The sequence below is a fragment of the Talpa europaea genome (genome assembly GCF_964194135.1).
Source record: "Talpa europaea genome assembly, chromosome: 5".
Taxonomy (NCBI): Eukaryota; Metazoa; Chordata; class Mammalia; order Eulipotyphla; family Talpidae; genus Talpa; species Talpa europaea.
In genome coordinates this window covers 143,150,513-143,287,390 of record NC_140071.1, presented here as the reverse complement: position 1 = coordinate 143,287,390, position 136,878 = coordinate 143,150,513, and the positions used below count along the sequence as shown (strand labels likewise).

Here is a 136,878-nt window from a genome sequence, read left to right as displayed (position 1 = left end):
TCTTGAGGGAGCTGCCTGGAGACCGGAGCCGGCAGGGGAGGGTGCGGCCGTTGGGCCCTTGAAGGCCAGAGTGCAGCCACCAGTGCCCTGAAGACCCCGGGGCTCGCCCAGGAGCCCCACCACCCCGGCGGCCTCACCCTCTGTGCCTTCCCCCCGGCTGCTCGTGGTCTGGGTGAGCCTTACCTGAGGGTCGCCCTTGCAGCTCACCCATCGGGCATGCTGCGCATGAGTGGAGGTGTCCCCGCAGTGGGAGGGATGGCTAAGTAGGTTCTTGGGAGTGCAGAGTGGGGAGCCAGAGGGGAAAGGCCAGAGTCAAGGCATGAAGGGGCCAGGAGAATAGCTAGAGAAGAACAGCACATGGGAGTGGGGGTGAGGGCGAGTAGGGCACATTACCCGCCACCCACGATGGGGGAGTTGGGCTCCCGGGACCTGAACACACTCTTCAGGTTGAGCCAGGGCCCGACCCCGGCAGGGGCTCCTGGGGAGGGCGTCTGGGTCTCCCGGGGCGAGTGCTTGCCGGGCTAGGGTGACTTTTCCCTGGGGTCTCCGTGCTGAAGGGCCCGTGTCCAGCGCGCCCACTGGCCCTGCTGTCTGTCCTTCCCTGGCTGACCGGCTGTTCCGTTGACATCCTGTCAGCCGCGTGCTCACGCGATGGTCTCTCTCCCTTGGGTGCGCCTAGAGAAAGCGTCGTGGCGGAGCGAATTCTAGACAAGCCCAGAAGAGAGCGCGGGAAGCAGCCTCCACCCCCGAGATGGCCCTGGAAGCAGAGCCCATCGAGCTCGTGGAGAGCGGTAAGGTGACCTCCCCCCCCAGCCCAGCATGCCCCCCTGCCTGGGCCACGCCACCGCCCAGAGCTGTGCCAGGACCCTCCTGTGCTTGGCAGCAGTGTGCACTGCAAAGGGCCCGGCTCCTGCCCTGTTTGCACCCCCCATCTCAGACCCCCCAGTGCACCAGACCTGCCCCTCGGGGACCCGAAAACATCCCTGGGATTTGAGACTGCCGCTCGGTTCCGGGCAGGTTGGGCAGGAGGGCAAGGCTGTCCTGAGCTCGCCTTTTCAGTTTTGAAATTTTGTCTCCAGTTTGCTTGGCCTTTGAGGACCTGGCTTCCCTCTCCTCGCTTTAGCGAGAAGACTCCTGTCCGAGAAGGCAGGCTGGCTGTGAGTGCTCCGTGTCGCAGCAGTTTGGATTGTCCCTCTCTCGTTGGCTTGGGGAAGCGGCAACTGGCCTGAAATGAGTCCGTTTGCCTCGCATATGCCGGTGGTGTTTGTGACTGTCTGCCTGGAAACGACTTCCTGGGGAAGCGGTGTGGTCTGGGGTGGATCTGCAGGCCTTGGGTGCCCCAAGCAGGGCAGCCTCTGGGTCACGTCTGGTTCTCCTGCTTTCCTGTCTCACGTGGAGTCCTTGGTCCCGGAGGCTCCTCCCCACGCTCCTGGTTTGACGGTGCCATCGCTCAGAGGGGCTACACATGTGCCCCACACACAGCCGGTCTTTGGGGGCTCCGGCTTCCTGGGCTTAGGCCCAGGAAGGCCCAGCTGCTGCCAGATGGTGCTTCTCCTGCACACAGCCCCCCTGCCCCCGTCCCTTGTTACTCAGAGCGCCATGACACTACAGCACATGCGGGGTAGGGCGTATCTGTGATCTGTTGAAAGAATGAGGTTGTGTGGGCAACTAACAACCTACGTTGGCATCTCGGTCCAGTGAGGCTTTGCTCGCTCGACACAGGAAGAGCAAACAGATCTGAGCCGTGTTGCCCAAGTGCGCCGTTTCTAGGATGTCTCCGTGGGTCTGGATGTCAGTGATGCTGTTGGCTCGTGACCGCGTCACTCCTGAGCAGTACCACTGTTGATGGCGGTGGTTGACCTGTGGTTTTCATGGCGATGATGTCAGGGACGGTTGGTGCTAATGGCGCTGGCGATGTTAGTTGTCCCTAGTAGCAGAACAGGGGGCGATGTCTGTCACCTGCAGTTGCGTGAAGGTCTGCCGGGCGGAAGTGCCCATAACTGCCCTCGCACGCGCTAACTGGTGCTGCCCGGGCGCGGCCCGCTGGGTGCACTGCGGCGCTGAGACCGGCACGCGCACCCTCTTTGTCCCCGCGAGGGGGGTGCGCTGGAGAGAGTGACCGAGGAGGGTCAGAGCTGACGTGTCCTCCTTGGGGACTGGGGGCTTCTGCTGGTCCTTAGCCCAGCCTTCTGCGTGGGGACATGGGGGTAGGCGACCGTGAGGCCCTGGGCACAGGTGCGTATTTGTGAAAACCTCAAACCTCGCTCCCAAACCTGCAGGGCAGCGCGGGCCGTCCGCGGGGCAGTCTGTCCCGGCGCACGTGGGTGCCTCTGCTCCGCTGACGAAACGCCATGCCCAGTCCTCCTGACGCTTCTGCAAATCTTTCTTTTGAAGCCGGAGACGAAATCGTGGACCTCACCTGTGAGTCTTTGGAGCCCGTGGTCGTCGACCTGACCCACAACGACTCCGTGGTGGTGAGTGTCTGGGTGCTGGCACTCCGCGGCCGCGGCTCTGCTGCCCGTGCATGTGCGTCCTGGTGGCCCTGACTGCCCATCGCTGGGGGCCCCCATCTGCCCTCAGTGCTCAGGAAGTCAATCAGCCTCACTGGCTCTGTCTGTGGTGCGGGGACGCACGGGGTCCTGCGTCGTGCTGCCCTGGTGGCGGCCTCACCGCTGGTGATGTTTACTCAGTGCTGCGGGTGACCTGGCCTCACAGGATGCAGAATCTTGGGGATCCCGGCAAGGAGGAGCCTGGGCCTGGGAGACTGCCCCTGCCCCTCCCCGTGGTGGCCGTGGGCTCTGGCAGAGCCATTCCAGGCTGGTGGAGACCAGGCAGCCCCGCAGTGCGTGCCTGGCCGCTTTGCCTCCCCGAAGCTGCTTTAGTGCTTTCCATCAAGTTGGAGTCTGCGTATGTGGGGCGCAATGGTGTGGGTAGTGGTTGGCAGTGGGTAGTGGTTGTGGGTAGTGGTTGGCACTGCTGAGAGTCTGGTGTGGGGGCAGCGGGTGCTGCAGCAGAGTCTGTCGTCCTGATGGCCTTGAACTTCAGAACAGGCTGTGCAGAGAATCCGTGGACCTCTGATAAGGAAAAGGCAGGGACGGGGTTATCCCCAGTGTTGGCCGCCTCGGGCTCAGTGGGGTTTGACCCTGTGCAGGGTTTGGTCCTGTCCCACACCCGCCGAGGCTGCTCTTTGCTCTTGCCTGGTCACAACACTGGCCCCTGCCCTGGACGTGGCATGGATGAGGGCTGGGGGCCGGCGGCGATCGAGTCGGGACAGGACGCAGTAGTTTTCCTGGTGATGGTCTGGAACTTTCTAGATAAGCTGGAGTGGCTTAGTTGCTGCCTGGGCTCAGTGTTTTCCCAGGCTCCCCATCCCCCCACTGGCAGCACTGCTCCTGGGCCCTGCGGCTCCCTGGAGCTTGGGGGACCGCTTGACCTGGTGCCCCACCGGAAGCCGCTGTGTGGTTTGTTGACTGAGCCTTGTACTGAGCCCCATTTTCTGGTTCTTGACCATGCCCAGCCCTGGGGAACAGCGGGGCCCTGCGGCCTCCTTCCGCCCGCCAGAAGACAGTGATTGGTTCTGACGTTGTGGTGTGTGGGCCCCCGCTTGATTTTGGTGACTAGGCCGCCCTCATGCCGGCTTCTCCCTGACCTTTCCCGGCCTCCCTGATTGGCGTCCAGGGGCTGTCTGGCGATGGCGGGGCTGAAGGCAGGCCGCGCAGGGGCGGGGAGACTGGCTTGCTGGGCTGCGGTTGAGGGTTCTGACCCAGAAGTGCTGGTGACTTCCTTACCTTGACCTCGCTTCCCATCCCCAAGTAATTGTGTGAACTTACCAAGGCTCCCTTGGTGGCTCCCTCGTCTTTGCTGCTGTTGAAGGCGTGCAGTGAGAAGCGCGGCCGAGCTGCGTGGGAAGCGGGGTGCTACAGTCCAGTCCTTCGCTCGCGCGGGCAGAGGCCTCCGGGAGAAGTCCGCCTGGCCGGCACCCTCCCTGACCCAGCCTACTTGGCTGCTGCGTCGGCGGGCACGGGCCAGCTGGCCCGAGCCTGGGCGGGTGTCCGGGGTGGCTCCGGCACTGTGGGAGCCGCCCTCTTTCCCTGGGGCTCGCGGCCTCTGTCCCCCTCACGGCAGACCCGGAGCCCTGGCAAGCTGGAAACGTAAAGATGAAGCTGGAAATGCTGAGACGAGGAGACGTCGTCCAACTCTGCTTAGGGATTTTCTGTTTGTCTTTTTTTACATAGAAGACTTGGGGTACAGGCCAGAGGTGCGGGGGTGAGAGGGTTTACCAGAGATGGAGTGGGGAGCAGGACGGGTGGATCCACTGAAGTCCACTGCTGAGGGGAGCAGCGGGGAGACAGGAGTGGTCTGCTGCGCCCTGTGGGTAGCTCCCTGGCTGGGGATTATCGCAGGCTGCAGGCGCCGGCCATAGTGTGGTAGCCCGAGACTTTAACCCCTGTGCCCTAGGGCGGCCCTGAGGCCTTTCCCACCCTGTGGGTGACCCTCCCATCCTCCTTGGGAGGTATCCGGGTCCTGGCAGGTGTGGCAGGTGGAGGCATTGGCCGCTGTGAGCTCGTTCATGGCCAGTGAGGTGTGGAACACGCACCACGTGCCCAGTGCCCTGGGGCTGGCGAGCCCCGTGCCCTTTCCTGGGCTTCCTGGTCGGCCTGGATGGGAACCAGCCCTCTCAGGGGCGAGCTGCGGCTCCTGGAAGAGAGTGCCTCACCTTCCTTCCGGGCCTCCACAGCTGACAGGTGGTGCTTACAAAGGGGGGGCAAAGCCCGTGCTGGGGCTGGGGGGCTGGGCTTCCTGCCCACAGCAAGATTCGCCCTCCCGGCTGAATTCGAGCCTGTTCTAGACGTAGCATGGCGCCTTCTGCCGGCCCGAGCTTTTCTTCACTCTCTGTAGCCCTGAGATGAGGTTGGGGGTGGCAGGCGCTGCCAGAAGCACCCACCCTATGCCCAGGGTGGCTGTTCAGATCCTTCGGTCTTGGCGGAAAACTGAGTCAGTTCCCACGCAGGAGGGGCGGGACATGTGGGACAGTTGCTTCTAGGGGTTGAAGAGACCGAGGACCACGTCTCCAGGACACTCAGGACGCCGCAGCATTCACTGGCTCTGGGGAGAGGCGGTCTGGGCTCAGTCCTCGCAGCCTCGGCATCCTGCGCCCAGTGCAGCCGTGGGTGTCTCCTGGAGGGAGCTCGGCTCAGAATCGCTGCTTGGATGGGGCCGGACACAGGTGGCCCCTTGACTCCGGGCAGTGGGGGTTCCGGTGGGTGGCACACAGCAGGCTGGGGTGAGTAGGCAGGAGCGACTTCGCCAGGCCTGTGAGGCCACCTGGCCCGAGACTGCCATGGCCTGAGTAGTTGTGTCTGAGGCGGTGGCAGGGGCTGCACGTTCCGTGACGGCCCGAGTCCTCGCGATCCTGCCTGCGGGTCCCGTGGGGCCTGCTTTCGTTCGCTCCGTTAATCATCTTTGAGGTGTTGCGCACTGCGGAGCCTCCTCCCACTAGAGGCTCTGTTTTTGGCAGTAGCCCACATGGGGTGCGACCCTTGACCTTGGCCCGTGGGAGAAGGGGCGCCCAGGGTGGCTGGCGCGGGTCTGTCGCCTGCTTCAGGACGAGGTCGGCCGCTCCCAGAGACTCGGCTTCTGGGGCTAAAGCACGAAGCACAGGGCGGAAGGGAGGGAGCCCTGGGGAGGCAGGGCCTCTGCCCAGTCCCATATCCGGGGCCCTGCTGGTCCACACGATCCCACAGAGGCCTTGGCACATTCGGAACATGCTCCCGTGTGATCACGGATGATGCCACGTCATGCTGATTGTGTCTCTCTCTCGTTTTTCTCTTTCCTGAAAGATCGTCGATGGTGAGTGTCTCTGCTTCTTTTCCATGGGTTGGCAAGACAGCTGAGGTGGGCGAGGGGACACGAGGCGGCCTTACCAGGCCTGAAGGAGGGAGAGGCCTGCAGGGGGACACTGCTCAGGGGGGACTGGCCTTCCCCCTGGAAGCACAGGGCATTGGGGGGGTGGGACGTCAGGAGGCCCTGGGCTCAGCGTAGACTCGCACCTCAGAAAGGAGGCGGCCTAGGAGGAACGCGAGGCGGCCACGCCAGGACCACGCTGACAGCTGTGTGGTGAGCAGCGATGAGGAGGAGCTCTCCCGGGACAGAGACGTGTATGTCACCACCCACTCTGCCAGAAATGCCCGGGAAGATGGTGCCCCAGGACTCAGGTACCGCAGCCCCTGCTCCTCAGAAAGCCACTGGCCCTCCAGCCTCACCGGGCGGGCGTCTTCCATGTCCTGGGTCTCAGTCGGGGAGTGGGCCGGGCCCAGCGGGGGGCCTGTCACACCACCGCCTGCAGGTGGGTCTGGGCTGGTGTGCCCTGCCTGAGGCGGGCAGTGCCCCAGCCTCCTGTCAGAGGAATGCCTGGGGGCTGCCAGCTGCAGCCCCTGCCCCATACAGGCTGGAAGGGCTCTGCGGGAGCCCAGGTTTTGGGGGAGTGGGGCCGTGACTCAGGCTGCCAGTGCCTTCTCTTGTTCCCAGCTCTTCCCTTGCCCACGCCCCCACCCCCCGCACCCCTGAGTGGTCGGCTGTCCTGTAAGGCGCCCTGGGGCTTGTGCTCACACTGCGGCAGAGGCTCTTTTAGGGGAGTGAGTGAGTTTGCGGAGGAACTGACGGAAGCACTGTGATTTCAGGCCCTCCGGTACTGTCAGCTGTCCAATCTGCATGGATGGGTACTCAGAGGTAAGCGACCTTCGTTGTCCGCCCTGCCTCTTCTGGCTTCTGTGAGTGAAGTAGACGAGAGGGGTGAGGAGGGGTGTGCAGCCATCACGGCTGTCCCTCCTCCTCAGGCCTGTGACCACCGGCCCTGGCCACGTTCCTTGGGCTCCCTGTGCATGCGCCAGGCCCGTGGGCACCCCATCGTGCCCCACACTAGCCCTGGGCTTTACCCGCCCTGTGGAATTTCCACCCTTGGCTTCCCGCTGCCGGCTGCAGAGACACTGGGGCATCCCCAGGCCCTGGCACCAACCATCCTGGGCTGGGGGTGCCCAGGGCCACTGCTGGGGCAGGCAGATGCCAGGCTGATGCTTTTGTTTTCCAGATCGTGCAGAACGGCCGCCTCATTGTGTCCACAGAGTGCGGCCACGTCTTTTGCAGCCAGTGTCTCCGTGACTCCCTCAAGAACGCTAACACTTGCCCCACGTGCAGGAAAAAGATCAGCCACAAACGCTACCACCCCATTTATATATGAAGTGTTGCGAGCTGCTTGGGGGAGATGGATGGACAGACGGACGGCCTGCCTGGCTGGGCTCTCCACACGGCCTTACGTGGTTTATCTGCCTCTAGTTTCCTGAGTCCACAAAGACTGTTCAAAACCAGCGTCTGACATAAACTGCTCTTTGTTCTCGACCCCTAGACCCCCGCCGCCCCCAGGTGGCTGCTGTGGAGCTAGAGCCAGGCCTGGCCTGCACGGCCGCTCCTCCAGTGGTCTGCTCCCCGTGCCCGCTGGCATCGGGAGGCGTGGTCCAGCCTCTTTCCGGAGCCTTCCCGTCTGCCAAGGAGCTTTCCCTGCTCGGAAAGTTTGGCCCAGCTTCCTCTTCAGAGCTCCAGCGGGGTGCCTCGCCCCGGGTGTCTGCCCACCAGTGACCCAGCCAGTGTGGTCCATCCAGCTGGAGTGTCCCAGGGTGACCACGGCCCGGAGAGGCCAGCCGCTGGACTGTTCTTCCCTTGAGCTTGGGGTCATCACAGCCTGGCCCGCACCTTAGTGTCGACGTGCAGGGATTTCTGCCGGTGGCGAGTGCCTCTGCGGGGCTGTCCGGCTTCCCGAGAACGCCGTGTGCAATAGCGCCCACCGGCCTGCTTGCCGCCGCCCAGGAGATGTGGCCACGAGTGTCCCTCAGAGGCTGGAGCTGCCGTGGCGCGGCACCTGCCCTGCCGTCTGCTCACACCTGCTCTCAGGAACGCCACCCCAGCCCCAGCGCGTGCCGCTTGGCGCCCCACGCAAGTAAACGAGCGGCCCATGGACGGTGTCTCTTCTGACTAGACCTGTTCTGTGCTCGCCACGTGCCCGCTGGTTCTCGGTTCCTGATGTCTTCTGGGAGGCGGTGGCAGCCATCGTGGCCTTACGGGCCGCCTGTGCGTGCTGTTGCCCACCTCGGCCGCCCCCGCTGGTCGGCGCGGGCCGTCGGCCTTCCCTTCAGAAGCTGCTCTTAGGGCCCTTGGGCCTCTCACTGCCCCGTGGGCTCGGGTTGGAAAAGTCTGTGGCGCTCGCCCCCCGAGGTGCCCATCTGACACCCTTGGCTCCACCCTTGGCGCCACCCGGCGGCGGCGACGACCACGGTCCCTCAAGTGCCGGCTGGCGGCGGCCAGTCAGGGAGAGGCCTCGCCGCGCCAGCCTGCTCCACCTGCATCCCCGCCTTCCTCAGAGGGCTTCATGCCAAACCACAGCCTTTCGTGTGAAACATCTCGGAGACGGGCAGGGCCTCCTCCGGCTCGCTAGCAATAACTGGCCTCCTGCGCCCCCAGCTGAGGGAGCAGGGACTCCGCACGGAATCCACTTCACACGGGGCTGGAGGAGCGTCCCTCCTCTCAGTGACGAGAAACTTGTTCTATTCCGCTTTCTGACTTGAACCGTGGCTCGCTTGCAGTCTGGTCTGAAGAAAGGAGTCATTTTCTGCCCGGAGGGCGGGCGGGAGGTGAGTGCCCCCTCCTGGGCCGGCGGAGGCGCCCCTTCCTCGCCTCCTGACCACAGCCAGACTTCAGGAGCCAAGACGACCGCGCAGCCAAAATCTCTCTAAGTTTTGTGCGTAAAGACGAAGGGTTGATGATAAGAGTTGTGTTATTTTACACTAAATTAAATCGGGAAAATGTTTAGTTTCTACTATTTAGAAACTGCAAAATAGGAAAAGATTGGTATGAAAATCTCCCTCCTCAGTGTACATAGTTTCAGTATTTCTTTGTTACGTTGAAACTGTATCCACGTCCCACAGCTGTTCTGGACTCCTGCTAGCATAAAGATGGAAATAAAACCATTAATTTTAACCAGAGACTTTTCTGGTGTCTTCATTTGCTCTTTGGGTAGATCCCCCATTCGAGGTGCGTGGTTTCCGTCCGCCTTTGCTCCGGGGGGCAGACGTTGACTCGGAGTGGGCGGCGAAGCTGCTGGTCCCTCTGCTGACCCCAGAAGCCAGTGCATGAGAGGCCTTTCTAGAAGCTGAACTGCAAGTACCTGCCTGGTCCGGCACAAGCAGGGTGTTATCTGAGCCCCAAGAAGTGTGGCTGGCCGAGGGGCTGGGGCCCAAGCAGCGTGGACTCCCTGGCCCGGGAACCTGGCCACGAGCGCCCAGCTGCCCACATGTGGTGGGTGTGAGTTGGGGGCAGGACCATGAGAAGGGCTGAGCTCAGTGGTCCCCAGAGTGGGTATCAGCAGGGCCCCCCCCCCCCACATACACACCCCTGGGCTGAGGCACGTGACAGTGTCAGCCTGCAGGGGCCGCCTTAGGCTGTGTCCTGGCAAGGTGCTCCCCTGGGGGCTTCGAGGGCTTGCCTTGCCAGGTGGGCGGTCACAGTGCAGGGAGACAGCCCCGCCTCACATCAGTTGCCACAGGGGGCCTCGACCCTGGGCCCGCGCTCGGGAGAGGAAAGCGTGGTCAGGCAGAACTGTGTGCCACGGGTGGGCACCCACAAGGCCCTAGGGTCGACCTGGGTTCCTTCTTTTTCACACTTTCAGGTGGCCTTTCCTGACCTTTGTTTTCGTTGCTGTGTAGAAATGTGAATGTTTTTGTCCACTAAGTTATCCCCTATCCCTGCCAAAGCCTCATTTGTCAAGACTCTGTTCCGTTGGACACCACGGTCACAGCCTCATCCGCAACCGCTGTTCTTACTAGGCCCTGGGCTGTTTTTTTGCTGAGGGTGCTGACCCCAGCATAGTATTACACTCAAATGGTGTTGGGGCCTCTGTGTTTTTCACCGAGAGATTTGTTGTCGCTTTTTGTTGGACCACGATTTAGTAGGGGGAGTTTCTTTCCCAGCTAGGAGATAGGAGTTTGCGTTTTATTCCTGTTTGATTCTGTCGCAAATGGATCTTTGACCGTACCAGTGCTTTTTCCATTTCCATCGATAACGTAGTATTTTTCTCCTTTAATCTGTGAACAGTGTTTCTGATTTGTTTTTCAATGTCTACAAACTGCGATTCTTGGTAAATCCACCTATCTGTGCTGTTTTGTTTTTCTGTATATTGCTTAATTTTTTCTGCCAGTTTGGCTTAGGGTTTGTGAAAGTCCATGTTCCTGAGTTAATATCGTCTTGTCACTTGCTTCCACTGAGACTAAAGCATATTCTCTCTGTAGCCCCGATATGAATTAGTTGTTACTGGGGTTTTGGTAGGATTCAGAAATAGAATCTCATGAGCTTCTGTTTTTTTTGGTTTTTGGTTTTTAACATCATTCTTCATTTTTGCACAATGAATGCTTTTTCATCTTGGTTGTAGCCCAATTCCCACCCCCCTTATTTTGACTGTAATCCCTCCTACCTGCACCCCCCAACCTCCTTTAGTGTGTCTCTGGCTTGTAGTTGCTTGTTGATTTTGATTTTTACTTTATTAGAATTAGTCTTTCTCCTGGCCCCTTATTTAGGTTTTCTAAATTCCTGCTATGAGTGAGACCATTTGGTATTTTTCTTTTTCTGTCTGGCTTATTTCGCTGAGCATAATCCCTTCCAGCTCCATCCCTGTTGCTGCAAATTGCATGAGTTTATCTTTTTTGAATGCTGAGTAATATTCCATGGTGTATATGGACCACATCTTCTTGATCCAGTCATCTATTTTTGGGCATTTGGGTTGTTTCCAAAGCTTAGCTATTGTAAACAGTGCTGCTATAAACAGAGGGTTGCAGGTGCCCTTTGGAATTAATGTTTCTGTGTCCTTTGGGTAAATACCTAGGAGTGGAATTGCTGGGTCATATGGAAGTTGAGCTTCTGTTTTTATCAAAGAAGTATTTTAAATTATAGATTTGATCTTTTTGGATATTTGAGAACTAGTCACATTTTTAAGTCCGCTTCAAGTTAAAGGTTTGTGGGAATTTATATGATTAATCTCTATAAGATTTGGACGTAAAGTTTGTAATGCCCTGTTTGAAGTAATCTCTGAAGCATCTTTTAATGTTTATGCATGCCCCCTGTCAACCCCCGCACCTCTGGCCTACACCCCAGTTCTATGCAAAAGACCGAAACAAAACATTTATGCATTCTCTTTTCTGATTAGTTGTGAGCGATTTATTAATTTTATATTCTTGTATGTTCCAGCATCCAAAAGTCTTTGTGAATCCGATTATGAAGTGTGTTATTTCTGCTGGTTCTCACTAATGATGACTTCCTGCGTGTTTTGTGAACTTTCCCCCTCCCTCACTGTGAACCTGTGTGCTGCGGTGTGCACTGAAAAATCTTTGACCTGGATTGCAGGTGGGTTTCTCTAGAAAGAATTTGGCTTTGCTTTTATGAGATGATTGAAATTTTTACAACTCAAGGCCACTGTACTATTTCTCTTTTATATTGTGAAATACAGCCCACAAAAAAGCCCACCTCACTGAAGTTTTTCAAAAGCAAATGAATTATCGTAAAACATGCTGTGACCCAGCCAGCGGCAACAAGAAGACAGTCTTGCCAACACCTCAGCAGCCCCTCCCCACCCTCCCGGTCAGTGTGCCCTTCCTCCTTAACCCAAGGCAGTTGCTATTCTGATTTTGGTGAAATCACTCCTTTGGCTGTAATTATAGCTTAATCAGCTAAACACATAGACCTACTCACATAATTTAGTTTTGCTTGTTCGTGTAACTTAAAAATGATGGGATCATTTATGTAGCTTTCTGGAGATGGGGTGGCTTCTAATGCTCAATATTTGTGAGAATCATGTTGTATAGTTTGTTCATTTTCCTTGCTGTGTAATATTACATTGGATGACTATGCTTCAATTTACTTTTCCCCTTCAGTAATTCAAATTTTTTTGGCAATTGACAGCCAACAGTGAACTTTCTCTTTGTATCTTGGTGCAGTTTTGCTCACATGGCTTTGGGCATGTGTTTTAAGTGTGAAATTGCTGGATTATAGGTAGAAACTCAAATATGTGAATATGAACACTTTTTTTCTTTAAAAAATATTTATTGGGCCTCCCCGGTGGCGCAGCGGTTGAGCGCTGGGTTGCGAAGCTGCCTGCGGCCTCTGCGGCGCCGGTTTGATCCCCGGCTGCTCCCTGGCCACCGGAGGAGGGTCCCACATGGCGCGCAGACCTCTCCTGCTGCCCGCTGCTCCCCTCAGCAGTGTCCTTCGGTCCTTCTGCCTGCTCTGCTCCCCGCTCTGGCTCTGGTGAATTCTCTCGCCCTCCCGCGCTTCTGACTGCACCCAGTGCATGTATAAACAAAAAGACAAACAAATAAATAAATAAAAAAAACATGCCTCTATTTAAAAAAAAAAAATATTTATGCATACAAGAACTGGGGTACAGGCCAGAGATATGGGGGGTGTGAGAGGATTCACCAGAGAGAGTGGGGGCAGAACAGGTGGATCCACTGAAAAACACTGCTCAGGGGAGCAGCAGGGAGACAGGAGAGGTCTGCTGTGCCATGTGGGTCACCTCCCTGGCCGGGGATTGAACTCGTGCTGCAATGGCTGCGGATAGCCTCAAAGGTTGCCTCTCAACCCCTTGTGCCAACAGGGAGGCCCATGTGAACATGAACACTTTTAAACAATCAACGGATCAAGAAGGCACAAGGAAAACTGAGAAAATACCTTGAATAATGAAAATGAGAACATAGCATAACTAAACTTAGAGGATTCAGTGAAGGGAGTGCTCAGGGGGGCTGTTTGTAGCTGTAATACAGCTACACATTGCAGCAAGATCGGTAACCTTAGGGGACTAGAAAAAGAAACACAAACTAAACTCAAAGCTAGCAGAGAGATGGCAATAATAAAGATTAGAGGGCCTCCCTGGGGGCGCAAGGGGTTAAGTCAGCACTATGAAGCAATCCAAAATCACTGCAGCACAAGTTCGATTCCCAGCCAGGGAGCTGAACCACAGAGTGCAGCAGACCTCTCCTGACTCCCCGCTGCTCCCCTCAGCAGTGTGTTTCAGTGGATCCGCCTGTTCTGCTCCCCATCCTGTCTCTGGTGAGTCCTCTCACCCCCCCCCTCCTCCTCTGGCCTGTACCCCAGTTCTTTTATGCATAAATAAATCAATCTTAGAAAGAGATTAGGGGCCTCCCCGGTGGCGCAGCAGTTGAGCGCTGGGCTGCGAAGCTGCCCGCAGCCTCAGCAGCGCCGGTTCGATCCCCGGCTGCCAGGCGAGGGTCCCACGTGGCGCGCAGACCTCTCCTGCCGCCCGCTGCTCCCCTCAGCAGTGTACTTCGTCCGTCTGCCTGTTCTGCTCCCTGCTCTGGCTCCGGTGAATTCTCTCACCCTCCCGCGCTTCTGACTGTACCCAGTGCTTGTATAAATAAATAAATAAATCTTTAAAAAAAAGAAAAAAAAAGAGATTAGAACAGAAACAAAAACAAGGAACATCAAGGATGCCAAAAGTTGGTTCTTTAAGATTAAAGAAAACCATTGAAGCTAGATTGACTAAGAACATAAGAAAGAAGGGCCTCCCCGGTGGCGCAGCGGTTGAGCGCTGGGTTGCGAAGCTGCCCGTGGCCTCTGCGGCGCTGGTTCAATCCCCGGCTGCTCCCCGGCCACCGGAGGAGGGTCCCACATGGCACGCAGACCTCTCCTGCCGCCCGCTGCTCCCCTCAGCAGTGTCCTTCGGTCCTTCTGCCTGCTCTGCTCCCCGCTCTGGCTCTGGTGAATTCTCTCACCCTCCTGCGCTTCTGACTGTACCCAGTGCATGTATAAACAAAACAAACAAATAAAAAAAAAAAAAGAACATAAGAAAGAAGAATCATTACTAGAATCAACAGGAGAGGATGTCACTAATAATGTCACAGAAATAGGAGGATTACAGAAGACTCAGGAACATCCGTATGCCCACAAATTGCATACCTGAGATGAAATAGACAAACCCCTGGAAGCACCAACTACTAACACTCACTCTAGAACAAACAGAAAACATGAATGAATAGAAGAACTATATGAAGTCAGATTGCAACAGTATTTAAAACCCCAACAAATGACAGTCCACAACTGACTCTGGCTTTGCTGGAAAAGTCTATCCAATAGGTAAGAAAGAATTAACCTAATGTTTCTCAAAATCATCCCCAAAATTTGAGGGAACATTTCCTAACAATTCTGTGATGATCAGTGTTACCCTGATACCGCAGCCACACAAAGATGCTACAGGAAATGAAAACGAGTAATAACTACATAGTGGATTCCTACTGGCAGTAAGTTCTATTTTCGTTAACCCTATAAATGCCATTTTACTTTCATTTTTGCTTTTTTTTTTTCCTGAGTAAAAATGTATATAATGTGGTTACCATAATCCACATGTGACTCCAAATGAAGCTGGAAGTAAAAAAGTTAGAGATGCCAGTAAGTTTTTATCTTGATTACATATTTAAATCATTTCAAATATATTATGTTGAAAAAAAATTAAGATTTTTTAAAAGTATAAGGCAGTGTTTGTTCATCGCTCTCAAGTCCAGTGTTTCTAGCTTCATTTCTGCTGCAGTCAGCTGTCATGTGCCTTTGAAGATACATGAATATTTTCTCTGGCTGATTTTTGTCTTTGTTTGCAGCAGTTGGAGAATGATGTGCGCAGGGTGATTTTGCCTGTATTTATCCTGTTTGGGGTTTATAGAGTCTTAAACTATGGTGCATACCTACTGGTTGTGGAGAACTCTGCTTCCCTCTGTCTTGCCTTTTCGGATTCCAGTTACATCTAAGTTAGACCTTCAGCTGTTTCTTATTTCTCACTCTTCTGTTTTATCACTTTCCCCACTCTGCTCTTTGGGGTATTTTATTTGAATTATCTTCCAGTTCATTAATCCTGTGTCCTCCCTATTGAATTGTTATTTTTTTCAGTTCTAGTTAGTTTTTCTAGTAGATTTCAGTTCTCAAGTTCGCCATCCTTTACTCTGGTTTTTAACACCCTTTCCATGAATATTGTACTGTGTTATTGTACTGTGTTGCCTTTGCTACTAACTCCAATATGTGGGTCACCCGTGGTTTGTTTTGGTATTTGTCGTCGTCTTTATTTCCAGTCAGAGGGCCCTGGAAGTTCCTTGCCATGCCTAGGAATTTTCAACTGGAAGCTCAACATTGTGCATAAAAATTGTAGAGGCTACAGATGCCTTCTCCCTTTTTGCAAGGCGAACAGGGCAGGTGGTGCTCACCTTTGTGTGGCCCTACACTCGCTGTGCTTTGAGAAGCACAGTTTGAGCAGCTTTTGTCTGCTTGGGGCTCCCTTCTACCTCAGGAGGCCATGCCGCACCAGGACCTGGCCAGTCTGCATCGCTAGGCCTTGGCTTCTCAAGCTGAAGCTGTAAAACCTCTGTTCTGCTTTTCAGGGCCTTTGGAGTTTCTCAGTTCCCCTGCGAGAATTTGGCAGCGCCTTGAAGGGACGAATGGATCCATGTCAGGCTCATGGTTGTCTCCTTCCCCTGATGGGGTCAAGTCCCAAGTCTCCATCTTTTCTGCAGGCGTGCCCTCTGCCCAGACAAAGCCTTGCAGCCCAGTCCAGAGCCCTGAGAACTGGAAAAGAGCAAAAACTGGTCCCTGGCCCTGCAGCAGCGCTCCAGGGGTACATACACGTGCAGCTGGCACACTCCATGGCTGTGGTCTAGTCAGTAACCGAGCACAGTGGACTGTTCCATGTCTGCAACAGCTGCCTGACTGCTGTGCCCTGCCGGCCACCGTCTCTCTGATTTCAGGTACCAGATAACCAGACATTTTCCCTCATAGCCTTCCCTCCTCCTGTTTTTTTGGTTTAGTTTTTGGTTTTTTTTCCTGGAATGAATGAGGAAGTTATGCGGCCTCTTTATGTTTCTTTTTCTATGATTGAGCTTTATCTTGAGACTAATCTGTTGCAGGGCAGGGAGAGGGGCACCCCGGACCCCACAAACCTGCCTGCTCTAAATAGGTTCTGCCATCCGCCGCGTCAACACAAAAACATGAGACTCTAATGGGAAGGAACTTTAATACAATCAGGAAACAACACAGGAAAGGCAAAAAACGTAGTTTCTAAATCAAGCACCCAAAGTCACCCGTCGTCCCCTCGTGGGTAAAAGTCCACCCAAATGGGATTGGCCCAGAGCAAGGCCCCAAAGCAGCCACAGTCTGAAGCACCTTTCCAGTGGGGACCCACAGAAAAGCATCAGAAACAACCAGACAAGGCTGGGAGGAAAAGCAAAATCAAAATCAAGGCAAAAACCACCATTGTCACCTCCCCACGGGTCTCACCCATGTCTGTGTCACCTCGTCCACGACACGGCAAGCACAGTTTCTCCTGTCTCTCAGCTCCATGTGCCTCCTCCAGGTCCCCTCCTGGCTGCATCCTGCTCCTTCCTTCCTCAATCTCCTCTGCAGCTGCTTCTCCCTGCTCAGCTCCACCTTCCCTTGGGTGGGGCAGGGAACCTGGAAACATCCCCTTTTCCTGGGGACCCCTCTGTGGGGGTTTCTTTCACAGTTTTGCCAGATTTTTAATTTCCCAGCCCTTCTCCATCCCTTTCAAGCTTGGGTGACCTTTGAGAGCACATTTGTTTTGAGGTGGAAACAGCCTTAGGATCTATGTGAGAAAACAGACCCCGTGCTGGCTAGTGTGTTACAATGTTAGTCAACTTAAAAAAATAGTTTGAAAGTGCTTTGTCTCCACATACCATCCCCAGTGTGGCTGGCTAGAAGGCTACACTGTATGCAGTTTCTTTTTCAATATTTTGAAGGCCCCTCTGCTGTTACTGCCATGAACTGTTACTGTTAAGACACTTAGTGAAGATATTTCTTGCCTTTTACCATGACTTCCTTTTTCTTCCTAAATGTAGTAGGCTGTTATGCTTAATTCTGGATTTCTACAATTAATCATCCTTGGAGGACTCTTTCAATCTGGACACATGAGTTCTTATTTCTGGTGAATTCCTCACAGCAGTTCCCCTTCCCTGCAGGAGATGCCCGATTCTTGGCACACCCCAAGCCCTGTGGAGGCCGTAGGGCTCCTCTGCCTGCGCGTGTAGGGTAAAGTTGAACGTTTGAACTAGGCGAGGAGAGGAAGGACAATCACTCATGATAAAATAGAATAGTTGTGACAACACACAATTCTAAAGGTTAGGAGTGTGGTCTTGCAAAATAGCTTACCGTGACTTCCAGGAGAGGCCCAAGGCCTGCTGTATTTCTTTCAAAACTCATTTGCCTCCATTTCTCTCCCCTGAACTCTTTCTAGAAAGTTTGTTGGGAGTGCCCAGCTTGAACTTTTGGCTTGTTTCTCTCCTATTTTCTGTCTCTTTTTACCTGCTGAATAATTCTTTAATCCTAAAAAAAAAAAATTATGCATACAAGATCTGGGGTGTAGGCCACAGGTGCAGGGGGTGAAAGGACTCACCTGAGACAGAGTAGGGAGCAGAACAGGTGGATCCACTGAAACACACTACTGAGGGGAGCTAAGGGGAGCAGCAGGGAGACAGGAGAGGTCTGCTGAGCCACGTGGGTAGCTCCCTGGCTGGGATCAAACTCGTGCTGCGGTGGCTGGCGAAAGCTTGGTAACACTGAGACTTTAACTCTTGAATGTGTTTTACAATTTTGTGTATATTAATTTCTGAGACTCCTTTCTTACATGACCTTGAAGCCGTTAGCATTTGAAACACTTTTGCCATCTTTCCATTAACATATTCTTTGCTGGACCCCTCTCCTGCACACACCTTTTTTGCCTCTTTGCTTCAGCCATTTCTTAAGTGGCAGGAGACCGTGGGCCATCTTCATGTTTCAAGGACATGTTTGCGTTGACTTGTAGGCCCCAATTTGGGATAAGCATCTGGAACTGACTCTGGGATCCCCCAATTTCACGTCTGGATCCTCACATTGTCTTGTTCCCACAGAGACCCTCCTGTGCTTGCAGGAAGCCTAGCTGCCCTGGTTCGTGGAAGTGGCCTCAGCAGGGATGTCCAACCGTTTTTTCTGCAGACTTACTAAAGCCAGAAATGAGGAAAGGCTTTCTAGGTAAGGATCACTATGTAATACTCACTGATTATTACTTGGGAGGTATCTCATTTTTCTCATAAAATTATCTTGTGTTCATAAAAAAATTCTTAAGGATTTCACTTTTAGAAAAATACCAGTATATCCTACCTTTTCCAGTAAGTCAGGCAGGCCTCTCCAGGATCACTGCCCACCTCTCTGTGGCCACTCTGCTCCTGTCAGCCAGAGATGCTTTCAAATTTCTAAGAACATAAAGATTCTTTCTGGCCTTTAGTTCTGTTTTCTCTCTTGTGATGGTTAAATTTTTGCGTGTCAACTTGAATTGGCCATAGGGTGCCCATGCATTGATCAAAGGACACTCTGCCTGGACTTATTTTGGAATGAGATTAACATCTGACTCAGTGAACAGAGTGGGTGGGCCCCATCCAATCAGTTGAAGCCCTGAATAGGAGACAAGGCTGAGGAAGAAAATTTGCTGCCAACTGCCTTAAGCTTCATTCACCCTTGGTTTTTCCCTATCTTTGGGCTTAAACTCAAACATCACCTCTTCCAGGGCCCCAAGCCTAACAGCTTTCAGACTGAAACGCCACCACGGGTTCTTCCTGGGGCCCCACCTTGTGGACTGCAGATCTTGGGACAGTCAGTCTCCATCACTGACTGTGTGCCAATTCCTTCCATCAGTCTCCATTCTTGCTCCTGACACCCCTTTAGACACAAAGTGAGAGTCATGCAGAGTTGGCTTCTGGGCCCAGCTCTGATGTTGGGGTCACTTACCAGCTATGAACTTCCCTTTCTCATCTGCGCTATAGGCCTATGGCACCTCCCCAAAGGGGCCGAGAGCACTAGATGGGCATCTAGCCACTACACAGCAGCCGAGCGCCTGGGGCAGAAGCTTCACCTAGTGGGCATTCACACATCTAGAATCTAGGCTGGTGTGTCCAGCCCTTACCTGGCGGGATCAAGGACTCAAAAGGGCATGAGCCAAACACCTGCGCGCTCACCATCCCCTAAGACTTCTCGGGGCACCGGAGAACACCCAGTCCAGCGCCAAAGTGCCGTGAGAAGGCCGAGTGGGCGGGTGCGGGAGAACAGAAGCCCGAGCCACTGCCCACCCAGAGGAGTGCCAGGCAGGCCTGTCCACCCGCTCTAAGTCCACATCCGGGGCACCCCGAGCCGTCGGGAGGCCGAGGGCACCGGGTGGGTCTGGTCTCACAGCTCCCTCTGACCCGCGAATGGAGGCGCTCGGCCTCGCAGCCCAGGGCCAGGCGCGCCGCGGCCGCCAGCCCCACGCGGCCCCACCGGGGAGGGCGCGTCCTTTGTGTCTGGGCGGTGGTGGGGGCGGACGCCGGGCCCGGCGGAGGCGGGTCCCAGGAGGTGGCGGCCGGGCCCGGGCCCGCGGTGTCCGCGCCGGCCCGGCCGCCCGCCCCCACCCCGCACGCCCGCTGGGCTCGGGGCGCGGGCCGGCCCAAGGTCACCGCGCGAGCGAGCCCGGGCGGCGGAATCGAACCCGCGGCCCCTCCAAGGTCACCGGCCGGGTGCGGCCGAGCCGAAGCCGCCCCCGGCGCGAACCCGGGCTGGCGGCCGCGCGGGCGGGCCCTGGGGCCTGTCGCCGCCGCGAGAACGCCGCCGCCCGCGCGGCCCGCCGCCCCGGAACGCGGCCTCCCACCGCCGGCCCGCCGCCCGACTACGGCTCCCGGCGGGCCGCGCGGCGCGGGCGGGGCGCGGGCGGGCGCGGCGGTGACGTCAGGCCGCGCCCCGGCCCTCGCGCGCGGCCTGACGGGACGCGTGGTCGTGCGCCCGGCGCCCCCGGCGGCGGCGCGGGCGGAGCGCACTCCAACTCCCGGCGTGCCCTGCGGGCCGGCGCACGTTAACGGCGGGCGGGGCGGGAGGCGCGGGGCGCGCGGCCGGGAGGGCGGGGTGGGGGAGGGCGCCCACACCCCTCCCCCTCGCCGCTCTGCCCCCTCCCCCGACGTAAGCCGGGCTCCCTTTCCCCTTGTGTCCGCCATATTGGGCTCAACTCTGGTCAGCGGCGGCGCCGGCCCGGCGGACTCGCGGCTGCTCCCGCCCGCGGCCTCCCGCAGCTCCCGCCGCGCCGCCGCCCCGCCGGAGCGACCCGCGCCGCCCCCGCCCTCGCCGGCCGCCGCGCCCGCCGCCGCCTCGGCGCCCGCCCTCCCGCCGCCGCCGCCGGCCGGGCCCGCCCGCCGCCCGCCGCCGCCGCCATGAGCCCGGCCGACGCCAAGCGCGGGGCCAAGCGCCGGAAGAACAAGCGGGGCGGCGGCGGCAAGGCCGGCCCGGCGGCGGCGCTGCGCGGCTCCCAGGCCGCGGGCCTGGCGGCCCCGGGCGGCGCGGCGGCGGCCAACGGGCCCCTGGGCGCGGGCGCGGGCGCGGGCGGCGCCGCCCCCGGAGGCTACTTCGAGGTGAGCGCGGGGCGGGGCGGGGCGGGCGGCGGGCGGCGGGCGGGGGGCGGCGGCTGTCAGCGCTGTCAGGCCCGGCGGGCCGCGGAAGTTGGCGGCGAGAGCGCGGCCGGGCCGGGCCGGGCCGGGCCGGGCCGGGCCGGGCCGGGCCGGGCCGGGGCCCCCGCGGCCCGCGGGCGGAGCAGGTGGCGCGCGGGCTCCGCGGCCGGGGCCGAGCCCGAGGGGCGCCGACGCCCGCGGGGCCGCCCCTCTTCGGGCGGCCGCGGCGAGGACCCCGCGCGCCCGCGCCCTCCGCGCCGGCCCGGGCAGCTTTGTCTCCCGCGGCGCGCGAGGACAGCGACGGCCTCCCGCGCGGGGCCGCCTCGCGCCGGCCGGTCTCCCGCAGGTGGCGAGCGCCGGGGCGCGGCCCTGGCCCGAACACGCCCCCGGAGCCTGCGTGTCCGCGGGCGCCCGCCGGCGGCCCCGCGTCTCCCCGGGGTCGGGCCGGCGCGTCCCCACGCGGCGGGCGCCTCAGGGGGCCCGAGAGACGCGCGCGGGCCGGGCCGGGCCGGGCCGGGCCGGGGCCCCGCAGAGCCAGGAGGAGCGCTCGGCCCGCAGCGCCCGCAGCACCCGGGCACGCGGCGGGCACGCCCCTCGCCGGGCCTGGCGCTCTCGGGCGGGCGGTGCCGCCTGACGGCCTCGCCTCGGCGTCCCGCTCCCGCTCCCGCTCCCGGGGCTGGCGGGGATCCGGCCGGGAAGGGCAGGCGGCGGGGGCACGGCGCACCTGGCGCCCCCACCCTGGGGCCGGGGTGGGAGGGAGCCGGGAAGGACTTGGCCGCGGGCGCCGTGGAGAGGCCGTCTTGGGCCAGCGGCCTCCTCGCCCGGGCGTCTGCTCTGAGGGTTGCCCTGAAGGGAAGACTTGGGAGCGGACGGGCAGCGGCGCATCTTATGTGGCATCTCTCTTTCCAGGTATCACTTTCATGACGTGTTCAGTGAAGAAAGACGCCTGCAAGATACAGGATAGTGTGTGGCGGGACCCTTTTTAGAAATGTCTGTGTCTGTCTGCATGTGCTGGGGAAGCCTCCCAGGGTGCACATCAGAATAACCTGTGGCGGAAAATCTGATGACTCATGCCTCGGGCTCTGCGGCTTCCGTGGGAGCGGGACTTAGGGGGCACAAGGTGCGAGCAGTGCTCGGCCGTCCCACGTTGCCAGCAGTTTTGCTTTTTTCACATAGAGCAAATTTGGGCTTTTTCCATCTTTCAGTGGTGAAACAGTTGGCTGTCGTATACAAAGTAAAAATATTTGCACCATCAGAATTCTGTTTTCTGAATCGGTGTGCAAAATTGAATCGCACGCGTTACTTACAAAACCCCGTGCGCTGCTGTTACAGAAGCAGACCTGTGCCTCTCGCTGTTGGAATGACGCTTTGTTCAGGGAGAAATCGAATGGCGGTTTAGGGCGACTTTTAAAATGTCATTTGTAAAAGGAAGTCGCTGGGGTAGGGTCAGCATTTCAGACAGTCATACTAAAGGCTTAAAGTCGGTGTGGGGCGAGTGTGGTGACGTGAACCCTCGTTCACCGCCGCAGAGGTGGAGCTAGAGGTGGCAGCGTTCACAGGCTGTTGCCAGGCCTCCTGGGGGCTTTGGGGGGTACACTTGGAGGACTCTCCTGTGCTGTGGAAATAAATGGCTGCCATGATGAAATGGGGTACAGGGTTGCTGTTGCAGTTCACGCGCACCGAGGTGGGCTGAGGAAGTAGGTGGCATGGAGGCTCGTAGACTGGGGTCCTTGAGCGCGAGGACACGTTGGTGTTTCACGTACGTGTACTGCCAGGGGACCCACAGGCCAGGACAGAGAACATTCCAGTACCCTAGAATCGCCCATCCTCACCACTCTTTTCTCCTGCATCCCTCAGGCACGCTCGCTGGCCAGAGCTCAGGCCCGTCAGCGCCGAGACTGGTCCGCGGCTTCCACTTCTGCACGCGAGTGGTCTGCAGTCTGGCCTCCTGCTGAGGGGCCGCAGGATCAAGCTGACAGGCATGTCCAGGTGTGTCTGCCCAAGGGGGCGGTCGCTGGGCATGTGTAAGGCCTGACCTCAGCCAGCACCAGGTGAGCGGTTGCTCTCTGCTGCCCGGCGCCGGCCTCCCCACCTGCTCAGCCACCACCTGCCTCCTGGGAGCGCCCCGTCCAGCCACAGGGCATGACGCTTTCTGCAGCTGGGCTGTTTCCTCAGCCCGTTGATTTGGAGAGTCAGTCAGGCGTCAGTGCATCGGTCGTCTCCCTGCTGGCGCACTGGTCTTCAGGCGGCCCTTTCTGCGCCCGCTCTGCTCTTGGTGGACATGGGGTGGTTCCCAGGGCCTGTGATCATCGCGGGAGAGACAACTCTGCTATGAATGTGCAGAGTTGGGTGTGAAAGCCAGTTTTCATTTCTGTAGGGTAGATGCCAAGGAACGGGAGCTGGGTCTATGCTAACATAACCCACTGCTCGGTTTCCCATGTGGGGGTGCCATCCTGACACACACCCCCCAACCCCCCGGGCATGGGCCTCCTTGCTGGCACTTGTTGTTGTCAATAGCTTTAATTTTTACTATATTAGCAAATAAGTGTGTGGGGCACAGTGGTGTTAATTTGCATTTCCCTAGTGACTGGTGATGTTTGAACTTTCAATGTGTTTATTATTCCTATACTAACCTCAGGTGAAATGTTTTTTCAAAACTTTGCCTATTTTTAATTTTTCTGAGTTTTGAGAGTTCTGTATAATTCTGAACATGAGTCCTTTGTTGGATATGTGAATTGCAAATATTCCCTTCCGCTTAGTATCTTCTTTTTTTAGTCTGTTAACTTTTTTAAAGAAAAAATTAATTTTTTTCATTTTATATTTCTTGGTGTCATGTCTAAGAACTTCTTGTTTTATAAGATGCCTCACAATGAAGGCCTGTCCCCTGTGTTCGCTTCTAAAGCTTTCGTAGTTTCACATTTCGATCTAATTGCGTGTTTTTTTTTTTTAAATATGTACTTATTTCTGCAGACAAGAGCTGGGGTGCAGACCAGAGGTGTGGAGGGTGAGAAGACAGAGTGGGGAGCAGAACAGGCGGATTGACTGAAACACTGCTGAGGGGAGCAGCGGGGAGACAGGAGAGGTCTGCCGTACCATGTGGGTAGCTCCCTGGCGGGGGATGGAACTCGCGCTGCAGAGGCTGCAGACAGCTTCGTAGGTTGCGTCTTCACCCCCTGCATCACCAGGGAGGCCCCAGTTGCGTCTTCTTATGAGTTAATTTTGTATATGGTGTCAGATTCAAGTCGGGGTTCTTTTTTCTTTCATACAGATGTCAGGTTGTTGCAGACCCATGTGTTGAAAGTATAATATAGCCTTGCTCCAACGAATTGACTTATCGTCCTTGTCAAAACTCAGTTGAGACCTTGTTTGTAAGGTTATTTCTGGATTATCTGTTGTGTTCCTCTGTCACTCTGTCTTAATTACTGTATATCTTCAAATTGCACAAGGTAATTCTTCCAACTTAAAGCAATTGTTTTGGCTATTTGTTTAGCTCTTGCATATATTTTAGAAACAGTTTGCCTGTAAATAGTTTTTCTCAGATTTTATTGGAATACACAAATCTCTGATCAGTTTGGTGGAATCTTTCATTCTGAGAATATGGGATATCTCTATTTGGGCTTTTTTTTTTTTCATGCACTTGTTTTAGATTTATACAGTATCATTTTTCAACTCTTGCAAATCGTGTTTTTTTTTTTAATTTTTCTAGAGGCATGTTTTATTTATTTGTTTGTTTGTTTGTTTGTTTTGTTTATACATGCACTGGGTACAGTCAGAAGCGCGGGAGGGTGAGAGGATTCACCAGAGCGGGGAGCAGAGCAGGCAGAAGGACCGAAGTACACTGCTGAGGGGAGCAGCGGGCGGCAGGAGAGGTCTGCACGCCGTGCAGGACCCTCCTCCGGTGGCCGGGGAGCAGCCAGGGATCGAACCGGCGCTGCAGAGGCTGCGGGCAGCTTCGCAACCCAGCGCTCAACCGCTGCGCCACAGGGGAGGCCCGCAAATGGTGTTTTTTTAATTTCAGTTTCCATTTGTCATTGTTAATATAAAAAATAGAATTAACGTTTAATCTTCAATCTTGTTATAATGTATTTGAGAGTTTTTTTGTTTGGATTCATTGGGACATTCCTTTCTAGTTTGCTGGGAATTTTTTATTAGTGGCGGTTGAATTTTGTCAAGTGCTCTTTTGAATCAGTTTATATGATTTTTTCCCCCTTTATTAATGTGGTAGATCAAATTTTTAACTTCTGGATATTGAACCAGCTTTGCATTCCTGGAATAAACTCTGTCAGTGTATATTACTTTTTTTTAATTCACGGATTTACTGTATGAATAATTTGTTGAGCATTGCTGCATTTATTTTCATAAGATATGTCAGTAGATTTCTTGTATTGCCCTTCTTGGCTGGTGTTGGTACCAGTGTAATGTTGGCCTCATAAAGTAAATTAGGAATTAATTGTTCCCTTCACTCTATTTCAGTAGTTTCTGGGTTTCAAAGAATTGGTCCATTTCATCTAAGTTGTTGAATTTATGTGTGTAGAGTTGTCTGTAGTGCTCAGTTATAACCCTTGTAACTTGTGTGGGCCTGCAGTGACGTTTCCTCCTTCATTCCCAGTACTGACGCTGTCTTCTCTTTTTTCCTGCCAGTATTACTAGAAGGTCTCTTTAAAGATTCAGCTTTTTGGGCCTCCCTGGTGGCGCAGTGGTTGAGCGCTGGGTTGCGAAGCTGCCCGCGGCCTCTGCAGTGCCGGTTCGATCTCCGGCTGCTCCCCGGCCACCGGAGGAGGGTCCCACATGGCGCGCAGACCTCTCCTGCCGCCCGCTGCTCCCCTCAGCAGTGTACTTCGGTCCTTCTGCCTGCTCTGCTCCCCGCTCTGGCTCTGGTGAATTCTCTCACCCTCCCGCGCTTCTGACTGTACCCAGTGCTTGTATAAATAAATAAATCTTTAAAAAAAAAAAAAATTCAGCTTTTTGTTTGATTTCCCTTCCGTTTATTCTGTTTTGATTTTACTTTGTCTAATTTCTTTAGATTTTTAATTTAAAGCCTTTCTGTGTGATGTGCATATTTAAGGCTATAAACTACCCCTCACTTTTTTTCCCCCCACTACTTTTGGTATGTGTTCATTTGTTTTGCTTTCATTTGATTTAAAATATTTTCTAATTGGGCCTCCCCGGTGGCGCAGCGGTTGAGCGCTGGGTTGCAAAGCTCCCTGCAGCCTCTGCAGCACCGGTTCGATCCCTGGCTGCTCTCCAGCCACCGGAGGAGGGTCCCACATGGCGCGCAGACCTCTCCTGCCGCCCGCTGCTCCCCTCAGCAGTCTACTTCGTCAGTCTGCCTGTTCTGCTCCCTGCTCTGGCTCTGGTGATTCCTCTCACCTTCCTGCGCTTCTGACTGTACCCAGTGCTTGTATAAATAAATAAAGAAAGAAATCTTTAAAAAAATTTTTTTCTAACTGTCCTCAAATCATCTTCGATGACAGGTTATTTAGAAGTGTGCTGTTTAATTTCTTGGTAATGTTTTGTAATGAATTCTAGCCTGATTGCAGGAGTCAGAGAACATGTTTGCACAGTTTTAATTATTTCAAAAGTTTTAAAGTATGTCTTGGTGAATATTACATACATTTAAAACATGTATATTCTGCTGTTATTGATGTTCCTTAATGTCAGTTAGGTCCATTTTGGTGGTGATTTTGGTCAAGTCAGCTATATTCTTGGTGAATTTTTGTCTGCTAGTTCCATAGATTGCCTGAAGAAGAATGATGTCTTTCACTAAAATTTTGGGTGTTTTGATTTCTCCTTGCTGTTTAGTTTTTGCTGATTGTATTTTGAAACTGTTGTTTGGTGCATGTACATTGCACCAAATGTACAAAGGGTTGTTATGTTTTCTTGGTGAATTGGCCCTTTTTGTCATGTAAGTTATGTTCCTCTTAAGTAATCCTGATATTTTCCTTGGGTCCCAAGTCTGCTTTGTCTATTTGTATGGTAACTTACCTAGTTAATTTTATTTGGAGTGAGTTTCTTCAGACAGCTGCTCTGTTACATTCTTCAGTCTTTTCATATGCATTTTTTAAAGATTTATTCATTTATGCACACAAGAGCTGGGGTGCAGGCCAGAGGTGGGGAGAGGGTGTGAGAGGACTCCCCAGAGAGGGGAACAGTACAGACAGACTGACTGAAGCTCACTGCTGAGGGGAGCAGTGGGGAGACAGGAGAGGTCTGCTGCGCCATGTGGGTAGCTCCCTGGCCTGGGATCAAACTCGCGCTGCAGTGGCTGCAGACAGCTTCATAGCTTCATATGTTGCCTCTCAACCCCTTGCGCCAACAGGGAGGCCCCATTTCATATTTTTTACTTTAATAGTAATATATGTAAAGATACTTTTTAACTTGCTACTAATTAAAAGTCTGGCCTGATTACAATTAAAAAACTATTTGGAGCTAGTGTGGGGTGCATCTGTGCATCTATAGCTCTCTTGTTTGGAGTGGTTTTTTTTTTTTTTTTTTTTTACACTGTAGACTTTCCTGAGTGTACTAATGTGGAGGAGACCAGCCTTCTTTCTGTTAGTGTGGCCAGTGTGAAGTGAGAAAGATAACTTGTATCTCATCTTTGTTTTTAGTGTGGAAATCAATATTAGTTTCTAAAGTAATTTAGAGTGATAGAGTGATTTTAATAATGTTTGTGGCATTAAATTGGCTGGTCCTATTTTTGTGGAAATTGACTTTTTCCACATACATTCATAGAATGCAAATTTTTCTTGATTATTTTGAGTGTAATGTTTGTTATATCTTCAAACTGGATGAGAAATTGGGGGATTTCACTTCTTATGACCTGGGTTTTTTTTTTTTTTAAGATTTATTTATTTATACAAGCACCGGGATACTGGTCAGAGGCGCGGGAGGGTGAAAGCATTCACCAGGGACAGAACGGGGAGCAGAACAAGCAGACAGACCGAAGACACTGCTGAGGGGAGCAGCGGGCGCAACAGGAGAGGCCTGCCCTGCCATGTGGGAATCTCCTTGGCCGGCTGGGAATTGAACCCATGCTGCAGATGCTGTGAACAGCTTCACAGCAATGCCGTCAACCCGCTGTGCCACTGGGGAGGCCCCCTGACCTGGGGTTGTTTTTTTTTTTTTCCCAAAGATTTATTTATACAAGAACCAGGTTACAGGTACAGAAGGGTGAGAGGATTCACCAGAAACAGAGCGGGGAAGAGAACAGGCAGACTGAGGAAACAGTCAGCTGAGGGGAGCAGCGGGGAGACAGGAGAGGTCTGCTGCGCCATGTGGGATTCTCACTGCCCGGCGGGGTTGAACGGGTGCTGCACAGGCTGCGGACAGCTTCACAGTGCGCTGCTCAACCGCCTGCGCCACCAGGGAGGCCCAACCTGGGATTTTTAAAGACACTTTTTATTTGGTCAGTTTTAGACCCAAAGAGAAGTTGACAGGTCGGTGCAGTATGTTCCCATGAACCTTTCCGTTGGCGTTCCCGAAGGTCCCATCTTACGTGATGTGTGTGTTTGTCAAAATTAAGAATTTAAGATTGATATGGTATTACTCACTACAGATTTTATTTGGATTCCACTAAGTTTCCATTGATCACTCATTTCTTTCTGTTTTTAGAGATTTATTTATTTATGCATACAAGAGCTGGGGTGCAGGCCAGAGGTGTGGGGGGTGGTGAGAGGATTCCCTAGAGACAGTGTGGGGAGCCGAACAGGCAGACTGACTGAAATACACTGCCGAGGGGAGCAGCGGGTGAGGCAAGAGAGGTCTGCTGCGCCATGTGGGTTGCTCCCTGGCCGGGGATGGAACTCGTGCTGCAGAGGCTGCGGACAGCTTCATAGGGCTGTCTTTAATCCCTGCCACCAGGGAGGCCCTGATTACCTGTTTCCATCCTAGGATCCAATCTAGGATGCCGTATTGCATTTCGTGTCCCAGAATTGTAATTCTTTAGGGCTTATTTTCCTCAAGGAAGTCCTACAAAAGTCATTTAATATTCATGTTTAAAGTACAGCAGTAGGGCCTCCCCGGTGGCGCAGCGGTTGAGCGCTGGGTTGCGAAGCTGCCCGCAGCCTGGAGGAGGGTCCCACATGGCGCGCAGACCTCTCCTGCCGCCCGCTGCTCCCCTCAGCAGTGTACCTCAGTCCTTCTGCCTGCTCTGCTCCCCGCTCTGGCTCTGGTGGATTCTCTCACCCTCCCGCGCTTCTGACTGTACCCAGTGCTTGTATACATAAATAAATAAATCTTTAAAAAAAAAATCATAAACTAGTTTACTTGTTTAAAAAAAAAAATAAAGTACAGCAGTACTTTTACATTGATGCTAAAATTTGGGAAGTTGTCACGGGGTGGTTTACCACAGTGTAAATCTTTTCTCTGGGAGCACTGGGCACTTACCTGTTGTGAGGTAGCCCAGCAGGTAAACATTCTTTACAGTTCCTGCTGAGAGCTTTGTCCCTGGAGGCCCCTGAGGAAGGTGACCTGTCTGTGCAGGTGCCTCCCCAGATGGTGGTCAGGAGGGCGTAGGGAAGGCACTGGCAGTGCCTGGCTGTGGCTGTTTGGTTGCCTTGGGTGAAAAAAAAACCCATAAACCATAATATTGTTTAACAGCATCGCTTATGGATTGGCTGCAACGGTAGACTGTTGCTGTCTGTGTTCTCGCGTCGCCTGCGGTCCCCACAGCCAGACGGCCTGCGGGCACCCTGGGGGTGCTGGGTGGGCAGACCCCAGAGCTTCAGACTAGATAAGCCCCGCCTCTATCGCGGGGACTCTGCTTGCTGGCTGGCAGAACTGAGTCCCGAAAAGTGGAATCTGAAGATTGAATTGTCCTCCTTGGTATCCCTTCTGCGCCTTTGCCCTCCGCACCTGCGGTGCCTCCACTCTGCCCCCAGGACACGGGCGCTTGCTCCTGCCGCTGGCCCCCCACCTTCCAGACCCCTGGCCACGTGACCAGACTCATCCTTCCACCCTCGTGCCCGTCCTGCCACCACCACGCCAGCCGGCCCCAGCAGCCTCTCTCCCAGTGTGCCGGGCCGCGCCCGCGCCCTCACCTGCCTGGGTCAGGTGCCCCTTCCGGGCCGTGCGTCTCCTTCCAGGAGCAGCCCGCCGTCCCTGGGATGACGGCCTTCCTGGGCCTGCTCTGGCCCCGGCCCCTGCCCCTCCTCTGGGCCCAGCCCGGAGCGGGGTCTTGGGCCAAGCCCTGGGGGCCCGCTCAGAAAGGCCTCTGGGCCCGCGGGTGGGGTGAGCCGCTGCTCGACCCTGCACTTCCTCCATCTTCACCTTTTTTTCCTGAAGTCTGTTTTCTTTGTCTCCTAATCCGGAAGGAATCATTGCTCCTTCCCCCACAACGCATCCTGTGCTCCAGGGCTGCTTGACTGATAGATTTCAGGGAGTCTGCCGGCGGCGGGGGCTCTGCAGAACTGCCAGGGGTCACCTCACGGCCTTGCCACGCCTCTTTGTCCTTCTCTCCCGGGTCCTGAGTTCCCTCCGTGGGTGACTTTCTTCATATTTTCAGTTTCCCATCGACTCATGCCACCCTGGCACCCCGGCCAGTCCTGCTCTGTTCCTTGCTGAAGCCCTTAGTGCAGCCCCTAGGACCTGTTACTTGCAGATGACCCCAAAGCCTGGTTACTAGCGCTGGTCGGGGCCGTTCGCGCCGCCTTCACCCTGGATTCTTCACCCCTTTGTGCTCTCGCATCTCCCGCCTTCATCAGCCTCTGTACCCTTACCAAATGCTGGAGCTGTGTTTCAACCCTGATAGCCTTTGAGCTTATTGCATTTGACCTTTGTTATACACACCTTTCTGGAACTTTCTTTTGCCTTTCTCAGTGTGGTGTGTGTGGTCCTGGCTTTCCTGACATGCTGTGCTTGCCCTGTGGGGGTTGGTGCTCACTCACCTGCACTTCAGCACTCACCTTCCAGCGGACAATCCCGCCAGGTCTCCCCCTCAGGTCAACTGAGGCTGATGTGTAACATGCACGTCGGTGGAGGATTCTAGTAGTTAGCAATGCAAAGGGCTGGTCAGTACGCCTCCAGCACTGTGGTACTCACCAGAATGATGGTGGAGGCCTTGTCCCCCCAGTCTGTGGCAAGTGAGCTCAGTTAATCCGTTTAACCTAAACTCTTCTCTCACAGAGCGGCGCGTGGCTATTGCCGTTCTGGCTGCGTGCTCGTCCATCAGCATCTGCCTTTGTCTGAGACCTCGGTAGCTGTGCGGTTGGCGTTGCCATGTCCTCGCCTGTCTGCAAGCATTGCCAGGTGACCCTGACTATCCTGCGGCTTCGGGATGCTGTGGCTGTCACCCCTGTGGCCCCTTTTAGGGGGGTCTCCATCATACACTGCCTCAGGAAAAGCTTGCTAGCTGTACTTCCAGATGGGCCCTGCCTCACTGACTGGCACCTCACCTGAGCTGCGCAGGGCATGGGCCTGGGCTGCCGAGGGTCCTGAGGCGAGAGAGGAAGTCTGTGCTTGATGGCGTGTTGGAGCCGTGGCCAGTAGGCCGAGCTCGCTAAGTGCCCTTCTGCGGGCTGCGTTTAAGGAACGCGCCTGCACAGTCGGCAGGTCGCCTTCCGAGAAGCCCTGCGTGGAAGAGGGCGCTAGAGGCTGGCGCTGGGGCCAGTGCTGCGGCCTCTGCTGCAGCTCTCTGGCCGGGCAATGCAGTCAGAAACGGCCTCAGAGGCCTGGAGGCAGCGCGCAGCGGTCTTTGAAACGTGGAGTTGTGTCTGCTTTTATCACGTAATTCCAAGTTGTGTGTGTGTTGTGGGGGGTGTCTTGCCTGGAGGTGTTAGCAAACTGTGCCGTCTTCACCGTCACAGAATAAGCATCTTGAAGAGAAAGCGCGCGCGCCGCGCCTGCAGGGTGTGTGAAGTCGCTCGCTGCTCAGCCTCCTACTTTGTAAAAGTTCACTAAACTAAAGCATGAACCCCTGAGGCCTCTCACTTCCACGCGGGTGAGCGTCAGCCCCAGAAGTAGCTCCAGCTGGTTTGTACACAGACGTTAGGCCAGACTTCCAGAAATGACCGCGGAACAAAAGCACAGTAGCTGCTGCCGCACGTGTCTGACCCGGGGGGACAGCAGCCTGCTGCCCTGTGGGTCTTGTGCATGGCAGAGGCCGAGGTGGCACAGGGGAGACAGGGCGGCAGCAAAGTGAATGTGTAGCTTTCTCGGCAAAAACTTTGGGTGTGCGGAAAATCCTGCCTGTGGGACATACACGCTGATGTGTGTCCGCCCGCGGCAGCTGACGTTGTGGCGCCGTGTTTCTTCGTCGATGTGACGAGGGAGGTTTGAAGTTGGGTAAGAGAAAATACGACCGGCGATCCACGGTGAATAGTATGAAAATAATTGTCCTCAGAAGTCACGGCGCGGGTGGGAGCTGCTCCGGGGCGGTGGAAGCGGCCCCCCCAGTCCCGGCTTCCGCTTTTTGCTGGATTCAGATGGAGGACTTTTCTGTGTAGCCTCTGCCTAGTGCAGAGCGCGCGTCTCTGGCACGACCTCTTCAATAAGCGGGTCTCGTGGAAAGGCCCGCGTTGGGGGGAGGGAGGCAGCGGGGGGGCCCCCCAGCAGGTGGGGAGTGACCGCGACAGCACTGGGCCAGACTGAGGTTTGCCTGGTTTCTTGTGGCAAAATTCAAAGTGTCGCTTGCTCTGGGGGTGAGTGGGCGTTTCTCGCGCGTGGAGAAGCGTCGTCTGCATTTGCCAGCCTCACCCGTGACGGCCGCAGACACAGCGTTGCGGAGAAGGTACGTGTCCGCCCGCCCCGGGTCAAGGGGACCCGTCAGCCAGGAGTAGAAAATTACTTTTGAAAGAAGCTGGCTGCGGTGTTTTGAGAGATGGGTGTTCGCAGCGTCTGCCCGGCCCTGGGGGCGCGTCTGGCCGTCTGAGGTGCGCGGGCACCAGGGGCCTGGGAGTCCTGCAGGAGCCGTGCCCGCCGCGGAGGCCGAGCACTCTTCGCCTCCAGCTCACCTTCACGGCTGGGGTGTCTACGGTGCCTGTTGACTTCCTTTTAACCAGATTTTCTGAAACCAAAGGGGTCTTTGTCCTTTGCTCTTACTCCCCCAGCCATCTTTCCTGCTGTGCGGCTGCTGCTCACCTGTTTTCCCTGGGGCCCTCCTGAATTGGTTTCTAATTGTGAACGGAATGTTTTCCCCTTCCTTATGACACTAGCAGTTAAAGCCACAAACAAAGTTTAAGTACAGCTTTGGCCAGACACCTCGGTTTTTTTTTGTTTTTTTTTTTTTTTTTAAAGATTTGTTTATTCATTTACACAAGAGCCAGGGTACAGGCTGGATGCACGGGAGGGTGAGAGGATTCACCAGAGACAGAGCGGGGAGCAGAACAGGCAGAAGGACCGAAGTACACCGCTGAGGGGAGCAGCGGGCGAGACAGGAGAGGTCTGCGGCACCACGTGGGACCCTTGCCAGCAGGCTGGGATCAATCAGGTGCTGCAGAGACTGCGGGCAGCTTCACAGCGCGGCGCTCAACCACCTGCGCCACCAGGGGAGGCCCGACACCTCAAGTTTTGATATGTGGTGGCAGTCGTCCTGTTCCTGCTTCTGAGCTGTTGGCCCAGCAGACACTCAGTGTGCGCAGCTGGAATGGGGCTGGTGCCGGTGCTGGGATCCCGACTTCCCGGCCTGGAGGACTGTGGATACAGAGTCGTCATAAGGTTTTAGAGACAGGACTTTGAATATTGAAGTGAATTGGATTTTGAAATATGCAGTTTAAACTTTTATAGGTCTTAAACGCTTTTTGGTTTTACGTGAACATGCCTTGTATTATAATGTGCCTTTTGAAATACAGGTTTTGTGTGGGTTGTTGGTTTTTATTATTTGATAGCCTGTGTTCGTGAAACTTAACAAAAGAAGTAATCATTGTAGTTTAAATCTTGACGTAAATACAACTGTTAAGCCTTATTTAAATTGGTCTCTTACATGTTTGTCTGGCTGGCTTTCTGTGAGCAGAGAGTGCCCTGCTTGGCCCTCGTCACCAAGGTCCTGCTCATTTTCACCGAAAGTGTTTGCATTATTTATTTCAATGTGTTTATTTGCATTTCCCTCTCTTCTCATGTGTGTATTTTGCATTGAGTCATAACTTCACATCATTAAAAGTAAACCTTTCTAGGGCCTCCCCGTTGGCGCAGCGGGATGAGCGCAGCGCTGTGAAGCTGTCCGCAGCCTCTGCAGCGCGGGTTTGATCCCCGGCTGGCCAGGGAGATGCCCACATGGCGCAGCAGACCTCTCCTGCCTCGCCCGCTGCTCCCCTCAGCAGTGGGTTTCAGTAGATCTGCCTGTTCTGCTCCCCACTCTGTCTCTGGGGAACCCTCTGTCTCTCTCTCTCTCTCACACACACACACACACACACACACACACACACACCCCCCAATCTGGCCTGTACCTCAGCTCTTGTATGCATAAATAAATAAATCTTTGGAAAAAAGTATATCTTCTAATTACAGTAACTTTTGTTGCTTACTATACCTTTCTGATGTTAGTTTTGCTACCTATGCGTTTATTTGCATTTGCCTGCTTTGTTTTGCCTATTTGCCAGTGACCGTGAGTAGCAACTGGCCTGACTTCCTGACTTCTTGAGTTAGGGTCTCTGTTGAGCTCTTATTTGTCTCCTGACTCCTCAACCCTCAAAGTGGGTTTTTTTAAGCCCCCATTTACAGAAAAGGAAACTGAGGGGGAGAGCACTGAGGACTTACTCAAGGTTAACAGTGAGCAGCTTTCAAATACTGTCACTGCATTTCCTTTGTAAGTACACATTGCTCAGCTGCTGCCGGGTGCATTGTTGCTTTTAAAAACAAATGGCTCATTTAACACCTGAAGAGAAAAAGCTGAGTCCTGCAAAAGCTGTGGCTTCAGAGCGGGGCTCTGCCTCTGGCTCTGCCCTTCTCCTGCCGCTTGTGCCCTTGTCCTCGGGGTGCTGGGTGCTGACCTAGACCCCGCCCCGGCTCAGGCCGCTCCTGACGCTTTCAAGAGGGCTTGGTGTGCACGTGTGAGACGCAGTTGTTGACTGGATTTTGTTTGGGGAGGGACATACGGTTCTTGGGTAATGTTTTATTAATTTTTCTTCATTCTGTTTTATGACAACTTCAGATGGCTGGAAAAATTATCAACATTAATGTTGCTATTCCTGGGAGAAGTGTCAATATTTTGGAAGGAAACTTAGCTTAGAAATTAAATTTTTCAAGACACACTTCAGATTCCACCACTATTTCCTACTCTCTGTCCTTGACCCTCACTGCAGCGCGTGCGTGTGTGTGTGTGTGTGCGTGTGCGCGTGTGTGCGCGTTTAACCCCTTGGTTTAGAGATGGGAGAGAGATGGCCAGACTACGAGCTGCTGGTAACCTGAGACTCTTATGCCCTGGTACCCTTAACTCCTGAGACTTGTGAACTGCGGGGAGACAGGCGGGGGTGGCTATCGCAGCTGGGCAGTCCTGTGACCGTGAGGGGCTCTCTCGCTGGCCTCCTCCCCAGCCGTTGGAGGAGCAGGGCCATCTGGCTGCCATCTGTGCAGGGCCTGGCAGCCACCACTGCAGGCGTGGACGTGGGGGTAAAGGTGTTTTCCCCAATACTTGTAGAGGTATCTGAGAGCTGCCAGGGAAGAAAGTAAAATACGTGCCCGGAGGACTCTGGCTTCGGAGGACTCTGCCAGAAGCCGAGGCCCCAGGGAGGGAGAGAGGGAGGCGGGCTGGGTCCCGCTGGGCTCCCAGAGCACGGAGGTTGAGATGCAGCGGGCGGTGGAGAGGCCGCATCCATGAGGCGCGCTGGAGCCCGGTGCGGGGGCCGGGGGCACCGGAGAGGGGCTGCCTTGCGGCGGAGCAGGCAGCTTCCCGCGTGGTGGCTGTCTGGAGGGAATCCCGTCAGCTAGTCGCAGGGTAACCCACACTGCTCACGGCCGGCCCGGCCCGCAGGAGCCCATGGGTGGGCGCCGCTCCTGTGACACCACGGGCCTGCCGCGCTGGCCATTTCCTTTCGGCTTCCTCTAGTTCTGTTGACATGTGACCTGAAGGTAAACCCTAACAGATCTTACTTTCGCGTTAGCCACAAAAAGAGCGCTTCGTGATGCAGCGCCACGGCGCCAGAAGCTGCAGTTCGGATATAAACTGCTAAGCGTGCGCTGGGAGTGAATGTGGGCCTGAGTGTCACCAGGCGTTATTGAAAACGTCAGGCAGTCTTGCCCCAACTCCCAGCCCACGAGTCTGGTGTCCGCGTCTCGTAAGCAGTTCAAGGGGACGTGACGGGTGACGTCAGCGGCCCAGGCACTGGGCCCCGGGGTGACGGGCAGCGCAGCCCCTGTGGGTGGGCGGTCCTGAGGCCGAAGGGGTACCAGGGGAGGGGGGTGGAGGAGGGGGTGCCGCTGGCTCCCTGGCTGTGCGCCTGACGGCAGCTCTGCTTTCACTGAGCTGTGAGAGCTGGGGCGTTGCCGTCCCCCAGGAGCTGTCACACCTTGTGTTTGCACCTTCACGGCCGGCCATGATTTCTTCACATCTGGAAGAAACGTGCCTGTGGGGTCTTTGCATAGTAAGTCTGAGTCTTTCCTATTGAATTTGCAGTTTCTCTTTGGAAACCACCACACAACTCCGTAGAAGCCGCGCAGGAAGCGGCACCTGCTCGGCGTACCCTGCGTTTGCCCGGATGCTGTGGGGCTCGGGTCTGGTGCCCTCGGCAGCGCCCCGTGCCTGGCTGGTGCCTGACAGGGCGGGTCGGGGAGGATGGCCGTGGGGTGGGGGCCCTGGCGTCCTGCACTGGCCCCTCGGAGTGAGTGACCCTGGGCCTCGCCTGGCCGGGTGGCACGACATTCCTCATCTCGGTGCTTCTTGTGGTTCGGGGGCACCGGCTGAGGGGCTCCTGCTGCCAGAGCCCACCGGTCGCCTCGCCCCGCTCTGCCCGCCGCGGCCCCGCCAGGTGCCCTAGCCCGCACAGCTTGAGGTCTTGGAGCCGCTGCTGTGCCAGCATGCTGGCGCTTTCCAGAGCCGAGTGGCAGCCGCCCACCCGCTGTGGGGAGTGAGGCGGCCAGGGGTGGGTCGGGGGACTGTTTTCTGGCTACCCGAGATACTCTTAGGGGATCTCTGCCCATTTCAAGGGCTTGCGTTCCTGGAACATGAGAGACGGTTGCATTTGGGAACCCCCCTTCTTTGTGCGTGTCCGTGCAAACACACGTGTGCACTTTACCTTCACAGCAGCATGTTTATTGCAGGTGTCCTGGCCCGCGGATTGTGTTTTGAAAGTGAATTTTTCTGTTTTCAGGCCCCTTTCAGCTTTGGGCTGAGTCACCGAGCACCACCCTACCCCGCCGGGGACTGCTGCCTCCTGTGCAGAAGCGAGCGGAAGGACCCCTCGTTCCTGGAGAGCGGGGTGAAGGCCTCCAGCAAGCTGGCGCTCGCCAAGGGCAGCGGTGCCCTGCACCTGCCACTGTGGGTGTGCCCGGGCTGCCGGCGCACGGTGGAGAAGGAAGAGCGGCTGGGCAGCCTGGACCCGCCGGCGGTGAGTGCCCGCCCCGGCTGCTGCCCCTGGGCCCCCTGCCTGAGTGGGAGGGTGTGGCAGCTCTGGCGGGCCGGGGAGAGGGGGCGTGAGCAGGACCGTCCGCCGGCGGGGTTGAGCTTTTTCAGGCTGGGGAATGGCCGAAGTTTCCTGAAAGGAGGAGGCTCCTCGTGTGTTTGTTTTGGACAAGCCCCAGTGCCGTGGCGCGCCTGAGGTACCCTCTGGGGGCGGCTCTCAAGTCCGGGTCTCCCCTGCCCCGTAGCTGGCCTGTGGCTCCTGCCCCAGCCCCTGTTCCTGCCCTCCGAGCTGTGGTCTCCCTGGGTCTCGCCCCGCGTGGCGCCCTCCAACTCCCCCCCCCAGCCCACGACTGGCAGCGCCGCCGAGCCTTGTGTGGCGCTGGTGCTGTTCTGGCCACTTCTGCCCTTCCTGGCCGCCACTGGCTTGTATTCCAGGGTGTCCTGGAGGCGGCACCCCAGCTCAGGCACAGTTCTCTGGGAGTGCTTTAGTAGCTGACCCCCAAACCTGGCTGTTTGTCCACATGGAAGTGGGTTCCGGCTCAGCCCGCCCCCTGCTGCGTGACCCCTCCCCTGCTCGTCCTCTCACTGACCTGTTTGTTTCACAAGTTTTCTGGAAACTCCGTGAGGGCAGTGGTTTGGGTGAGTTTCCTTACCGGGTTTTGCCTGGCGTTCATCAGTTACCCGGATGCTTGAGGCAGAGGATAAATGGGCAGGGAGCTGGGTGGACGGCGGCCCTCGTCAGGGCTAATGGGCAGCACAGTCAGCGCAGCTTGCTCTCGCCCCCGGGCTGCACTCTGGCCACTCTCTGACTGGACTTCGGCTTACTCTGGAGTCCACTGAGGCCTCCGGCCACTGGTGTTCCCGGCGTTCCCCAGCCGGTGCTTCTTCCCTCTGCCTCCCTCGCTCCACTGCCTGCCTGCCCTTGTGCTGGGGCCCGGGTCTGTGCGGGGGCCGCCGACTCCAGGACCGTGCCCCGCGGCCCGTTGGTGCTGGGGACGGCCGCCTTCTCTCCTCATGCAGGAGCTTGCCCCCAGAGGCCTACGGCCGCCTTCTCTCCTCATGCAGGAGCTTGCCCCCAGAGGCCTGGCATGGCTCCAGCTGCCCCAGAGTCCCTTCGCTGTGGTACTTGTGCGGGCCAGGAGGGTCTGGGCCCTCTGCCCTGTGGGGGGCGGGGGCTCGGTCCTTCTGCTCCCTGTGGATGTTTCTCAGTTCCCTGAGAGGGCTGTGCTGTGCCCCTGACCTGCGGGTCCTCGGGTCAGGCCCAGCAAGGCCTTATTACTCACTATACTGGGCATTAGGAACTTGTCACTGGCCAGCCCTTTGCTCTTCCTCTGTGCCCTGCCGCCTCATCCTCTGAGCGCTGGGTACAGGCCCTCTGTCCACAGAAGGACCATTTGCACTCCTGCACCCGTGGGGTCGCAGACCTGCCCCTTGCCCGGCCCGGCCTGCATGGCCACCCTAACTACGGGCCTCTCCCCCAGGCGGCGGTGCCCAAGGCTCCGGGTCTTAGAGCCTGCGTCTGGCCGCGCCTTCCCTGCGCATCACCGCTGCCCACGCTCCTCGGCCTGCACGTTCCCTGTGCAAATCATGGCCTCCCGTCCGGTTTTGTGCATGAGAAAGCTTCCCGCACCTGCCTCAGTGAGCCTGGCTGTGGGGCACATTGCCGTGGGCGTTCCCACGGCGAGGTTGTGCTGTCCTGAGCTCCTCGGCTCTCTGCCGGCACGACCCTGTCTTCCGCATGTTCTTCTGTCTTTCCTTTTTCAAGCGGTCTTGATAGAAGTCTATTTTGCCTTTTCAAGAAGTAGCTTTTTAGATTTTAAAGTCTCTCATTTTCCTGGTTTCCTCCACCGCCAGGGCGGGAGAGGCGGGAGGGTGCGCGGCTGGCAGGCACCACAGGCTGAGGCGCAGCCGGGCAGAGAGGTGTGGGTGGCAGTGTCCGAGTCTCCGGCGTCTCCTGGAGGGTGGCAGCTTGTCTTCCTGTGTCTGCCGGTGGGAGGGGGTGTGTGCCTGCAAGGTGGGGTGCTGGCAGGCCAGGGGCCCCTGGCGGGGCTGGCGTCTCTGCCCACCCTCCAGGAGCCAGCTACGGCGGTCTCTCCAGACCCGTGAGGCATTAGGAGCTTGTCACTGGTCAGCCCTTTGCTCTTCCTCCGTGCCCTGCACCCGAGGGGTCTTCGGGTGCAGACCTGGAGATGGACCCCCTGCATGTCCCTCCTTCCCTGCTGACCGGGCCCTCGCCCGCCCCAGAGGGCTGAGACAGCGCATTCCTGCCCCTGAGCTGGAGGCGCTGGGCACGGCGGTTGGACGGTGATACTTCCTTTTCCTCGTCGCGTGTTCGGCCCGGAGCGGTCGGCCAGTGTTCCAGCGTGCAGGCGTCCGTCTGCCGGGCTGCTTTGACGTCGGACTTTTAATTTCATGCTGCGGCAGGTGGAGATTGGGGTTCACGTGCTTGAGTCTGTCCCCACGCCCCTGCCCTGGAGGTGTCCACCAGGTCAGCCCCAGCCACTGCCCGCGCTCTCCCCCCACCCACGCTCGGGTGCGCTTCTGAGCGGGAGCCCCGGCTCCCGGGCAGTCTGGTTTTCTTTTCTTTCTTCGTCCGTGAAGGCGTCCCTTTTGCTGCAGGCGCCAGGGCCATGTGGGAGAAGAGGGTCGAGGCAGCCCAGGCCATGTGGCTGCTCCTCTGGCCGCGGGCCCCGGCCCGGGGTGCTCTGGTTTCCTGGGCGGGGACGCCTCGTCGCTTCCTCGCGGGGGAGGAAGCTTTGATTTGCTGTGGCAGCGACTGGTTCGGGTTCACCTTGCGAGCACACGGGCCACAGGCCAAGCCCTGCCTGGTGTCCCTCCCGGCCCCGGCCTGCAGGCCGCGCTCTGCCCATGCCCGGGACCGCCCCTCTGCCTTTGTGACCAGTTAGTCCCTCCCTGAAGCTGTCCTTCACCCCACGTGCCCCTTTGTGTCCCATTAATTTTGTTCATTTTCATTCCTGTGCGCGGTGTGCTGCCCCCAGCCGGCAGGCGGGGCGCTCTGGGGCGTGTGCCTGCGCAGGTGCCGAGTGCGGGGGCCCACGTGGTGACTGACACAGTGCACGTCGGTAGCGTATTTTTAGATGAAAACCGACTCTTTCAAAACATGGCTCAGCGAGGGGAGCAGTCGCTGCTCTTCCTGGCTGGCCGCCGTGGCTCTGGCTCATCAGAGTCCTACTTTAGGTCTTCCTGGGCCTGGTCAGCGCTGGGCAGTGGACTGTCTGCTGGGGACTCTGGCACCGTGACCCCAAGCGGCCTGGGCCTGCAGTCCCTCGTCCGCTTGCACAACAGGAACCTGTCTGGGGGGCTCTGCCAGGCCACCCAGCCACTTCGAGAGAGCTCCCTCCCTGGCCCCCATGGGATGCCCCTTGTCGACAGGGCCCCAGCTGCTCTTCTCCCTCTGTGTCCACGTCTCCCAGTCAGGTACCGGAGTCTCCAAGCGCAAGGGACACGTGACAGACCCTGTAGGGCGCAGGCTACCGGGCGTCTGGGCTCCCCCGGCCACGGGCCTCGGTCTCGGGCTGGGCTGGAAGACTGTGCTGGGGCAGCCGGCCGGGGTTACCTCAGCAGCCCCCTGCTGCTGTGGCGCTGACCGCGAGCCGGGAGAGGCGCCTCGTGCCACTGTGCCCACTGGTCCTGGACGCTGAGCCAGGAGCCTCAGTCCAGATCATGGTCCTTGTCAGTCCAGGACAGGTGCCAGCGGGTGGCCACGAGCCTGTCCTGAGACAGCTAAGACCAGGAGCGACCTCGACGGCACTTCCCTCCCTTTGGGGCTGCTGGGCGCAGGCTCACACCTTCCTGTCGTCCTCGCCCTGGCCTCAGGCGCTGGACTTGCAGTGACCGCCGGGTTTCTCCCAGGACCATCCAGGGGAGGGTGTGTTATGTTGAGGGATGCCCGCCAGGGGGTCATTGCGGGTGCCGACGATGATGCTGGGGTGAGGATCGCTCTTTTCTGAGGAAGGGAAGAGCGTCCTTGAAGGGCCTCTCGTGGTTTTTCTGTGACTGTCGGAAGGTAAGAAGCAGTGACTGCAGGCCAGGTCTGGAGCGTCAGACAGGACCGGGCGGCTGGGCCACGCCGTCGGGACACCTTCGCTCTCTGTCCCGTGGCCCCGTGTCTCCTCAGGGGCCTTTCCGAGCGGCTCGTGCCGGGAGTGCTGGCTGTAACCAGACTGCCGCCTTCTCTTTTGGATGCAGGGCCAAGACTTCCTCCTCCACTCCCCTCTGGGCAGCGCGCAGCCGGAGGCCGGAGGGAGGCTGGCGCTCGGGGCGCCCACGCTGCCCTCAGCTGGCCTGGGCAGCCCCACAGACACAGCCTGCGGGTGTGAGGCCTGCAGCGAGCGCAGGTGAGTAGCCGCGCCCCTCCCTGCAGCTGCCTGGCAGAGGGCGGGTTGCGTGCCGGCTCCTGAGAGCCCTCCCGTGACAGCAGAGCCCAGTGAGGAAGGGGGAGCCCCGCGTACCCAGCAGCCCCCTCCCGGGGCCGGGTCGGGGAGGAGAAGAGAGGGCGCAGCCTGTTGTGGACAGTAGTGGGCAGGGCTGGACCCTCACAGAGACAACGGTCTCAGAGGGCAGGCGGCTGGGGGTGCCCAGATGAGAGCTGAGCCAGGAGGCGGGAGCCGGACTGGGAGGGTCCAGACAGGTGAGGTGGGGGTGCAGGCTGGCCCCCTGCACTGACCCTCCCGCTGCCTCGCAGGGAGAGCCCGGCCGAGCCGGACCGGGAGCCCCAGCAGCTGCAGAACTACTGGTCTGAGGTGCGCTACACGGTCCGCTGCATCTACCGGCAAGCGGGGACCCCGCTGGCCGATGACCAGGACCAGCCCCTTGTGCCCGACAAGGAGGGGGTGAAGGCACTCGTGGACAGGTGCGTGGCCTGCATTTCCCGCTGTGGGGCAGCCCGGTGGGCAGCGGGTGGCGGGGCCCTGAGCAGGGCAGGGCTCCAGAGGACAGCCTGGCCAGAGCACACCCTTGGGTGGCGCCTCGCCGCTGTCCTGATGAGAAGCTGGTGTCCTGAGCCAGAAGGAGCGCGTGGGGGCTGGTCTCGCCTTGCGTGGGGCTGGAGGCTGCGCCATGGGGGCTGGCTGCGCCGGGAGGAGGCCTCTCCCCAGCCCAGCCTGCACCCGTCTGCCAGGCGCAGGGACCGGCGGAGGCGGCCGGCAGCCCGGGGCGTCTCGGCATGCGCCCAGGCCCAGTGACCGCACCGCTTGAGGTGGACTAATTTTTATCCTTCCCTATGGTTTGTGGCGTCTTTTTCGAAATGTTACAAATAAAAGCAACAATTCTGAGCCAGACATTTCATGGATTGGTTCTTATTTTCTCTTTCTCACATGGCGAAGGCCACGCCTTTGGGGCGTTTGTAAACCCTGTTTCCGTGCAGCGAGCGTGTCCTGCAGACAGGAGCCGTGGTCGGCGCGGGGGTGTTCAGGGCTCCACCTGGACCTACGGGCGCGGTGTGAGACATCTGGCCGCGTGCCCACCTGACAAGTGAGGCCCCCAGGGCGTGTTCAGAAGGAACACAGCGCCTGCTGTGCCCGGGGGTGGCGTGCCCACAGCCAGAGGCTGCCGGCAGGGCTCTGGCAGCACGTGTGGGGCCGCTGTGGAGACTGGCCATGGGGACGGCGAGCCTGGAGGCGGCTGCTCCCACTCTGCGCGAGAGGCGCTGTCAGGCTCAGGAAGACCCCACGCCCCCTCGCGGCCTGCCGGTCCTTTCTGCCCTCTGCTGCCCAGCCCGGTGCCCGCGCTCCGCCTCCCTCCTCTCCCTGTTCTCCTGTGCAGCCGCCTCCTTGCTGCCCGGGGCCGTGCAGTGCTCTCCTCTCTATCCAGAATGTTCTTCCCCTTCTCGGGAGGGATTTTTCTCTCCCTTCCATCATCCACCTTAGTCTTCAGAGCCACCTTCTCAGAGGCCACCCACCCAGATCCATCGCTCTTGCTCTTTGCCCCCCTTTGCCATTAGGTCCCTGCCACTGCCAGAGTCCCTTTGTCCGTGGGCACGTGCTGCCCACACGCAGATGGCACGCAGCCCCGGTCTTGTCGCTGGCCCCACGGGTCTTGGCATGTCCGTGTGGTGGAGGGCAGCCACACCTGCCTCTGTGTCACGTCACTTTTTAGAAATCTACATGCAGAAGTGCCACACGGTCATTCACTGCGTCTGTAAGCTGCGGAAGTGGACAGAGAAATGAAGTGTGTTGGGTCCCACACACTGAGAAGCAGGGAGGTGCCGGGGTCCTGCCAGCAAGGGGCACTGTTGCGGGGGCCTGGGCTGGCCCCCTCTGGGCGAGTGTGAGGGTCCAGAGGACCCTGCATTGCCGACTGGGGTCACAGCCTCTGCGCGCAGGTGAGCGCATCCATCTGAGGGGTTAGCACACGGCCCTAGTGGGACCCCCCAGCATCCTGGCCCCGGTCACGCTGCTAGGTCTTGTCTCGGTCTTGGTGGGGTGTGGCGGGTGCAGGGACACCTTGGGTTCTCGCTCAACCTCATGTGGAGCCCAGAGGGGACGGGGCCGTCCTAGGTCAGGAGCTGCAGTGAGGCGTGCAGCCTGTCTGAGAGCTGGCATCTGGACGTCCTGGTCACTTCCCGCCGGGGTTGCCGCCTGGAGGCTCCTGAGCCCCGGGCCTGGGCGTGTCCGCACCTGGAGGGCCTGCGGCCTGCTGAGGGGCGTGGATGTGTGTTTCCTGCCTATCAGCTCCCGGGTTTAACTTTGTATGCTTGTGGTTTGGGTGGGATCATTTAAGAAAGTTTTACATCCCTGAATTTCTTTTGATCGCGAAAGGAGTGCAACCCAGAGGGCCTCTGTGCACCCCGAGGTGGCGCTGGCGGTCACCGTCCCGCCCTCCAAGGCCAGGTTGGCCAGTGGGGGGGCTGCTGAGGCTGAGGGGGGGGCCTGCCCTGGCTGTGACCTGACAGTGGTGCTCGCCTGGCAGAGACTTGCCTGCAGGAGTCCCCAAGAAGCCTCCGGTGTCTTCGGGAAGCTTCGACTTATTCCTTGGTGGGGGTGGTGCCTCTCCCTGGCCGTGCCTGACCACAGTCCTCCTGGAGCTCTGTCACAGGACCCCTAGCAGGAGGCGGCCTAATAACTCACCCTGTCCTTGCAGGCTCTGCGAGCAGGACCCCTACCAGCTGTACCAGCGGCTGGAGCAGCAGGCCCGAGAGTACGTGCTGGAGATGAAGGTACGGCTCCTGCATCAGCTGTCGGCAGCGTCCAGGGTGAAGGCGCCCACGGGCCTGCAGGGCCCCCCGCAGGCCCACCAGTTCATCTCCCTGCTCCTGGAGGAGTACGGCGCCCTGTGCCAAGCGGCGCGCACCATCAGTACCTTCCTGGGCACCCTGGTAAGCGCCGCGCCGCCCATGCCCGCTGAGCTCCCACGCCCGGTGGTCGCCATTGGCCCTGCCCCTCCTCTCGGTGCCCACGGTGGCAGCCCCTGGTTCCTCCACTGCCTCTGCTGCTCTGGCCTAGAGGGCTGTGGGGGAGTGGGGCGGCCATGGGCGCCAGTCCAGAGGGACGGGAGGAGAGTGCGCCTGCGCTGTGGCTCCCCTGGGCCATTAGCACCAGTGGGCAGAAGGAGGCCAGCACAGGAGTACAGGCAGGAGGCAAGGGGCCGAGGGGCGCTGTCGGCCGCCTCCCCAGCCCTCGGAAGGGCTGCTTCGCGGGGCTGGTTCCAGTGGGTCTCTCCGTACTCCTGATCACTGGCGCCCCTGTGTTTCTAAAGCTGAGAGGCCTGGGGGCCCGGGGAGCCTGCAGACATATTCTGCAAGTGGCGTTGGCCATGGGCGCTGGCCCCACAGCCGCCATGCCACGGCTCTCCCCTGCGGACTGCACGACCTCAGAGCTCCCGCACCTTGGGGTGCCTGCCACATGCCACCGGAGCTGTTTCGCGAGAAGATGCCTCTTGTGCTTTGAGCGAAAACACACAACACACAAAGTGGAGCACTTTGGCCAGAGGTCAAGCTCCCTCTCTCTGCACTGGAGACAGTGACTTGCTTTCTAGTGGACGGCTGAGGGTGCAGCCTGAGCAGTGGCTTCGGAGGGGGACAGCTGGGCTCCTAGACCCCATGAACTGGAGCAGTGCCGTCTCTGACACTCGTGGCTGCAGTGGCCCAAGGCCAGGCCCCTCAGTGAGGAACCCAGGGAGCCAGGTTGGGCCCGGGGAGAAAGGCAGCTCGGCCCAGGCAAGCAGGCAGTGCTGGGTTCGCAGGCAGTCATGGTCTCCCATGAGCGTGAGGGGCTTGCGCCCCAGGGGGCTGCATTGTGACAGGGGTGTACCCCCTCCCAGCACTTTCGTGGGCAGAGTACCACGTGGGCTTGTGTGTCATATAGACCTCCCAAGTCCAGGAGTTCTCTGCAGTGGACCAAGGTCAGCAAAATGTAAAGCAACCTGCAGATGTCCCCTGGAGGGCTGGGCACTGTCTTACCTGACCACAGCGCCACTGGCACACCGGTGAGAACGGACAGGATTTCCTATTCTGACAGCACCGCCCAGATTCCCGTGCAGCTCAGAAGCCTCCCCTGCGTGCAGCGTGCAGACCCGAGCCTCAGCAGGCAGCCAGCTCAGCTCATTGTCTCAGCAGCGGCTCTCAGGACTGTTGGACTTGGAGCCCTTCAACTTAAAACCTGCAGACACCAAAGGGCTTTCGTCAGCACAGGCGCCCAGGTCGGATCTGCCCACTGCCGTGCGGCCGGAGCCAGCTGCGCTACTCCATGTGTGCACTACTGTGCCTGGAGGCAGCAGCACGCCCGCTCACATGTGACACGGACACAGCAGCCCTGTTACCGGGGGTGGCTCCAGGGACGCGTCAAGGGTCACCACAAACCTTCTTGAAAAACTGCAACCTGTGTGGGGGCAGAAGAGGAGGGCCTGGCTGCTGGGTCGGACCAAGGCTAAGACATTTTAGAATGGCGTTCGGTCATTTAAAAGTCAACCCCGCTAGATACTTTGAAATAAAAACTCTTCCAAAGCAAAGCACACTCGGGGAAGAGCGAGGCCCCACGAGTTTGCAGGTCTCTGTGGCGCTGGTTTGGTGGTGGAGGCCGGCTTCCCGGGCCTCTGTCTCCACCTGTCTGTGTGGGTGCTGGTGGTCGATCACCCCCGGGAGAGAATCCCGTCGCACACAGGTGTGTGTGTGTGGGAAAGGGAGGGACGTCGCAGCTGACAGCCTCTCGGAGCGCCTGGGTCCCTGGGTGTCCTCCTGTGAGCTCCCTAGTGAGCCCCCCACATGGGCCTGTGTGGGTCAGCCCATCTGAGCTGCTGCAGCACTGCTGCTGGGGTGTGTGCCCAGCCACCACCATGCTGGCCATCTGGACAGCGGCCTGGCCACGCAGGTCTTCTCTCCAAGGGCCAACGTGGTATGGGCAGCAGGCTGCTCTGCGTGCCTGCACCTCTTTGCCCGGTGCCGCAGAAAGGCTCTTTGGTGTGAGGAAGCCTCCGGGCCAGGACGCAGGGCAGCATGCACTCTTCCTGCGTCCACATCCGGGTTCCGCTGGTCAGGCTGCCCTTAGGACAGCCAGCCCCTTCCTGTACCCTCCCCGTGGCCGGCCCTGGCCCCAGGCCCACCCCCACCCCCACGCCCACCCCGCGGCCGGCCCACGCCTGGCCCCTGAGCTCGCACCTGTGGGCTGGGGGCACATTTGCTCATTTCCAAAGAAACACACTTGTATGGGGTGCTCCATCCTGCTCCGTGGAGCAAGCAGGGTCATGCGGCCCCGCTCTTTCTGTCTGTATTAAATATTAAAACTGGGTCTAGACACACATCTCTGGTTACCAGGAAGTGCCTCCCCAGGATGTAATCGTGAACTCTGAATTTCCACCCGTCAGAACAGAACCCCTACCACCCTGCTAGTTCCTAAGGTCTTTTGTAGGACTCGATCCTAAACATTTCCTCTTCCAAACCCCCAAAACCTTTTTGCAGTGGAATGTGGGAAGTGAGACGGGTTTTGGTAGAAAGGCTCTTGCTGCTTCTGGCTGGGACAGGGGGAGGCACGAGCCTCCCCTGGCAGCAACTGTGGCCTCAGGTGTCCTGCAGACCCGTCCCCACATGCCAGCCTGCCTGACTTCTGCTGTCTGCGGCCCACGTGGGCCAGCAGCTGCAGGCCCACAGGGCTTCCGCACACGTTCAGTGCTAAACACCTGCACTCTTCGTCAGTTAGCCTTCACCCAGTTACCTCCATGTGCATGCTCCCGGAGGGCAGAGCTGCAGCTCTAGTCCTGCAAGGGTGCTGCCTCTGTGTCTGGGCTGTCCTGGCTGGTGGGCAGTGCCCACCAAATTGCCCAAAGATGAGGAGGTCAGGCTAGGCCTGGATCCTCCTGAACTGGCCGGGCCTGGCCAGTGGCTGCCAGGTCCGGCGTGCCCTCTGCTGTGGTGATGAATACAAACCGGCCGCCCTGCTCCTCTGTCCCGCCCCCTGCTGGTGCCCAGCGCAGCGCCTGGCCTGGACTCTTGGTCTATTCTCCTGTCCCACCTGGCGCTCACCCTGCGTCATTGCCCTCTTGTTCCTGGGTGACAGGCCAACGCCCACCCACCGTGGCTGGGAGGACCAGTGTTGCGGCTATGGTGGCACAGGCTTGGTGAGCCTCCACGCGGGGGCGCATACTTGCGCATGGCACAGGCGGCTGGACCCTGGCAGGCAGGGCTTGGTGAGCCTTCATGCAGGGGCGCATACTTGCGCATGGCACAGGTGGCTGGACCCTGGCGGGCAGGGGCAGAGCTGCTGGCTCTGCCTCCTCGGAGGGCTGGATTGCACGGGGCATGGCCATGCACTTGTTGCCCCACGCACACGTGTGATCATGAGCTGAGCCTCCACTGTGTGCACTCAGCCTGCACCTGGGGTTTCCAGGGACCAGGCGGGGCATCTGCAGTGTAGACATGGGCTCACCTCTCTAGGCCGGTTGAGCCGCCTGGATCGGTGACTTCTCCGCAGAGGTCACGCCTTGTGCAGCCAGGACACTCCCAGAGCTTGTGTGAGGGCCCATGGGAGCCGGGGGGGGGGGGGGGGGCTTCACCAGCAGAGAAACTCCTCGCAGGAACGTGCAGCTGAGGCTCCGCTCTGTGGTGAAGCCGGTGGGGGGTGGGCGGGGAGAGGCCAGCAGCGAGCACCAGCTCCCCGGTCCTGTCCCCACGTGTCCCTCACGTGTGGTGGGCTCGGGTGGGGCCGCTGCGGGTGTGTGGCCAGGCTGTTCCGGTTGCGCTGGGATATTGAGGCCCTGGGTCTTCTCTCCGTGTGCCCAGGAGAACGAGCACCTCAAGAAGTTCCAGGTGACGTGGGAGCTGCACAACAAGCACCTGTTTGAGAACCTGGTCTTCTCGGAGCCTCTTCTCCAGAGCAACCTGCCGGCGCTGGTGTCGCAGATCAGGTACTTGTCCTGAGCGCAGGCCTGGCCTGAGCCCGCGCTGCCCCATGCCCGGTGTGCGGGTCCTTCCCTGGACAAGTGTGGGACGGGGGCGGCGGCAGGGTCCCCTGGGCCAGCCCCAGGCCTGCCTGGCCCTGGCCTTTGCATGTCTGGGTGGGGAGGGGCTGCTCTCCAGGGTCAGGCTCTAGTACAGTGCCACCTCAGGGGGCCTTTGCCCTCCTGGTGGGGGGTTCTAGGCACCACCTGGGCTTCCCTGGTGCCTGCTGTCACTCAGCATGCTGGACCCGGACCAACTCCCGTGGCTGCATGTCAGCAACCCCATGCCCTGACCCGCCAGGAGGCCCCTGCTGGTCTGTGGTTGTGGCACTTTAGCTGTTGTCTCTAGCTGGGCCTTACTCTGTGCCTCTGTGTGTGTGTGTGTGTGTGTGTGTGTAACTTTAGTTCTAGGGAAATTTCAGTTGGGCTTGTAATTACTGGAACAGGTGTTATGTCATTTTCTTTGTCGTTAGTGGGTCACATACACACACCACTTACAACACATGGCGCCATCGAGGCCTGTGTGCTCCCCGTGTCTGTTACCACGTTTGCTCAGTCCCTCACTCTGCTGCTGGACTCTGCGGACACTCCCTGCCATGCTGGAGCTCAGCTCTGTCCTCTTGGGGTCTCGGTCCCACTTCCTCACATCGGCCAGCTCTATGCCTACAGATGGTGCCCTGGGGGCCCAGCACCCCTGTGGGGTCTGTCCAATGACCTAAACCAGGGGAGAGCCCGTCTTGCCCTGGGGAGGCCACTTGGGGAAGTGTGGGGTCTGCCTGGCGAGCCCGCTTGGCTGCACACAGTAGGAGCAGGTGGGAAAACCCAGACTTGGGGAGCTGCTCCGAGGTCCCGTGGACGGCTGTGTTCTCAGGCTTGGGGCGCCACGTGCCTGTCGCCTCCTGGTGCGCAGCTTCGGCTTCTTACGCCGGCAGCGCTCGAGGCCCCACGCCTCAGCCTGTGCTCTCAGCAGTCACGCGCGCTGGACTCTGGCATCCCTGGAGCAGTCGTCCTGGTGCGGCCGACGGTCTGCTCAGATACTAGAGGTGACAGGCCCCGCCCTCCCTGGCCCTCCTCTACAGGTGCCTCCCGGTCCCGCCCTGCTTGTCGGAAGTGCAGGTGCCTTTGCCGTTGTCCACCTGCGTGCCGTCTTTGTCCCCATCTGTTTCGTCGTTACCTGCCTCGCGCCAGCTTTCTGAGCAGGCGCTGGGTGCAGCCAGGGAGGGGACACCCGCTTCCTTGGGGTGTCCATATGTGTCCCATGCACCGAGAAGCCCGGTCCCGGCTTCATCCTCCGTGCGCCCCCAAACAGCCTGGTGTCCCGGGGGCACTGGCCTTGAGGCAGGTACTGCCCAGTGCGCCTGGGGGCCGGCAGACACCCCCGGCTGGCCCTGGCTGAGCGGCCCCTCTCTGTAGGCTGGGGAGCTCTGCGCGGGACGCCCGCAGCGAGGATGCCTACAGTGCGCTGCTGCGGCGCTTCCAACACTCAGAGGAGGAGCTGCGCAGGGTGGCCGAGGAGTGGCTGCGGTGCCAGCAGCGGATCGACGCCTACGTGGACGAGCAGGTGTGGGCCGTGGGGCGCGGGGGCTGTCTGGGCCTGGACATGCCTCCGGTGCTTCCTCAGGCGTCCCGGTCAGGCAGGGCGGCAGTCTCCTCCCCACTGGGCTGTCGGAGCTGCCGAGGAGTCTGGATGGCGGTGGCACCCCCAGAACTTAATGTTGACTCAGCTCCAGAAAGCGCAGCATGGGCCCAGCGGGATGTGTGGACTGTGGCTTCTCTCCTGTGGTTTAAAGAGAGCCCCCCCCCCACGCATCTGCCCCCATGTGTGTCTGCCCTTTCGCCTGGCTGGCCCCCCAGTCCCTTCACCCCAGCTCAGCTGGGAAGATGTCTGCACACCAGCGCCCCGTTCCACTAGCCGACTGCCTCTCTGTCTCCCCAGGCCCCTGCGTACCCATGAGCTTCTCCCCCTCCTGTGCGCTCCGCATCTGGCTGGCAGGCTTGCTCACAGATGCCCTCCGGCCCCTACGTCTCTTTCTGCGCGTGGGCCCATCTTTAAAATTGATTCATTGACCTCTCACGGTCATTTGTATCTAAACCGACTGTGATTTTAACCGTGACTTCGTCTTCAGTAGTTTAAATTGCTGAAATTTTTTTCAAACGTGTGTTCTGTTTCATGGAATTGCTCTTCCCGTCCTTGGGCGTGTCTGCTGCTGTGCCCCCCACTTTCCTCCAGTGATTAGGAAGGTCCCGTTTCACCGCTTCAGCAGCTGCTCCTTTTGTCATTATAAGGATGCGTTTGTGCACACCCCGGCAGTGCTCATTTCACCCCCCAAATATGGCGCGCTTCAGCCTGGTCTTGATTCCCTTCCCTCAGCTTCCGGGCCCTGAGAGCACGTGTGGGCCCGGGGGCACCCTGGTGCTTAGCCACACCCACACCCCCCGTAGCGCGCCCCCACACCCCCCTGCAGCGCGTCCCCACGGGGAGGGCGGCCTCCTGCTCTCCCTCTCTGTGCCTGCAGACCCTGCCCGCGCGCCCCGGGGGGGGTCTCCTAACTTCCCTCCCCCTCGCTCCCCGGCGGGCACTGAGGCTGCTCCCCCTGCAGATGACAGAGAAGACGAAGCAGCGCCTGCTGACGGGAGACTGGGAGCTGCTCAGACAGCGGCGGCTCCTCGAGGAGCAGGTGCGGGGCCCGAGGAGAGGGGGGCTCCTGCTCCATCCGGCCACAGCACGTGCGCACCCCCAGGACCGAGTGCTCATTCCAGACAGCTGTTCTCTGCCGCGGCTACGTTCCTCAAGGAGGACCCCGGCTCCTGTAGCTCCCACGTCCGCCCCCAGCACCCCGTGAGCCCCCAGCCCCCAGTTTCCATTCTGGGGGTGCGGCGCAGAGTGAGTCCCAGTGTGGACCAGCCAGGCCTCCTTAAGACCAGCTTGCAGCCCACCTGGGCCTGGGCTGAGTTCTCAGGGCGCGGGGTTTGTTTGGAAACTGGCTCCCCTTGATTCTGTGCACATGCCATCCCTGCCCGCTGCCCCTGCCCCAGCCCGTCACAGGAGGTGGCAACGGAAGCGCTGTGCTGGCGGCCCGGCTGGGGGTGACCTATGCTGTTTCTTCCAGCTGACCAGCAAGAAGGCGGTGGCCGCGGAGAACAACTTCACGGACGCCATGCGGCACGTGCTGTCCTCCCGGCTGAGCCTGCCCGACTGCCCCAACTGCAGCTACCGGAGAAGGTGAGCCCTGGCCCGGGAAGCGCACGACCACCCTGGGGCCATCTCGCTGACCATCCCCATCCCCAGCAGATGTGCCTGCGACGACTGCAGCCTCTCACACATCCTCACCTGCGGCATCGTGGAACCCCCCGTCGCCGGCGACGTCCACGCCCACCAGCTGCCCCTGCACGTGGACGCCCCTCCCGACCGCCTCTCGGAGATGCGGCCGCCCAGCACGTCGCCGGCAAGCTCAGGCTCAGGCTCTAGCTCCCCGCTCGCAGCCCAGCCGCACCCCCGGCTGCTCCTCCCGGGTGGGGGCTCTGCGCCGGCCTTGTAAGTCGTGGCTCTGCGGGCAGGTCTCGGGAGTGGGTGTGGCCTGGTGGCGGGTCCTGGCGGCAGGCCACACAGGCACGCGAGCTGGGGCTGACGTGGCCCTGAGACCACATGGCCTGGCCCGGGGTCTCTCCCCTCTCTCCGGACGGCCCCAGTGGCGAGGCTTCCCTTCGGCACGCTCACCCTCTGCACTCTCGGGCACGTGGCGCTCAGGCTGGCCTGGGGATGCCGCGGCTGCACTGGCAGTTCTGGGTGCCCGACGCCTGGGGCTGGCCCCACCCTCGCCGGTGGGTGTCCTGTGCTTCCTGGACCGGGCAGACCCTGTTCCTGCAACGGGAAAGACACCTGGTGTCTCCCGCCTGTGGCCCCGGACAGCAGCTCTTGGGAGGTTGCCTTGCCAGGCCTCCACCTCCCGAGGCACGGGGCCTCTTCTCCTATGGCCAGCTTTGAGCCGCTGCCTCCGAACCGGGAGCTCCGTGCTCCGGGAAACCATGCGCCGGGGAGGCCTCCACTGTCTGCCCTGCTGTGGTGGGTGCCCTCGAGTGCCTGTCCCAGACACCGCCTTGGAGCGGAGGGTCTGCGAGGCGCACGGGCCCTTGCCCTCGCATCGGTGCTTTGCCATGCAGGGGTCATGCGAGCCAGCCTCCAGGCCGCAGTGCGTCTGCAATGCCTGTCCTGGCTAGTGGCGGGCTGGTTCGCAGCAGCTGTTCCCAGAGGGCTCTGTCCGTCCTTGGCCACCGTGGGACGGCTGCCTCGGTGGTGCCGCCTGGGGGCTCAGCGTGACGGGGGCCGGTGGTCAAGCCCTCACCACCCTGCCCGCTGACCCTCTACTCTTCTCAGCTGTAGTGACGACGAAGACGTTGCTCCGCTGTCAGCGAAGTTTGCCGACATTTACCCGCTCAGCAGCTACGACGATGCAGGCGTGGCGGCCGGCATGAACGGGGCACACAGCAGCTTGAACGGGGCCGGCGAGAACCTGGCCCTGAAGGACGAGGTGGGAGCGGCGTGGCGCGGGGCTGCCTGCCCGAGCCTGCTCTGGGGCGTGCACATGACGGGCCGTCTTCAGTCCCCTCAGGTGAGCAGTACCAGCAGCAGCTCTTCGGACGCTGACGACGAAGACGCAGACGGCGAGAGCGGGGGTGAGCCGGTGGGTGCCCTGCAGGAAGCTGGCGTCCCACTGGGGGACGGGAGCCCCGGGAAAGAGGACAGCAAAGGGGACAGCCCGCCTCCGTCATACCCGGCCCAGCAGGTGGGATTCTGTCTTCCTCACAGGCTCTGTTCCGCCAGGGGTTTCTTCTGTGTGTGTTTTCTCTAAACATGAACGTTACTGAAACAAAATTGACTCAAGTAATCTCTGAAGGCCGGGACGGGAGAGGAGCAGGCCAGGCCCGGGGACAGATGCTGCCCACGACCTGTTTTTCCCACGGTCTGACAGCGCTTGTCCCTACAGAGACGAGGGCCGAGGGCCGAGGGTTTTCACTAGCTGAAGTGACAGGACGTGGAGTTAGAGGGGGCTGGTTTCCAGGGATCCCTCCCCTGCGGGCATCCCTCAGCAGGCCTGGTGCTGAGGCGCCCCCAGACGGCCGTTTCCTTAGGTACTCGGAGTCTTACACAGGTGCCCGCGTCTCCAGATGGAAGGGGACAGTGCGGGCGAGGGCGTGGCCCACCAGCCATGGGCGCGATGCAGCTTGGGGATGCCCAGGTATCCCCAGCTGACCCCGCCTCTCCGCCATCCTCGTCCGCAGGGGCCACTTCCACTTCATGCCTGTGTCCTGCCCGGGTCCATCTCTGCAGACACGAGTATTTATTTGTCTTTTTCTTATGGAGAAGGCTGTGTCCTGACACACCCTCTTCTGCTCCATGCTCCCGCCTGCCGTGCTCTGCCGGACGGCATGCATGTGGCCCCGGGGGTCCTGCTCCCCGGTCCTGCTGGGGGATGCGTGCATGTCTCCCCCTTCTCTCCCGCAGTGGATGGTCCAGTCCGGTGTCTGCTGCTTGGACATGTGGGTGTGGCCTGGCATGCCCCCAGCAGGGCTGTTGCTTGGGAGCGAGGAGCCCCCCCTAGAGGTGCTGTCCCCGTTCTGGGCTTTGCCTTCTGATAAGACAGTGGCCCCTGTGGCTTCCTTTGACCTCGCGCGGGCAGAGTTGACCGCCGGTCCCACGTGTGGGCCCTCATCCCCTTCTGTCACCTTCACGTGCTCCGCGAGCCCTTTGTTGGGTGTGCGGCCTGTGGCCTGCAGTCATCGCTTGGTCTGTGGCCCCAAGCGGTTTTGAACAGCACGGGTTCTCAGCCTCAGTGGACTGCCGCTGGCCCCCCTGTTGCTGGCTTTTCTGGACTGTGCTTGTGTCTCACTCAAGGACGCTTTGCCCTGTGCAGAGCTGTCCCTGGGCGGGTCTGTGGCCACCGGCTGTGTTTCTGCTCGTGGTGTGAGGCGAGGGTCAGTGCTCCCTGCCCGGCGGTACCTGTCCAGTCCCTTTGTGTCAAGATGGCCCTTTCCCTGTTGAGTGGCCTCGGCCTTTCAGCAGAAACAGTTGGCGTGTGGGAGGCCTTGCCCTGCCCAGGCCTTGTCCCCTGCCACATGCACCTGTGCTGCCTGGGCCTTCTGGAGCGCTGGGGCAGCTGGTGTGGACCTCTCCCGCCTGCTGGGCTTCGTGGCTGCACCCCAAGCCTGAGTCTCAGCGCCCAACCCTGTGAGTGGTGCGCTCCAGCCCGGTTTAGGGCAACAGTCTCAACAAAACTGAGTCTCTGTGTGCACGCGGGGCCTCCCCGTTTATTTCGTCATCTTCAGTTTCCCTCCGTAGAGTTGTCGCGGGCTGTCTAGCCCGGGCGCTAGGACATCCCCTCACCTGCCAGGCTGTCGTCCCACGGGGCTGTTCCCTCGGCCACGTGCAGCAGCCTTGGGCTTGTGCTGTGGCGGAGGACTCGGGCGGCCCTGCACGCAGGCCCCTGCTGTCTGCGAGCGGCGGCTCCGCTTCTACCTTCCCCAGCTTGGGCCTCTTCAAGCCCCTGCGTGGTTGGGCCCGGGGGCTTCTGGTGGCGCGGGACACGCGGCAGTCTTGGGGCCATCCCGTCTGGCCCAGCAAGGGTGATGCAGATTTTCACAGGTGCCCTGTGTGGACTTGAGAGCGCTCTGTCTGGCTCCTGCAGGGAGCCACGGACACGCATTGGGGTTCCCGGGCCCCTTCCTGTACCTGTGGGCCCGCTCCCGCCTGCAGCCGCAGGTCTGTATGCTTGTGTGGGCAATGCTGCTTGCGCATTGCTGACTGGCTGGCTTGCCCGCGGCTGGGTCTGCGTCTGCCGGAAGGGATGGTGCCCACGCTGGCCTATGTACTGCTCTGGGGACACTGGCGCCGGGTGACCGGCTCGGGGGGAGCTGGAAGGTATCCTGCTGCGTCTTAGGAAGGGGTGTGTGTGCGGCTGAGGAGTCTTAAATACTTGATAGAATTCACCAGTGAAGTCCCGTAGGCCTGTTCTTTTTTTATGGCAGAACCTGTAATTACGAATTCCAATTATTACAGATCTAATCAGATTTCTTGTATCTTCTTAATTTTAACAATCTCTGTCTTTCTAGGAATGTGTAACCTGACAGCGTGGGTTATTATAGTCCCTTAAAATTCTTGTATGGCTCTTTGAATCATCCCCACCATGAGCCTGGCTTAAAGTTTTATCAATTTTTATAAATAACCAAATTTTGGCTATTCATTTTCTGGGTTTTTTCCCTACTTCGTTGATTTTTCTTTGGATGTTTATTACTTTCTGTATCCTTTGGGTTTGATTTGTTCTCCTTTTAGTAAATTGTTGAATCAAAAGCTTAAACTGCTGACTTCAGAGCTCCTAAATTCCTGAGGTTGTTCCACTTCGTAGCAGAAGTTTCTCCCAGGTCACGTTCTGCCTTGTTAAGCGAGGGGGCCTACCAGCGAGAGCCGGGTTGGCAGGCGGCGCCCCCAGGCCTCCCATGCCCTGGCCGCCATGCTGGGGGCTCCGACCGCACTGTCTCTGCTCTCCCAGCCCGTGGGTTCCGATCCACGTATGTCGGCCTCGAGGCTGAGCATGTGCCCCCGCCCGTCACCGCCGTCTTCTGGGCCGAGTGGCTGATGGCGTGAATTGTCTCTCTGCTGTCGGTGTCTGTCGTGGGCGCTGAGGCGGCGCCAGCATGGCTGCCCCAGCCGGCTCATGGGCCACCACCTGCCTCCGGTGTTTCCGGCCTGATGCCTGCAGCCTCGTGGTGTCTGTGATTCCAAAACGTGTCCTCACACCCCTGTGTTGGGCCTTGCGTGTCGTCCACCGCGCCTGCTTGGGATCCGTGCTCCTCTCCGCCTGACGTGACGCCGGCGCTGTTCCTCCTGCACGTCAGTGGGTTGCCGTCCTGTTCCTCCTCTACTGCCCCTTTTTGCATTAAAGAAGCTCAGTAGTGTGCCATTTTCTCTCGGCTATCTGGTCTTTTAAGTGTGTTTTGTTCAGTTTAGTGTTCTAAGGTGTGGAGGCACAGGGTAGAGCCCCAAGCAAGAAGGGCCAGGCGCCCTCTGTTTTTACCGGAAGTCCCAGCAGATTTGCCTGAATAAACACGTCTCATTTGTTTTTTCCTTTGGTTGGTTTTCAGAGCCTCAGAAGTGTTGCCTTTGACAGTTGTGTTCCATTTTACGCTTGTTTTGAGGGAGCGGAGCCACCGGCCGCCTCGCTGCACCTTAGCCGGAAGCCCCACCTCGGTGCATTTTGGAGACTGTCCAGTAGCCCTTTATTAAGCCTGAGCCCAGCGGGGCAGAGTGCCCAGGTCTTGCTGTCCGTGGCCACCCCTCTGCTCCGCCATTGTACCAGCCCCTTTACCCCTGCCCAGACAGGCCAGGCTGTGATCCTGAGGTTGTCCCCAGCAGATGCCCACCTGGGGACTCTCCTCAGGCCTCTCGACCCCTGCCGCTGGGATCCCTCATTAAGGGTGCCAGGACCAGCCCGTTACCTTTCCATTTGGAGTGACTTCTTGGTAGAATGTGGTGCCTCTAATTGAATTTGTCGCCTCCTGTGTTCCAGCCACTGAGCAGGCACCTTTTTCCTTTCTGTTTAGGCTGAACAAGCTCCCAGCACCTGTGAATGTCACGTCTGTAAACAGGAAGCTTCTGGACTGTCCGCTTCAGCGATGACCGCTGGGGCGCTTCCTCCTGGCCATCAGTTTGTGAGCCCAGAGAAGCCCACACACCCTGCTCTGCACCTGTACCCCCACATCCACGGACATGTGCCTTTGCACGCGGTTCCACACCTGCCCCGTCCTCTCATCCACCCCACCTTGTACACGGCACCCCCCTTCACACACAGCAAGGTAAGTCGGGGCGGAGGGGGCCTGAGTGCTCCCTCTCTCTCAGCTCTTAAGTGGTCAGCAAAGACCCCCAGTCTGCAGCCCGTGTGGGGAACCGCCCACTCGAGCACGACCTCTGCTGCTCGCGGCCTCCCCACACGCTCAGACTCTGGTTCTGAACCCCACCGCACAAACACAGCTCTTTGCCCTCCAGGGTGACTTGGGCGCACACCTCTCGCATGTTGGGGTGTCACTGGTTACACGCTCTGCTCTGGGGCCCGGCGCTGGCGCTGAGCAGGGTGGTCAGTGGCCAATGGTCACGAGTCTGCCCACCCGCGTGGGCCAGGCACATACACAGTGGGGGCTCTTTCGTGGCACAGCCCCCAGGCAGGAAGTCCTGACGGCCCGTGGCCAGAGGCCCCCAGAGCAGTTCCCGAGGGGGACAGAGGGATGCAGGACAGAGGCCTGGCTCTCTGGGTCTGCTCGGGAGCCCCGCTTTTGCCGGGGTCTCGACTGCCAGGGATGCACAGCTCCTTTTGTTTGTGTTTCTAGTTATTTTGAATTTACCTTTATGACTCAAATTCTGGTTTTTATTTTTATTCTGGTTCAAGGTTAGTTCTTATTGGTCAGAAGGTGAATCTTCTCCAGACTCTACTGATTTGTCATGTAAAATGGTGCTTGTTGACGGAGAAACAGGGAGGACGTGGACAGGCAGGGAAGGGGCTTCCCCCGGAGTCCTCTGCAGCAAGACCGGGCAAGGCGGGGTTTGGGGTCTCCTGCTTTCTGGGGAGGCACCCACGTGGGAGATCAGGAGCCGCTGGTTTAAAGTGGAGTGTGCCCTGTGTCTGTTACATGTCATGGCTCGTGCTTATGCTTTATCAGATTGAGTAGTTAATGCTTTCTTGAACAGGGGGGGTTTCAGCAGCATTTCAGGTACGTGGTCAAGCCGGGCCGCTTTCGTGGGCTGGGCAGACGCAGGAGGTCGGGAAGCCCCGCCCTGGTTCTTGCTGCACCCTGCGAAGGCATATAGACGTCCTGTTGTACTTTCTTGCTGCTAGACGCAACTCAAGAATAGTTCCTAAAAATTTGCAAGTGAAGTGAAATTGGTTCTTCCTCGAGCTGGTGAGACACTAGCTCTAGTGTCCCCTGACACTTTTCTCAGTACATTCTAGTCTTACAGAAGCATAAAGGAGGAGAAAAACATTTTGTGGGAGCTTTGTCTGTCCTTAAAATCTACTTATTTGATAATCCTAAGCTTTAGTCCAGTAGGTGGATGTGAAAGACTTGAGGACAGAAGCACTTGCCCAATACAGGCTGTTACGTCTGACATCAACCACTTAGTGATGTCAAGACTCATTATTAATTCATTTAAAATACATTAGTTGGATGCCATTTTCATTTGGAAAAATGAGATATGTTTGGGAAAATGTTATTTACACCTGGTATAAACACTTTTGTGTTTGTTCCTCTAAACAAACTTGCTTGTCACTTACCAGGTCATGCAAGACGCGTCTGTGTTGTTGGGGCTAGTTGGGCTTGGCTGGGCTCAGTGGCCTGCCCAGCGCTGTCAGCTGGCACTGACTTGTCTTTCTCGGGCCAGATGGTTTGGCATGATGTTCGGTGTAGCTGGCGGGTGACAGTGTTGCTGAAGAGCGGGGCGGTGGTGTGCATCGAGGCCCTGCTCATCTCCCTGTTTCTGCATTGCCGGAACCATTAGGAGTCTCTGCTGTGATGAAACGACAGTTGTCATCTTCAAGGGTTTGTGTCGCTGTTCAGTCCATCCTGTAGCCAGTGTGTGGGTGAGCACGTGGCGCTCGGTGCTTGCCGTGAACGCCGTGAGAGACGTGTTTCCCTGAAATCGAGAGACCTGAAAGACTATTTTTAAATGTCATACAGTAATATATACCTTTCATTTATATATTAAAATATATTTTTTGAAAGTTGAAGGTAGGGCCTCCCCGGTGGCGCAGCGGGTTGAGCGCAGCGCGGGTTCGATCCCGGCCACCCGGGGAGCTACCCACAGGGCGCCGCAGACCTCTCCTGTCTCCCTGCTGCTCCCCTCAGCAGTGTCTTCAGTCCGTCTGCCTGTTCTGTTCCCCACTCTGTCTCTGGTGAGTTCTCTCACCCTCCTGCACATCTGGTCTATACCCCAGTTCTTGTATAAATAAAAATAAATCTTTTTTAAAAAGTTTAAAAAAAAGTTAAAAGTAGTTGCCAAAGGAAAATACTGGAGAGGTGCTAGAGAAAAAACATTGTAGAAAAAATTAAAACTATGGGCCTCCCCAATGGCGCAGGGGTTGAGCGCTGGGTTGCGAAGCTGCCTGCAGCCTCTGCAGCATCAGATTGATCCCCGGCTGCTCCCCGGCCACCGGAGGAGGGTCCCACATGGCGCGCAGACCTCTCCTGCCGCCCGCTGCTCCCCTCAGCAGTGTCCTTCGGTCCTTCTGCCTGCTCTGCTCCCCGCTCTGGCTCTGGTGAATCCTCTCACCCTCCCGCGCTTCTGACTGTACCCAGTGCTTGTATAAATAAATAAATAAATAAATAAATAAATAAATAAATAAATAAATAAATAAATAAATAAAATTAAAACTATGTAACAGGGAATTTGATTTGGAAATATTTGGGGATTTCCCAGCTGTCTTTCTAATACTGACTTGACTTTATTTTTTTAGGATTTGAGAGCATACATTGCACGGGTTCTATTTTTTTTTTTAATCTGTAACTTTTTTTTATGGTCTAGAATGCGGTCTGTCTTGGTGGATTGCCACCAAGTCATGCCACCTTGTTTTTGTTTTTTTAAAGATTTATTTATTTATCCAAGAACTAGGGTTCAGAGGTGCGGGAGGGTGAGAGGATTCACCAGAGACAGAGCAGGGAATAGAACAGGCAGACGGACCAAAGACACTGCTGAGGGGAGCAGCGGGGAGACAGGAGGGGTCTGCTGCGCCATGTGGGAATCTCCCCGGCCGGCCGGGATCGAACATTTGCTGCAGAGGCTGCAGACAGCTTCACAACGCAGCGCTCAACCCACTGTGCCACCAGGAAGACGCCCCCCCATGCCACCTCGTAAAGAACATGTCATCATTTACTGTGGGCAAAGTAGTTGATTCGATCCAGATGGTGGGTGGTGTGGTTGAGTTTAGCCATATCCTTGTTGATTTTTTTACCTGCTGGGTCTGTCCATTTCTGAGAGAGGAGTGTTGCGTCTCCAACTGTAATAATGAAATCACGGGGCCCTCCCAGGTGGCACAGGGATTAAAGTCCCAGTGCTATCAAGCTATCACCAGCCACTGCAGCATGAGTTTGATCCCCGGCCAGGGAGCTACCCACATGGCGCAGCAGACCTCTCCTGTCTCACCCGCTGCTCCCCTCAGCAGTATACTTTATGGTTAATCTGCCCGTTCTGTTCCCTACTCTGTCTCTGGTGAGTCCTCTCACCCCCCGTACCTCTGGCCTGTACCCCAGCTCTTGTGTGCATAAATAAATGAAAATATTTTTTAAAAATAATAATGAATTCCCTTATTTTCCCCTATATTTATCTCTTTTTGCCATATTCATTTTGGTTCTCTGTTGTCAGGTGTATATGTCTTAGAGAATTCGCTGTTATCTTTATACCATGCCCTTCTCTTTATTCCTGGCGATTTCCCTGCTCCAAAGTCAAGCTGTCTGAAATCAGTACAGTCATTCCAGCTTTTGATTAGTGCCAACATGGTATATTTTTCTCCATCCACTTAACTTACAGCTTAAAGGAATCTTTATACTTAATTAATAGGTTTCTTTTAGACTCATGTAGTTGGGACTTTTTTAAAATAGACTCATTAGTCTTTGTCTTTCCTTTGGTATATTTGACCATTCATGTTTAAAGTGACTTGATGCAGGACCACCCTATTAACAGCAATTCTCTTTGTAACTTTCCTATGTATTACCAGAGGCTTCTCTTTCTGCCTCCTCGACTTATAATTGGGCACTTTGATCCCATTTATCTCCTTTCATAGCGTATCAGTTACACTTCAAAAAAAATTTTAGCAGCTGTGGCAGTTCTTACCTTTTGAGACTGCTCATCTGTGTCTCTGTAGGTGTCTCTCTTTTTTGTCTTTTCTTAGTAAACTTGTTGTTAAAAAAAAATTAGCAGTTGTCCTAGAATGTAGAATATGCATTTTAGCTAATCTGAGCCCCCCCTTCAAAGAACACTCTTAAACTTCCTGTGTAGTGCAGGCTCCTTTTAACAGACCGTCCCCATGCCTGTGGTGTTGCTGTCCTTATTTACAGGTGTCCGCCTCGATCGCCCTGTACATTGCTGCTATTGTTACTTAAGACGGGTTTTTTATGAATTAGTAATTTAAATGAGGGCCTCCCCGGTGGCGCAGCGGTTGAGCGCTGGGCTGCGAAGCTGCCCGCGGCCTCTGCGGCGCTGGTTCAATCCCCGGCTGCTCCCCGGCCACCGGAGCAGGGTCCCGCATGGCGCGCAGACCTCTCCTGCCGCCCGCTGCTCCCCTCAGCAGTGTCCTTCGGTCCTTCTGCCTGCTCTGCTCCCCGCTCTGGCTCTGGTGAATCCTCTCACCCTCCCGCGCTTCTGACTGTGCCCAGTGCTTGTATAAACAAACAAATAAATAAAACATGCCTCTATTAAAAAAGAAAAAAGAAAAAAAAATTTAAAAAAAATAATAATTTAAATGAGATTTTTACATAGTCTTTCTCCAGCGCTCTCCCTTTCTTTGTGTACATCCAAGTGTCTGATCTGTATTGTTTTCCTTCTGCCTGAAGAAAATCTTTGAACATTTCTTACAGGGCAGGTCTGCTGGCGATGAGTTCCCTCGGTTTTTGTTTGTCTGAGGAAGCCTTTATTTCTCCTTCACTTTTGAAGGATAAGCTCCTGGATACAGAATTCTAGGTTGGTGGTTTTTTCTTTCATACTCTAAAGCATATTCCACTGCACTGTCCCCTTGCTTGCATGGTTTCTGGTGACACGTCCTCTCTGATTCTCTTCCTTGTTCTGTAGGTAGAGGGTTTCCTCCCTCACCTCTGCCCCAAACTGCACTGAGATTTTTTTACGGTTTTCTGCACTTTGCATAGGATATGATGCCTAAGTGTTGACTTGGGGTATTTATTCTACTTGGTTTCCTCCAACCTTCCTGAATCTGTGGTTTGGTGTCTGTCATTAATATTGGAAAGTTCTTAGCCATAGGATTTCAAACATTTCTTCTGTCTGTCTCCTTCCTTCTTCTGGTATCCAATTAGCATGTTACATCCTTTGAAATTGTCCCACAGTTTTTTGTTTGTTTGTTTGTTTGTTTGTTTTTAATTTTAAAGATTGATTGGTTTATGCATACAAGAGCTGGGGTACAGGCCAGAGTTGCGGGTGGTGAGAAGATTCACCAGAGACAGAGTGGGGAGCAGAACAGGCAGACTGAAATACACTGCTGAGGGAAACAGCAGGGAGACAGGAGAGGTCTGTGTCCTATGGGCTGCTCCTGGCTGGTGGGGGATCCAACTTCTGCTGCAGTGGCTGCCAGTAGCTTGACAGCACTGTATAGCACTGTCTTTAACACCTGCGCCTCCAGGGAGGCCCCTCCAAGAACTTTTTTGTATTAGTCTTACAGTTAAGTGATTCTCTATGTTAATCTGCCACTTAGGTGCCAACTTCAGTTTGTCAGTATCTTCCAGGTTAGGGGATGATCTCCAGGCAGGAAAGTGCCTGGGGGGGGGCAGAAGGAGGAGGGAAGGTGACTGCTCCCCTGGGAGCATGAGGAGTATTTGAAACAGCCTCAGTGAGTTTGGTCTCCTGAGTGGCTCTGGTCGGCTACTGCCTCCCTCACCAGGTTGGGGAAGCCCACCCCTGCAGGAGTGTCCCTGGAAGTGACCCCGGGGCGTGAGCGTGGTCCGGGTGGAATCTAGGGGGAAAGCTGTGAGGGAAGCAGGGACGTGGCCGAGTGCATTGTGGGGCCACCTTGTCCCCTGTGATCTGCCTTCTGGTCTCTGGCCTGAGAAATAGCAAGGCCCAGACAAAGGTGGCGTTTGGCCTCCTCCCGTCCTCAGAGGCATCTTGACAATCCTAGTGAGAAAAACATAGACTTCAGGCACTCAGTTCAATGTCCCGTGTCCTGGGACGTCGCTGGGCTGCCTTCTGGCCGAGCCTCTGCTGTCCCATCTCTGTCAGGCCCACCTTACTTTCTCGGCTCTTGTCTGTGCCCATCTGGGACGGCAGAGGTGGTGACGAGATAGCCTGGGTCTGCCGACTTCCGCCGAGCGCGAGCAGCATGTGGTGGTGGCGTCGACTGTGTGTTTGTCAGAACTTTCATTTAAAGCAAAACTTTTGCTTTTCTAAGATCACCTTTGCCTCGGTCTGAAGAACAATCGAAACTTCTGTCACTTTGCGCTGTGCGGACTGGTGCAAAGACGGAAATCAGTGTCCTAATCCAGCAGCATCGCCCACGTGTTTGAGACTCGCCTCGCACTTGACAGCCAGTGGGCTGCGGGGGCCTGGGTGCCGGTCTTGCTGACAGAGAGAGGCTTCTTTTCTCTGAGAGGAAACTCGTCTGCTCTTGGGGCTGGTGGGCTCTGGGGCACAGGCTGCCCCTGTAGGGGCGTTAGTTTGTGTTTCCCGGATTCCTCCGTGCTGAGCTCAGCTTTTATTGAACATCCAGTAGGTGCCAGGCCCTGTGCTACATGCCAGGAAAACAGAATCCGTTAAGTCTAGAGCCCATTTTCAAGGGTCTTGGGGTTAAAAGAAAGACAAAGACAAAAATTGAAAAATCAAAATATGTGACATCCCTTCAGAGGGAGTGCAGGTCTGAGGGGAGACCAGCTGCTGGAGGCTTGGGTAGGTTGTGCAGAGGAGGTGAGGCTGCGCTGGGCCTTGAAAGGAGTGGCGGAGCCTGGCCCTCCGCGGGCACAGAGGTGGCATGCCCAGGCCAGTGCATCTCAGCAACCAGGCTGTGCGGCAGGGCCGCTTCTCGGTCACGGGTGGCGTGACAGGAGCTGGGGTCTACTCCTCAGCAGAAGGGCCTCGGGACTCCTTAGTTTTCACCAGTCCTTCTCAGCAAAGCAGCTCTCAGCTGGCCGCCACTTCTTAGGCGCTGGAGGTTGTTGGGGTGCTGTCCCTGCCTCTTCACCGCCAGCACTGCCCACCAGGGCATTTGCTCCTGCTTTTGCCCTGGTGGCCAGCCTTGCCGGTCTCTTCCCATCCATGCCCCGAACGTCCTCTCTGACCGCTCAAGTCAGCAGGTGTGCGAGGGCCCGACTGCTGGGTTGCCACCCCATGTGCTCTTCTCTGAGGCGCTGGCGGGGGAGTGGGGCCCGGTCTGTGTCTGGGGCCCTTCTCAGGAAGCGCACAGACCCCTGAGCACGCACCCAGGATCCACGTGCTTGGCGCCTCTGGTTTCGTTCCTCCACAACCTGGAGGGAGCATTTTCAAATCACAGATGAGAAAACTGAAGCACAAGAAGATTGAGGAATTTGCCTGAGGTCACACAGCTAGGAGAAGGGGGGCTGGTGTCTGAGTCCAACGCCACAGCCTGAGGCCGAGCGGACACTTGGGCCGCCCTTCCCATGCGTCCTTCCTGCGGTCACGCTCCGCTGCCTCTCTTGCCCTCTCTGGGGGGCCAGGTTTTTCGAGGCCGCCTCTGGTTTGACCCTTCGGGTGGGGGCTCTGCGCCCTCCCTCCCACCCTCTGCCCAGCCATCACCCGCTCTTGGAAGTCCCCCCCCAACCCTCCCCGCGAGTCCACACACTCACCCCTCACTGCATGCTGCAGGTTGGGGCCCGGCACCACCCTTCCTTCCCTCCCCCCCAGCCGCCTGCTCGGGCAGTGCCAGACACAGGGTGGCCACATGCCGCAGCCTGGGTAGGCCCAGCCCCAGCCCTCCGCACCCCTGGAGCTTATGTAACTCGAGGGCAGGGAGACATGGGAGCTTCTGATGATCACTGGTACATTCTCAGATGACGACCATGGCCGTGGGTGTTCAGCGGGCGGCCTCCCACGGTCCTGGCCACGGCCTTGGGGGTGGAGGCAGCCACACCTCTCGCTGGGTGGGGGGGGACGTCCTAGAATGTGGGTGCAGAGAGCGCAGACACATCAGGGAGGAGCCGGAGGCCCCTCGTGCCAGTGGCCCGGCGGGCAGCAGGGTCAAGGGTGGGCCAGCCACCTTTGGGACTCTGGGTTCCCCCTCTGGACCAGGGGCCCTGGTGTCTTCAGCAGGGAGCAGCACTCCGGCTCCCCTCCCCTGGGGCCGCGGGCCCCAGGCCGTCTGTGGGTGGGACCAGCCGGTGGTCCCGTTTTCTGCACCTCCACAGTCGCCTTCCTGGGCGGCGTGGCGGGATGCCGCGCGGGCGTCGCTGCGCGGGAGTCAGCAGTCGCGGCCCTGAGGCTGTTGGAAACACTAGCCGCTTCCAAGCCTGCGCGGCGCCCCTGGCCTCCCACGTCACTCGGGACCGCGGCCGCCCACGGCTCTGTCGTCTGCGCCGGGAAACAGACTATTGATCCTGATTGTGATTAGAGCATTTTTTTTTGTAGGCTTTACCGCCAGCACCTGTTCAGAATCACACAAACAAGCATCAGGTATTCAGTGCGTCTCTTCAGGACCATATTTACCCGAGCTGTTTCGGGAGCACGCCAGAGTGGAATAGTTCTAAGTTTATAAGTCTGTGGGGCGCGCAAATGATGAATGATAAGGACTGGAATCCTGGCACTTTCCTGCCAGACACAGTTTCTGGTAAGGAACTCGTTAAACTTTCTTGAAGGTTTGAATTGCGGCGCTGAGTTCATTGCCATGGTGGTTGCCTCACACCCTGGGAGGAGCCAAGGGCGGGGCCCAGCCCTCCCTGCCCACTGGCCACCCCGTGCCTGCCATGGCCCACAGCCGCCCCCGCCTGAGCGTCTCCTTCCCAGGGTCTGGTGTCTCTCCTCTGGTCCTCAGGCGGGGACCCCCGGCTCTGAGCCGTGCACAGTGGGTGGTCATGCCCTGGTGGACCTGAATGCGTGTCTTACGTGCCTCTTTTGTGGCGGCCCTACATGGGCCCTGTGCCTCTGACAAGTTGCTTCCTCCCAGCTGCCAAGGCTCAGCTGTCACTGAGATAGCAGGGCCTGCCGCTCCTGAGGGAGCTGGTGCCCCCACCTCACCTGTCATGTGGCTCAAGCCCCTCATGGCCCCGCGTCAGCCCCTGCATGTGCTCAGAACCACAAGCTGGCCTTACATCTGGTCTGTGCTTAGGTGTCTAGCTGTGTGACCTTGGGCAAGTTGCTTAGCCTCTCTGAGCCTCAGCTTCTTCATCTTGAGGGTGGGAATAATAGGAGTAGCTTCGGAACCTGAGCTAAAACAGCTGTTGGGCAACGCGCATCCCCAAAAAGCACCTAGCACGGGAGTTGGCACATAGCAGGGGCGCAGTTTCTCTCGTAGATAAAGGCTGGTTGGCCAGTGTCCTCCCAGGGGTCCCGACTCGAGGCAGCCCAGCCTTTGAGGGGCGAGTCAGGAGCAGGTCCGTGGGGCTCACCTCAGTGGCATTTACTGTTGACGCCTAAATCTTCCCGTTCTTCTCTGAAGGGAGTGACGTATTAGGGCCAACTCTCTCAGAAACGAGACCTGAAGCCCTCCCACCTCCGTCTAGCAATGAAACGCCTGCAGAGAGTAAAGAGAAAAAAAACACTGCGAGAAAGAAATGTTTGTACAATTTCCAAGACGCTTTCACGGAAGCCAGCAAGGTCGTGATGGCCACCTCCTCAGCCACCTCCTCCGTCTCCTGCACGGCCACCACGGTGCAGTCCAGCAACAGCCAGTTCAGAGTGTCGTCCAAGAGGCCGCCCTCCGTAGGTACGGCCGCCAGCCCTGGGCTCAGGCTCCCGCGGCTCTGGGCCCCGCCCTCCGGCCCGCGTGTCTGCCGCTGGAGGTGCTTCCTCCCTGGATGTGCCTCAGGGGCCTGAAGGGCCCACCCCAGGCGGGGGTGGGGGAGCACTGGAAGCCTGAGGTGGGCAGAGGGCCTGGGGGCAGCGAGAGCCAGCTCGGGGCTCTGCATCTGCTGGGGGTGCCTGAGTGCGCCTCTCCACACAGTTGGAGCGGAGGGTGCCCACGGGGCCCCTGCAGGATTCACGCAAAAAACTTTCTTCAGTTAAATCAAGTCAGGAGACTGTAGATCCTGACGGTCCCGCTGACCTCGACTCAGGAGCTTGGGCGCTGTGGGGTCCGGGGAGGTCGGCGGCCGGCAGGGCAGGCTCGCTGGGGCAGGCTCGCTGGGGCACGTCTGGGAGACGGGTTTCCATGCTGAGCCGTGGCGAGGGCGCAGAGTTGCAGCTCCTGGCCCCGGCTGTGCTGTGGGGTCTCGAGCTGCGCCGCGCAAGGCCGGTCCTTGGCCCTGGTGCTGACTGGGGCCTGCTTGCAGGGGACGTCTTCCACAGCATCAGTAAGGAGGACCACAGACACGCCGTGCCCGCTGCCCCCAGGAGCAGTCCCACCGGCCTGGCCCCGCTGCCCGCCCTCGCGCCCGCCCCCACGCCCCACCTGGGAAACCTCCCAGCCCCGGCGTTCCCCAAGACGGCCACCACGGCGCCGGGCTTCGTGGAGCCGCGCAAGAGCTTCTGCCCCGGCCCTGCGGCCCCCCCGCCCCCCAGCACGGACGGCTCCGTGAGCGCACCCCCCAGCGTCTGCAGGTGAGCGGCCAGCCAAGGCCCGCGCCCTCTTGGGAGCTGGGGCCCGCCCCGTTCAGCAGAGGGCAACACGGCACACTTGGGCCTCTTTCTAAGAGTTCCCACTGCCTTCGGGTTCCCCCTCGCGGGCCCCCGCCCCAGCATGCGGCCAGGCCGTGGCGAGACTGTGCCACCTCACCTGCGGCTGGGTGTCCGCTGCCCGAGCAGCCTCGGCCCCTGCTCTGGGGCGGGGGCCTGGGGAGGCGGCACTGACCCGCCCCGTGCGGTTTGCAGCGACCCCGACTGCGGAGGGCACCGCTGTGAGAACGGCACCTACGACCCGCAGCAGGACGACGGGGACGAGAGCGGAGACGAGGACAGCTGCTCCGAGCACAGCTCCAGCACCTCCACGTCCACCAACCAGAAGGAGGGCAAGTACTGCGACTGCTGCTACTGCGAGTTCTTCGGGCACGGCGGGGTGAGTCCCTGGAGGGCGCGGGGTACCCGGGGGAGGGCACCCCCAGGAGTGGGGGGTCACCCCTGGGCGGGCCGACAAGACTCGGGCCCGCAGGAGGCCCCGGGGTGGTGTGGGTGCGCGGGGCCCAGACCCGGCCTTATTGGCAGCTCAGGTAAAACCCACACGGGGTCTGAGACGGAGACGCCGCTTGCAGGCTGTGCTCGCCTCAGAGACGCAGGGGCAGCGCGTCCAGAGCCGGCCGCCGGGCCGTCCTCGCTCCGGGTTTTCTTTGTGGTTTATTCTCCCCGCCACCGCCCCTCACCCTGGCCTCGGGACCTTAGAAAGCTCGCTGCTGCTGCTGTTTATTTTTTTATATGGTTTAAAGGGTTTTGTCTTTTTGATTTATTCTTTTTTTTTTTTTTAAGATTTATTTATATATTTATTTATTTATACAAGCACTGGGTACAGTCAGAGGCACGGGAGGGTGAGAGAATTCACCAGAGCCAAAGAGGAGAGTAGAGCAGGCAGAGTGACTAAGTACACTGCTGAGGGGAGCAGTGGGCCACAGGAGAGGTCTGCGCGCCATGTGGGACCCTCTCCGGCAGCCGGGGATCGAACCGGCGCTGCAGAGGCTGCGGGCAGCTTTGCAGCCCAGCGCTCAACCGCTGCGCCACCGGGGAGGCCCAATATTCTTTTACATTCTTACGTTACTGTTCATTTTTGTACGACGTTGGATGTCTCTCCCTCGGGTGCGGTCCCTGTCAGGCTCCCACCCCCACAGCACGTGGCCCGTCACTGTGGTCCCTGTGCCCTCCCCGCCCCTGCTTGGGGCCTCAGCTCCATGGTCACCTGCAGGTTTTGTCTCTTTCTTGACCCTTTGTCGCTTCCCTGTGTTCCTCCTGTACGTGAGCCCGTCGGGAGGGAGGGCGCTCGGTGACGAGAGACTCTCCTTCTGGCTTGTTTCACCGAGCGCCCTCCCTCCCAGCGGCCTTGGCGTGCAGTGTCGGTCGGTCGTGCGAGACGCGTCTTCCTGAGCAGCTTGCCTGTTTGGGGGCGTGGCTTGTTCCCGAGCGTGGCTGCGGACGCGGTGCTACAGGAACAGGGCCCCCCCCGCCCCGGGCAGCATGTGTGTGTCCTCGGGTCGCTGTCCCCGAGCAGCCGCGGGGCCTCAGGCAGGCCCCTGTCCAGTGCACTGGGTCCTGCCCCCGGCTCGCGCGTAGCTGGGCCCATCGCCTTCCCACCACCGCCGGCCTTTCTGAGTCTCTGTGCAGCCATCGGCTGTGCACACGTCCTCTCTCCTCTCTGCTGGTCACTACACGGTCCTTGCTTCACTACATGGTCTCCTCGGCTCCTTCCAGTTGGCTGTAAACGGCCGCTCTCTCTCTCCTCGGGTCTGAGGCGTTCTCACCCGGGCACCAGGGCCGTCGCTAGTGCTGATGGCGTTTGGCGCCATGTTCTTTGTGCAGATGCCAGAGAGGCACCGGGCCTAGCGGCATGTCCTGCTGTAGCTTTTCAAGGTAGATCCAGTCACATTCCAGGATGGTCACCAGCAGCGTCCTGGGCCCCTTGTCGTTGAGGGCTTTCCTAATGCCTGCCCCTCCCGGGGTGCGGCAGCATGTCCTTGCGGACACTCCAGACAGGTGTCGTTCCTGCATCGAGGGCCTCTGCCTCCCCCGGGAGGTGCCCGTTCACCTGCCGCCGTGGTCGGCCGTGGTGTCAGCCCTGTGGTCCACACGGGTGAGCGCCCCCGCCCAGTAGGATGGTGGTGTAATCTCACTGCGTTCTCTTCTGCTGCGTAAGAGCTTTTTAATCTGAGCTCATCCCAGTTGTTTTTGCTTCTGTCTTCCTTGCTGCCGGGGTCGGAGCTGTGAGTTTTACCGGGTGGACGCGTGGAAGCCCCGGGGGTGCAGCCGAGAGACTGGAGCCCTGGATGTGGCTGCGGGCGGGCGGGCGGGCGGGCGGCCTGGCAGCCGTGTCTGAGGCCAGGAGCGCGCGGCACTTGCTGGCTGGCTCGTCCATCATCTTGAGTGGCACGAGGAGCCGGCGGGCGGGCGGCAGGACGCGCGGGGCTGGCCGCCTCCTCCCTGGCTCTGTCTGCCCTCGTGGGCGCACAACTCCGGCAGCACTGCTTCGGGATTTTCACCTTAAAAATGTGCACTTGTGTCCACAGTTGGACGGATTTCACCGGATTTCTCGTGAATATGTAAGCCTAACGGGTTGGCACGAAGGCTCCCTTCAGGGGGTGGCACGATAGGTTTCTCTTTCTTGCCCTTGGTTTAGTTCCTCACTTTCCACAATAAGCTGGTGTTCCTTGATGTCAAGGTGATGGTCATTTTCAGAGAGAGGGTCTGAAATCTGTCAGATTCCGAAATCACGGAAACCTGAGGGTTGGTTTCTATCCCCGCTTGCCTGCCGCAGCCTCCAGCCGCGCCGACCAGCAGGAATTACGCGGAAATGCGGGAGAAGCTCCGGCTCCGGCTGACCAAGCGGAAGGAAGAGCAGCCCAAGAAGGCGGGCCCGCTGTCGGAGCGGGAGGGTCTGGAGGACCACCGCAGGGTGGAGGACCTGCTGCGCTTCATCAACAGCTCCGAGCCCAAGCCCGTGAGCAGCGCGCGCGCCGCCAAGCGCGCCCGGCACAAGCAGAGGAAGGTCAGTGCCGCGTGGCACTGGGCCTGCACCCCTTCCACACAGGCGGTCTCGTGGGTCCACTGCGGCCAGCTCCGGCCTCTTGGCCCCGGGGTCCTGCCTGCGGGGGGCGGGGCCCTGGCCTTGGGATGGGCAGCGAGTGGTGGAGCCGCCCCCGCACAGCTCCTCTGAATGCAGCCCGAGCGCCACATCCCCATCTCCATGAGCCAGGCCAGGCTACTCCAAGAGGCCGGCTGTCCAGGGCACCTCCCCATCGGGCATGAGGGTGTGGCTGGCCTTCAGTCCCAGGGCAAGTGGACAAGGCCTCCAGAGGCTGTGCGGGTGCCTCCCCAGAGTGCTATGAGACCAGGAGGTGGTGGTCGCTCGGGAATGCCCTCAGACTTTGCCATGTCAAGCACTGGCCGCTGTCCTGGGCTGCCCCGCACCCTGGGGCCAGCTGGGCCTCCACTCGGCTCCTCAGCAGGGGGACCCTCCCTTAGTGTCCCGGGGCCTGTGCTGCTGCAGAGATGCCGGCTGTACTTGGAGTACAGCTTGTCTTCCTGCCAAGCTGGAAAGCGGAAGTAGCCACTGTCAACTTGCCTTGGATGTTGAACACGCCGGCAGGTCACCTGCACTGCACGCTAGTGGCCGTGGGCCGGGAGGGGGCGTTCACCGTTTCTCAGCACACGCCCTGGCGAGCCCTTGCTCCCCGACCCCAGTCTGCGCCAGCCCCCGGAGGCGTGTGCTGCTGTCGTGTGCACCCAGCTGGCCTGCAGGCCAGAGACACCCGGTCGGCTGGACTCGGGGTCGGGGGAGGGGGAGTGTCTGTGCAGCCCTCCCACCCCCTGGAAGCAAGTGCCCTGGTGGTAGCAAGCGCTCCTGACCCCGGGGGCTGGTCTGCATGGTGTGGGCGCTGTCGCACTTGCCTTCTTGCGTGTGATCGTATGATCTGCTTTTTACTTTCCTGCGTTGTACCTGTCATCCTAAGTTGTCTCTTCTTCCCCGGTAGCTGGAGGAAAAAGCGCGCCTGGAGGCAGAGGCCAGGGCCCGGGAGCACCTGCACCTGCGGGAAGAGCAGCGCCGGCGGGAGGAGGAGGAGGAGGAGCGGCTCAAGGAGGAACTCAGGCGGCTTCAGGAGCTTCAAAAGCTACGAGCTGCGAAGAAGAAGAAGAAAGAGAGGCCGCGTAAAGACTGCCCCAAGTTGGACATACTTGCTAGAAGTTTCCAGGCAGCAACAGAATCTGCGCCTAGCTCTGAGAACTTCCACAACGGCTCCCTGGAGCAGGCTGAGGAGCCAGAGGCCTCACCACACTCCCCTTCCAGACACGCGGACCACACGGAGCCCAGGCCCGGGCCAGGTGCTGATGGGGGCACCGCTGACCTTGGGGATCCCGGGGACTCCGTGCTGCTCCCCTCGAAGGGGGCTGGCGGGAAGCCGCAGGAGCCACTGTCCTTCTTCCTCGACACCATGCAGCCCCACGCGGCGGGGGCCGGCGGGCAGGAGGAGAAGCCGCACCGGCAGAGCAGTGGGGAGCTGATGCGGAAGCCTGCAGAGCCGCCCCGGCCCGCCGAGGCCCAGCCCCGGCTCCGGCCCGAACCCAGGCCTGAACCCAAGGCCCGCGGGGACCTCCCCTCCCTGGCGGAGCAGAGGAGGGAGGAGAGAAAGGCCAACAGCAACAACAACAACAAAAAGCAGCTGAACCCTGTCCCCTCAGAGCCCGGCCCCCCCGGCGAGCCCCAGGGCAGCACTCTGGTGCCCGCAGACTCCCCCCAGCCCAAGGGCAGGAACAAGAAAAACAAGAAGAAGAAAGGAGACAGGGCCGGCAGCTCCCTTGGTAAATGCGTGCAGCGGGCGGGCCTCTCCCTTGGGCGGGCAGCGTCCTCCCGCCTGGCCAGGCCGCCTTTGCGCCTCATGGTCTTGGGGTTCTCTGAGCACTTGGTGCCTTGTGACTGGTCCTTGGCCTGGAGTGCGGGGGGACCTGTCAGTGAGGCCCCTGCCTGGCAGGTGGCTCCCTCAGCCTCCCCTCCAGTTCGCTCCCCACAGGGGTGATGTCCCAGACGCAGAGCAGGCGGGAGGGGGTGCGCGGAGGGGACGGGTAACCCCTTCCAGGTGCCAGGGCCAGAGAGAGCAGGCAGCGCCCTCCTGAGAGACGAGGTGGCCAGCGGGCTCCCTGACTGCCCTGTACTCCACGCTCAGCGGGCATCTGAAGGGAGACCCGGGCAGGGCAGAGGTGGCCCGTGGTACATCCTGAGTTCAGACCCTCGGGGAACGCCCCACGTGTGAGGGGGCTGTCGACAGGGAGGCCGAGGCTGCAGCTCAGGACAGCTGTCTCGTCACAGGTCAGGTGTCCCCCTCTCCACCCTGGACCTGCCCCGGCTCCCAGGAGCCCTGGTTCTTTCCTGTGTGGAGGGGTGTCTGCAGACCCAGACCCCTGGGCGCTGCAGCATCACGACTCCCCGCCCCTCAGTGACGCAGCCCCTGCGCCCGTCTTCCGGAAACGCTGGCGTTTGTGTAGGCACCCCCCGGCCAGGGCGCTGCCCGCCCACCCCCAGTGTCCCTCCCAGACACCCCTCCTCCGGGTGCAGGGTAGCTTGTTGGACCTGGAAGACAGGCCCCCCAGGAGCTCGCCCAGTGCTGGCGCAGCCTCTGCCGGGGCCACGCCCCGCTTTGGAGTGGTCAAGGCTCACTCCAGGCATGGCCTGGCTCCCTGTTTTGTTTCCTTCCAGCTTTTTCCATCTGGTTGCCACCTCCTTCCCGTGGGGAAGCACTCCGTTCTCTGTCAGCTTTTCTTTTGGTTCAGGAAAGGTAGCCTGTCCCCCCAGGACCCCCATCACCAGCAGTTTGCTCCCCCACACGCCCACACCTCGCACCATCTAGAAATCGCCCTCTGGGTCCAGGAACCTTGCCTGGTGCCTCCCAGTTCCCACTGCCCAGAGGGGTCTCATGTGCGGGGTGGGGGGCTGGGGGCGCGCAGGGGTCATGCAGCCTGGCCAGCAGGGGGCGCTGCCAGCTGCCCTGACCTCACGCCTGTAGTTTTTGTGTTTTTTCTAATTATAGTAATACCGCACGTGAGCGGCTGTTTCTGTATCCTTTTTTGAATTTCCTATTCACATATTTTCTTATTTTTTATTGGGCTTTTGGCCTTTTTCTCCCATTTGTTAAGTTCTTTGTGTGTCAGGGATGCGGTCTGTACGTTGCGTCTGACGCATTTGTTTACAGCCACGCGGAAGCGTCTGCTTTGCTGGGACTCGTCCGTCCATCCTTGTTGCCTCTGGCCTGACGTGACTGGGCCGCTTCGCCCGTCCCTGTGGGCTCGGCCCCGGGGCTCCGCGGTGTCCTCCTGGGCGGCGTGCGCCGGGCCCCCCGGGACAGCCCAGCGTCAGGGTTGCCCTCCTGGCGGCTGGTGACGCCGCCTGCACCGCACTTGGCCTGGGGAGCCCTTCTCCTCTTCGGTCGTGGGGCACCCTCCCCGTGCGGCCTCCCCTGGGCTCGGGCCAGTCTCGCCCCCTTGCTCGGCGGCGTCCTGGCCGTGAGTGTTTCCACGCGGCCCCGGCCCCGCCGCCCGCCCGGACGCTGGTCTGTCCCGGGGGGCCTGCGTGTGTGCAGGCGCCGCCTCTGTCTCCTCTACCGAGCACCCCGACCTTTCGGAGAGCTGGTGTCTCTGAGATGTCGCTCGTCCCCCCAAGAACATGGAGGTTCTGTGTATTTCAGGGGTGTTTTAAATTTTCTCTCCTAATTTTTTCCCATTTCTTGCTGAGCCTGTTCCTAAGGATTTAATCTCCCGTTTCTAGCGTAACGAGGATTCTCCGCTGTTACTTCCAGCTCTGCCCTGCCTGGTGCAGCGGCCGCTGGTCGCCTGTCACCGCCGGGCACTGGAGCGAGGCCGCCGAGTTGGGGGTGGTGGGAGGAAGACATGCACGGGGCCGGGCGGGGGGCGAGCGCGTGTCCTCCCACACGCTGGGTTCTGAAAGCCGTGGCGTGAGGAATGAAACACCCGCGCCGGTTCTCACCCCGCTGACCTGAGGCTGTGAGCTCGTGGCTGTATGTAGTTGAGTAAAATTAGTTTTACTTGTTTTTAAGTTTCGGGGGGCTCCCAGGTGCACGGCCGGCTCAGCCATGCTTCTGGGGGTCGAGCTGGCCAGCTGCTGCCGGGCGCACCTGAGAGCCGCCGTGTCTGCGCGGGCGCCGGCCACGACAGCCCCAGGGCTGTCCGTCTCCGCGCCCAGGCCCCGCGCCCAGGCGTCGGCGGTGGGAGAAGGTTCTTCTCCTTGTCGTGTCGGAAGACACTCGGCGACTGCTGCCTTTCCTGAGTGTCGTGTCAGGAATGAGTGTGGGGTCTTGCCAGAGTTTTCTCGCGTCCGTGGTGGAGACGGACGTGATTGTCCTTCTCACGCCTGTTCTGTCCCGGGTCCGGGCAGAGCTGGCGTCCATGGGGGGACCCGCTGTTGCTTCATCCAGGATATCCCCAGTCTGCGTGATGTGTGTGGAAGATACAAACCTGTCGCCCCCCGTTTGGCTACCAGCACCAGCTGTGGGTGTCCGCGTTACACGTCACAGAGAGTTGGGAAGGTTTTGTGTGTGTTTCATTTTCAGTGTTTCTGGAAGAACCCCCTTTGCAGCGGAGCGCTCTGCGCCTGAGCGCGGACACCCCGGGCAGCCTGTGCCTTCGTGGGCTCGCGGCTCGGCCGTCGCCGTCTCCCAGGCTGGCCGGGGAGCCTGTGTTTCCGTCGTTGCTCCTTCGACGGCACGTCGCGGCTTGTTTGCGTGGTGGCTGGGGACCCGTGGTGCTAACGTTTTTCTTTGCAGGCTTCTTTGCCGCTTGTGGTTTGTTCCTGAGTGTCTCTGCGCTTCCTCCCTGTCACGTTTGACTCAGCTTTTCATGGCGTGTCTGAGAGGCACCCCGTTTCCACTTGCCTGGAAGGCGCCTTCATCCTCCGGCCCCTGCGCCCGAGTTGCTGGGCCTCGGCCCCACGCTGGACTGAGTCTGCTCGGGAGCGCCCGCCCCGTCCCCCCTAGCCGTGAGCTCTGGGGTTGCGCCTCCTGCTGGCCCTCTCCCCGACCCCTGCCCGGCCCCCGCACTCCTCTCTGCGCCCTCATCTCCCCGCCCCCGGCGGCGTTGTTGCGTGGCCACTGCGGGTGCTCGCCGCCAGCCCCGGCCCGGTGCGTCCCCGTGGGCTGCAGGACGGGCCTGAGCTCTGGGGCGAACACTGATCTGTAGTCGGGGGGCGTCTCCCCGATCGAGCCTCGTCCCAGCCCCTCTGTTTTGAGCTTACACGTACCCCGATACCCAGGTTTTCGGCATCGATCATTCTAATGAGAGAAAAGGTGGTTGAGGTTCACGTCAGCGCCAGCCTTTCCAGACGAGCCTGCTGTGTGCGGGGCCTGCCCCCACCCTGGGGCCGCGTGAGGGTGTTGCTGCCCGCGCTGGCCTTCTCATTGTCCTCCCTGCGTCCTGTCAGGGCCGGGGGCAGCCGCTCAGTGTGGGCAGCCCAGGCTCCTTGTGGGCCGGGTGAAGCGGGATCCAGGAGCCTGGGGCTTTGGGCTCAGCCGTCCCTGAGAGTGAGCAGCGGCAGGGCAGTCTCGGGTCCGGCTTGCTGCAGGCTGTGAGGTGCGTTTTCTCCTGTGTTGGGCGCCGAGCAGGGGTGAGCGGCGGCGGCAGCCCGTGGGAGAGGGTGCGGGGCTGGTGGGTGCGGAGGAGGGAGAGCTGGCACCAGCAGGACCGGGTGGGGCGCAGGCCCTACAAGTCTTCAGAGGGAGACCGTGGTGTCGCCGTGAGGCCCAGAGTTGCTTGTGGCTGCTGGGCAGGCTGAGTGCCTCCAGTTACATCAGTGGGAATGACCCACGGCCTGCAGGCAGGTGGGGACGGGCCCGTGATGGGGCATGCTGGCGGCTCCCTGCCTGCGCCCCAGCTGTGCCCCTGGCTTGGACAGGCTCTGTGAAGCAGGAGGAAGGAGCCCCCAGACTTGTTGAGATTCGGGGACTGCCCCCTATTCTCCCACCCTCTGTGCAGAGGGCTCCGCCAGCACCTGGGGCTCCTGGGAGGCCTCTGGGCTGTGACCTGACCCCGGAGAGCCCCTGTAACTGTGCCGCTGCCCCTGGGGCCCGCACCTCTGTCCTCGGCACAGGGGCCCGCGGGAGGACGCTTGCCTTCTGGGCGCCCCAGTGGGGTGGCCACTGAGCATGTGTTTGGATGGCCCCAGGTGGGGTGTCCCTGAGCCTCGGGAGCCGGCAGGCAGGGGCTCTTGCCGCACACTCCTGGGTGCCCAGGCTAGCGGGTCACAGCGCGGGGGAGCGACCTGCCACCTCGGCCATTTGTGACGTCTTTTTTCTTTTTTTTTAGAGATTTATTTATGGCAAAAAAGAGCTGGGGTACAGGCCAGAGGTGCGGGGGGGGCGAAAGGATCCACCAGAGACAGAGTGGGGAGCAGAACAGGCAGACTGACAAAATGCACTGCTGAGGGGAGCAGCGGGGGAGACAGGAGAGGTCTGCTGCGCCCTATGGGGAGCTCCCTGGCCGGGGATGGAACTCGCGCTGCAGAGGCTGCGGGCAGCTTCATGGTGCAGTGCTTATTAACCCCTTGCGCCACCAGGGAGGCCTCAAAGTCTCATTTTAGAGAGAAATTTACTTTGTGAAGCTGATGAAATTCAGTAAAACAGTAATCGGTCCCCTCTGGTAAGGCGGCCGGGTCGTGACCTGCCTCTCCTCTCCTCCGCAGATGATGTCTTTCTGCCCAAAGATATCGACCTGGACAGCGTGGACATGGACGAGACAGAGCGGGAGGTGGAGTACTTCAAAAGGTAACGTGGGGCTGGGCCTGGGGGCTGCATGCCCAGCGTCTGGCCCGGCAGCATCTGGCACCTCAGCGCACACCCACTAGCGCCTCCCTGCCCCATGCACGCAAAGACCGGTTTGCAGCGTTTGGAGATCGACAGTAAAGAAACATTTCAGTCCCTAAGCATTTGCGAATCTGGAAGCACAGTCCTTCCTGCAAGACAGCGGCAGCCACGCATGCTGGTCAGGCTGCCCCGGCCCCGCCCGCTCCGCTGAGCTGGTGGCGCAGAGCCCGCATCTCTGCTGGCCAGAGCTGCGTTGGAGCCGGTGTCGCACGAGTCCCGGTGCACGGCTGTGGTGGCCGGACAGGCGGCCCGAGCGCAGCTGCGGAGCCTCGGGTGTGGCAGCGTCAGGAGCCTGAATCAGTGCGTTCAGGGCTGCGTTTGAGAAATGAGGAGAAGGGCAACACGAGAAGGCCAAAGAAAGCAGGAAACATTTTTTAACAGAAGCTGAAGGAAATAGAACAGAAAAGAAAGACTGAAGCGGGGAACAGAAGCACCGAAGGCCCCTGAGACCAGAGTTTTGTTCCTTGGAAATACAATGGACCATCGTGGGCCTCGCCGGGCAGCTCGCCCGCCCCAGGGTGTGTGGGCGCCATTCCCCCCCCGGGCCTGTCCCTGACCGCGACAGACAGGCCCCCCGAGTGACCCGACGCGGCGCCCCCCTCCGCCGTGGGGCTGCCGGAGGGCCCCGCGGAGAGGCCTCCTCTGCCCGGGTCGTCACCCTCCCCCAGGCCGCACTGCACCGGCCGCCGTGTGGGACGGGACATTTGACCGGCCGCCAAGGAAGGCAGCCGTAGCCTCCGGCCATCGCTGAGGAGCTGCAAGGGCAGCTGGGGGCGCCCGTGAGAAGACCCCATTCTGAGGCCACACAGAGGCGCCTCCCGGGCCCGGGCGGGCACTGCTGGAGCACAGACCCCTGGGCCGCTCGCACACACACCACACCCCCCCGCGCACCTCGTCTCTCGCAGATGTCGCTCCCGCGAGAGCGGTGGACGCAGAGACGCAGCATCCCCCGTTCGGGCCAGCAGAGGCATGTCGGGAGCGCGCACCCGGCCAGCTGGTCGCCCGGACGTGCGCCGGAGCCCCAGGAAGCGAGGCCACTTGGCTCGCGCTGGCCGAGAGGCCGAGCCTGGGTTGAGCTCTGATCGCTGCTGCCCAGGTTAAGGCCAGGAAGGAGAGGCTGTGAGCGATTTGGCAAAGTAAAGGTTTTTGGGGAAAGTGCTTTTCCCTTCATTTAGCGTAAAACTGGCCCTTGTTTGCTGGGGAGGGGCGAGCGCAGCGGCCCGTGGGCCTCCAGGTACCTGACGCCCCGCGGGCTGGGCAGCGAGGGGCAAACGGTATCAAAACCGTGTCTCCCTGTAAAAACTCTGGTTTCAGGCAACTTTTTCTGCCCATGTGTGTCTATGCAAGCACCTCCCTTTTGCCTAACCTAACCTTTTGGGACATAAAAAAAGTTCTGGTTTCACATCACCCTCGCCAGTGGACACCCAGGTGGCCTCGGAGGCTTCACGGCCACGGTAAGGGCAGCACCGTTGGCAGAGCCTGGCTGGGGTCAAGCCTCAGGCTCCCGGTGGGCCCGTTGGGAGCGTCCCCCTGCCCGGGCTCCCTGGGGTGCGAGGGGAAGGCGCCGGCCTCGTGGAGGGTGGGGGAGGACGCGCAGGCGCAGCTCGGGGCAGCGTCCCACGCGTGACCGTCGCTCTTGTGTCTTTGCAGATTCTGCCTGGATTCCGCCAGACAGACCCGACAGAGACTGTCCATCAACTGGTCCAATTTTAGTTTGAAAAAAGCCACCTTTGCTGCCCACTGAACCAGGACTGCCGGAGAGGGCGTGGGGCGGGCCGGGCCCGGGGGCCTGCGCCCAGCCGTGCGGGACGGGCCGAGACCCCGGCGGAGATCCTGCTGCTGGACCTGCCTTGTAGCTCACGTGTGTCCCGCCCCCCGAGGGACACGTCCTGGCGTGGCCTGTGCTGTCGGGCTGGACCGGGGCCCGCCCCGCTGCTCGGCTGCTCCCGTGTGCCCGGGCATGGCCGGCCACCTGGCGCCCGGCCCGCACCCACCACGGCGGCCGGCGGCCTCCCGTGCTCCTCCACGACCTCCTGTCCAGAGTGTACCGTCGCGCCGTGTGTGTCTGCCCCCTGACTAGTAGCCGGCTTGTGGAAGACCCTTGCAGAACGAGAAGTTCAGAAACAAACCCACCCCGTACTCACCGTCGAGTCTGTTCGCGCGTGCGGCTGTATTAACACGGAGGCCTGCCCGGCTACTTTTTTAACATATTGTTAAGTGATATTAAAATCATGTCTTTCTTTTTGAAAGATGGAATACATTAGTAGCAGAAGACCTGGTCTGGCTGCTTTCTGCCGGGGGGCCGGCCACCATCCCAGGATCCCGGGTGCCACGCCTTGTGGGGTCTCCTGCGCAAGCAGGCTGGACCCGGCCCCAGTGCAAAGTGGCGGAGGAGCCGCAGGTGGGGTGCGGGTACCTGAGGCGCGGCGGGGGGGAAGCTGCATCCAGGCCTCAGGCCAAGGGGAGGGACAGGGAGGGCGTTGCTAATACCGTTGAGGCACAAAGTCTGACGCGCGGAGCAGGGGCGATCAGAGGCAGCGTGAGTGGGAGGCGTCCCCTGGTGTGTCTCTGTCAGGCCCCACATGCGGGTTTTTGGGGAGCTCCAGGGAGCGCCTCCCACCTCCGTGCCGTTCCAGCTCCCGTCACCCTGGGGAGCTCAGCGCCGTGCCCAGCTGTCCACACGTCCGCTCTGTGCATGAGGAGACGCTGTGCGCGGGGACAGCCTGGCCAAGCTCTTGGCCCAGGAGAGGCAAGCAGGGGAGGCCATGGGAACACCCCGACCTTGGTGGCCACTGCCCTTCCCAACAATGGGCCTGGTAGGCCAGCAGGCCCGAGACCCTGGGGGCAGCAAAGGCGCCCGGCGACAGGTGTACCGTCTGGAATTTGGGGTTGCTGTTTGTGGACCAAGGGCCAGCCTGAGAGCCCGAGGCCCAGGGCAGTGAGACTAGCCGAGGCAGGGCTGCTGCTCTGTTGGCCGTGCAGCTCCAACAGGCGGCTGGACCAGGGCCCAGGGAAGCTGCTGGCACGAGAGGGGCGGGACACAGCCTTGCCGCTCCTGGCCTTTGGCTGAGCCGGGGAGCGCAGCCCCCGGGCTCTGGGCTGACCGCAGAGGCAGGCTGGCTGTGAGCGTGGCAGGCGCTGTGTCGAGGGCCCGAGGCCGTGAAGTCCTCTGGGACTCCGAGTGGGGGGCCTTGCCCTGCTGCAGTGGCAGAGCGGCAGCAGGACCAGCTGGACAGGTCCACGAGGCCTGGGCCAGCGGCCAGGAGGGCAGGCGTGTTGGGCACAGGTCAGCCAAAGGGCCCTGCCGGGGCTCGACGCCTGGGAAGGTGACGGGGGTGGGGGTGGGGGGGCTGCAGTGCCTGCTCCGGAGACCGACCAACACGAACTGCAGCTGGCGCCTGGACGTGAAGGGCAGCGTGTTCAGATCAGCGGGTCCTGGTGGGCACTCGCAGCAGCTGAAGGTGGCAGAGTTCACGAGCAGCCTCTGGCCGCCCAAGCTGAGGCCCGCGGGTGGAGGGCCAGGGACTCCAGGCCCCGGAGGAAGGGATCAAGAGGGGCGCCTCCCTCCCGCCGCTGGTGTGCGCAGCGGCCGCTGCCTCGCCTCGATCGGTCCAACAAAGTCATTGAGCGGGAAACCCTGGACGAGAAGGCGGCCTCGCAGGGAGACGAGGGGCAGAGTCAAGACTTCCGTCGCCTCCGCGGAGCCTCCGCACCTGAGCCGTCCCGGCCGCTGCAGTCACGGGCCTGTGCTTCCTCGCTGGGTACGCTGCCCGCCCACCACGAACCGCCCGGGCCTCCTGACCGTGGCCACGGCGGGCCTGCAGGGCCAGCTCAGCTGTGAGGAGAGAGGTAGGCCCGTCTGCTGCTGCAGGTGCGGCGCCTGCGGGGTGCGGCCTGGGGGCCGCGTGCTGACGTTGCGCCCCGGGGCCGCGCCCTCCGGGAAGCTGTTGGACTTAAGTTCTGGTCTCCATGGTCTGCCGTGAGCCGAGCCGAGCCGAGCCTCGCAACGTGCTGACCAGCAGCGCCTGAGCTCAGTGTGCTCGCCCGAGACCGCCCCCCCCACGCTCCGGCCCCCGGTCTTGGAGCCCCCTCGCTCGCCTTGCCGGAGCGGCAGCGCAGCCTGGGTGGCCTGAGCCCCGTTGGCTGCACCCGAGGCCCTGGCTGGGACCGCGGCGGCCTGGGGCTGGGTTCGCGTCTGCGCTTGCAGCCAGGCTTGGGGACTTGGGGACGCGCAGAGGCCGCCGCCAGCGTGTCCTGAGCCAGCCGCGGGAGAGGCGCTCTGCCAGAGGTGACGACGCGGAGGCAGGGGCAGCATCCTGGGCCCTGCAGGGTCACCGCGGAGGCACAGTCCGCAGGGCGCCATGTCGGAGAGCGGGTGGGGCGCGGCGACCGTCGACTTCGTGCCTCACCTGGGGCCCTCACATCCCGGGGTGAACAGCCCTCAGCACCCCGTGGGTTTGCTGTGAGAGGGAAGCCGGGGCCCGAGCGATCGCGTTGCTTCCCGGGTGCGGACACTAACTCCGAGCGCGGAGGCCCTTCCGTGGCCCCCTGTGGGAGAGGAAGAGGGAAGACCCGCCCGGGGTGGCCCGCAGGCCTGGGGCAGCGTCGGGCCGGGGGAGGCCAGGAGGGGCGCTGGCCGCCCTCAAAGGATGCTGTCGTCACACGGGGAGTCGAGTTGTTCCTTTACGACAGTTCCGGTAAGAAGAGAGAAGGTGTAGACCTTTCAGGAGCCCCTCAGAGTCTCCACAGCCGGCCCTCGCCCGCAAAGAGGGACAGTGTATGTTCCTTTCCGGGTTTTCTCCCCTCTCGCCCTTGGTTGCTCCTGCACCGGGAGGGCCTCTGGACAGGCCGGACTCGGTGGGACGTGGCCATCGTGCCTTGATGTGACCGTTGGGGGTGGCGCTTCACGCGACATCCAGTACAGCATCAGCCGTGGGAGGTGGGGTTGTATTTTTTGCGTGCACCTTGAGCAGGCGAGAGAACCCGGCCTCTCCCTAGTCTGCTGGTGCTTTGGCTTTTGTTTTGAGCCATGCCGGGGCATTGAATTTTGTCCTGTGCTTTTCCTGCTTCCGTTGAGATGATCGGTTATTACGGCGAACCTTTAGGGTCTTGTTTTTCTAAAATACCACACAGTCGTGTATCCCTATGCAGATTTTGCCTTGGTTATAATGTATTATATTTTTATTTAATTATTTTTAAGAGTTTATTTATACAAGAGCCGGGGTACAGGCCAGAGGCGTAGGAGGGTGAGAGGATCCACCAGAGACAGAGCGGGGAGCAGAACAGGCAGACTGACCAAGTACACTGCTGAGGGGAGCAGCGGGGGAGACAGGAGAGGTCTGCGCGCCATGTGGGAATCTCCCCGGCCGGCCGGGAATTGAACCAGTGCCGTGGAGGCTGTGGACAGCTTCGCAGCACAGCGCTCAACCGCTGCACCGCCAGGGGAGGCCCTAAATAAATCTTTAAAAAAAAAAAATGGGCCTCCCAGGTGGTGCAGTGGGTTGAGCGCAGGGCTGTGGAGCTGTCGGCAGCCTCTGCATTGTAGGTTCGATTCCCGGCCACCCAGGGAGATTCCCACATGGCACGGCAGACCTCTCCTGTCTCCCCGCTGCTCCCCTCAGCAGTTTCAGTCCGTCTGCCTCTCCTGCTCCCCACTCTGTCTCTGGTGGGTCTTCTCACCCCCCGCACCACTGGCCTGTACCCCGGTTCTTGTAGAAAGTAAATCTGTAAATAAATAAATGTTTATTTGTGCTGCAGTTAAAGCCGGTGGCTTTAACCCCTGCACCATCGGGAGGCCCTAGTGTAGTCTCTTCATGGTGCCGGGTGCCGGGCGCGGTTCCTTCTTCACTCTCCTGTTCAGGAGAAACACGGAGGTCACCTTTCTTCACTTTCTCAGGTTTCGGATGACGAGCCAGGAGACGGCCTTAGTTCCCGTGCGTCAGACCGGTGCCTCTCAGATGTTCCGGAGAATTCACAAGTGACGTCTTCTGGGCCAACATTTTACATTAGTTTTAAGTTATTTAATGGACCTGGAGCTATTCGCAGCTTCTCTCTCTCGTCATTGTGGTAAGTGGCGTTTTCCAAGGGCCTCTCCGTCCGTCTGCCGTTTTTACTGCTGTTTGGAAGAACTCTTGACGTTGCTCTTCACTATCTGATTCCGGCTTTTATTTCCTTCCGTTCTTTTTGGGTTTAACTTGCAGTTACTTTCCTAGGGTCTTGAGATGGGCACTTGGATCACTGAATTTTAAACTTTCTTGCTGGCAATTTTGGTTAAATCTTCCCAATCATTACTTCTTCCCTGCTTCTGCCAGTTGTGAGAGGCAGCTAAGATTGTACATTTGCCTAGTTCTCATTTTGCTGTACTTTAAGGTTGATGTATTAATGCATACAAGAGCTGGGGTGCAGGCCAGAGGTGCAGGGCCGGGGGGTGAGAGACAGGGACAACGGGGGAACAGAACAAGTGGATCCACTGAAGTCCACTGCCGAGGGGAGCAGCGGGGAGGCAGGAGAGGTCAGCTGTGCCCTGTGGGCAGCGCCCTGGCTGGCCGGGATGGAACTCGCACTGCAGAGGCTGCGGACAGCTTCGTGGGTTGCGTCTTCACCCCTGGCGCCACGAGGGAGGCCCTACATTAACTTTTCAATGAAATATTTTCATTGTATTTTATTTATAAAGTTCTTTTTTTTTTTTTAATAGAGGCATGCTTTATTTATGTTTGCTGGTTTTGTTTGTTTGTTTTGTTTATACAAGCACTGGGCACAGTCAGAAGCGCGGGAGGGTGAGAGGATTCACCAGAGCCAGAGCGGGGAGCAGAGCAGGCAGAAGGACCGAAGGACACTGCTGAGGGGAGCAGCGGGCGGCAGGAGAGGTCTGCGCGCCACGCGGGACCCTCCTCCGGTGGCCGGGGAGCAGCCGGGGATCGAACCGGCGCCGCAGAGGCCGCGCGGTTTCGCAACCCAGCGCTCAACCGCTGCGCCACCGGGGAGGCCCTTTCATTGTATTTTAGTAGGTACCCTAGAGGTTATGTTTCATGCATTATAGTCTCTCTTAAATCATTGCAAAAACCTTGTAACGGTAAATTCATCGAACATCCCTTTCCCCCGCCTGGACAGTTCTTGTGGCCGTGTGTTCGCCTGTTTAACTCTCAAGACCTTGTTTTATTTGTTTATTTTTTATTTATTTTTTTTTTTTAAAGATTTACTTATTTATTTATACAAGCACTGGGCACAGTCAGAAGCGCGGGTGAGAGAATCCACCGGAGCCAGAGCGGGGAGCAGAGCAGGCAGAAGGACCGAAGGACACTGCTGAGGGGAGCAGCGGGCGGCAGGAGAGGTCTGCGCACCATGTGGGACCCTCCTCCGGTGGCCGGGGAGCAGCCGGGGATCGAACCGGCGCCGCAGAGGCTGCGGGCAGCTTCGCAACCCAGCGCTCAACCGCTGCGCCACCGGGGGAAGCCCTATTTGTTTATTTTTTAAAGATTGATTTATTTATGCAAACAAGAGCTGGGGTACAGGCCAGAGGTGTGGGGGGTGAGACAGAGTGGGGAGCAGAACAGGCAGACTGACTGAAACACTGCTGAGGGGAGCAGCGGGGAGACAGGAGAGGTCTGCCGCGCCATGTGGGTAGCTCCCTGGCCAGGGAAGGAACGCATGCTGCAGAGGCTGCGGACAGCCTCATAGGCTGTGTCCCAACAGGGTGCACCACCAGGGAGGCCCACGAGACCTTGGAAAGGGGCGCATGGGAGAAGGTGACACCTCAACTACAACTTGAGTGGGATCCCACAAAATGGAAAAGACAAGAGGGCGCCCCAGGTGAGAGGGGTCGCGGCCCAGTGCAGCCCTTTATGCTGGCGGGCTGCAGGAGCCTCATGGCCCGGGGCCAAGTCCCAATCTTGTCACTAAGCTGCTCAAGCAACCAAACTCCTCTGCGTCCTCTCCTGACCTGTGTCGAGGGGGACGTAACACCGAACTCCCAGGACTGTGATGGCTAAAGTCAGCCTGGCCGGCAGGCCCAGCACTGGTCTCCTGATGAGCGACCGCTGCCCCACTCGCTGTGCGCACTCCCAGGCCTTGCTCTCAGCAGGAACCGGCTTCCTCCCGCCGTGTTCCCAGCCCTTTAGTTCACGGCCAACCCGGGCTGAACCAGGCCAAGGCAGCACACTGGGCTGGCACCCCTCATGCTATCTGACAGGACCTCCTCTTCTCAGCGCCCTGAGTGGGAGTGTTTGCCCTCGCTTGGCCTAACTCCTGCCCAAGTGAAAATACAGCTGGATCCCTGTGCCGACCCCCAGTGTTCGTCCCGAGTGGTCACGGGAGCGCGGGCATCTGTTACAAACATAACTGTGCTGTCAGCATCTGGACACGCGATGAAGGCTGCGGTGAAGCAGCATGTTTGTACTTTGGAGCTGACACTTGGCTCCCCCATGGGCAGGGTGACATGCTGCCACCGTGCCCCTCATGCGACAGGACAAGGCGGGGCTTCCACCCTAAGGGCTGCATCCCTGCCTGGCCCCACGGGCAGCCCCCCTTCCTAGCACGCTGCACTGTCCCAGGTGCATGCTGGGGCGGGGCGGTCCCACTGACCTGAGGAAGCCCCACCAGATGGCCCCCGGTCTCAGCCAGACGGCCCCAACCCCACACAGAAGGAGACCGGGCCCTCTGCCTGCGGACCTTCTACTCCCCACTCGCCTCGGCTTCCAGCCCCAGTGGAAGACCCCTCTGACGCGGTCCGTACCACCCCTGTGGGGAACCAGAGTCGGCTTGTTCTGGGGCCCAGGACCCCAGTGGTCTCAGTGTGGCTTGTTGAGAGCAACAGGACAGCTGCCCAGGGGCGCCAGGCCCCCACAAAGCCGCAGGGCTCACTGGCAGCACTCAGCCACGTGCCTGAAGAGCTCCTCGCCTTGCTCGTCACCAAAGCACTGCAAACAGTGTGGGCACTGGAGGTCCCCCTGGCCTCTCCGCGGTGCACTTGGGCGGCCGCCCTCCGCAGGAGACTCCAACCACGGAGATCCAGTCCCGGGCCTGCAGCCACTGGGCACAGCGAGCTCCAATGCGTCTGTCTCTAAGTACTTGGGGGCTCTGCTCCCAGTGTGAATCCGGCGGGAGGCCGGCTCTCGGGAGTCCTGCAAGAAAGGCAGGAAGGGCCTGTTGGCACATGTGTTGGCGGCCACAAAGCCGGCCCCAGGGTCCAGCAAGTAGCTATTCCTTCTGTTTGAGTGGACTTTGCCCTCCCCTTGCTTCCCTGCAGCCCAGAGCCCGAGTGAGAGGGTGTCTGGTGGCAGCTGAAGGGGTTGCTCATGAAGGAACAGGTCGAGGGGGCCCTCCCACACTCCTGATGGAAGGTCCAGATGGACCCATCCGTCCTAGGGCACCTGCCCAAACAGGTGGCCCCGAAGACACACCCCATGCAACCATCTGGCCCACCCCGTGCCTCCCCTTGAGCTCAGCACACTCCTGGCAGGACGTGCTGGACCGCATGCACTGCCGCCCGTGGGGACAGCACACTGCCCTGGCAGACACAGGGGGACCGGGGGGCTGCTCTACCTGTCTCCAGGCTGCCTGGTGCTGCAGGGAGGCCACCTTCTCCTCAAGTTCGTGAATCCTGCTCTGAGCCCGCTCCCGATCTGCCCTTTCGGACGCAAAGTCATCCTTGTAAGCGAGAATCTGAGGGACGAAACTCGCTGTCACAACACTGTTTCGGCTCAAGGACGAAAGTTCTGCCCAACTTCCACCCACCCCACGGCCCCGCCACTCTGTGCCCCAAGCCCTTGGCCGGTGGGCCCAGCGTACCTGCTGCTCCAGCATCTGCACCCGCTCCAGGGCGGTGTCCCGAGCCCGCCGCACAGCCGCCAGCTCCAGCTTCACTTCTGTCCAGCCGCTCATCTTCTCCTCCAGCTGTCTGTTGAGCCGGCAGATCTCCTTCCTCATCAGCTCGGGCGGGGAGGGTGTTTCCGGCTCACGGGAGGCCTGCAGCCCCTTCAGCTGCGCGTGTAGCCCCCGCACATACTCGTCCCTGCTGTCGTCATAGCGCTGCCACTTGGCGTTGAGGTCTTCCACCTGGGCGGGGGGGGGGGGGCGGGGGGCGGTGCGGCTAAGACCTGCTCTTGGGCCGTGCTGAAGGTGAGGCTGTTCAGCAGCCATAAGCAGCTGGGTGAGCCCCCCTGATGGCAGCTGAGGGGACCTGAGGCCATCAGCCAAGGCTGCCATGCTGATGTCACAGCAGCTGTCTCGGACAGAAGTGGACTTGGAGCCTTAGAAACTGTACTTGAGGGGCCTCCCTGGGGGCACAGCAGTTAAAGACTCAGCCACTGCAGCCTGAGCGCAACCCCTGGCCAGGGAGCTGACGCCCAGGGCACAGCAGACCTCTCATGTCTCCCCACAGCTCCCCTCAGCAGTGCACCTCAGTGGATCCACCTGTTCTGCTCCCCACTCTGTCCCTGGGAAATCCTCTTACCCCCCCACACACATACCTTTGGCCTGTACCCCAGTTCTTGGATGCATAAATAAATCTTTCAGAAAAAAAACTACTTGATGAAAACTCTTGTATCTCCTTCAAATGAACTAACTTGGAGAGACAGGACGCGTCCTGTGTCCTTTGAGGCAATAAAGTCTGGTTTCAGGGGACCTACCCATCAGCCAAAGTGGCCTGAGGACAGGAGCAGCCCTTGGGTATAGTGGGGGGAGGGCCCTCCCCTAGAGGAAAAGTTCCCGGATGAAATAGTAAAGATACCCACGTGGGCGACCTTCTGCTTCAACAGTCGATTTTCTTCCCGCAGCTTCTCAATAACAGTCTGGACAGAAGCATCCTCACCCGCATGCTCCAGCTGCAGAAGGCAGGGACCAACAGAGGACACAGTGTCACCAACCGTGGCTGTCACGTGCAGGGAGAAGCAAGTCAGCCTTGGAGACTGAGGGCGCAGTGCTCAGCCGCGTGTTCATCTGGCAGAGAAGAGGAGCGGAGACCCGGGAAAGGACTGGGTGCTGGTGCCACCTCCCGGGCGCCGCCCTCCACAGTTCCTGTGCCCGAGCTTCCCAGCCGCAGGCATCGCAGGAACGGGAAACGCCACCCATGGGCACCTTAGAGTGCCCTGGCTGGGTCCCACAGCCACCAGGGCCTGGCGTGAACGGAGTTCCTCTGTCCCGGGCCCGCGGCACAGGCATGCCCACGCACAAGCTGCTCCCCTCCCAGCGGTGGGCACGCCCAGCTGAGAGGGTCTGGAGTCATGCGTCCGAGCCCGGAACTCCGCATGGAGCAGCCCGGGGCCTGGGCGCCCAGACACCGCTGCTGAGAGTTCCCCTATGCCAGAGGAAATGCGTGTCCCAGCCCCGCCGCACCGGGAAGCCCCTGGTGACTCAGCCAGGCGAGGCAGAGAAGTGGCGCGCTGGTGTAGAGACGACGCCGAGCCCCATGTTGGCCTCAGGCTGACCAGAATGTGTGGCTACTTCCAAAACCCCGGAGGAAAATGACAGTGACTCAAAATCGGACGAGAGTGCCGCCGCCTCCACCCGGGGCCACTTTTCTTTTGGTTTCTGAGACCTGCCGTGTCCTTTCTGAGCTTCCTTGTTCTCTGAACCCACCAGACTCAGGCAGAGAAGATGCAGGCCTGGGGCCTCCCCGGTGGCGCAGCGGTTGAGCGCTGGGTTGCGAAGCTGCCCGCAGCCTCTGCAGCGCAGGTTCGATCCCCGGCTGCTCCCCGGCCACCGGAGGAGGGTCCCGCATGGCGCGCAGACCTCTCCTGCCGCCCGCTGCTCCCCTCAGCAGTGTCCTTCGGTCCTTCTGCCTGCTCTGCTCCCCGCTCTGGCTCTGGTGAATTCTCTCACCCTCCTGCGCTTCTGACTGCACCCAGTGCATGTATAAACAAAACAAACAAATAAATAAAAACATGCCTCTATTAAAAAAAAAAAAAAAAAGAAGAAGATGCAGGCCTGGGGGAGGAAGACCCACAGGCGGCCTCTTCCAGAGCCAGCCTCGGCTGGGCCGCCCCTCTTGGCTCAGACACACAGAGCCCACAGAAGGCCGGTCCTTCTGCTGGCCTGGGGCCTAGCTCCAGCACACTCACCTCACCTCTGCCTCAGTTTCCTTCTCACCAACAGCACCAGTGCAGCACTTGCCCAGGGCGGCCCCTGTGCGGTCTCCCCACGAGCCCAGGTGGCTATAGGCCCTGCTGGCTGGGGCACCAGCTAACCACCTCCCCAGGCTGCAGGCACCGCCGTGAGGCCTGCTCTCCGGTTGGCACCCAGGGCCTACCTCAGGGCTTTTGTCCCCCGCATGCACATGCGCACGCTGCCGATCATCCAGACATCTGGCCAGATGTTGGCACATGTGGGCGGTGGCGGCCAGAGTCCTCCGCAGTTGGTGGGTCTCGTCAGCCAGGGAGCGGCACAGGACGGCGCTGGCCGCGCACGCCCGCTCCTTCTCGGCCACGGTCCTCCGGAGCAAGAGCACCTCCTTCTCCGGCTCGAGCTGCGGCTGGCTCATGAGTTGCTGGGTCTCCTTCTCTTTCTCTTGCAGCTGCTCCGTGAGTCTCTCAATTTCCTAAGTGGGGGGATTTACAAGACCAGCGTGATTAAAAGAGGTGACCGCGGGCAGCAGACGCGCGCTGGAGGTCTGCCTTGAAACGCTCCTTAACTCAGCGTGCAGCCTGTGATGGTCTGCGGACCTTCAGCCACCCCTGTTCTCACGAGTGAGTTCATCGTTTTAGACTTTACATCATCAAACTACTGAGTGTGGCGATTCCAAACATTTCTTGATAGGAAGGGGAGAAGCCCCACTGGAGTGGGTAGCCCCCAAAAGGTATGTGCCCGTCCTGGCCCCTGGTACTTGAAAAGGGGACGTTTATTTAGAAGGAGGGTCTCTGCGGATGTGGCCCGCTGCGAGGACGTCGTTCTGGCTTAGGATGGAGCGTGGCCACAGGTGCCGCAGGGACGGCCGCGGGGAGACGGGCGGCAGCTGCAGAGAAGCACCTGCAGGCCGGAGAACGCCGAGGGCTTCTGCCACCTGGAGCCTGAGGAGGCAGGCGGGACCGGCCCGGAGCCCCGGAGCCCAGCTCTGACCACACCAGGGCGCAGGCGTCTGGTCTCCGCTGTGGAAGGTGAAATCTCTGTTTTTTTAAGCCCGTGCTTCATGGCCCCTTGTTACAGCAGCTCTGGGAGGCCATCAGTTACCTTTATAAGGGAGCAAAAGTCAGGGCCTCCCTGGTGGCGCAAGGGGTGAAGACGCAACCTATGGAGCTGGCCGCAGCCTCTGCAGCACGAGTTCCGTCGTCGTCGTTGTCGTCGTCCCCCCCCCCCAGGCCAGGGAGCTGCCCACAGGGCGCGGCAGACCTCTCCCCTCTCCCAGCTGCTCCCCGCAGCAGGGGATTTCAGTGGACCTGCCCTTTCTGCTCCCCGCTCGTCTCTGGGGAATCCTCTCACCCTCCCGCGCCTCTGGCCTGCACCCCAGTTCTTGTATAAAAATGGATAAATCTTTTTAAAAAATTTTTTTTAAATAAACAACAACAAAAGTAGTTCGTCCTCACTAGCAATTGCTTTAAAGGTAACTAGATGAAGCTGTTCAACAAAAAGACAGAACGGCAGGAGGGTAAAAAGAAATGACCCCCCACATGGCCTCCAAGAGACGCGCTTTCTGCCCACGGGCACGCAGGGTTGCACGGTTGCACGGCTGCAGGCGGGCAGAAGGTGGGCGCGCACTCCCCGCAGAGCACCCCAGCCATCCAGCGCCAGACAAATAGACTTGAACGTGAAAAAGTTATGGGGCAAAAAAGGTGCTCTGGTGGGCCTCCCCGGTGGCGCAGCGGTTGAGCGCTGCGTTGAGAAGCTGCCTGCGGCCTCTGCGGTGCCGGTTCGATCCCCGGCTGCTCCCCGGCCACCGGAGGAGGGTCCCGCATGGCGCGCAGACCTCTCCTGCCGCCCGCTGCTCCCCTCAGCAGTGTCCTTCGGTCCTTCTGCCTGCTCTGCTCCCCGCTCTGGCTCTGGTGAATCCTCCCACCCTCCCGCGCTTCTGACTGCACCCAGTGCATGTATAAACAAAACAAACAAACAAACAAACAAACAAATAAATAAAAATACGTGCCTCTTTAAAAAAAAAAAAAAAGTGCTCTGGGTTCATGAAGGGTTTCCTGGAGCAAGATCTCTTAACTACGGACACCCGTGCGCCTGTGACTAGACCCGCAGGAAAAAAAGAATGACATGTAGAAAGACAGCAGGACGGTGAGAGTGGGCGACTTCAACACCCCTCCCCACAGTGAGGGAACCCCCATGCCACAACCAAGGAAGGCAGCTGCCAGGACAGGGGGACGGCCAGGACAGGGGGACGGGCCCCGCGGGCCGCACCGGGAAACACCGCAGCCATCTTCCCGGCGGGCCAGAGGCGGGAGGCCACGCAGGAGGAAAACTGGAAAGTTCCCCTTTGTGACGGTGAGGGACCATGCAAACCCGACCCCCTGCAGAGACCAGTGACCTGGTGCTCACCCGGGAGAAGGCGCCCCAACAAGCCCACTGCACGGCTCCAAGAATTCAGGAAAACAGCTAAACCCACACCAAGAGAAGAAATGGAACAAAGATTAGAACAAAGATAACTCAAGTAGAGAAAATCCGTGAAACCAAACACTGGGTCTTAAAACCATGAACAAAGCTGACAACCCTTTACCCAGGCAGAAAAAAAGACTAATCACAAAAGTCAGAAATGAAAGTGGGGACACCACCCCCAGTTCTGCAGAACTAGAAGGAATCCACCGCGAACAGCTGTCCTGCCAGCCCCTGGATACCCGGTGAAACGGGCACCCTGGGGACCAAACGCTGCAGACTCAGGAAAACCCAGAAGACCTTCAACCTCTAGGAAGGACAGCACCCCCACTCCACTCGCCCCTGGGCATTTCCTGCCAGGTGAAGAATGAGAACCCTCCTGAGAGAGGCCCCTAGAAAATTAACAGGGACCAGCCTCCCCCAGGGGACACTCCCCCCACTCCCCCCACACTCCCCTCACCCCAACCCTCCCCTCACCCCAGACACTCCCCTCATCCCAACTCTCCTCACTCTGACACTCCCCTCACCCCAACACTCCCCTCACCCCAACACTCCCCTCACCCCAACACTCCCCTCACCCCAACACTCCCCTCACCCCAACACTCCCCTCATCCCAACTCTCCTCACTCTGACACTCCCCTCACCCCAACACTCCCCTCACCTCAACACTCCCCTCACCCCAACACTCCCCTCACCCCAACACTCCCCTCATCTCAACACTCCCCTCATCCCAACTCTCCTCACTCTGACACTCCCCTCACCCCAACACTCCCCTCACCTCAACACTCCCCTCACCCCAACACTCTCCTCACCCCAACACTCCCCTCATCCCAACTCTCCTCACTCTGACACTCCCCTCACCCCAACACTCCCCTCACCCCAACACTCCCCTCACCTCAACACTCCCCTCACCCCAACACTCCCCTCACCTCAACACTCCCCTCACCCCAACACTCTCCTCACCCCAACACTCCCCTCACCCCAACACTCCCCTCATCCCAACCCTCTCCTCACCCCAACACTCCCCTCACCCCAACACTCCCCTCACCTCAACACTCCCCTGACCCCAACACTCCCCTCATCCCAACACTCCCCTCACCCCAGACACTCTCCACACCCCAACACTCCCCTCACCCCAACACTCCCCTCACCCCAACACTCCCCTCACACCAGACACTCCCCTCACCTAGAGACTCCTCACCCCAGAGACTCCTCTCCCTGACACCCCCGTCACCCCAGAGACTCCCCTTACCTCAGAGACCCCAGAGACTCCCCTCACCCGGACACTCCCCTCACTCCGACAATCCCCGACCCCAGACACTCCCCTCACCCCAACACTCCCCTCACTCCCAACTTCCCTCACCCCTGACAATCCCCACACCCCAATACGCCCCCCGCCCCAGAGACTCCCTCACCCCGACGCGCCTCACAGCCCCGCGACCGCGCGCCCCGCACCTGGCGCAGCTCGGCCTCGGCGGCGCCGCTTTCCCGCCGCCGGAGCTGCTCGCGGCAGCGCGCCACCTGCCCCAGGAGGGCGTCCACGAGCGACGGCGCCGCGTCCCCCTCGAGCGTGGCCAGGCGCGCGCGGAGCCGCGCGATGAGGGCGTCGCGGGCGTCCAGCTGGTCCTGCAGGTGCCGCAGCCTCTGCCCCGCCTCGTGGTACAGGCCGCAGAGCGCGGCAGCTGCGCGCGGGGCCCCCGGCCCCCCGCCCGTCGCCGCGCCCTCAGCCGACATGGCGGCGCGCCGGCCCCGAGGCCGCCCGGGCCCGGCCACTTCCGCGCGAGCGGGGCGCGGGGCCCTTCCCGGAACTCGCGGCCGGGCCCCGCCCCCGCAGGCCCCGCCCCGCAGGCCCGCCCACCGGGAGGGCGAGCTCCGGAAGCCCAGCGGCGGGCCCCGCCCCTCCTGGGGCTAGGCCCCGCCCCTCCTGGGGCCAGGCCCCGCCCCTCCTGGGGCCAGGCCCCGCCCCTCCTGGAGCCAGGCCCCGCCCCTCCTGGAGCCAGGCCCCGCCCCTCCTGGAGCCAGGCCCCGCCCCTCCTGGAGCCAGGCCCCGCCGCCGCGCCCCGACCCCGCGGAGAGCGCGACCCGCGCGCCGGCCCTGGCGACACCCCCCCGCCCGGGCGCCGGGGAGCGGGGCGGCCCCGGGGCGCGGCGGCCCCAGCCGCGGGCCCAGCGGGGCGGGGGGCGGCGGGCGCCCGGCGGGAGGGGGCCGGGCCGAGGCCCGCGCGCGCAGGGCCCGGGGGGGCCGGCCTCGAGCAGCGCCTCGGCCGCCGGCCGCCCGCCGGGAGCAGCCCGCGGGGCGGGGGCGTCGGCTCCAGAAGGTTCCCGGGACGGCGGGTCCCCGCCGGCGCCCGGCGTCGCCCGCCCGGGCCCGCCGAGCCCGCGCACCCCAGCGCGCGGGCGTCTCCCCGCCGGAGGGGCCGCGGCCCCGGGGCGCCGCCCGGCCGCTCGCGAGGCCGCGCGGGCCGAGGCAGGGGGCGCCTGCGGGCGAGTCTCCTCCCTCCGCCCGGCCCCGCCTGGCCCGGGCCGCCTCAGCCGCTTTGCTTTTTGAATAAGATTTCTTTTCATTTGTTCGTGCCACAGAGCCGGGGCGCGGCCCGAGGGGCGCTGAGAGCACTCCCCAGAGACAGGGTGGGGAGCAGCGCCGGGGTGCGGACTGAAACCGCCGCGGAGGCTGCACAGGGCAGCCCCCACTGAGCGGGTTCCTGGCTGGGGGTCCTCACGCGGCTTACGAGGGACTGAGGAGCACTCCGCGGCAGGACACGCAGGCTCAGGGAAGGTTTACTGACGAGGGAAAAGGAAATGAGGAAAATGGGCACCTCAGGGGGAAAACAGGGAACTAAAGTCTTTCATGCGTCCTCCCCGATCGCCGACCTGGAAACCCAAAGGCGCTCTCCGAGCTGGCGGGGAGCCAACATGGGGGACCCCCCAAAGCCCACGTGTCTGCCTTTATCCCCACCTGGCTGCTGAACCCCACCCTCCGGTCCCAGCCCCCTTCCCTTGGGTGGGGATGGGATGTGGAGTCCCCAGTGTCTTTGGCTCTGGCCTGGGGTGGGGGTGGCGTCCACAAAGCCCGTATGGGATCAGCTTTAGGGCATCTTTCCCCCTAACAGTTGGAGCAGCGGGGAGACAGGAGAAGTCTGCGCCGCCCTGTGGGTCAGCTCCCTGGCTGGGGACCGAACTCAGGTCACAGTGGCCGCAGCAATAGCTTGATAGCCTGAGACTAACCCCTGCACCACCACAGAGGCCCAGTCACTTCATTTTTGCCACACACCTACACCGTCTCTGCCAGGTGAGAGGAATTTTGCCTTTAAGGCAAAGAGTGAAAATGGGGTTCAGCCCTGGTGTAGTGGCAGCTGTTCCAGAGGTGGGTGGCCCGTCCCTGGAGGCTGCTCTATGCAGGCGGCACATTATCGTGTCCTGTCCTGTCACTCCCTAGCGTATTAGGGTTTCTGTGTTATGGGGTAGGATTTGGAAGGTCATTTTTTTTTTCTTTTGGGAACACTCGGCATTTTTCCCATATAAAATGAATGGCGATTGTGTCTTCACTTTGCACCCTTTCCACGTAGGGAAGATTCAAGGAACTCTCCACTTTTGCACGGCGGGGGACCCGCATGCACCCTGGTCCTCAAGGTGCTTGAACCTGGATCTCTGCTGTGAAAGGGCATCCTAGTCTCCCTCCCAGTCTCCCTCCTAGTCTGTCCTGGCCCCCTGAAGGCCAAGTGAACTTTGGAAACAACGGAAGGAAAGCAGGCTTGACCCAGCGAGAGCGGGGAGGCCTGCAGCAGGCGCTCTTGCCAAGCTCTGCTTCCCTGCGCCCCAGCAGGAAGCAGCTGCCCTCACACCCCCACAGGAAGAGGGGGGCTCTGCCTGAGCACTAAACTGCCAGTGGGGGGGGGCGGGGCACAAGGTGGCAGCCCCACCCCAGTCCTCCCTGGCAGGAAGGCCACCCCTCCTCTGCCTTCAGGCCCAGGACCAGGGGTCCTCCTGACCTCCTCCCACACCCCACCCCACTACGTCTGCTGCCCCTGTGGACGCCAGGCTTGGCTCCTGTAGACGCCAAACTCGGTGGCTTAAAACAACACACTTGTCTTATCCCACAGCGATGGAGGCAGCGGTCCGACAATGGAATCCTCGGGCTAAAGTCGTCAAGGTTTCCGTAGAGCTGGCTCTGGCTCTAGGAACGCCCTGTACTGGGAACATCCTGGAAAATGACTGCTTTGGCAGATTGGAGAGCAAGGCCAGCTGCGTGGAGCTGAAGTCTGAGGTAGCTGGGCAGCCTCTGCAGCCTGAGTGTCAAGCCAGTCTTTTGTCCCCTGCTGATGAAGGGGAGCTAGAGGAGGACGTTGTAGCCTTGGGGACCCAGGGTGGGTCGGGGAGGGGTGGCCACCTTCCAGCCTGCTCACCCCGTATCCCCAGTGTTGCGCATGTGCTGCAGGTAGCAAGCCCTCAGCCGAGCTCTGTCGGGAAAGAAGGAACGTGTAGGTATCCGGTAAACAAAGGTACTGGGCGTGCGTGAATAAACGATTTGATGAGATGGCCCCGGGGCCCCTAGTTGCAAGGGGCTGCTGGGGTGCAGCGGGCTGGGGTCTGGACAGCCTATTCCCTCATCAGTCTCCAGAGCTCGGCAGACCTCTGTGGAGCCAGAAGGGCCCCCATTTTGTCTTGCTCAACCAATGTGATAGGCATCTCTGGCCTGCACCCAGCCCACTCTGAAGTCCACTGCTGAGGGGAGCAGTGGGGAGACAGGAGAGATCTGCTGCACCCTGTGGGTAGCTCCCTGGCCGGGGATCGCTCAGGCCTGATGGAGCTCAGGCTGCTGCGGTGATAGCAGGCCTCCGCGGTGATAGCGCTGAGACTTAACCCTTAGGCCACAGGGAGGCCCCTGACTGAAGCTTCTTTTGGCGTAAGATGTGAGATGGGTTCTTCCTCCTGCTGTTCAGCCCGGCAGTCCAACTATTGACCAGGAGGCACTAGACGTGGCCTTGCCCCGCGTCGTCCACAGCGTGCGAGTGGGGACTCCGTGTGGGCAGGGAGCTGGAGGCAGGCCCTTGCAGCCAGCCCCGGGGCGGCTCCCAGCACCCCACCCTGCATGTCACTTCTTGGGGCCCCGGGCTCTCACGTGAAGGAGGGTCAGCGCCATTCATAGCAGCTGCAGACCGGGGTGTGGCGAGGAAGAGAAAGGGCACAGCAGGTATGAGGGGAGCTGGGGCGCACCCCTGCCCCCCATCCACCAGCTACAGCCTGCGCCCCAGAGGACAAAAGAAATGACTCTGCTCCCCAACCCTGGGAAGACCGTCCCTTCCCCAGAACCTGCACAGCGCGGCCTCCCACCCCTCTAGTAGCTGGGGCAGGCTGGGGGAGGGAGGCAGCTGGGGCAGGGTCTGCTGCGGGCCAGGCCGGGCCATCCTGGGTGCTGCTCTGGATGCCGGCAGGTACTGGACCTGGCGCTCAGGGGCCCCTGAGTCTGGTCAGGGTGCAGCCATGAGTGCGGGCGACTGGCCAAGGGTGGCATGTTTGGAAGGGGTTGTGCCAGGGCTGCAGCATAATTTGGGGAGCCCTCCGGAGTGGGAATAAAGGGCAAAGTCCACCCTGAGGATGGGCAAGTGAAAGGGTGGAGGGGGGGTTGTCTGGGGTGCTGGGCGGGGGCAGGGGCTGGAGGGCCTGTGGGCCAGGAGGCTCCCTTGCTCACTCCTGCCACCCGGGGCCTGGGGGTGCTGAGCTGCTCCTGGTGGTTCTGTTAGGGGGAGAGGATGTCCTGAGCTAATCCCATGCAGGCTTCGTGGACGCCACCCCCACTCCAGACCAAAGCCATCAGGACACTGGGAAAGACACATCCCGTCACCACCAAAGGGAGGGTGGCTGGGACCTGAGGGTGGCGTTAAGCAGCCAGGTTGGGTATAAAAACCAGACACGTGGGCCTTGGGGGCTGGCGATCGCTCGCCTCCTGGCTTCACGGCTCCCTGCTCGCAGCCGGCTCTCAGAGCGCCCTTTGGGATTCCAGATCGGCGGATCGGGGAGGACGCCTTTAAAACTTTGTCTCCCACTTTTCTCCCTGAGCTGTGCATTTCCTCATCTCCCCTTCCCTTGTCAATAAACCTTTTATGAACCTTTCGCGTGCGCCTGCAGTGGAGCATTGATAAGTCCTTTTAAGCGCACGGGTGAGGACCCACAGGCACCCCGTTTTGTATCGGGGTTGCTCTACAACAGTTCCCCTTCATGGGGTCCTGCTCAGTCGCCCACAGCTCATTGCAGGGGCTCTGCAGTCACCCAGCTACTTTGCACCGTCCATGCTTCGCCCAGTGTCCATGGCTGGCCAGGAGGGGGCTGGGAGACATCCCGGAGGGGCGTGGGCACCACAGCTTCCTCTTCCCAGGCCCCGGGCAGTCTTCCCCTTCCGGGTCCCAGGCCTTCCTGGTGGTCACATGACGGGGAGGGGCGGGCAGGCCACCAGGAGAGAGCCTCTGGGTGGGCAGACCGCTGTGTGTACGAACACCCACGCCCTCCACCCCACCGTGGCCGGAAGTGGGACCAGAATAGAAAGGTTGCTTTCAGGTTCCAAATTGGGCCCCCGGGACTGAGAGAAGCAGGCCAGGATGTCAAAATAGAAACACGCGTGCATGGCGGGCCCTGCGTCCTCCACCCACAGGGCCGGGGCCTGCTGCCTGGCGAGGCTGGCCTGACACTGCTCTCCTGTAAAAATCATTTGTTGTGGTTCTCCGCGGCCGCCAGGCCTGGGTGCTCAGGACACTCAGTCGCGGGCAGGGAGCGGCTGGTTTGGGGAGGGAGAGGGAGCCAGTTGGGTTAGGGGTCCCTGGCTGGCCCTGGACTGAGCCCCACCACCCACCACTCATGTTCCTTCTACCCTCAGGCCTGGCATGGGCTGTGCCTCCCGCCAGGGCAGCCCTCTGGGGCTCTAGGCCAGCTCCCTCCCGCCGTCCCACAAGGTGCCTCAGGCTTCACGGCCCACGGCCCACACCTTCCGTAGGCTCACGGGGGAGAGACGGGCGCTGACCCACCCCTCCCGCCAGGTCTGTACTGGGCAGCCGGGGTACAGGCCCTGCCCTCCAGGGGCTCACGGTGCCTGGCCAGAAGCGCCCAGGTTGGTGTCATCCACACTGGGCGGCCCCTGAGCAGGGCCTGTGCTGGACAACCCTGGGTCCGGAGGCGACCTCAGGCGCAGCCCTGACGAACGGGAGCTGGAGGAGGAAGTCGTAGCGGTGGGGCCAGGGCGGGAGACGGGGAGCTCTGTGCTGCGTGGTGGGTGAGGCTGGGGTGTAGGTGGGCTCCGAGCAGGAGCTGGGGCGCTGGTGAATCTCAGCTGATGCCTCCGGAAGGATGCCGGCCAGGGGGTTACAGGTGGGCACCCCAGACGGCCCGGACGACCTCCCCCATGTCTGGTTCCAAGCACAGCCCTGAGGGTGGGGCTGTGGGCAGCTGGTGTCACGCGGGCCCCATACCCAGAGGGGGGACCAGCAGGCTGTGTCAGAGGAAGACCTTTTCCCGACCACCACCCCCCCCGCCCCCGGCCCCTCCTTTGCCCCTTTCTCTGCAGGGCTCCCGCCCCGTCCAGGCCACCTGGTTTCTGGTGTCTCCCGCTGCTTCCCTCGCCCACCGGCGGGGCCTCCCCTCTCTGGGTCCCGGGACCCATCGCTGGGCAGTGCGGGCACAGGTGACAGTGACGTGGGCCAAGCTCTGTTTCTAGCATCCCCATGGCGGGGCGCAGTCTCCTCATGCCCTCAGGGGCCTGGACCCTGGCATGACCCAGAGCTGCTGCTGTGCCGCCCCTCCTGGTTCAGAGCCCCGGCTCGATGGCCCCTGGACGAAGCGCTGGGCCCGTGCAGGACAGCTGGCTGACTGTGGCCGGCCAAGGGCCAGCTTCCGCTGCGCTGCCCTCCCCCGGCCCCTTCTGGCCCCGGTGGGATCCCTTCCTGGCCCTGCTCACCCTTCCTGGGCTCCGGGACCAGGGGCTGAGCCCGGCAGCCCGCAGAGCAGTGGCCCTTCCCTAGGGGCCCCTCTGGCCCTCCAGCTGGCTCCCTCCCCTTAGGCGGCCTTGCTCTGCCCCGGGGTCCCCGGGAAGCCATTTCTTTCCCCTGAGACCTGCCAAGGGCCAGTGGGCTCCGCCCCGAGACGGGGTGTCAGGGTGGAAGGCGGAGGTGTCCGCGCTGGGGGCCGCAGGGAGCCCAAGTGGGATGCCCCGCTCCGGGCCTGGCCCGTGGGCGCGCCCCGCCAGGCCGGAGCTGGACCCTGCGCGCCGGGAGGCACCTGGCCCCGCCCGGTGAGTCAGGCCCGGAGGAGAGGCGCGGGCGGGCGAGGCCGCCTCCCCGGGAGCAGGACGCGCGGGCCGGGCCGGGGCGGCGCGGGGGTGTCAGGCGCGGCCACGCGCGGACGAGGCGCCACAGCCAGGCCCGGGCGGGGGACGGGGCCGCGGGAGCGCCTCTGCCGAGGACAGCGCGCCGCCCCGGCCTGGACCCGCTGGCCGGGGGCTGCGGGCGCCCGGGGCGGGCCGGACCGGGGCGGGCCGGGGCGGGGCGGGCCGGGGCGGGCCGGGGCGGGCCGGGGCGGGGCGGGGCGGGGCGGGGCGGCGGGGCGGCGGGGCGGCGGGGCGGGGCGGCGGGGCCGGGCCTCGACGGACCGGCTGGCCGGAGCTCGCGCGGGGCCGAGCGCGGGGCGGGAGCAGCGCCCCGGAGGGTAAGGCGCGCGGCGGGCTGGGCGGGGAGCGCGCGCTCGGGGGTCCGGCTCCCCGGCGGGCGGGTCCGGGCTCGCTGTCCGCGCCCCGGAGCTGGCTGGGGGCGCGCGGCTCCCCGCGGGCAGCTCCTGAGAACGCGGGTCGGGGGTGCGCGGGGGCACCCCAGGCCTCGGAGAGGGGAGTGGGGCGGCCCGGAGCCCCTCTCCAGGCCCCTCCCCGGGCCGCGGGCCCACGGTGCCCGCGCCGCGCTGCTCCCCGAAGCCAGCCTGGCGAGGGGGGCTCCCGCGAGGGGGGCGTCGCCGGGAGGGGGCTGGCGCCCGGGGCCGCGCTCACCCGCCAGGGCCGCTCGGTGCCCCTTGGGCCGGGCCGGGCAGGTGGCCCTGGAGAGGACTGCTGGGGTGCGGGGGGCGGACCGTGGGCTCCCACGCCCGGGGTGGCGGGGCCTGCGAGAGGGGCTCAGGAAGCAACCCTGCCCTGGTGGTGACCACAAGACCCGAGAGTCCCCACTAGTCTGCTGGGGGGGGCAAGCCCGGGAGTGGGGCGCGCCCCAGGGTCAGGTCCAGCCCGCCCCCAAGCCTGGCCCTGGGCGCCCTCACTTCCTGGCTCTCCCTGCGGGCACTCGTGCCCAGGTTCCCGCTCCAGGTGGGACAGGGCCCTGGGGGCACTGGCAGGAGAGGGCTCCCTCGCCTTCCTTGCACCCCGTTTCTTGGCACCTGCCTGTCGGGCGCAGGGCGGGTTTGGAGTGGCGCCTCCTTGAGACGGGATTGACAGTCCCGTCCACGGTGGATCTGGCCTTTCCAGGAGCCCCTCCTGCCGACAGGGCTGGGGGGGGCCCCGAGGGGCCAGCCTACAAGAGGACACTCGGCCCTTAATGTTCCCATCGACAGAAAAATGTGGGGTGCTGAGTCATCTCCGGCCGCCCCCCACCCCTCGGGTGCACACACACGCAGGCGCATGCGTGCAGGCCTCCAGATGACGCCAGGGTCAGAGGCACGGAGTGCCCGGCCCCGCCACAGAGGCCTGGGCCCCAAGGCCCGGTCCCACCGCGGGCCTTGGTCTTTCTGTAAGATGGGGCGGCTGACCTCTTTCTGCCTACGGGGTTACGAACGCCAGGGTGACGGCGTGCGGCTGGTAGCCAGTGACGATGAGCCACTGTGCTGCTGTCCCAGGGTCAAGTCCAGCCGCTGGGAGAGCGCTGGCCCAGCTGCACAGAGGGGCAGCTGGGGGTGGGACCGGGCTGGGCCTGGGAAGGTGGGCAGAGTGCAGCCCTCAAGTGCCCGACCACTGGTCTCATGGCAGAAGCCTGGGGCTCTCAGGGGTGGTCAGCTTTGGGGAGCCACCTGCGCCCCCCGGCCCTGTCCTCAAAGTCCTGTGGTGGGGACACCCAGGGGACACTCAGGCCTGTCCTCCTCTCACTGGCGGGCTGGCCTGTGTGATCCTTGACACCCCGGGGCACTGCCAGCCTGGGGGCAGGTGGCCGGGGAGTGCGAGGTTTGAGGTTGGGAGCCATGGCGGGTGGCAGGAAGGCAGGGAGAGCCAAGTCAGGGCTGGCCGTGGGGAGGGAGACCAGTTGGGCCAGAGTGGCCCGGCATGTGCTGAAGGTGGCGGCGGTGAGGCCGGGGGCAAAGGTGAAAGTTCAGCGGGGCCTGCGGCGGCGTGGAGGTGCTCTGGCTGCAGAGTCCTCGGGCCGGGCAGGCGCCTCGCTCACGCCCCTGGACGCCCGTGGCCCTGCGCAGGCATGCCAGGCCGGGACTGCCCGCAGCACAGGCCACCGGAGCGGTGGAGGGGTGGCGTGTGTTGGGGCCCTCTGTGGCCTCAGCAGGCAGGACGATGCTGAGAAAATGGAACTGCCTGCGAGGGCCAGGGCTGCACCTCTGGGTGAGTACCCCAACCCCAGGGTGAGAGGAGCCGGTCCAGGCCTCACCCACGGATTTGGGCTCGGGCTCAGGCTCCAGGCTCCCGCGTGCACCTGACTTCTGGCAGCAGGAGGGAAGTGCTGTCCTGGGGAGGGGAACGCAGAGCTCCAGGAGGCGGGGCTCCTAGGAGGGGCCAGAGACCACCCCTCCCCAGGCCCCAGAACCTCTGAGGGTCCAGCTCAGCCCCTGCTTGGCCTCGGGTCTCGAATCGGGAGGGAACTAGCTGGCCAGGCCGGCCCTCCTTTTACCACCGGCTCCAAGGTCCAGGGCACACTGACCTTGGCCCAGCGGCCCGGTGCTTGCCTGCCGGCCTTCTGAGGCCTGGGGGGTGGGCAGGGCCTGAGGCTGGGCAGACCCATGGTCGCCACCCATCCCGTGGCTGAGCCCCCAGTCAAGCAGGACCTTCTGCTTCCTTGTGAATCTGGGGTTCAGCACAGGCCTGCCGGGCCCTGGTGGGGTGGCCCGCAGCCAAGCTCCTGGCTGCGCGTGGGTGTGGTGCCGGCCTGCTGCAGCCTGCACTGGGAGGCGAGGTTCCCGCCTGCGTCTGCCCGTGACGGGGACGCCGGTGGGGCTGGCAAGGGTGGACTCTCTCCCAGTGGGGGTGACCGGCTCCGGGGGCTCCCGAGGGCCTTCCCGGGGACAGCAGGGAGCTGCTACCCAGCCTCTGCAGCCGCCTGTCCCCCTCATGTCTGGTGACCTCTCGAGCGCCAGCTCCCCGGAGAAATGGGGTGGAAACGCTTCCAACGCACTGTATCTTGGGGAATGTCAGCGTCGTGAGGCTGGGAGGGCCCATCCCCCTGCTGCCTGCGCCCCAGCCCCCGCCAGGCCCCTGCTGCTCCATTTTGGGGGTTTCCTCGAGCCCCGGCTGTGGGGTGTGCAACCCAAAGACGTGGGTATGGCCTGAAGGCCGCGTTTCTTACGCCCGGGCTGCCGTTGCCTCTTCCGGCACCCAGGGTCGGAGTGCCGGGCCGGGCCTTGGCTTGGCCCATGGCCATGCAGCCTGGGCAGTGGCCACCACCCACTGGGGCTCTGGCTGGGGGCCTGGGTCTCAGCTGGCCGCTCCAGCCCTTCCCTCTGGGGAGCTGATAGACACCCCGCCCCCAGAGAGCGCAGCCTCGGCACTCTGCGCTCACCGGCTCTGGGCACCCTGTGCCTAGGCTGGGCAGCTCCGTCTGGAGGGGGGTAGCCGCTCCCAGGACCCGCTCTCTCCCTGGGGAGCAGCTCAGTGAATGGGGTTGTCTGCCCTGCTCAGCGCTCTGGGTCCCTCCCGGGCCCCGCCCGCCTCAGCTGGGCCGCGGGCCACCGCACGGGCTGGCCTGCCTGGGAACGCCTGAGGGCCGGGGCCACGGGTGCTGCCCGCGCCTCCCAGGCCCCGTGTGGTCTTGGCCCAGGCCAGGGGTGAGGTGGAGAGGGCGCCCCCAGGGGGCAGTGCCGCTGGAGCCCTGGGGAGCTGGCCAGCGGGGTGGGGGGCATGGGCTGGGGTGCGGCGAGGCGGCGACCCGTGCTCCCGGAGTGAGGGGGGCTCCCGCGCTGCCGTTCTTGCCCTGGACAGATCCCGCTCCGCCGGACAGAGGCACCTGGCCCCTGGCCCGGGGGCCCGGGGGCTGGTGGGTGGGACTCGCCGGTGGCGGCAGGTGGCCCTGCTGTGGCCTCACTCAGAAGCCAGGCATGCCCACGCCCGCGGCTCCTGTGCGCGCACCCGGCCTCCCCGCCGCCTGCCCGCCCCGGGCCCAGCGGTGCACACCGGGGCCGAGGGGTGTCCGTGGCCCCACCTAAGGGGAAGCGGCTCTTTCTTTGTGGCTGCTCCTTCCTGGAGGGGTGTGTCGGGGTCCAGGTCAGGGCCCCCAGCCACGGCGGGCTTCTGGGCTCTGGGTCCTGGGTGTCAGCCCCAGGTGGCCCAGCAGGTCAGCGGACTTGGCAGCAGGCGAGTGGCCAGCTTGGTGGACCTGACCGTGGTGGGGTGGAGGACGGAGTGGCCGTCGCTGTCCTCAGCCGGCGTGGGTGGCCACCTGGCCTTTGGGAACGCAGGGTGGCTGCCCGGCGAGGGACAGGCCGAGGTGGCTCCACCAGGCCAGCGGTGGGGCCTTGGTGTCCCTCACCCTGGGCAGCACAGGGGCTGGGAGGGGCGGGAGGCGGGTCAGAGCCGGGCCCTCGGGGTTGGCCTCCGCCTACGGAAGGCAGGAACCCCCCACTTGCACCCCACCAGGCCCGCCTCCCCCCGCCTCTGACCTCACTCAGGCCTGCCCCGGGAGGGGACATGCTGCGGGGAGACGCTCTGCTGCCCGGGGTGCGCTCGGGTTGGGGCCCAGAGCCGGCCTCTGGCCTGCGGGGCTGCGGGGAGTCACGCCTTTGGGGCCTCCCAGGGCTGCAGGCCGCTGCTCCTGGAGCCTCTGCCTGGCCTCTTGGCGGGGTTCCTGTCCAGGCCTGGGGTGGGGCAGGGAGGCCCCCAGGCTGGCCCGACGGGCCCAGCTCCGGGGCGTGGGGCGGAGGACGGGCGGCGCTGGGTGCCGTGGTGGGGCTCCAGGGGCCAGCCCCGCGGGCTCTCCGAGGCTGGTGTTCCCGGATCCTTGAGAGGGAGGCGGCGAGGCCAGGGCGAGCGCGGTGGGCAGCGGGGCGGGGGGGGGGGGGACCGTGCCCCCCCCAGGGCAGGAAGTCGAGGGAAGGAAGAGGGTTGAGGAAAGGACCCTCCTCCGCGGCTGGGCTCCTGCCAGCTGGGCATTAAGGGGGCAGCGGCCAGGGCCGGGGTCCTGGAAGTGGGGCCAAAGGGCTGATGCACGCTGCGGGTTCACTCACCCCCTCGCGCGCAGCTTCACTGGCGCGAGAGGGCCCGGGGCACCCCAGGGGTCTCTTCAGGGAGGGGACAGGAAGTGGCCGGAGAGGCCAGGCTGGGGGTCATGGGCTGGCTTGAGGCTGGACAGACTTGGGGGGTCGGCAGCGGGGTGGGCGCCCCAGGACGGAGAGGGTTTCGTGCAGCGCTGGCTTGTGTTTTGCAGGCTCACTCTGGGGCCTGGACGCCCCAAGGCAGCGGCTGTGGGGACACTTAGCCAGAAAGCTGAAAGGCCGGGTGTGGGCGGGGGCGCCTGCTGAGCCTCCCCCCCTGCTGTGGCGGCTGCAGGGTGGCCCCAGCGCTGCCCTCCCGGGGAGGGACGGCGAGTCGCCAGAGTGCCCGCCTGTCCTGCGCCTGCCCAGCCCTGGCCCCACGGCCCCTGGAGAGCTCGGGTCAGCTGTGCTGCGCCAGAGGCCACAGGAGCCTGGGGAGGTCGAGTGTCATTTGGGGCCTTGCCCTGTCACGACGGCCCGAGGGGCAGGTGGCAGAGCCAGGAGGACGCTGCCCACCGGGCCTGGGGCGCCCTTTCAGCCTGCCCTCCCAGGGCTGGTGCTCAGGGAGACGGGGTGGCTGGGCGAGCCCAGGCTGTGGGCCTCACAGGGCCCGAGGCCGTGGGAGCTGGGCGCTGGCTGGCGCTGGCCACCCCTCCGAGGGCGGGCCTGGCCTGGAGTCCCCAGAAAGCAGCAGAGAATGCGCCCCACAGAGGTCCACACTGGGCCCTGGGACCCCAGGCTGCCCGGTACCCCTGAGCGCACCGCCACCCAACCGACTGGCACAGGGCGCTGGGGGGCGGGGCTGCGCGTTCAGGCAGGAGCCGGTTGGGAGCCAGAGGGCTGCGCTGTGCCAGCGAGGCCGCCTCTGCTGCGGCTGGGCGGGAGGGCCAGGGCGCCGCTGGGCCTGGCTTTGGGATGGGGACAGCAGGGTGGCTGGGTAGAGGCCCCTCCCCTGCCCTCTCCTGTTTGTCAGAACTGGGCACACTGTGCCCTTGCCCGCCCCCTGGGCCCCCCGCCAGGCCCTGCTCCTCCCTGGGCCTTGGGACAAAGGGGCAGTGTGAGGGTGCCAGGGAGCAGTCCCGTCAGCCAGGCCCCCCTGGGCCCGGGTCTCCTGCCCGGCGCTGGAGCCTGGGTCCCTGGGCCGAGGGCAACATGCCACTCTTGGTTCCCCAAGCCCGGCCTGGCCTGCTTCTCCTTCCCTCTTTTCGCCGCTTCCTGGGGCCTCTCTGGCTCCCGTGCTTCCGGGCCTGTCACAGGCCTTCCCGCCTCTGTCCACAGAGGCCCCGTGGGAGCTGCTGGGGGGCCCCCTGCCCGGGCCGGCCCTCCCCGTTGTCCTCCGGGCGACCCCGGGAGTAGACAGGGAGAGGACCCGGCCCAGCCGCCGCGGGTGCTCAGGAGCACAGAGCGGCCCAAGCGGGCGGGCGACGGAGGACTCGGCGCGGGCGCTCTCCTTGACGGCCCCGAGCGGTCTGAAAACAGCTGCCACAGACCCGTCAGGGACGGTGAGGATCAAAGCAGAAGACCTGACCCGAAGTGGGCACGAGCGGAGCAGGGGCCTCGGGACCCCGCCCTGTGGGGCCCCCGGCGGAGCCGCCAAGCGTGAGGCACAACCGCGGCCGGGGTCTGCGTCCCCGCGGGCGGGCGCTGCTGCCACTGGGCACCGAGGGCTGGGGGCAGAGCAGGCCGGGCCCTGACTGTCCCCAGTGACCTGGCCGGGACCTGCAGGTGACGGTCATTGTGAGGGGTCCCTGCCAGCTGCCCGATTTGGTCTCCAGGGCTGCTCCCAACGCACCCACTTAGGGGGTGAGGAACCCGAGTTCTGAAGGCAGGTTGCCGAGGCCCCCTGAGCAGTGGGGCATGGCTGGGCCTGGAGCCGGGGCCTGTGGCACGGGGGCACTCAGCTGGGGCTGGTCTGACCACGCCAGGGCCTGCCGCGGTTGGGGCGGCTCCCCCCTCTGTGCGTGCGCGTGTCTGCCCCCAGCCCCAGGCCTTTTTAAAAAAATATATATTTATGCAGACAAGAGCTGGGGTACAGGCCAGAGGTGCGGGGGTGAGATGATGCCCCAGAGACAGAGTGGGGAGCAGAACAGGGGATGACTGAAACCCACTGCTGAGGGGAGCAGGGGAGACAGGAGAGGGCTGCTGCGCCCTGTGGGGAGCTCCCTGGCGGGGGATCGAACTTGTGCTGCAGAGGCTGCGACTGCTTCATAGTGCGGTGCTCAACCTCTTGCGCTGCCAGGGAGGCCCCCCAGGCCTTTCGCACAAGCTGTCCCGTGGGACCCCTGGCTTGGTCTCTGCAGGGCGGCTGCCCCCAAGATGCTGCTGGGTGTTTCACCACGTCCGGGTGGACACTCGTCATGAGGGCGTGAGTCAGAGGCGGCCGCCTGCTCAGCACATCAGGAGCCCAGACAGGGGCGAGCCAGCTGGATCCCAGGGTGCGGGGTGTGGTCACTGCCCTGCCTGCCACCCTCTGCCCAATACCGGAACCCAAGGGCTGGGGCCGCGTGGCGCAGCCTGGGGTCGCCACCAGCAAGCCCCTCCGTTCTCTGGCCGCCTCCTGGGGTCGGCCGGGGCCGCTTGTGCTGCCAGCTCCCCGCGCCCCCGTCAGCCCTCACTTTGCTCCTCTGGCCTCTGCTGGCACGGCCCCCCACGCCCCTCGGTGCTCTGCAGCCAGGGGTGCGCTGCTCAGCCTTGGCTGCCTCCCCAAGGCCCAGGGCGGCCGGGGGGCACCGGGAGCGGTGGCACTGCATGGACACGAGGTCCCCGTCCTGCGCTAGCTCACTTGGCCCTGTCGCACAGGGGGCAGGACAGGGCTCTGCTTCGTGACCCCACTGGTCTGCCCCCACCATGTGCTGCAGGTGCCCCCAGACTCGGGGGGCTGGGGCTGACCTGGGCAGGCACCCCTGGCACTTAGCACCAGAACAGCCACCCCGAGCACCGGGGTCCTGTGGGGCTGTGCAGGGGTGACATGGCGAGACCCGATGCCAGCCAGGCCATGGGGGGGAGAGGCGGAGCCTGTGCTGGGGAAGTCCTGTCCTCTGCGGGCTCCTGGCCTGCGGGTCAGGGTTCAGCTTGTCTGACCTCAGAGAGGTGGCCTCTGGGCACCTGCTACCTGCCACACGCTCTGGGTCCCTGCGGGGCTGGGCGACGCTGTCTGGGGGCTCACCGTGCGGGGGGTGGTCGAGGCCCACGCTGCTCTGCCGGGTCCTGCTTCATGACCGAGGACACCAGGTGGGAGAGCCAGGGACTGCCAGGGCCCACCTGCGGAGCCCTGGGCCTGGGGGGCAGCAGAGCCCCCGGGCTTGGCAACCCTTGCACAGCCAGGTCCCCTAGGACAAGAGGGTGCTTGGGGAGGAATGCGCTGGTGCAACCAGTGAGCCCATGAATGGGCCCACAGCGAGTAGGGGTGCCGCTGGCGGTTGGGGTGTGGGCCGCTGGGCTGCAGGGCCTGGTGCCTGTGGACGTGGGGGCGCGTGGAATGACTCTCCCCTGAACCTATGCGGGGGCAGGTAGACAGCAAATGTCATGGGTGGGAGCACCAGGGGGTGACAGCCTGTGCACGCGGGCGCAGGCTCGGCGGGGGCGGGCCGGGCAGCGAGCAGGGGCCCCGGGGGCCGTGGGGTCTGGATGGGACGCCAAGGAGGCAGGGGCGGGGCCAGGGGCGCGCTGGGGTCCGGCTGCAGACCCAAGGGCCCTCGCCGCCGTCGCTAAGCAAAAGCAGCTAAACAAGAGAGAACCGCGGGGCCGCGTGGACAGGCCGCGGGGGCTCTGCCCCGGAGCGGCGCCCCCAGCCCAGCTCACCCTCAGGCCCTGGGGTCCGAAGAAGAGCAGACTGCTCCGAGAGACCCGAGGCGGGGGCCGGCCGGGCCGGTGTCCCCAGGAAGGTGTGCCCCGCTGCCCGGCTCCTGGGGCTGGAGGCTGAGCGGGCAGGCCGGTGCCCCTGCCCGCAGCACCCCTGCCGGAGCCCGCTGGGGCCACCTGCGCCTGCACTGGCTGCTGCGGGCAGCGGGGCCTCTTGGGGCCAGCGGGTGGGGCTGGTGGGGGGCCTCGCGTGACGAGGGGCCGGGAGCGCGGGGTGGACCCCACACGTCAGCACCCGGGGAATTCTCTCTCGGGCGGTGGAGAGGTGGAAACCTGTCAGAGGGTGCTCAAGTGTGAATCCTCAGCCCCCGCAGCCCCACCCCCGTCACCACCACGCCCTGGGGACCCGCCTTGCCCAACCCAGCCCCCTCCCCAGTCCCCTCCCCCACCCAGCAGCTTGTCCCAGCCACTCCCCTGCCCAGCCCTCCCCCTCCCTGCCCCCCTCCTGCCCAGCACCCCCTGCCCAGCACCCCCAATCCTCCCCCATGCCCTCTCCCGCCCACCCCAGCCTGCTCCACCCGGGAGCCCCGTCCTCTCCGGCTCTGCCGGGCTGTGCTCTGTGCCAGGGTGGCCCGGGGACCCTGCTTCTCCGCGAGGACCCAGCCCCGCTCAGCTCGGGAACGTTTGCTGTGGCAGAGACACCAGCCCAGCAGGGAGAGCCCAGGGCACCGCGGGGCTCAGGGCTGTGTGGGCACAGAGCCCTCTGACTCTGGGCACCCTGAGAACCCCTGGGGCCTCCTAGGCCCTCCCAGCCCCGCACACCCCTGTCTTCCAGGGGCCCTGGTGGGCTCCCGCGTACCAGCCCGGTCCTCACTGCTGGCTGAGGGTGGCGCCCGCCCGTGGGCCATCCGTGCTGGGGAGGGGCGGGGGGCGGGGGGCCAGCAGCAAGTCTGGGGGCCTCGGTGCGCATACACTGAGGCTCTCTGTCCACCCATCTCTCGGCCTGGCCGTGGGGTGTGCGGGGACCTGTGGGTGGTGACCCTCTGCTGGGCGGGGCCGCATCCCTGACTTGGACATTTCCGAGGAGGGGGCAGTTCTATTTGGTTCCGCTTCCAGAGATGAGCCAGGACTTGCAGGGAAGGGTTCAGTTTCCAGGTGCAGGGCAGGGCCACGGGCTCAGGAGGCAGGGCCGGCAGGACGCAGGGGCCAGACCCGCATGCTCGGCCAGCGGCCAGCCTGGCCTGCGCTCCGGGGGGAGACGCCTGGGGTGTGAGCCAGGCCGGGGCAGCCTGCCAAGTCTGCAGGGTGTGACCCTGGCGTGGCACCAGCCCCACCGGGGAGGGGCCGCAGGGGGCGAGCGGGCTGCGGATACCCAGCTCAGATGTGCCCTGTCCAGCCGAGCCCGCAGGGGACTGCAGGCAGTGCCAGCCTGTCTCTGCAGGGCCCCCGGGACAACAGGCCCAGCACGGCGGCCCCAGGGGTTCCCAGATCGTGGGGGCCAGGCCCCCCGGGAGGCGGGGGCGTCCTCACCTTGCTGTGACTGGGCACAGCCGGCTCTGGCCACGGAGCCCTGGTCCCTGCCGGCATGCTCCCTGCCCTCTGCTGCTCCCCGTGCGGACGCCCGGCCCTGGGGGCGCGGCCATGTGGACGCCTTTTCCCCAGCGCGGTCAGGTCCACCCAGGCTCCCCTTTCACCCGGCACACAGGCGGCCCAGGGGGCCCAGACTCTCTGCCACGCCCCCTCTCCACGCCCGTGACCAGCTCCAGAGCCCTCGTGGCCCTGCCCTGGCGCCGAGGGAGGGGCGAGGCTCGGCGGGGCGGGGGTGCCGGCCCGGCGGGCCCCACTCCTCGGCAGGGGCTAGCACGAAGCATCTTCTCTTGAAGGCCGGCGGTGTCCCCGTGGGGATGCCAGCCCCTCCCTGAGCCTGGCAGGTCCTCGGCAGTGCCTGGGCTGCCCCGGGGGGGTAGGGGGGGGCGCGGGGACGCTGAGGACCTTCGAGATAGTCTGGGCTGGGCCCTGGCTGTGGGGCTGGCTGGCGCCTTCCTTTCTGGCCTCATGGCCTCATGGTCAGTGCAGGCGGGGACAAGACCAGCCTCGGGGCTGTGGGTGCTGAGGTGAGGTGGGCACCTGGGGGCGAGCGGCACCAGGCAGGTCTGCCCTGGGCATTCGCTCTCTCCCCAGGCCCAGGCCCCCAGGGTGGACACTCTGCTCCCTCTCTTACAGGCCAGCCCTGGGTCCTGCCCGGCCCTGCGGACCGGCTCCCGCCTTCCTGGTAAGTGCCCTGCCTCCCGCGGGGTGGGGAGGAGGGTGTCCCGTAGGGGGCGGGCTCCCGCAGCCTGGCACTGAGCCAGAGCTGCCCAGTGTGGGTCAGTCCTGCACACCTGCTGGGGTGCTGGCGGGCCCATCCACACAAGTACGGGGCTGTGGAGCAGGGCCCGGCTGGCCAGTGTCCCCGAGTCCGAGCAGCAGCGTTATTCCCCGCAGGAGTGCAATGTGCCTCGGGAGAGGGGCGGGCTCTGGGAGAAGCAGGCCCAGAGGGGGCATGTGGGGGCATGGTGGCCCGGCTCCTGACCGCAGCCTCTGGAGGGCAAAAGGACAGGGGCCAGGGCAGCCCAGGCCTGTCGTCCACTCCGGGGTGCCGCCCACCCGGCCCCCGCCCTGCCTCGACCTCCTCTCCCCCCCCACCCCAGCAGACCCCTCCGTCACAGCCGCCCAGCCCCGGCCGCCGCGCACTCTCCCAGACGGCTCCTCAGTGGCCGTTTGACCCGGCCCCAGCCCCATCTCTCAGAGGAGGCGCTCGGGCAGGCCCTCAGGCCGCACAGCTGGACGAGGACAGGTGGGCTGGTGCCCGGTGGTGGCTGGCTGGGCAGGCGCACCCAGCTTGGAACCCGCGCCCTTGGTCTCATGTGCCAGAGGGCAAAGGGGTGGTCGGGAGCCCCAAATGTCCTAGGACGAAAGGCACAGTCCCTCCGTTGGCCTCAGACGTCGGCGCCGGGCAGTGGCGTCGGGCTGGGGACTCTGAGGGCTCCGTGGTTTCCTGGGGAGGAGCCAAGCGTGCAGAGATGGCCGTGGGGACCAGCAGGGGGCTTCCTCCCCAGGGACTCGGCTGGCCTCACCCTGGGGCCTGGAGCTGCGGTCGACCACAGTGGGGGCGGGAGCAGGGGCCGGCCCTCAGCGCTGACGGGGCTGAGGGGCAGGCCCAGCCTGGGTCTTCCCGGGCCTCAGGGCCTCGCGGGTGGAAGGCAGGAAGTTCTGGCTACCAGGGCTGCCCAGGGACCGGCAACAGGAAGTCCCAGACGAGGAAGCGCTGGCCACAGGCTTAGTGAGGCAGGCGGCGGCCAGCAGGAGGGAGCTGCGGGCACAGCAACCGGGTGTTGCTCTGGGCAGCTCCGGGGCGGCAGACCTCACCCACGGGGAGATGCAGGCCCCAGCCCCGCTGCGTGGCCCCTGAGGCATGGCCGCCCGGGGCCCCAGGACACCTGCCCACAGCCCATTGCCAGGCGGGAGAGCCATGTGCTGGGTCAGGGCCATCAGGTTAGTGGGCAGCTGGGGGTGGGGCTCGGGAGGGGACGCTGGCCCAGGCCTGCAGAACCACTCGGGAGGCGCCGCAAGGAAACTAGGGCCCTCGTGGGCCACAGGAGCCCCAGCCTGGGCCTGGAGAGGCCATAGCTCCAAGGGAGCCCTGGGAGCTGCGTGGGGCAGCTGGGCCCCGGAGCAGGGCTCTGCGGCTTGGGCTGGTGCCCAGTGGCAGCGGGAGTGGCAGCAGCCTGCGTTGGGAGGGCCGGGAGGGCGGGGGGGGGCGGCCTTCCACCCCACCCTGCCGGGGCGCCGGGGGCTAGGGCGTGCGAGAGTCCGTGTAGGTGTGTGGGAGCGCGGATGTGAGTGTGAGCGCTGTGTGAGCGCCGCATGAGCGCCCACGCCGGGGGCTGGTGCCCAGGGCCCGCAGGGAGCACAGAGCAGGGCCCGGCCAGCGGGGAGTAGGGCCGGAGCCGCAGGCCAGGGCGCTCTGGTGAAGCCCAGGTCTTGCTGCCTGCCCCCCGCGGGCGGCTCACAGGCCCCCACAGGCCAATTTTGCTTTTGATTCTCTCACAGACAGATTCTGGGAAGAGGAAGGGCGAGAGAAACTGAAAGGAAAGATGAGGTGGGCGTGAGGGCCAGAGCCTCCCGGCTGTTCCTCTACGCGCCGCCTGGTGCCCGCGTGTGCCAGGCAGGCAGGGAGGGCGCCGACCACTGACCCTCGGGTGTTCACCAGGACGAGGCAGACAGGGGTCATGCCTCAGGGGTGATACGTGGGGCGATCTCTGGGGAGCAGGGAGCCTGCCCCCGTGGGCGCCGTGGGCCTGGGCGAGTCCCGGCCTACGGCACAGGTGTGCAGCAGCAGCGGCCTGTGGGCGTCAGGTGGACAGCTGAGACTGACCCACGCCCGGCTGCCCGCCCCGGCCCCCCTGAGGGTCGCCCTAGGTTTGGATCTGGGCGTGTGAGAGCGTGACCCCTTCCCTGGTCTCTCCTCCTCCGGGACTGGGGCCCCACCCCAGCTGGTCCTTCGGCTGCCCGCCACAGGCCGCCCTGGTCACTGCTGACAGGAACCCACCTGTGGCCGCCCGAGGCGCAGGCAGGGAGGGGCCTGCAGGGTCAGAGGCAGCTGGGGAGGCCCTCGGGCCCCTCTGCCCCGTGCTCGGCTCCCCGTGCACAGGAGCCTGCAGTGTGCACAGAGGCTGCAGGGCTCAACGCGAGTGCAGAGTCCCGCGCGCAGACTGTCTGCGGCTCTGCTGGCGGTGACCGCACATCCCTGCTCTTGGCGGACATCCCCGGAGCCGTCTTTGTGGGGCCAGTGGTTTTCACCCGGTGGCTCTGCCCCAGCCTCCATCCTCAATCTCAACTCAACCTGGAGGAGGAGCCTTCTGGAAGCTCATGGAGGCCAGCAGCCACCCATGCCAGCCACGCCGACCCCGACCTGTGTGCCCCGCCGTGGGGCAAGCCAAGGATGACCAGCCGCTGGCCGCCGGAGGCCTTGGGGCCCTGGCTGTTCGGACCTGTCGTGGTTGCCAGCGGGCCCGTGGCGAGGACTCTTCCCGTTCTCCACGGGTGGGTGGTGGCTCAGTGCAGACCTGGACCCAGGTGTCCAGCTGTTTCTGACCACGCCCATCAGGGCAGCTTGGCTGGCTCCCCAGTGGCCAGCGGTGGGGCTTGTGCCCGGCAGAGGAGGGGACTAAGCTTCCTGCCCGTGAGCAGATGGGACAGCCAAGCCCCTGGGGTGGCTGCGTGGAGTGACCACACAGGCCCCTGGGGCTGGGGCAACCTCACGGCGTCCTGGGAGGCAGCAAGGAGATCACGCGGCCGGGAATGTGGCCCCTTGTCGGCTTCTCCTTCTCCCACCTTTCCCAAGCCCCAGCAGCTGGCGTCAGCAAGCCGGGCTGAATCCCCCAGGGGCCCAAGCTCCCACCCACGGTCAGTCTGCCGCCCCCCCGCCGAGCCCTCAGCCTGCCCCTGAGGGGCCGCGGCCAGGCGAGAGTGACCCCTTAGGGTCCAGCCACCCCGCTGCGCAGGAGCGGGGCTGTGACGGGCCCCAACTGCCCGCAGAGAAGCCTGCCTGCCCTGGCGGCAGCTGCCCCGGCCTCCCCGGACACACCCTGGTCTCCTTGCGGATCGGGGAGGATGGCCTATGCCCCGCGGGCGCACTCTCGGCTTTCCCTGCCTGCCGAGCAGCCCCAAGCTCCCCCGCCACCAGGGTTCACGTTCCCCGTCTCCTTCGGGGTCGGCCAGGTGCCCCTCCGTGCTGACCCCGAGGATGGGTGAAGGTGGCCACCTAGTGTGGCCAGTGTTCAGTGGGGCGCAGGCCGCCCTGGCGGTCAGGGGAGCCTGCTGGAGGCGGGCACACCGGAGCACTCTTTCTTCTCCGGAGGCAGGTGCTTCGGTGCCGCGTCCTGCCCTGCGGAGCTCCCCGGCCCAGTCGCTTCTGGTGGGTTCCCTGGAGACTCCTCCAGGGTGTCCGCGTCACCTGCGGGGCTCTCCCTTTCCCGCCCGGGCGCCTCTTCTTCTTCTGGCCCCCACTGCCCGGCAGCACAGTGTTGAATCCAGGGGCGAGGGCAGGTGTCTGTGCCTGTCCCGCACGTAGGGGCGCACGCAGGCCGCTCCCCAGGAGGGTGGTCCCGCGGCCAGCGCAGGAGGCGCCCTGGCCCCCGCTTGGTGGCCGTGTCTTCACCGGGCAGCTTGCGCCCGAGATGGCGGGTGCTCCGCCCTTCGTCTGGCTGCCGTGCCGCTCGCGTCTTGCTTTCTGAGTGTTTCATCAGCCTCGCCCCACTTTGCTGGGATCACCCCACTTGCTCCTTTTCACACGGGGTGGGCTGTGGTGGCCAGCGGGGGCAGGGGGTCTGACATCGGGGCTCTGGCTGCTGGTGGGCTCCCCTCAGGACGCTGTGGGCTGGGTGTCCTGGTGATGCGTCGCAGGATGGGTCCCCCCTATCTGGAAGCTCGTGAAGGGCTGCGCTGAGGCGGGGCCGGAGCCACCCCTGGTGTGTGTGGGCGGGAGGAGAGCCGGGGAGAGGGCACCTGGCCAGCTGGGTCTGGAAGCACCAGGTGGACGCTGGAGGCCTGGAGGTGAGATGCGATGAGGCCAGCGCTGCGGCGGAGCGGGGCAGGGTGGGGCGTGCGGAGAGGAGCGATGGCGGGGAGGCTCGGGGGGCGGCAGGCCTGGGAGGCAGGGGTGGGAGCTGCCCGGAGTGGTCCGGTGGAGGACAGGCAGGGCGGCGGGAGGTGGAGGCGGCCTCGGGGGGTGGCAAGGACAGGGGGGGGTCCGTGAGGCCGGGCGGAGGCTGGTTGCAGTGAGAAGGGGCCCACAGAGCCGGCCGGGCCAGAAAACCCAAGCGGACGGCTGGGGGGATCTGGTGGGGCCACCGCAGAGGGCCCCGGCGGCCAGCGAGGGCCCTGCGGGCCCAGCTGTGGTGCCATCGGGTGACGCCCGTGCCAGGCAGGCAGAGCGGGAGGCTGCCCGGGGCTCCTGGAGGGCCTGCCTCGCCCAAGCAGGCTGGAGGGGCCGCGCCGACGACGGCCGGGTCACTCAGGGAAGCAGGGCGGGCCAGAGGGCAGGGGCAGAAGGGCCTGCCCAGCAGCGGGAGCCCGGAGCCTGGTGGGGTCCCGGGCCAGCCGGGTCCTCCGCCACCCCGCGCGGCCCGGGGGGACGGGGGGGGGGGGCATCGCCGGGGGGCTGGGGGGGGGCAGCCCGTGCCAGGGCCCCGGGAAGGGCCGGCAGGCTCGGCTGGAGGCGCGGGGTGCAGAGCGCGGGCAGCGGAGCCTCCGCGCGGGCGGGGGGCGGGCGGGGGGCGGGGGGCGCGCGGGGGGCGGGCGCGGGCGGGGGGCGGGCGCGAGGGGGCGCGCGGGGCGGGCGCGGGCGGGGCTGCCGCGTTTGCCTCGGGGCGGGGAGACTTGGCGCCCCGCCCCCGGCGCCGCGGGGGGAAACTGAGGCGGGCGGCGGCCGGGCGGGCATGGCGGGCGCGGGGCCCGGGCCGCGGGGCTGGGGCCGGCGGGGGGCGGGCGCCGGGGCGGAGGCTCCGCGCCGGCGCGCGCGGGGGAGACGGGCCGCGGCCCGGGCGGCGCTGCCGGCCGCGTGGACGCCGTGAGTACCGCGCCCGGCCCGGCCCGGCCCGGCCCGCCCGGCCCGAGAACAAAGGCGGGCGTGGGCCGGCCCGGCGCGGACCTGGGGCTCTGCCGGGAGGGGCTGGGGGGGGCGGGCTGCGGGGGGCGGGGGGGGCAAGCGGGGGGGGGGGAGGCGGGGGGGGGCGGGGGCCGGCGGCGGGGGGCGGGGGCGGGCGGGGAGCGAGAGACGGGCCAGAGGAGCCAGAGGAGCGGGGCTGGGCCCGGGCGCGATGCGGATGCGGGGGCCTCGCCGGCGCTTCTCTTTGTGTTTCTGGGGTGGCCTGCGACTGCCCCCCCCCCCCCCCCCGCGCCCCAGCTCGCCGAGTGGGTGGAGACAGGCACTGCTGTGCAGAGGGACCAGGGGTGCCTGAGACCCGCGTGTGCCCGGGCCCTCCGGTGCCCCCAAGGCAGGGGTCTGGAGAGGCGCTCAGGCGGGGGGTGCGGTGGTCATTGAGGGGCGCTGCCCGCAGTGTGAGGAGCCCAGGCTGTCATTGAGGGGCGCTGCCCGCAGTGTGAGGAGCCCAGGCTCGGAGCGCGCTGGGGCCGGCGGAGGGCGGGGCTGACGCGGGGTGGACGATGGGCCCCCGTGGGCCTCGGTGGCCCCGAGCCGCCAGCCCATCCACCAGCCCCAGGACCCTGCCCCGCACGCCGGGGCTCGCTCCGGCCTCTCCCGGCCACTGTTCCCAGGCTGTGTCCGCTGGGCTCCGCGTTACACCTCCAGCAACCAGGGTCTCAGGGCCTCCCAGGAGCCCAGCCGGCCGGGGACCCAGGGGACTGGCTACCTGCTTTCCTGCTGCCCTCCCAGGAAAGACACCTGGGGGCTGGCGGGGTGGAGGGTGGGGTGTTGGTGGGCGAGCCCCTCGCGTGCCCTCTGCCAAGGTGCAGGGAGGGCACCAAGTTCTGGTGCCTCTTAGAGCCCAGGCTTCATGTTGCGCATCCTGGAGGCCAGCAAGCTCCTGTCCAGTGCAGACCCCACCGTAGGCTCGCCTGGCCCTGCACGCAGGGTGGTTGCGCCCAGGCTGGCATGCCTGGACTAGGGGTCCCAAGTCCACTGAGCACTGTGCCCAGCCCAGGGGCCTGAGCTCACTGTGGAGTCCAGCCGCAGCCAGGGGACCCGCCGAGCCCAGGGTCCCTGGAAGACGGCATGTGGTTGAATGGGTCGGGGGCTGATCCTGTGGCCACACGGCCCTGGCCCTCCTGCCCGGAGGCTGGGCTCTCGGGCGAGGGCTCCCCAGGCCTTGGGCCTCGGTGCTGGCGCTGGCCTCTTGGCAGTGCCCTCTCCGGACCCCGCTATGCCGTCTCGTCCTGCACCTGGCTGAAGAGTGTCTCCTCCTTCATTGCAGCTTCATGGCGGCCGAAGAGATGCACTGGCCAGTCCCCATGAAGGCCATTGGTGCCCAGAACTTGCTCACCATGCCCGGGGGTGTGGCCAAGGCTGGCTACCTGCACAAGAAGGGGGGTACCCAGCTGCAGCTGCTCAAATGTGAGTCCCAAGGTGCTGGGGGTGCGATGGGAGGACATGGGGCATGGTGGGGCTGCAGCACATCTCCCCACCCCACGAGTGGGCGGAGCCTTGGCTTTCTGCAGGGTCCACTCTCCCGAGTTCCCTCCCTCTGGTGGCCAGTAACCAGCCTCCCCAGCCCCCAGCACTGTGGGAGGGTCCGGGAGGTGGGGCTGGGCAGAGACAGAATGGGGACTTGGTGCAGAGGGCTGACCAGCTGGCCAGGGCTGGGGGCCCTCGCCTTACTGGGGGAGTTCGGTCAGCTGGTCAGCCTGTCATGAACCCAAGTGCCAAGCCAAGAGTCCCCTGGGTGCCTGAGAGCCAGGCTCCGGTGGGAGGACCTCGGGCTAGAGGGAGGGCCCTGGCCTGCGAGGCGCGCCATCATCAAGACCCCAAAGGCCAAAGAGCACGGGGCTGAGGCTGCCCTCTGGCCAGCCACGGTGCCCATGCCTTTGCCCAGCAGTGTTCTCTGCCAGGGCCTCCCTGGGTGCGCGCCCCAGGCTGAGCTAATGGGTTTCTGTGCGGGCAACTGTGGGTCAGCTCTCCTCTTTAGACAGGGTACAGGTCTGCTCTCCAGGAATGGGCTGTTACTGACCGGTCCCCAGGCCTGGGTATGGGCGGTTCTCAGTGCAACGGTCCAGCCTGGGGCCGGCTCCCAGTGGCTCAGGTGGGCAAGCTCTCGGGGCCCCTGGGCAGCCACCCTCACTCTGCCAGCTGGATGGGAATCTTGTGGCCCCTAGCTTCCCCCCAGTGTTCCTTGGGCAGTAGACATGCCACTCAGCCCTCCCACCCCCCAGTGCACCGTGCCCGGGGGGTGTTGCTCTGGGGCCGAAGGCCATAGGGCTGCACTTCTGGGGGAGTGGGGGGTAGGCCAGCAACCTGGCCTTCTGCCCAGCGGAGCTCGGGGGCAGGCCACGGGGTCTCCAGAGCGGAGCCTCACGCTGCCTCGCCACACCCCAGGGCCCCTGCGCTTCGTCATCATCCACAAGCGCTGCATGTACTACTTCAAGAGCAGCACGTCCGCCTCGCCGCAGGGCGCCTTCTCCTTGAGCGGCTACAACCGGTGAGTGGCCAGACCCTGGCCAGCTGCCCCAGCTGCCCCCACGCTGGCCCAGAGGCTGTCCGGCTCCCTGCCCTGTAGGCCCAGCCGGCCCTGCTGCTCCCTTTGCCTGCTCCCTTTGCCTGCAGCCCCTGACCCCTGACCCCCACGGGGCACCTGCTTCCTACGTGCTGGGCTCTGCCCAGTGAGGGCCCTGAGCCTGCCTTCTGGGGCCTGGGCTCACGGGCTGAGGGGGTGCTGGGCCAGAGCCCTTAGGTGCCATAGGCCCTCAGCCTGGGGGATGCCCTGAGTGGGTACCGTGGCACTCCTGGATGCTGGCCTCTGCCTCTGATCTCCAGGAGGCCCGGCCCCTCCTGCCTGTCAGGAGCCAGGGGTCCTGGGACCAGGCCCCAGTCTGCCCGGCCGCCACCATGGAGGGAGGGGGTTCGAGGGCCCCAAGAATGCCGAGGGGAATCAGGACTCTGGGGTCCCCTGGGGAAGGATATTTCCATCCTCCAACCATAGGGTCCCCACTCCCTGGGGGTGCAGCCTTGCCCCTGGGATTGTCGAGGCCCTGTCCTGGTCTGCACGCCACGCCTGCCCCCAGGTGCCCGACCCGTGGGGACCCCCCCTACAGTGTACCCCACATCCTGGCGGGGGCGCGGCCACAGAACAGGCGTGAGTCATTTCCCTGAAATGCTCTGAGGACACTGCCGGGCAGTGGGGTGCAGGGTGTGGGGGCGGCCAAGCCCTGTGGGGCCCCTTTGGGCGGACAGGGAGGGCGACGTGTCCTCACCTCCCTGCGGCATGGGCTGTCCTGCCCCTCCCTGTCCCCGCCCTGCGCCTCCCTGTCCCTTACCCGTGCCTCCCTCCACCTGCCGCATCCATGGGGGAGCTTCCGGTCGGTCTGGCTGAGCGGTGTGGTGCGCCAAGGCTTGCGGGTGTGGGGGGGGCCCTGGCCCACTGGCCTGTGCCCGCAGGGTGATGCGGGCTGCTGAGGAGACCACGTCCAACAACGTCTTCCCCTTCAAGATCATCCACATCAGCAAGAAGCACCGCACCTGGTTCTTCTCGGCCTCCTCTGAGGACGAGCGCAAGGTGAGGGCTGGCCAGGGCAGGAGTCCGGGGGGCACGGGCAGCTGAATGGGCAGCCCCTGCCCTGCCCTTGGAGCCTGCAGTTGCGGCCGCCATTCCCCCATGGCGGTCCCTGAGATGGGCTGGCGTGGTGGGGAGGGGGCCCAGCCTGGGCAGCACCGTGCCCACCACGGCCCTGACTGACCCACAGAGCTGGATGGCCTTGCTGCGCAGGGAGATCGGCCACTTTCATGAGAAGAAGGAGCCGCTCCTGGATGCCAGGTAGGCCCAAGGGTGCGATGGACAGGTTGGCGGGCCTGCCCAGCTCCTAGCCCTGGGGCCTGGCCGGAGCCCCTCCCCCAGGTGTCTCTGGAACTGACGGGCTGCATGTGTGCCCACGCGCGCGTGAAGGGTCTCTGGGTGCCAGCTCAGCCCACCAGCCCAGACCTCCTGCGAGGCGGGCCAGCCAGCCCCCAGGGAGGAAGACGGTCCTATCCTTTCATAGCGGAGGAAGCTGAGGCCCAGGGCACCCCCAAGGCAGCTCCTGCTGGGCCCTGCGGTGGGCTCAGCCTGGACGTGATGGGCTCTGGGCAGGAGTCGAGGGGACATGGGCCTGGGCCAGAGGCTGGGCAGCTGCTGGCCAGGCAGGGTGGCCGTGCTGGTGGCAGGCCCACGAGCTTGGGGAGGGCACACGGGCCTGAGTGCCTGTGCTTTGCGTCTGGTCTTGTGTCCGCGCGTCCCAGCTGGGCGTGCCCTGCGCTCACGCCCGCCCGCCCTCCCGCACTCAGTGACTCCAGCTCAGACACAGACAGCTTCTACGGCGCGGTCGAGCGGCCCGTGGATATCAGCCTGTCCCCGTACCCCACAGACAATGAAGGTGAGGCCCCCGCGCGCCCCCCGTGGCCCCTTGTGTGCCGGTGCCAGGACGGGGCATCCACTCAGGCTGTCTTGGAGCAGCCGAAGCTGCTGCCCGTGCCCTGCTGGCCGTGGCCCCGGCTGCTGCGCTGAGGGGCAGCCTGCAGCCCGCTGGGCGCTGCCAGCCACCCTGCCTGAGCTGCCCTCTGCCCGCAGATTACGATGAGGAGGACGACTCGTACATGGAGCCCGACTCCCCAGAGCCCCTGAGGCCCGAAGGTGGGTGGGTCCCGGGGCGGAGTGGGGGCGGGGCCGGGCACCTGGCTCAGGGCCGTGGAGAGTCAGCGTGGGTGTGGACTTGGGGGCCTCTTGAGAGGAAGCCCGGGCCTCTTGTCTGAGCCTGGCTCTGTCCCGGCCACTTGCTCGATGTCCCTGAGCCTGTAACCTTGGCATGAGCAAGCACAGTGCCTGCTTCCTCCCACCAACTCCCCCCTTGTGAGGGGTCCCAGCCTCTCCTCCAAGGTTAGGGACCCTCCTGGCCTCTAGCCTTTCCCCCTGCCCCCCAGGGATGGGTGTTACGCCAGCTTCGGGACTTCTGTCTTTGTATGGAGGAGCTGCTCCCAGGGGGCAGGGCACCAGGCATGGGGACCGTGGTGCGGGCCGTTGCTCCTGGAGGGCAGGGTGCCAGGTGCGGGGGGCCGTCTCCAGCAGGTGGGCAGGCGGCACTTACCGCTGGGCCTTTGCTTTGCAGATGCCCTGACCCACCCGCCAGCCTACCCCCCGCCCCCAGTGCCCGTGCCCAGGAAGCCCGCCATGGCTGAGCTGCCCCGGGCCCACTCCTTTACCTCCAAGGGGCCGGGCCCGCTGCTGCCTCCCCCTCCCCCGAAGCGCAGCCTGCCTGATGTTGGTCTGACCTCCGAGGACTCCAAGAAGGAGCTGCCAGGTCTGCGGCGAGCTGAGCCTGCCCTCAGGGTGTCCGCTGCCTCCCGGAGGCTGAGCGACCCCCCGCTGGGCAGCGTGCCTGTGATGCCCAGCATCTGGAAGGCCCCCTGCCTCCGTGAGAGCCCCGGCCCCGGCCCAGAGCCCCGGCCCCCCGCCCAAGGGCCCAGCTCCACCAGCACGGCCTCTGCTGCCGCCCGGAACTGTGACAAGCTCCAGTCCTTCCACCTGTCCCCCCGGGGCCCGCCGGCGCCTGAGCCCCCACCCGTGCCGCCCAGCAAGCCCAAGTTCCTGAAGATGGCTGGAGAGGCCACCCCGAGGGAGACAGCCAGACCTGGACTCTTCGTGCTCCCCGTGGCCCCCAAGCCTCCTGCCCTGAAGCTGCCCATGCCCATGCCCGAGGCCATGGTCCGGCCCCCCGTCCTGCCCAGGCCCGACAAACCGCCCCACCCCCACCTCCAGTGAGTCTGCGCGCCGCCGAGGCCCTCCCCACCTGGTGCATCTGCGTCCGGGGTCCCCGCCCCCGCCTCCCAAGCTGCCAGGGCCAGGCCGCCTCTCCTGCGCCAGACCAGAGGCACCGGTGTCGGCCCGTCTCTCGCAGACGTCCTGCCTGCTGGGCAGTGGGCCTGGGGTCTGTGGCTGCCCAGGGAGCAGTGGGCAAGGGAGGCCTTGGGGACACAGGCCTCCCCAGAGGCCCTGCCGTGCAGGGTGCGGCCCTCGGGGATCAGCCCGGGCATGGGCGGGGCGGGGCAGGGGGCCCACTCCCAGCAGGCAGGCCCTCCTGCGCCAGAGCCAGCCCCTTCGGCGCGCAAGGAGACGCGTGTCTCTCCCTGCCTCGCCCGAGCTTGCGGCAGGCGTTGCTGCTTTCCTGCGGGGCAGCTAGGATGCCACTGTGTCCCCCACTCTCACGGCGTCCACCCGCAGCCCCCCGTGGTGGGGGTCGGAACCCAGACGGCTGGGTCACAGGGCGAGTGCCCAGTGGGGGCACCTCGATGGTGGGGCTTGCTCCCTGGGGCGTCGTCCCCTGACTGTCCACGCACGGCCTCCCCCATAGCCCGTCCAGTGGCCTCCCTTGGCACTCCCTGAAGGCCGGGCGCAGGGCTGCCTGGCTGCGGGTGGGGTGCCTGACCTGGGCTCCGACCTTCACGTCCTTCCAGGCTCTGGCTCGGGGAGGGATGGGGCTTGCTGAGGTCGCAGAGCTGGCCAGCGGCAGGCGGGGCCTTCTCCCACTGCGTCCAGGCACTGGTGGGGTGTGACAACATCAGCGGGGTCAGCCTCCCGGTCGCCAGTGTCCGGGCTGGGCCTGTGGGCCTCAGGCTGTCCCTGCTGCGTGGGACATCAGTGCGGCCTCCCCGAGGTCTGCCCACCAGGCCTGGCCCCTTGGCAGGTGCCCAGGCTGGCTCAGGCACGGCGGCTGCTGGAGCACGGGGCCTCGGGGTCTGACGGGCGCCTTCTTCCCTGGCCCTTCCAGGCGCTCGCCCCCCGATGGGCAGAGCTTCCGGAGCTTCTCCTTTGAGAAACCGCGGCAGCCCCTGCAGGCCGACTCCGGCGGGGAGGACTCGGATGAGGACTACGAGAAGGCAAGGCGGGGGCGGCCCCACCCAGGGAATAGCGGCTGCGGGCAGGGCGACCCCTCACTGGCCCTTCCGAGGGGGCCTGGGGCTGTGGTGCACACGTCGGCGTCGGCGTCGGCGCAGGCCTCAAGCTGTGGCAGCCAGTGGGGGCAGGGCCGCCATGAGCAGCACTCAGGCCCGGCCCTGACCACTGCTGGCCCCTCTCCAGGTGGCGCTGCCCAGTTCGGTCTTTATCAACACCACGGAGTCCTGCGAAGTGGAAAGGTCAGCACCAAGCCAGCCCCCCGCCTCTGTCCCGGCCTTTCTGTCCCCCGCCAGCCTCGTTGCCCCAGCCAAGCGGCGGCCAGTCTTAGTCCATCGGCCGACCCCACCCAGCCCCACCTTCCCGCGCTGCGGCCGGCCGGGGCCCTGGGGCGGCGGCTCTGCAGCGCGAGCCGCAGGATGGAGAGCAGAAGGACGGCCCGGGGGAGTGGGGCTGGGGTCCCCGGGAAGCTGGCGAGGGTGCGCACCCGCTGACCACACTGTCCGTCTTAGGCTGTTTAAAGCCACGAGCCCACGGGAAGAGCCCCAGGATGGGCTCTACTGCATCCGGAACTCCTCCACCAAGTCGGGGAAGGTAGGTGCGGCCACAGCTTCTCGCTCACGCCCCGGGCCACGGCCGTCCTAGGGGTCTCTGTCTGGCAGCTGCCCGCCGGGAGCTATATGCCACCTGCAAAGTGGGCACTGTGACAGCGACCCCTTGGCCTGGGCACAGGGAGGCCGAGCTCCCGGATGGGAGGCTGCTGCAGCGGTGGGAACGGCAGGAGGGCTGCCGGCTCTACCCCGTCCCTCCAAGGGCCTGCCCTGAGCCTGTTTCCCCTTGTGAATCAGGGGGTCACAGAGCAGAACCGATACCTGCCGCCGTCTCCCAGGTCTCCTCGGAGGTCCGTGGGGGGCCGGTCTCTGGCACGTGGCTGTTGTCTCAGCCCCCCTGCCCCCAAGTGCAGAGCAGCCCCCGGCCAGGGGCCCAGCCTGCAGGCGCTCGAGGTCCATGTGGCTGAGGCGCCTGCTGTCACTTCCCCCGGTAGGTTCTGGTCGTGTGGGATGAAGCCGCCCACAAAGTGAGGAACTACCGCATCTTTGAGAAGGTGAGCTGGGGCCCCGCCCTGCGGGGGGTGTTGGTGGGTGGAAGCCTTGTCCAGGGCCCTGGGCGGGCGGCTGTCCCCCGATGGCGGGGAGGCGGCGATGGACTGGGGCTGGCACCTTGGGGGCCCCGTCCTCCCCTGCCTGCTCCTCGCCCTCTGTGTCCTCAGCCGACCTGGGGGAATGGGGCCGTCAGCGTTCGTCCTGGGCTTGCCTGCAGCCCTGGGTGGCGCCGGGGGAGGGAGGTGGCAGCTTGGCGGAGACTGAGGGGGCGGGTGGCCGCCAGGTGCAGGCTTGGCCCTGACTCTCCTCCTCTCCAGGACTCTAAAGTCTACCTGGAGGGCGAGGCGATGTTTGCGAGCGTGGGCAGCCTGGCGGAACACTACCACACCCACGTGCTGCCTGGCCACCAGAGCCTGCTGCTGCAGCAGCCCTACGGCTACGCTGGGCCCAGGTGACCCTTCGTCACACCGCTGGGCAAGAGGTGACCGCGGGGCCATGTGCCCAGGCCACGGATGGCGTCTGGCCCGCGGGGGAGGATGAAGAGGAGCTGCATCTGCTGGCAGCTGGGCCTCCCCATGGCACCTGCAGTCCTCCGGGCCAGGCTGCATGGAGATGGCGTCCCCACGACAGCAGGCTCGAGGGTTGTGGGTGCTCCTACTGCACCCCTCCTGCCCGGCCCCACCTCCCAGGAGCCCAGGGCCCCAGCCTTCACCAGGTTTTGTGGACAAGAATCTGACCCCCCAACACCCATCGTGCCGCAGTCTGGGAGCCTGGCAGGGCGGGGCAGCAGGCATGGGGACGGGCCGGGCTGGACCCGGGAACGCTAAGTCGCAGCTCTGCAGGGGGAGGCGGCACAATAAAGCACAGATGACCGTTGCCTCGTGCCTCTGTGGCCTGGCTCCGTGGGGGAGAGGGTGGCGCCTTGCTGAGCAGCACACCAAGGCCAACGAGACTGCAGACGCGGGTGAGGGCTGGGAGACCCCCGTCTTCCGGGCGGGTGCAGATGCTGCTCTGCGGCGCACCGCTGGCCCCACCCTGCCCCGCGCCAGCGCCGCATCCAGGGCATCGGCTGCACTGGGTCCACCGCTGGATCAGCACGCGGGTACCGAGCGCCTCCTGTGTACCTGGCCCGGTGTGCACTGGGCGTGTGCTGCCCGCACCGCGGCCTCACAGCCTGGGCCCCAGCTGTGGGCCAGAGGCCCCTTGGAGGAAGTGACAGCTGCCGGGTGGTGGGGAGTGGGCCCCCAGCAGGGGGACTGGTAGGGGCCCTGGTACCCAGAGTCCTCTGGGAGACACCCAGCTCAGACCCCAGGATCATCTGAACTGCCCCGTTTTATGCTGGGAAAGAGGACTTGCTGTGTAAAACCCAACTGCGGCTGCCTCTGGCCTCCCCTGCCCCACCCGGGCAGGTGCGGGGCTGGGTGGCTGCAGGCGTGGGAGGGCTGGGCCGGTCAGCGGCCATCTGCTTCCAGGAGCAAGTGTCTGGCACCGTCTCTGCAGGTGTTTCCTGCAGGAGGGTCGGGGTGTCGCGGTCAAGTCTGGGGCACCGGGCGCCTGGCCCTGCACACACCATCTCTGGGAGAATGCAGCTCTGGTGCCATCTCTGCCCCATGGGGCACCGGGAGTACCTGTGCCCAACTGTGGTGGCTTCCTTCCTTGTGAAGTGTTTCCAGGAAACCTGGGTGCCTGGGGTCTGCGTGCTGGGGGTGCAGGGGGCCGGGTTGATGTGACTTTTATCCAGCGTGTGCCTGGCCTCCTGGAGCCGGCTCCGTGGATGAAAGCTGGCTGAAGGCCCCTGCACCAGAAGGTTCAAAGGGTCTGGGATCCAGAGTCTGGTGACAGGTCCTGTGGCCCGTCTGGGCAGATGAGGCCTGTGGCTGCCCAACACCCACCTCAGGACCTGGCCCGGGAAACCTCACATTACCTCCTAGGCCTGGACCTGCTGGACAGCTGCCCACCCCTTTGTGAACTGCCCCTGGGCCCAGGGCCTCAGCTGTGAAAGTGCGTGTCGGGGGTGGTGGATGGGGTCCTGGGCCACGGTTCTCCAGCATGATAGGGCAGCCGCCGTGGCCCCACTCCTTCCTGAGACCTGCTGTGGAGGTCACTCCCTGTGTAGGGGTGGAGGCATGTGATCTGTCCCATTTCACATGGAGCAAGGGCTCCCAGAAGCCTGCACTTCCTGCCACATCACCCGTCCGTCCTTCACTGCTCTGCGCCCTCATGATGCCTGCCTAGCTCCCCAGCACCCCCACACCTCAGAGTCATTGTGGGGTGTCCCATTAGTCTGTCTCCCAGGCTTCTGGGTGTGCCCCCACCCGCACCCAGCCAGGGGGACACAGCTACTGAACAGCTATCCCGTTCCCTCATCTTACAGGTAGGGAAACTGAGGCTCAGGGAGGTTTCATTGACTTGCCTAGCACCATGAAGAGGTTGGAGATGGCTCGCTTAGGAGAGGGGCTCCAGGCACTCTGGGCACCACTCCAGGCCAAGGTCCAGCCTGTCCACGCTGGCTGCAAAGCATGCCGAGAGCCTCCAGACCCTGTTGTTGGAGTTTCATTGTAAAAAGACATGATTTTAGAGACGGGAGAGACCTCCTAAAGCAGGTCCAGAGCCCAAACACCCCCAGCCCTGAGCCGCATCTTGGACAGCGCCCCTGCCAGGCCTGGGGGGGGGTGTGGGTGCCTCTGGCAGGATACAGGAAGACAGCAGCAGGCCTGGCGCCAAGGGGCTTCCTGCCCAGGGCCCACTGGAGGGATGGCCAGCCAGACACCAAGGCCACTCAGTTGTAGGGCAGAACTGGCGCTTGGCCCAAATCCGCGTGTCTGGGAGGCGGAGAGAGGGAGCCAAGGAGAAGACTGTCCCGCAGCCTGACCCCACGGGCCCCGCCGGCTCCTGATCTGTGCCTGTGTGTCCTGTCCCTCCCCTGGAAAAGATGGCCCGCCGGGGCGGGGGGGGGGGGGGGACTCCAGGGGGCAGTGGCCATCCACATCCTCCCAGCTCTCCCACGCTGGGTTGGGCGGTGCAGAGCAGATGCACCCCTTGGAACTTCCTCCCTGCTTGGGACTTGCCCCTACGGGCCCTGGCTCCCTGCGGGGCTACCCAGAGCCCGGGGGGCCTCCCGCATCCTTTCCCGGTGGCCTAAACCACAAGGTGAGATCAGCCGCCGCCCTGCCTGGGGAAGCCCTGCCTGGGGAAGCGCTTCAGAGGGTGTTTTGCTCTGAAGCCTGCACAGCCCGCCCACCTCCGCGCCTCCCGCGGTGCCCTTTTCCTGTTTGTGCTTTCTGTGCTCCAGACTTGAGGGGTGGCTGCTTTAGCTCCAACTCTGATTTGCCCACAGGGGCGTCCTTGGTCTGTCCAAGCTCATGGCTGGGAGCGGCTGTTGTTTGGGCTCCTGTGGCCGTAGGACTCAGGTCTGGCCCCACCTGGGGTGCTGACAGAGGCCACAGGTGCCCGTGTGGCCCTAGGGCCCGGCCCAGGAGCTGAACCTGGGCCCCAGGGCGACACGGTGCGCTGATTTCCAGGAGCAGGGTTGTTCCAGCTGGCACTCCCACCGGCAGCGGGGCTCCTTGGCTTGCACGTCCTCGCCAGCGCTCGGTTTTGTCACACTTTGTTCGTTTTTTGCTAATCTGGTGGGTGTGTAATGATGGTTTTAATTTGCATCCAGCTAATTACTAATGAAGTTGAGCACATTTTCATGTGTTTATTAACCATTTTGATTTTGCTTCCTCCAAAATGTTGTCTTCTGCCCATTTTCCTGTTTGCTTATGACTCCTGTTTTCTTACGGGTTTCTCTAGTCTTGCTGTCCCAGTCACCTGCGCTGCCAATATCTTCTCTGACTCTGGTTTTCTGCATGCGGTACGAGGGGAGGGTTCGCTTTCATCCCCGTCCCCCTTGTGGCCACAGACCTATGTCCGCAGCCTTTATTTATAACCTGCCTGGCCCCGTCCCCTGGCCCGCGCCCATGTCCGTGCAGGTGCGTCTGGCTCGGTGCTGTTTCACCCACCCGTCTACGCCTGCGCCAATGTCAAGAGGCTTTGGCTACTGCAGCTCAGCTCTGTCTTGACAGCTGGCGAAGCCAGTCCTTCCTCCCGAGGCTGAACAATGTCATCTTGTGTGGAGACAGACACCTTCTGTCTGCCCAGGCAGGTGCCCTGAGGATGGTCGCTGCTGGCCTTCGGCTCCCGTTCCTGCTGTCGCCACGGACACACACGTCTCTGTCAGGCTGTTTCCATCTCTCCGGGCAGCCTCCGGGAGTAGGGGCAGGATTGCTGGCTTTGGTGTCCGCGTGCTGGGTCCATGGCGACTCTTTAGCTTTTTGAGGAAGCGCCATACCCCTTTCCACCGGGCTGCTCCAGCGAGCGTCCCCGCCGCGCCTGTCTCTCCCCAGCCTCGCGCACACTTTTCAGTGGCCGCCCCAGTGGACATAGAGTGGTGTCCAGTGGTGGTTGTGGCTTGCAGCTCCCCAGTGCTTATTGCTCCTTCTCATGTGCTCTTCGGCCATCTGCCCACCGTCAGAGAACTTTCTTTTTTTGTTTTTTGAAGATTTATTTATGCACAGAGAACTGGGGTGCAAGCCAGAGGCGCGGGGGTGAGGGGGTTCAGAGCGGGGAGCAGAGCAGCAGACTGACCGGCGCTCCCTGCTGGGGGGCGGCGGGGCGGCGGGAGCGCCCGGCGCGCCCAGCGGGCAGCTCCCTGGGGGGCATCGACCCCGTGCAGTGGACCCCGCCTTCGTCTGCTGTTTTTCTGCCTTTCCCTCAGGCCACCTCGGCTCGGCGGGGGCGGCGGGCCGCTCTGCGCCCACCCCGGCCCGGGCGCTGGGGACGGGTCTGCCCGCGGGAGTGCCCGCCCCGGCTGCGCCGCCGTCCGCCGGGCCCGGGGCGCCTCCCGCCGCCCGCCCGCGCGCTGCCCACCGCGACCCGCCGTCGGGGCGCGGGGCGGGGCGGGCCGGGGCGGCCGCGGGGAGTCGGGGCCCGCGAGCCGCCCCGCCCCCACCCCGCCCCGCCCCGCCCCGCCCCGCCCCGCCCCGGCCCCGCCCCGCCGCGCTCACCCGGCCGCGCTCAGCCAATCGCAGGGCGCGTTGCTGGGCGGCGCGGCGCGGGCCGGGCCTATGGGGTGGCGCGTGTTTGGCGGCCGCGCGCAGGCCGCACCCAGCTGGCCGGCGCGGGCCGAGGCGCAGGCGCGGGCGGGGCCGAGCGAGCCGAGCCCACCCGAGCGACGGGCGGCGGCCGAGCAGACCCGGGAGCCGCGGCCCGACCTTCTCCCGCGAGGTGAGGCCCGCGCGGAGCGGCGGCGGCGCGACGCGGCCCGAGCCCGCCCGGCCCCCGCGCGCCCGGCGGGTCCGGCTCTCCCGCGGGCCCGCGCCCCGCCCCGCGCTCTCGGGGCCCCGCCGCCCCTCGGGGCTGCCCCCGCGCCCGCGCCCGCCGCTGCGGCCCGGCGGGGCCCGTCCCCTGCCCCTGCCCCTGCGGGCGGCGCGGGCGGCGGCGCGGGCGGAGGCCGGGGGCGCGGGCGGGCGGGCGGGCGGGGCGCGGGGCCTGCGCTGCGCGGCCCGGCCGGCGGGGCCCGGGGTTCGGCCGCAGGTTGGGGTTTAGAGCCCGACCCGGCCTCGGCCCTCGGGCCTGTGCGGGGCTCTGGGCCCAGCCGCGCCTGCCGGGGCGGGGTCCGCCCCCCCCACGCGCCCGCAGAGCCGCTTCAGTCGGCGGCGCCTCCTCGCCCCGCGCCGGGCGTCGGCGGGGCCGGGCCGCGGCTCGAGCGCTGCCGGGGAGACTTGGCGCGCGCCGGCCGTCCCGCCCGCGCCGCGTCCTCCCGCCGCCTCGTCGTCTCGGAGTTTGACGCGGAGCGGAGGAGGTCGCGGCGCCCGGGAGCCCAGCCCCGCGCCGCCGCCCGCGCCGCCCGCGCCCCTCAGCTGTGCACCCGGCCCGCGGCGCGGGTTCTTCATTCAGGGCCTCTGCAGGCGTCTTTCATTTCGTTTTGTTTTGTTTTTTAAAAAAGATTTATTTATTATTTCTACAAGCACGGGGCACAGCCAGGAGCGCGGGAGGGCGAGAGAATCCGCCGGAGCCGGAGCGGGCGCAGAGCGGGCCCGAAGCGCACCGCTGAGGGCAGCGGCGGGCGGCAGGAGAGGTCCCCCGCTGGCCGGGGCTCGAACCGGCGCCGCGGAGGCTGCGCCACCGGGGAGGCCCTGCAGACTCTGTCTTTTGAAAGCGTGGATACCACTTCCACAAAAACCAGCTCTTGGTTGCCTCCGAACACTCCGCGTTCACCTTCTCTGTCTCCTGTGTCCCCAGCAGCCCGGGCGCTTCCGAAGGGCAGCCGTCCCTGCAGACTTCGTTTGACCCGTCGCTTCCCGCCCGTCTTTGCTCTTCTCCTTCCACTTGCTTACTTCCACGCTTTGTCCTGTGGAGTTACAGTCCGGATTTTACTGCCCGGAAGTTGCTGTGAATTGGTGGTTAGATCTACAAGTGTGATCTCGTGCGGGCTGGATGTGCTTTATTAAGATTTGATTTATTTTGGGCAAGAAGGTTAGGGGGCAGACTGATGAGCAGTCTTAGTTCTCGTCACTCAGTTTCGCTAGATGTTGAAAAATGTTGACATTTTATTTCTTTTACTTCATGTATTAGTGGAATACTTCTCTAAAGAGAAATTTTCACTCCTTTATTTGATTACTTTGAATTACAGCTCTTTTAGGAAAGGCATGATAAATTCTTAATTAGTCTCTATTATTTACTAGTTTTCAAAATAATGACTTGGCATCCTCAAGCAGTAGTCAGTGAGGGCCTCCCTGGTGGCACAGGGTTACAGTCTCAGTGCTGTTATCAAGCTATCTGCAGCCTCTGCAGCATGAGTTCAATTCCTGGGCAGGGAGCAGCCCACATGGCACAGCAGACCTCTCCTGTCTCCCTGCTGCTCCCCTCAGCAGTGGATTTCAGTCAACGCGCCTGTTCTGCTCCCCACTCTGTCTCTGGGGAATTCTCCCCCCCCCCCGCCCCCCCCCCCCCCCGCACCTCTGGCCTACACCCCTATTCTTGTGTGCAGAAATAAATAAATCTTTTTTTTAAAGTAACTTAAAAAAAAAAAAATCATTTGCTTTGGTTCAGCCCACTAGACACTGTCCTTATTGGTGCTCAGATTGCCTCATGTTTGTCCAGTATGGTCTGCTCAGGGTGACTCCTGACTGCTGCCGGCACGGATCTACTGGCCTCCCGTGGCTCTTTTTGTGGTATAACAAACTACATTAGGCTCAACTTGTACATTTTCTGTTCCAACCCTGGAGCCAGTTATTTCTTCAAGGGGCATTTATTTATTTATTTATTTATTTATTTATTTATTTATTTCATTTCAGATTTTAAAAGATTTATTATTTATTTATACAACCACTGGGTACAGTCAGAAGTGCAAGAGGGTGAGAGGATTCACCAGAGCCAGAGCGGGAGCAGAGCAGGCAGAAGGACCGAAGGACACTGCTGAGGGGAGCAGCGGGCGGCAGGAGAGGTCTGTGCGCCATATGGGACCCTCGCTGGAGGTCGGGGAGGTCGGGGATCGAACCGGCACTGGGCACTGCAGAGGCTGCGGGCACCTTCACAGCCCAGCGCTCACCCGCTGGGCCACCGGGGAGGCCCAGGGCCTTGATTTATTTTTCTGGAGAATGGTACTGACTGACCTGCAGTCTGGGCCCTGGGGCTGTGCAGCCCGACTTGGCTGGTCTCTCCGTCATTGTCCTGAGCTGGTCGAACAAAACCACAGGGTTCTGTTTTCCTTCTAGATCTCACAGCAGTGTTTTATTCTTCTGAGACAGGCGTCTTGATTCTGCTGCACGTTGTTTTATCACACACGGCTGCCTCTCAGCCTCAGAAGGATACACTAGGGTAACCAGCTAACTGGGGTACAGGCCAGAGGCATGGGAGGGTGAGAGGATTCACCGGAGACAGAGTGGGGAACAGAACAGGCAGACTGAAGAAATACACTGGTGAGGGGAGCAGCAGGTGAGGCAGGAAAGGTCTGCCATGCCATGTGGGGTTCTTGCCGGCCAGGATCGAACCCGCGCTGCAGAGGCTGTGGACAGCTTCACAGCGCAACGCTCAACCTGCCTGCGCCACCAGGGAGGCCCTCAGAGGGGATTTTGCGTCCTTGCTAGGGATGTGGAGTCCATTACTGATTAAAGTCCCTTGGAGTGTGATTCTGGGCATAGAGTTCTTTTGTTTTTTTTTTTATTTAGCTTTCAGTATTTGGGGATTGCTTTTTTAAATTTTAGCTTTGTTAATTAGGTAAAATATTAAATAAAAAGCTTTCATGCTTACCTGGCAGGGGAGATACCATGATCACAAAGATGGTTTTCCCAGGGTGGTGCTTGTCCATGGCACTCCGGGTCTGCTGACTCTTGCCATGTCCCCAAATGTGGGAAACTTGCCTGCATGATTTGTGGTAGTGGGGGACTGCGTTCGCGCTCTCCCTGGTAACACGATTATTTATTTGTTTTATAGAACTTTTTTTTTTTTAAGATTTATTTATTTATACAAGCACTGGGTACAATCAGAAGTGTGGGAGGGTGAGAGGATTCACCAGAGCCAGAGGGGAGAGCAAAACAGGCAGACTGATGAAGTGCACTGCTGAGGGGAGCAGCGGGCGGCAGGAGAGGTCGGCAGGAGAGGTCTGCGCGCCATGTGGGACCCTCCTCTGGTGGCCGGGGAGCAGCCAGGGATTGAATTGGCGCTGCAGCGGCTGCAGGCAGCTTCGCAACCCAGCGCTCAACCCCTGCGCCACCGGGGAGGCCCTATAGAACTTTATTTTTTTAAGATTTATTTAAGCATACAAAAGCTGGGGTACAGGCCAGAGATGCGGGGGTGAGAGGATTCACCAGAGACAGAGTGGGGAACAGAACAGGAGGACTGAAACACACTGCTGAGGGGAGCAGCGGGGAGACCAGAATGGTCTGCTGCGCCCTGTGGTGAGGGGATCAAATTGGCTGGCCAGGGATCAGACTTGTGCTGCAGAGGCTGGATTACCTCACAGTGCGGTGCTTAACCCCTTACGTCACCAGGGAGGTCCTGGTTTTTTATTTAAAAGAAAAAAAAAAAGCTTTCAGAATCAAACGTGTAAATGTAAGACAAGGCGCATGCAGAGGAGCCTGCTGCTTCTGCTCCCAGCCTCCGCGCTCCCTCCCTGCAGTCTCCATAGATGGCTCTTTAATCTCCTGTTTGTGGTGACATTCATCCCTCTGCTCTGGTAGATACGTAGTGGTGGACTAGATATATTTCTCCACCATGTGCTCAAATTTTTTTATTATGCTAAAATAGAGGCAACATAAAATTTTACCATCTTAATCATTTTAAAGTATATAATTCGGACGCATCAGTCATACTGTTGTGTAGCCATCACCACCGCCCGTCCCTGTAACCCTCCATCCCTGTATCAGTTTTGCATTTTTCTTCTTTAAAACAGCTGCCGTTATAGCTCCTTAGTTAGATGAACACACTTGGGTTGGTTTCAGAAGTGGTACTCCTGAAGTAAAATAGATTACCTGTTGAGATAGTAAGTTCATTATTGTTAATCAGATTGTTAACATCAAATTTTAATAATCTGTTGCTTTACCCTTTATTCTCTTACCATATACATAGTCACTGGACTTTGAGACATATAACTTTTTTTTTTAAAGATTTGTTTATTTATTTATTTATGTATACATGCTCTGGGTACAGTCAGAAGCGCGGGAGGGTGAGAGGATTCACCAGAGCCAGAGCGGGGAGCAGAGCAGGCAGACTGGCGAAATACACTGCTGAGGGGAGCAGCGGGTGGCAGGAGAGGTCTGCGCACCATGCGGGACCCTCACCCGGTGGCCAGGGAGCAGCCGGGGATCGAACTGGCGCCGCAGAGGCTGCGGGCAGCCTCGCAACCCAGCACTCAACCGCTGCGCCACCGGGGAGGCCCAGAGACATAATAACTTTAAAGTGTAAAATATTAGACCTACAGGTTGTGAAGAAATGTCTGTAGCTGTGGTTATTAATGCTAATTTGCTCACATCAGTTGGGTCAGTTCTGTCTTCGGAATCCACTGTGAATCAGTCCTCCTGTCCCATCTCCGTGGTCACAGCCGGAGACTCGCTGCCATCGTCTCTCTCGGACTGTGCCAGCTTTCAGCTGGTCTTCCCCGGCCCTTCCTTCCTGCTCATTCTCTGCCCATCAGCCAGGGTGATTTACCAGGAGCTACCCACATGGCGCAGCAGACCTCTCCTGTCTCCCCTCAGCAGTGTGTTTCAGTCAGTCTGCCTGTTCTGCTCCCCACTAGGTCTCTGGTGGATCCTCCCCCCCCCCCCCGCCGTGCCTCTGGCCTGTACCCCGGCTCTTGCATGCATAAATACATAAAATTTAAATTAGATCATGTTCTGTCTTGCTTAAAACCTTTCAAAGACAGATGGTGGTTGCTTCTAAGGGGCCATATGGCTGTTGGGAGGGAGGGTGGGAGACTGACCAGTGTGTGGCCCCGTGATTGGATGACGTACTCAGAATAAAGTACGTCTGCAAACAAAATAAAAAAGTCCATTATACCCGTAACGAAATCCAGATTTCTTACCATGATCTCCAAGCTTATTTTCTACCTTTCTTCCTCTTGCTCATTTATTTTGCATTTCCAGAGGACTTCGTAGAACTTGCCTGGCCCTTTTTTGATTTAGGGAATTACATGTTGCTCCCTCTGCATGAATTTATCCTTGAAAGCCTGGTAGTCGAGTAAGGAAAAGAATGTCAAGCTGTGCAGGAAAAGTGGAAGTTTTTACTTCAGATTTTTGGCTAAAGCTTTTGTCGTCATGTTTTATGGCAGTGCCTTACACATGCATCCCTACCCCTTCAGCCTGCTGAACCCTGACCTTGGACCAGGCAATTCAGATGAATTCCTGATTCATAACCACTGACTGCCCTTGGCCTTGCTCTTAGAAGTGGGCCCCCGTTTAACCAGTCTTGGCATGGACCAGGACCGCCATTCTGGAGGTGGCGTTACTACTGGGTACGTAGGTCGTGGTTAAGTGCCTCACGATTTTCCTTTGAGATTTTTCCAGCTCTTTTTAAATGATTACTGAGAAATAGAGATAAGCTGTTAAATGTTGAATTGCTAAAATTTAGTTTATAATTTTGAGTTTTCATCTTCTTAAATACTTGTTAGGCATTGTGCTTCTGTGTATTATCTCACTTAATCCTCGTGACAGTTCTTTTATTTTTATTTTTTAAAGATTGGTTTATTTATGCATACAAGACTGGGGTACAGGCCAGAGATGCGGGGTCGGGGTGTGAGAGGACTCACCAGAGACAGAGTGGGGAACAGAACAGGCAGAGTGACTGAAATACACTGCTGAGGGGAGCAATGGGTGAGACAGGAGAGGTCTGCTGCTCCGTGTGGGTTGCTGCAGAGGCTGCGGATTTGCTTCATAGTGCAGTGCTGAACCCCTTGTGCCACCAGGGAGGCCCTCACTTGTTTTTAGATGCTCTGCTCTTGTACTTTATAAGGCTGGAATGAAGGCATAGATGGAGATTCTTTCCATGGTGAACAGTCTAATTAAGTAGATAATATG

At 62.0% G+C, this 136,878-nt stretch overlaps 3 protein-coding genes across 4 annotated transcripts; 2 read left to right on the top strand and 1 right to left on the bottom strand.

Annotated features, from left to right (window-relative positions):
* Positions 1–20,312: 20,312 nt before the first annotated feature.
* FAM193A (family with sequence similarity 193 member A) lies at positions 20,313–79,585 on the top strand (the record flags this gene model as incomplete). The annotated part of the gene is made up of 21 exons (XM_084234261.1): positions 20,313–20,510; positions 36,785–37,021; positions 41,245–41,393; positions 41,741–41,908; positions 44,137–44,371; positions 48,266–48,390; positions 49,837–49,984; positions 51,024–51,101; positions 51,534–51,646; positions 51,716–51,958; positions 52,799–52,952; positions 53,025–53,207; positions 57,019–57,270; positions 65,759–65,957; positions 66,786–67,052; positions 67,618–67,885; positions 68,156–68,339; positions 70,737–70,967; positions 71,953–72,778; positions 77,661–77,742; positions 79,492–79,585. 21 exons carry the CDS (start codon positions 20,313–20,315, stop codon positions 79,583–79,585), a joined length of 4,434 nt encoding a protein of 1,477 aa, XP_084090387.1.
* Positions 79,586–86,696: 7,111 nt separating this feature from the next.
* Positions 86,697–94,095, bottom strand: TNIP2 (TNFAIP3 interacting protein 2; the record flags this gene model as incomplete). The annotated part of the gene is made up of 6 exons (XM_084233045.1): positions 86,697–86,960; positions 87,382–87,501; positions 87,628–87,894; positions 88,572–88,661; positions 90,086–90,373; positions 93,817–94,095. 6 exons carry the CDS (start codon positions 94,093–94,095, stop codon positions 86,697–86,699), a joined length of 1,308 nt encoding a protein of 435 aa, XP_084089171.1.
* Positions 94,096–113,038: 18,943 nt separating this feature from the next.
* Positions 113,039–126,160, top strand: SH3BP2 (SH3 domain binding protein 2; the record flags this gene model as incomplete). 2 transcript variants are annotated; one of them, XM_084233854.1, is made up of 13 exons in its annotated part: positions 113,039–113,118; positions 118,560–118,699; positions 119,678–119,780; positions 120,737–120,854; positions 121,042–121,112; positions 121,619–121,707; positions 121,902–121,964; positions 122,437–123,085; positions 124,096–124,204; positions 124,407–124,462; positions 124,733–124,814; positions 125,266–125,325; positions 125,641–126,160. In XM_084233854.1, 13 exons carry the CDS (start codon positions 113,039–113,041, stop codon positions 125,776–125,778), a joined length of 1,758 nt encoding a protein of 585 aa, XP_084089980.1. In that variant the 3' UTR covers positions 125,779–126,160. The 2 variants fall into 2 exon arrangements, with proteins under 2 accessions (XP_084089980.1, XP_084089979.1); XM_084233853.1 differs by lacking the exon at positions 113,039–113,118 and adding an exon at positions 117,066–117,196.
* Between the last annotated feature and the right edge of the window lie 10,718 nt (positions 126,161–136,878).